The sequence below is a fragment of the Excalfactoria chinensis genome, chromosome 5 (genome assembly GCF_039878825.1).
Source record: "Excalfactoria chinensis isolate bCotChi1 chromosome 5, bCotChi1.hap2, whole genome shotgun sequence".
Taxonomy (NCBI): domain Eukaryota; kingdom Metazoa; phylum Chordata; class Aves; order Galliformes; family Phasianidae; genus Excalfactoria; species Excalfactoria chinensis.
Genome location: NC_092829.1, coordinates 40,273,153 through 40,383,500, shown reverse-complemented (window position 1 = coordinate 40,383,500; position 110,348 = coordinate 40,273,153). Strand labels below are relative to the sequence as shown.

Here is a 110,348-nt window from a genome sequence, read left to right as displayed (position 1 = left end):
TACAACATTTCACCTCCATCATTCCTCACTGCGACAGCAAAAACAACAACAGCATCACACAGAATAAGCAAACAAAACAATAAAGATGAAACACACCTATTCAAACAAACAACCTAACTTTACCAGTGGTTTTTCTGAAGCTGCTTAACTCCCAGGGATAGGGGTCATGAAGTAAATCCATTGCTGCAGTTGCTATCAGTTCTTTGGATGGCAAAAACTGGAACATGGCTATTTTTCTCCTTCAATCTAAAGAAAGTGAATTATTGGAATAGATTAAAACATGACCTCAGTGAAACTAGTTTTGGGTTTCCTATTGAACTCAAAGTGCTGCCTTCATTGTTTAAACATCATTTACCTCTGCTCAGCTTTTCATAAAATTACCACCATCTCCCCATATTAGCTGTGTTTCCCCCATGTACCTTTATTTTTCCACTACAGAAGAGATTTTAAATCACTATATTCTATTAAATCGCTATGATTATTTTTGTGGAAAATAAATAAACGAACAGAAATCAAGCTCAGCCCCATCTATTTAGCAAAGTGCAACACAAGGCCAAGTCACCTGCTGGAGAAGTGACCTCCTACCCCTACTGGGGCAAGGAGATCCAGTTTCATGCCGCAGGATGTGTGAAAGAGCTGATCCTCCCTCCCAGCAAGAGGAGGCTAGCTGGCACTGAGTGCTCTGAGTGCTGCACCGACTGCAGGCATCTCCCCCTTGACTCACACAGAGCTGCAGCCATCACCCAGCCCCACGGGGAGGCAGATCCCCTGTAAGGCTGTGCAGGGTCAAGGGCAGGGCTTGACCTATGAGTAGTGCTGTGCAGGGGCCAGCAATGCCCTGTGTGCCTACCAAGAAGAATAATTTATGGAACATAATTGCAGCTCCCTTTCTCCTCCAATACACTCCCCATGACAGCTCAGAATTCATTCAAGCCTGTAAGTATATTAACCCTCTGTTAATAGAGCTTGCTGCAGCAAATGTTCTCCCCTCCACTGCTCCAGACCAAGGGAGATAATGCTTCTGATAAATAGAAAGAGCTCTACAAATACATTCACCACTACCAAGTTCCTCCACTCACTTTGGGCAGAGCTGCTGGGTGGGCTGCAGCCCCATTCACACCGCGAGGTGAGGAGACATCTCGTTAGGGAGGCCATGATAGCCGTGAACCCGGGTCACTCACAAATCATTTCTCTCCTGCAGTGCTACCAGAGAGCCCTGGCTGTAAGACACTGCCACCCACGAAGCAGCACGGGCATTCATTAGTTCTAACCCATAGCAGGGGAGCACCGATAGCACGGCCTGGCCTTCCACGCTGGGGCCACCAGCTGCTTTCTGTTCTGCACGCTGAGCTGCACCTCCACGCCATTCTGCCCTGCTTGGAGGGGAGGTGCACAGCTCACCACCCTGACAGCCAGCGGCTGCCATGACCTGACCTCCCTTCCTTCTGCTCTGCTCTGCAGGCAGCCCTGTGTAATCCCAAACCAAGTGTGCTGGGGTCCCATCTGCCCAGGCTGGTCGCTCCTGTGTCCGCCAACCAGCAGTACTGCAGCCAAGGTGGGCAGCCACATCCCCCAGGAATGTGTGACAAACACGACCAGATCCCTTCAGAAGCAAACACCTTCCAAAACTCCAACCCAGAGGGTCCACATGGCAACATACACCAGAACTTATTCTTTTCTTTCCAAGGCATCATTGCTGGAGCACAACGGTGAAGAAATATCTATGCTTTGAACTAGTGCTCACAATGTCCCATCTTCTTTAAAGAAGAACAAAATCCACATCATTTTGCAAATGTTTACATAGTAAATAGACACCATTAAAAGCTTCAGGCAAAAAACGGAGGCTTTTTCTGTCCTTAGATCTCTGGATAGTGTGGCTTGATAAGAGGTTTATAACAACAACTTGGAAGCCACAAGTTACCTGATGCTAAGAAAGGAGACCTGGGAGGATCTGAAGCAGCTATAAAGGAGGTACAAATTTTCACTGAGGAAAAAAAGAAAAGGGAATTCCAATAAGAGCTATTGTCAGGCTAGCAAATACTTTATCCAAGTCCTCAAATACAACACAGCCTGATATGCGGTTATGTGTGCATAGACTACCCGTATTCTAGTAACGTGTCTACCAGTGTGCCCCACTGAGCTTTTTGGCAAATGAAGAGCATGCTATTTCTGTGAGTCAAGAAAAGAAAGTACGAAACAGTAAACTGGTTTGACCAGGTCGAATATATTAACATTTAGTTGTGACTTCCATTGGAAGATTAACCTTGACTGAAGAAGAGGGCACAAAGCTCAACACTACCAGCCCTCACACACAAAGCTGAAAAAGGCTTCTCTCTGTAAGAGCTGGAAGATGGTCCTCTGGCACAGAGGCTGAAGTGACATTTCCAATGGAAAGCAACCACCTGAGTTCCGTCAGCACCATGATAGGAGCATGGGTGCACCACTGCCCGACCCAAAAAGCTTCAACTCATCTGAAAAGATGAAAACACCAAAGGCATCGTTTCTCCAGTTTGCCATTCATGTCTGTCAGGAAAGGGTAGAAGGGAAGGAATAGTGCAGGGCACCTCCAGTTATTCCTTTAACTTGTGTGTTATAAAGAATTAGATTTGTTCCTCCACTGATGTTAATCCTTAGGATATTGACTAACATGTATTAATTAAAAATTATGAAAGGATATTAAATATTAGTTAAGTATTAATTTTCTAACAATAAAATCTCTATTATCCTTAATTTAATTTACTCAAAATAATAAAATCCAAAGAGCCTTCTTTTGGCAGTATACCATACTTTGGAATAATTTAATTAATCTGGACTTAGTAAAACCTAGAATCAAAGTACAGCTGTTGAGCCATAATGATTCCTGAATCCCTGGTATCACACTGGAACCTTTTCCTTTCTTGCATTACTGCAAGTTGGTCTGACATTTCAAAGTGTAAACAATAAAACAACCACTGCAGTCAGTACTCATCAAAAGTCTCAGTGCTCTTTAAAATGCTGATGATCAGGACTGGAACACACTGCTCTGCCTGGTCATGCACCTCAGCCCAGTTTGACCCAGTCTTTAGCAAGCACACAGACAGCAACCCCTAGTGCAACATGGAGAGCTGAAGGCTCATTTCGACCCACTGCCTGTGGCCGTTTGTCCCCATATTCAATGCATCCAGTGCCCACCTTTTGCTGCCATTTGCACACGGCTGATGCTGGACTTTAACCCTACCAGCAGCAACCCACACTGGAAACTAAAATCTCCCCTCTGGTGCTGAACACTCCTGTTCCACACTTCAATTCTCTCTGCACAACCCTGCATTACAACAACTGCAGGCAGAAATGTGTTTCCCTTGCAGGGCTTTGAACCAGCCTTCACAGTTTATCTTTACGCTCACTTCTTGCAGCTGTTGGGCAGGCGGCGCGCAGCGGCCGTGGGCACATGCGGGAGCTCGGTGCTGCGGAACCGTTTTGGCATTTCAGCCTTTCTCCACCTAATCCCCTTTGCTGGCCGCGATCCGATGAGTGCCTCACGAAAAAAACAGATGGCAGTAACCGATACAGCCCGTAATTGTGGCCAGTTAATAGCAGAGGATAAGAGTGAGATAAGGACCAAGCCCTGTGGCCAGCTGCTGCTACGTTAACCCTTCACGAGATCACCTCAGTGGGGCTCAGCGACTTGCAAAATCCAAGGATGAATTACAGTTATTTCCACATCCCACCGCACCTCTATTTATTTCCCCCCCCCCATTCATTTTAGGACTTTCACACATACCAGGAAAATAAATTTGAAGCCCAATTCCTCCCTCTCACCTTCCAGTCAAGGATTTTAACAGCCCCTATTGTGATCAAATCTTTTGGGAGTGCAGGTAGCCCTCCCTCCACTTTACATAAGGGAGAGGAACAGTGTCCTCCAGAAGACCGGGATGAGATTTACACTGACATACACCCAGCAGAACTCACTCCAAACAAGGAGTTGCTCTAGGTTTCAATCAGTCATCAAATTCAGCCCGACAGATAATGAAACATTTAAACAAAGCTTCCTTATTCCATGCTATGACAGGCAGGCTGACATCAGCAACAGCAAACAAACAAGGAGAATAAACCTCAGTAATGAGCTAGGACACACAAGGAGCAGCCATTGACTGCAAAAGTAAGCTCTATCCTAAGTCAAAAGATATTGCCCCTTTAGTTTCTGGACAGGCATTCCCACCCAACAAACAGGTACGTATAACTTCAGGAGACACCCATTATGCACTGTTCATGTTGTCACTTCTCACTCCAAAAAGCTACAAACAAAACCCCCACAAATATTACTAAAATTTATTCAAAAAACTTCAGCTTGCCTATCTCCCATTTGAATTCAGCCATTTTGAAGTTGCAATTTGAGGAGAATCTTACCCAAAACAGAGTGAAGGCAAGATGCTGAAACTCCATTCACTTGGAGCATTGGGATTTTTTGGTTTGGTCTGCTAAAACAAAATGGCTTTAGTATAGCATTGAAAATTCTCCTTCACAGAGAGTGTAATTATTTCACTCTAAACAGAGTGATTTTGCCAGCTCTTTAGATCCTATGCAAAAAGCCCCAACCATATGCGCTCTATACAAGATCTCTGACAGTCCAGTCTCGCTTGTGCAAAAGGGCAGCACTGACCACATCCAGCAGAACATTCTTCTACATACAGCTTGTGGTAACTAAACACGGTTTGCGCTTTTGATATTCTAGTTAAGAAAGACATCTCTATTAAAATAAAAAGAAGTGAATATGGAATTGCTTCATCATCTGCTATGTCACTGTTTTTGCCTGTAATTATCAAACTTCTCCACCTCCTCTAGCAAATGAGATTCAAGCATCATTATTTCTCTTGTAGAGTAGTTCCTGAGCACCTACACACTGTACTCCAGCAGTTCTGCTGCACATTTTAATTTGCTTTTATTTGCTCCCAATAACTATTTTTGTCCTATACACAGAACAGACTATCGCTGTGTTTATGAGCTCCTGCTAGAAACATTACTGTTACCAAGCATAACCGTGGTGAAGGACAGGTCTGATGTTATGACCATGTTAGGGAGAGTTCCAGAAAATTTTACCAGTAGTATTGAACACTATTCAGCACTTTTAAATGAGCAGAACTACTGTACCAACCAGTCAACACTGTTTTGGCTGAAAACAGAGTGCCAGCATTCAGGCAGGAAGCAGGCCATAGCTCAATCACAATACAGTTCAAACAAGAAATGGTAACACAGAGAAATATTGCAAAAAAACATTAACTATAATTTTATCCTGAACCTAACCTGAACCTCCCCTGGCACACCTTGAGCCATCACCTTTCATTCTATCACTGTTACCCACAAAAAGATGCCCACCCCCATCTCACTACAACCTCCTTTCAGCTTATTGTAGAGAATGATAATGTGTCTCTGAGCCTCCTCCTCTCCAGACTAAACAATCTCAGCTCTCTCAGCTGCTTGTCACGAGGCTTGGGCTTCACAGCTTCACTGCCCTTCTCTGGACACGCTCCAGGGCCTTGATGCCTTTCTTGTAGTGAGGGGCCCAGAACTGAACACAGCACTTGAGGCACAGCCTCACCAAAGCTGAGTACAGAGACAATCACCTCTTGCTCCTGTTGGCAACACTGCCTCTGATATAAACCAGGATGCTGGTGGCCTTCTTGGCCAATTACTTTTCTTTGCCAATTTACTGTGTTACTTTTATTTATATATTTTTGAGGATAACTGATATCTGTTTCAGCGCAATGAATTTTGCTCTTATTGATTAATCAGATTTTTGTTAACAGTGAGAATTTCTTCCCAGAACATAATTTGTGAACTCGCTGTGTGCACTGTAGTAGCACTCTGCAGCAACACCAAGGGAGGAAGTAAATCCTGGAAATTACAGAGCTCTTTTCTGCAGTGCCACAGAGGTGTTTATCAGCAAGACATGCAGTGAACAGGGCACGAGCCACATGAGCACGTGAAGATTTTGCTCGAGTACAGGCTTGGTGGGATTAGGCCAAGTATAAGCCACACCAGCAACGGCAAAGCAACCATCACTTGAAGCTTTATATTGGGGATTGTAACAATTATACATTTTCTAATCCTGCTTCCTTCTGGTGAAACAATAGATTGCCTATGGCTTTATGGCCACCGTCTGTCAATCAGTCGGGTTTCCATCACCAGCATTCCTCCCTCACCACTGACACGTTGCTTCCACTTGGCCGTAAGCTGTGCACTAAACCCCTTCGTGCCGTGGAGTTGATTCGGGCAGGACGAACAGCCCAGCTCACGTGCCCCTTTTGCAAGTGCAGGAGGCTGAGGCTGAACATCTTGTTTTTTCATTTGCTATAGACATTTGTTCTTGCAGCTGACCATGTGCAGGAGAATTTGCTCATGTTCCAGAAAAGGACAGCTGCACCACAAATTACCTTAAACCTCCTTGCTCCAGGGATTATCTGGGTACAGTGAAGAGTGTGTACTGAAGGGCAGGGGTCTTTTCTTACTATAAACAGAGTTATTAACCTCTTATTTACCAGAAGTGCTTATAAACTGAGTTTTTATATCACTAATCAATTCTGCCTGGTGGTAATTTTTAGGACTGGCCATCAGCCTGTGCTCAAGGGCTGAATTCCTTGTCTGCTTTCTCAGCTTTCTCTTGTAAATGAAGACTTCTGCTAGCACCCTGTATATGGGGGAGACAACATGCACCTCTTTGGTCTGCAGACTTTGGCCCCTCTTTGCCACTTTACGGGAATAGCCACATTACAGCAATCTGCCTGAGCTTTTCCACAACCCTTCCTGAGCAATACATCTATAGCAGTTCTGCCAGTCTCAACTCCCAGCACACCTGATTTTGGCATTTACCGCTGGAACCACACAAGGACCTCAGGAGCAGAAGTAGTGTCATTAAATGATACTATGATTAAATCCAAAGCAATATTTCCAGTTCTAAATACGTATGCATCATTTCGGCAACCCTATAATGATAAACTATATGCAGATAATCTAAATGTACCTAATAGATAATCTTAACGTAAGGCAGCCTGCCCTGTCATCAGCTGGTACTACAGTGTCTCAGGTGAAAAACCAGACAAAGGGCAGTGAAAAAAGAAAGGCATCGATATGAACCCAAAGAGACTGACGACTTCTGACAAATCTGAGTAATAATGAAAATGTAGCTACAAGGACCTCCAAGAAGTAACAACGTCCTGACTACTTAAAATATGTATTTTTTCACCCTTTGCTTCACTTTTCTTATGTTTTCCATTAATATAAAAACATTTTATATAAGGTAACTTTTTTACATTCACTTCACATAAAAATGTTTATCCTCTCAGGCTGGGGTCAGTGTGCTGCCTCTCAACTCCTGCTCTAATACTAATACCTGCACTATGACACTGCAGCAAATTCTCTGGTACTGCAAATAGCCCCAGCGAAGCCCTATCTATTTCCATCAACAGAGGCCTTGGCTCACTCCCCTGCCAATTCAGAGCTCCTCTGCTGGCTATTTAAAGGTTCACAATAGATAAGAGCTTATCATATTCAACACAGAGACATCTGTTTCACAAAATGACAGTTTGCAAGTAATGAAGTTAGAACAAGAATGAAAAATAAATTAGAAATGGAGCTTAATGAGACCCCTTATATAGAGTTCCATTCTGACATCAACAATGCAAACATTTGTGCAACTCAAATGAGTTTGCAATCTAACTTCAAACAGGACCCACCAAATGAAAATTCTGCCCGTTCCCCAGCTCTTCATTTGTAACTTGATGCCAACTATGAGGTTTGTCATGTCAGTCAAAAACCTGAGCTAACAGACATAACGTGAAAATTAAAGCATTTAAAAACAAAACAAAAAAACATAAAAAGCACACTGCAACCTATAAGTGTTTTCTCACAAGCATTTTAAAGAGTCACAACTTTGTAAAGCCCAGCTGCCACCCAGCACAGCACTGGAGGCAGCCTGTTCACATCTCAGTGGCTGGCTCATGTGCAGATAAAACAGTCAGATACAGACTATTCTTCAACCATCAACCACAGGTGGAAATTACAGCAATGGCCTCAACTAACTTAGAAATCAGACTCCACCAGTCTGTAAAATTTAATCATAAGTTCTGTTTGGTTTTTTGTTATTTTTTTTTCATTGAGTTGCTTTAGAATATTTGTTGTGATTCTTTTTTTTTTTAGTGTTCATGTTTCTTGTTTGTTTTATAATGGCACCCAGCTTCTCATCAATGGAATAAGCACTTTAATACCTTTTTCAAATGTACTTTTAATCAAAACCTGCCCTGACAGAACTGCAAGCCTCCACCTTCAATATGATCTGCCAGTATGCTAGCTGTCATATCCAGAGCCAAATGCTTCCAAGATGCTGATAACCATGTATTTTCTCATTGCTGTTTTATGCAACCTTTCCTTTCACAATAGGCAGTAGCAAAAACCTCAAGCTATTAACATATAAATCATATTGTTTCCAGATCTTCTCTAAAAAGCATATAAAGAACATCTCTACGTATTACAAATTGATCAGAGCTTTTCCAAGTACTTCCTGCAGCATCTTTCTAAGAAATATTCCCACCTGTGCCAAAATTTTCACTCCGAATCCAAGTAGCATTATCACCATGAGGCTTTTATCAAGGATGTATATTGTATTACATTTCTAGAAGTCAAGGGTTAGATACTGCTGGGAAAACTATGCAACATGAATTCCTAAAGCGTACTAGCAGCCCACAGCCACACCAAGACCATTCTAAAAATAAGCTAATTTGCTCTGGTCCAGAAAGTAGAGTAGCAACACTGGCTCCTTGAAACCATCTTACTTCCACTCTTAGCAAATAGTGGAATCACAGAATCACTATGGTCAAAGCAACCCTGGAATGAAGCAAGACCCACCTCACAGTGTCTCTGAACTGCACCTAAGACTCAACCTTAGGAGATACACTGTGGCAAGCAAAGAGAAAATAGAGCAGTCCCCCACCCCCACAAAAAAAGACACCAAGACAAGAGTATTTGTACCAAAGTACTCTTCACTAACATGAGTGGGAGAAAAGTCTCCAGTTTTTCTTATCATTCATTTCCACTATGGCACTCAGTGGAGTCCAAGACATCAGTAGCTCTTGGCCTTGCAATTGGTTCTTATTAATAGCTTCCTTTTTACTGAGGAGTTTCTAACACTGGTTCTTCTGGCCTCATGCACACACCCCTACCGCCCCTTGCCAAACCTGACAACTCACTTCTTTCGCTAATAAAGCAGAACACCCCACAAGACAGCAAACTCTATCCTATTTTGATTTTCACTTTTTAAAGCCTTTTTCTCCTCAGTGGAGCTACACTGGTCTCTGGTCTATCGGGAAAGTCACCAGGGGAAAAAAAAAAAAAAAAAAAAAAAAAAGGCAAAAAGTAGAAGAAAACAGTATTGTATTATTATGGATATATTTGAACTAGAATCAAGATGGACTTCCAAAGCAAGTGTACTTTGTAGGTAGCATATAGTTTCAGACTAAGCTTTTATGACTACCATGCTTAGGAGAAGACATGGCTTTACAAGCGCTGGAAATATTCAGTCCACAATTTTCCACAAGCTTGGGGGCTTAAAGCAAATAAAGAAAAGAAACAAAAATCAAAAGCCACCCACTCATCCCTCATCTCAGGAAACAAGAGCATGTAATTCTGCCAGCTGGAACACATGAAAACGTCATTTGTTTTCCCCATCCTTTCTGCACACGAAAGGGTTCCCCCCCATTGCAGACACAGACTTTTCTGTACAGATCTCCATGTCTCCTTCTGGGGCCCTAAAGCCATAGAGAGGGCAGGACTGCCTGAGTGCTCCTGCAGGACAGAAAAAGGCCACATTTCAGCAGCATTTCCTTCACCTGAGCCAGAAAGGGAGGAGAGCTCAGCAGCTGCAGGGAAATCTCTGAGCCCGAATGAGACTGGCAAACCTAGCAGGAAGGCTTTGGTTTCTTTGGAATGACTTGCAGGTCAGGGAGGTAAGAGAAAGAGATGATTTTCCTTCTTTCCTAGAAAACTGTGAGGTAAGAAGAAAACAAGAGGAGTTCAGCTGAGATGCTGAAGAGCCCAAAGTTCACGCTGCAGGTACATTTACCTCGTTAACTGGCTTATGATTTAGGGAACAGAAGCTATAGGATGAGTGTGGGCATTTAACCCCAGGAAGGAGCCACAAAGTACCAGAACGTCAGCATCCAGCACAGAAAGTTCCGTCAGAAAACTGTGCTGGAGATTACAGAAACAAGATGCACAGAGTAGGCTGCGGTTTCCCTGGCACCTCACCATGATCCATGCTGCCCAAGTGACAGTCAGGACCTTTGCATTTGAGGATCCACTACAATGTACTTGAAACCACAAAAGATATTTGTGTCTCAACAACATCTCAGCATAAATATTTCTGCCATCGTTAAGTCTTCAGCAAAAATCCATTTTTGTGTGCTTAGGCCCAGTGAAAAGAGAAAAAGAATAGGGCTGAAAGAGTTAAGGAGTTTATTGTGCATTTACACATTTTTAGGGATCATCTTTCAACAATGGCAGTAAAATCAGCATGTAGTCTTAATTTTCTATGGTTGAACCTTGAACGTGAATCATTATATTACAATGTACTTATTGATTTCAACAGGAAGAAGACTAAGCCCAGAAAATCAGGTTAGGAACCTGAAACTGGGCTGAGGAAAATGGAATTTTTCTGGTACTAAAAATCTCTTATGTTATGTAAAATACATCAGAATTTTAAATACGAGATTTGGCCATTTGGAAAATATTCTTATCATTTTGAAACCCACCAGGGATGGGACAATGTCAGTGAACTGAAAATCTGATTAGTACTTGTGCTTTGAATTCAAAAATAGTATCTTTTCCACATGTCATACAGTAATATCTAGTTTTACCTGCTTGTGTAAACAGGCACGTACATAAAATGAAAGGTGTTTCCATGAACTATCCAATGGGTACAAGGAGAAAATACCTGTGAGTGTTGAAATTCTAGAAAGTTTTTTATTGTCTGTATTGCCACAGCTTTTGGACAGTTCACGAGGAGACTGGCACACTGGGGCACCATGGACACACATATATAAGTAAAAAGAAGAGATCTGCTCTGCCTTCCCTACATTTTTATAGCCTCTGCTGACAGCAGCACTCAAGCCACCTGGGGACCTGACCCACTATTTAAGCAGACCTTAGCACTGGCACTGCCAGCACAATTTCCAAAGTGGTCCCCAGCCAAGATTTTGCTTGAATTCCACATCCTATAAAAACTTCTTAAAGGGTTCTGGATTTTCTTACACAGAACAGTATATGGCAAACATTAACTACTTCAAGCTTCAAATGGCGTGGTAACAGATCCAGTGAGCAACCAGCAAGTCACACTTCTGTGAGTCAGCACTCAACTCACTGAAATTTCCAGCTTATTACAAATGCTTACATCAGAATTAGCTGTGTCAGAGAAGATGGAAATTACTTTATTAAGTGCACACAGGAGATCAAGGATGCTGGTAACATGTGGGTGAAAAACATTCCTGTGGTGCTCTGATTTACATGAAGCAGATTTATTTGGGCAAACAGAAAAGGTTAACAAAAATATGTTTTGCCTGTTCCAGGCAGCTTGAACTAGAACATGCAAGTCATCAACATGAAACTTGACTAGATAGTCAAATGTTCAAGCTTCACAACATGGTATGGCCAAGTTGCACACAAGGCCTCTAAACTCGCCTTTGAACACAACAGCATGCATTATCTGTCACACAGTATGGCTTCCACTTAAGGTAGAAGAAAGCAATAACTTAGTTTGCCACCAATTACTCAGTCATGCATGAAGCAGAGCATCTGAAAAATGCTGCTGTGCTCTGGAAACATACTGCTTTATTTGATATTGCTGTATAAGCATCAAACTATTTTGTTTTAAAAGCCGTGGTAAATTTATGAATGAAACTGTGCAAGAGGGATTTAATAAGAGATCCATAGCAAGTGTTCAGTGGTCTGGACGTTGCCTGCCACCAGGGTAGCATGAAATCATTTGATAATTAGACCATGGCTATGCAGGATTAGCATACCATAAAAATATAGGGCTGCATTATTTATATTTATGTAACAGATGGATCTTTAAAAAGGTTGTGCATTTTTAACGAATGCAACATCATGCCAGTGTTGACAGAAGATTTAGAAGTGCTGCAACACAGCCAAACAAAGCCTAAGAACATTACCTTCCCTCTTTCCCCCTCTTCTCTCACACTGGTCATAGACCAGAGAAACAAATGTGGAACAGTGCTATGAATTTAATTCCAGAGATTACATTAAGTACAGAATTCACAGAGCATTAGGTTTAGGGATGCATTTACATTGTAGGTAATTATAGGACTCCTACTACAAAGCCTACCTGAAGGACACATGCTCCTTATGTAGGACCCCAACACAGGTCTGAGACAGAGTAGAAAGACTACCTACAACTACTTAAAATAGTAATGTTTTAAAACTGTATTTTGAAAGAAAAGCAGCAAAACCAAAACATGTAAAGTCTATGGGTTCAGATGACACTCACAATTAGTGCATGCAGCTAATGGATGGAGTTCCTTAGGGCACCTCTTGAGCAAGAAAGGGTGAGGTAACTGGGATTCTTCAGCCTAGACATGAGAAGGCTCCAGGAAGACCTCACTGTGGCCTTTTTGGATTTGAAGGGATCTTATAAGAAGGAAGGATACCAATTTTTTACATGGTCTTATAGTGATAGGACAAATGAGGAATGGTTTAAAACTAAAGGAGGGTAGAACTAGGTGTGATGTTATATGCAATTCTTTACTAAGAGGGCAGTAACACCATGGCACAGGCTGCCCAGAACAGCTGTGCATACCCAATCCCTGGAGGTGTTCAAAGCCAGGCTGGATGGGGCCCTTGGCAGCCTGAGCTGGTGGGTGACAATTGGGCCCAATGCAAGGGCTCCAGGATTCTAATATTTCAAGACAATGTTTACATTATAAAAGTCTATAAAGCAGAAGTACTTTAAATTTCACTGACCAGATATTTTTTCAGCTAGTAATGGTGATAAATGCATCGCATCTTCCCAAATTCAGCTGGACAGGTAATGAATGCAGCTAGCTGCACCTTCCCTGCTTGAGGATTTGGCAGATGATGGCAACTTTCTTTAGCTCTGGAGATACAGAAACAATTTCAGCACAGTTGTCATAATAAATGAGTTTTCTTTAAGGCACACAGGAAAAACTACAGAAGGCAAATTATACTGGGTTGCTCTGAAACAACCATAGAATGGTTTGGGTTGGAAAGAACTTTTAAGATCATCTAGTTCCAAATCCCTGCTATAAACAGGGACACCTCCCACCACAGCAGGTAGCTCAAAGCCCCATCCAGCCTGGCCTTGAACACCTCCAGGGAGGGTGCATCCACAACCTCACCATCCTTGTAGACATCTGCTCCAACAGAGGTGACCCACTGTCATCACTGCTGAAATGCACCACTGTCGTGGTTCTGTAATTTGGTTGGTGTTGCTATTCCACATCAGAACATCACGTGGGATAATGGCAGTTAAAGAGACAAGTTTTTTTCTTTCTTTTCTTTATCTGCGAACTGCCTTAAATAGGCATGGTGGGTGGGTAGCGGCACCGGAGGGGAGGTCGGAAACGGGATGGGGTTCCCTGCAAGGAGATGCGGTGGTTGGAGCTTCCCACCTGCCACAGCCCGTTGGTGAGATTTGGACTTGTTTTTCTCCTTGTTGAAACTCTCTCGTTGTTGTTTAGCGTCATTGGGTTCATTAAACTGCCGGTCGTTCTCAGATCGTTCTTTTTTTTTTGCTCCCATTCTTTCCCTCCTAGCCCCATTCGCAATCTCCCTCCCCCTCCCCTCTCTCGGAGCGCACGTGGCCGCGCCGCCCCACGCCGTTAGAGAGGGGAGGTATTTTGTTCCTTCTCTCCCTGGGTTTGTTCCCGCTGTCTCTTAGAAATGTTCAGCAAGCACCGATGAATCTCAGCGGGTGCCATTTTTTTTTTTTTTTCCTCAGAGTTAATTGAGAGGTCTGAGTTACCTGATCAAAACCTTGGTCAAAATCTGCCCAGAAAGCAGACCTGAGAGGATGGCAGTCTGTTAGGTATTATTTCCAAAGAGGTTAGTTGTTATCATCACACCAAGAGGGGATTTTTACCCTTTTACCCCCAAAATCACCCTCTGCATAGCAGCTGTTTCCTCATTTTAATTATTCATGTCTAGACTTGTACTGGGAATAAAGAAAGTGGTGTGGGTAGAGGTAAAAAGGAGGATGAAATTTCTTTGAGTGTTATTTGTCTGACTTCATACCATTGTAAGGAGATGCAAGTTAGTTAACGTGTGATTAATAGTTCACTTTAAATTCTAGACTAACAGATGCCAATACTGTCAGTTAATTTACTGGACAGTAGTAGCATTAATTACATACAGCATTACTCAACCGACTGTTAGTCTGAGGCCAAATAACGTACCAACAAGCTAGACAGTATGAGTTTAGATGGAAATATAGCAATATAAATTGTGCTTTTTAAAGGTCTTCCTTAACAGCCAATATTCACTGCAAAGTTCCAGCTACCAAATCATTTCTATTGTCCCACGAATCACAGCTGTGTAAGCTTACTTGAAGCCACATAAGTGAAGCATTTTTTAAAGGAGGTACCAATTAGATATTAGAACCATAACAAAGAACTAACATTTTCATACACAAATCAGTTAATGAATATGTTAATTACAGATGATGTAAAACAGCCTAGCATTAGAAAGATCTAAAGTCCTAATTTTAACATAAGTATTTTCATATCTGCACTAGGAGTGACTTCTGGAGAGAAATCCACACATAGAAAAGTTTGTGAGAAGAATACAACCTTCAGCAGTGGAGTAAAACTCTGAGGCTTGTGAAGAACACATACCGAGCCTTGGTTTCCAGAACACTGAGGTTTGTTCAGACAGAATCTAATTTCACGTTAAACCAAAAGTTGTTGATTGCGATGTCAGAGATCAAGAAAGAAAGAAAAACACTTGTGCAGATTTTTATTCCCTCCCTGGTCTACTTCAAGGGGGCAGAGAAAAAAAAAAAAAAGTTTGTTGCCTAGCTTCTCAAGAGGGAGCTTCAACATTTAGATTTGGTTTTGTTTGTTCAGGAGAAACAACTTCACAGTGCACACTGCCACACCTGCCAGAAGCCAGAGAAGCACTAACAAGCCATTCGTTTATGCAATCTGATTAATCTGACTCCTGAAAGTTCATTTCTGCAGGCTTCCTTAAAGACAACTACAAGAAAACCAGAGGGCATTAGCAGCTAGCAACCTTACCTTCCTACAGCAATTACCATGGGAGCAGATTTACAAAACTCAGGTAAATCTCTCTCCCACCACCAGCAGATTTAACCTGGTGGCTACACCAGCAAGCTACTAAAATTCAGTACAGCTTTGAAAGGAAAGAGTTTGCTCCACCAACAGCACTTGTATCTAATCTCCTGTTGTTTTCACCACTTGAACTCAGCTTTTGTAACAAAAATGGTCACATCTCCAATCCTTGCCCACAGATCCACTGGGGCGAGCCTGAAGAAAGCTCACATTCCCCTCTTGGGTTCTAAAACTCACAAGTTCCACCCCATCCTCACTCCCAAAACAAAGACCAATTTAGGAAAACAAGACTCACCACAACCTCACAGGACACTCTCCATGCTTCTTTTGATTCAGCCTCATGGCACCTACTCCCTTTCTCCAGCCTTTATGTGGGGAAACAAACAGGCTCCAGCTGTGGCTCGTCAGCTTCAGGCCAGGCTCGTCAGCTTCAGGCCAATGCAGGTGAGGAAGCTGCACCTTAACCCCTTCCAGGCTATGGCCACCAGTGCCCACCTTTCCCTCTCAGAAACGTAGTTAGACCATGAGAGCAGCACAAACATATTCTCCTGCTTTATGCTTAGTTAATCTTTCCTTCCTTCCCCGTGGTGGCATGCTCTGCTCTAGCCTTCAGCTCCATTTCTACCCTAGAACAGGTGGTGCCAAAACAACCCAGTATCAGCAGGACTAGCACCCAAGTTCTGCTTTCTTTGTTAATTTCTGAGGCACTGTGCCCATCTCTGGAGAACCACCCAGTACCAATGTATGGTGCTAGTCCCTCTCAGAAGCAAGGCAGCTCAATGGCATGCCTGGCTAGCGTGGAAAGCAGGGCACCATTTGCAGAGAGAGCCCAGGAGACACAGGTGTAGCTCCCTAACTCCCTTCCTGACAGAGCTGTGCAGATTTGCACACAGCTGAGGCAGCACAGTCATCAGGGTGCTGGGGCCCTGCTCCACTCACAGAAAACAGGAGTTAACATTCATTATGTTAGAACAGTAGAGCACAGCTTCAATTCTGCCTACTTTTGCTACTTCATCTACATAACCAAACAAAAGTAAATATGTATTAGCACATGAAAATTAAAGCTGTTTGATTTTGTTGCAGTCCAAGTGCCTTCTTTAAGCAAGGGTCAGATAAACTCCACAGTCAGTTAGGGTCGCCTTTGCTTCTGAAGATACTGAAGTACAAATAAAGCCAAATCTTTTTCCAGCTGAGTTGCTTTGTGCAAACACTGAGTAAGGTAAATACACAAGAAGGGCTTGGATTGCTTTGAACTAACCACAGACAGACAGGCTAAGCATCTGTGAAGGAATTTAACGCTAATCAAGGGGTAAAAGGGGCTTCCTCTGTCATGCCACAAGCAGTATGGATCTTTCCTCCTGTTTCTCTCAGCATAAGCCTAATGTTTACAAAATCAGAAGTAGGGACTTAACACAATGTTTATTATTTCACTCCTAAGTGGAAACAAATCCGAGTGTCCGATTATGGTTTCTGGACACCACATACTACTTCCTACTCTTGCTGACAGAAGCCAGTATTTACTTGCTCTTAAAAGCAGCAGACAAATGTCTGCCTCTCAAACGGCTTTCGAAGTAACTGTCTTGTGCTGCTGGAAGCAATGAGCATTTTACCATTAGCTTGAGCAGCATGAGAAGGGCCCACAGAAGCATGGTGTCTGGGCTAACTCTTGTTTTGTTCGGTCCCTTATTTAGGTAGTTGGCACTTTGCACACCTTACTTGAGAGCAAAAGAAGCAGCTTTCTTTTAGTTCCTACCCTCTAGGATGACATCTGCCAGTTGGTATAAAGAGTGGCTGAAGTTCCTCTTTGCAAGTTTGAATTTTAGGCAACTGAAGACTTGGCTCAGCATCCCGTAAACTGCATTTTCCTTCTCCTCAGTTTGTAGTTTTCTGAAGCACATGCACTGCTGAAAAACAAATCAGTAAACGCTGCATGTTGAATCACATAGCAAGGAGCTTCAACAATGACAGCAAAATTAATTGTAACAAAATAAGACTCCTTGTTGTTTATTAGATATTGTAAGAATAAAATGTACAGTATAAAAATTAATATCAAAACTGTGCACAATTGGTTTTGACAGCACATTTTCTTTTGGATTAACTACACAAGCAGCCTTCTAACAAATTATGCTGAGATCCATTTTTATATTTTCTAATTTTAAGCGTATCACTGCACTATCTACAGTTTGATCTACAAAATTAAAACAACTAAATTTCTGCAGCATCTTGGTGGCATTAGTCAGGAATGAGCAAGTCAGTAACATCAGCTTAGAGGGGATGGTTGTTACAACAAAATGTTAATTGTTCAAATTCATTAACAGAATTGCTTTTGAAATTCCAAGTCTTATAGTGGTCCATTTTCAATATCAAACACTTGACATATATTGATGACAAAGTATTTCTACTTACATTTTTCTCTTAGACAGATCAATAATCCCGTTTTTTAATTCCCTAATGAATTTTCACATCTCTAATATTGGTGTAAAACAGTTTGTTCTGCTAAAGGAATAGTTTAAATGTTTTGTAAGATACCCATTTTCATTTAAAGTATTAGCTATATAAATGAATGTAAAATGGTTTTTATTTGTTCAATCTCTGTATTTTCAGTTTATGTTCTATTGTTTAGAAAAAAGAAAACGTTACTGCTAATGACTAACCTAAAACAGTCTGTGCTATGCATTACATGCCAGCAATACTATTTTTTACTACAATATAAAAAACACTAAAAAAATTGTAATTATTACCAGGGAATAGTATCTACTGTTATTAAAAGCGAGAATTTTCCCCTGATTTAAAAATAATATCTGCATCTTCATTTCCCATTCATACTCTATTTTGCATTAGGAAGATGATTTGAACTGAAAAGGTCTTCTCATATTGTCCAAACATTTTTTCTTAGTAGACACTGAATCTATTTGTACCATTGCAATGCATTTAGAGTAATAGACTGCTGCTAGATACACCCACATATCAACAATTTAAAACAGGAATGGGTGCCTCAGAGCACTCGGTCAGCCTCAGAGAACAAAACAGGTGACATTCTTTCCCTTGAGGTGTTTCAAATATAAATCACCTTTTAAGTTGGCACATATCACAAGAACTCTTAAAATAATGCCTGTGAAGTGAAGATAAATCCCAACACAAATGATGCAAACCCCATTCTTTAGAAATATAGAAAAGTCCAAAAATGTTTTTGTTTAACATTAAACTGGTAATTTTTTTTTTTACAGACAGTCAAATTATCTCATGCTAGCAGCAGCTGGACTGTTTACTTTCCTTGTATTTATTTATTCTTAAGACCACTGGCAAGAACAGTCTGTAGGCTCTTGGATTGAATAGCTGACCCAGGTTGAATTACTAGTGCAATATAATTGCACTGTTCGTCTCTGCAGTCCAAGCTCCCTGCAGCATTTGCAGAATCTTGCATATGTGTTGATGTTGTAGTTATATATACTTGCGGATGGGCACTTTCCATCACATGAAACAATGTTCACCTGGTAAAAAATATAAAGATATCAGCAAATTGAAGCATTTAGGAAATAATGTTAGGAGTTTCTAAAAAAAATTAAAAATAATAATAATAATAATAATAAATTAAAACCAGTCTAAAAAAATTGGCACCCAAAGCCAACTGCAAAGCAATGAAAAAGTAGGGATTTATTTTATCCTCTTATGGAATCACTGCAATTGAGTAATAAATAAACACTAAAGCAAGTTGCCTAAATATGTCTCAAATTTTATCTCATTGAGCTTAATGGTGACTTTCCTGTTGATTTCAGGAACAGCATGGGTTGGCTATTAGTACACAAAGAAACAACTTCAGTTTTGAATTTAAAAGTAATCATAGCAACTGTGGCTTGAACATGGCACTGAATGTTCCCAGCAACTTCTTACAGCATTATTTTCAGCAATATACTCATTTGGTGTTAATGTGCTGGCAACAGTAAGGAGGAACGTAAGGAAAAAGCCAACAATCATTACTATGTTAGAACAGGAAGACACCCTGTGACAGAAACAGACACCAAACTCATAATTTTTTCAAGTTCAGTAATCAGGTTTTGCATTGCTCTTTGATGCATTTCTTAACACTGAGACTAAATTTTCCGGCTGTGCAACAGTTCAGTCTACAAAATGTACTCAGTGTCAGTTTGGGGGTTACAGCTGTTACACTATACTCTTCTATGACAGCTTTTTCAGGTGCTCTTACACATCTCACACAAGACATCTGCACTCTTGTTACTGCTCACATTGCCTTACTGCCCAGCAAGAGGTTGGTGTCTTCCAACCATAAATCATTCAGCAGACATATAGATAGCGCCTCATTCTTCCTATATATATCACAATATGCTCATGCTGCTGTCTAAAACGAACTTCAGGACTCTTTCTTTGTTGGCATTTAAGATGGCATTGAAACACTTTTCCAGGACAGATGGAAAATTAAACACATCTGCAGTAGTTTCAACTGCAGTACATCACTGGCAAGTGTCTGTTACATCAACATTAATTCGCAACTACTAATTGCACTGCAGGGTAAAATGAGAGCTAGGATTTGCACTAAATTAACTTGAGCCTAAAAATGTTCAAAAGTGGGGAAGACATCCTCATTTTTCTTCTTAATTGAGAAGATGATTGCTGATAACTTAAAGAAACACAAACTTCCATAGCTGTGAAACAGAGATTTGAACAGTAGCACCATGAGATTTTTGTTTTCTTTTACCCTCTTATTATTATCATATTAAAAGAAAATTTCATAGTTATTTACTTACGGGTGTGTTACTCCTGCAGTCATTCTTGCGAATGGTCATCCTAACAGTCACCTTTTTACAGAATTTCCCATCTTCCTTACCTGCAAAAATGGGCATTGATTGAAAAAATATGAGCTCCTTAACTCCTTAACATTTCAGAGATAAGAACATTCCTGAATGTTTTATGGTGTCAAGAGGCAATGAATGTACCCAATACATCTCCACAATAGTCCTTGTGACATTAGCTATGCTTTGCATTGAAGTCACTGCTTTTAAAACTTTCTAGTTCACTCCTTAAAATTCATCTCCTTGTGTCTCCAGTATCTTGTATCTCTGAAAGTTTTATTCTTCGCTCAGAAGCCTTTTACAGAGCAAGTCTATGCTGTATTTCACAAAATTTTGTAAAATGATAAATTCCTCCTGTGAGATGGCTTGTGAAAGATGCATAACATTTAACAGAAAATGCATAAATCAAACCTTAAGAGTAATAACCAAATTCCAGCAATATAGATAAGTTTTAAAATGAACACAACGCCGGGATCTGAAAGTAACCAGGGCTCAGCAGAGGGAGCGGGAAGGGAGGAATTCTGTATATGTTTATTAAATAAGAAAAACAAGATAGGAGAATAAATTATATATTTTATTTACATTTGCACTCTTCACATTTTATCTCACAAAATTGTTTACAAAGTATGTGATGAAATAATAAAAAAAAAAGAAATAAATGAATTAAAAGCAGTTAAATTTACTTAAGGAGAGAATTCTGGGCATTTTGAAGAAAAGCAAGAAAAGTTCAGTCTAAAATTGAGTTGTCTGAAATCAGAAAGCGCAGTATTTTCTCAAGATGATCCTCTTCATGTTGAAGAAATCACATCACATCGAAGGTCTGCAAGAAAAACAATTAGTTCATTCCACTATAAATGCTTCCACACTTTAGCAGATTTTACACAGCATGTGCTCACACAACACTTTACTTAGAAAACTACATTTTCTTTCAGCCAAGCAAACCAAAGGTGTTACCTCCAGAAAAGCAAGGGCAATTAAAGACTCGTTGGTTTTACCAGTGTCTAATACTGAAGTGTGACAGAGTTTTATTGCATCTTAATGCCCAACATTCAGTTTCCTGCTCTAATCACTGTCAAATCAGGTTAAACTGCTTCCAAAAGAGAAACATTTTTGTAAATTTGGGGGGTGAAGGGGGCTTCCCCCCTCCACTTTAAAAACAAGAGAAGGACTGAAAGAAAGAACAGCAATGAACTTTCCTGGAAGGAAATTAACATCTACTATCAGAAACAGCTGCTAGTGCTCAACTATTATTGAGTTATAGTTGCTGCTTAGGTTAAAAAAAAAAAAAAAAAAGAAAGAAAAAAAAAAAAAAAGAAATTGAGAAAAGAAGAATAAAATACTTTTGAATATGAAATAACTCACCATTGTTTTATGTTTCTCAGTCTTCTTCATGTACTTTCTTCTCTTACATTACACATGGTGTATAGGATGGGGAATTCAGTGCAGCTGTGGCTATGGCTTCATCTTGGCTACAGCAAAACTGCATCACATTTCACAAAGAAATAAATATATAAAGTATTTCCATGTATGTATGTTAATGTCCAGTGGCTTTTAATGAGCTCTAACTGTGGTATACTTTTCTCTGAAGAGCCTTTCAAAACATGTGAAAATTTTCTTATATGGGTCGTGTTAATGAATTTCTTTTTCATGTTCTTTATGGTCAAAACTCCTTCCTTGTTTTTGAGTTGATTCAACAGCTTTGTCACTTAAAGTGATGTCAACATAAAGGAGTAATACAGACTTCAATGTAGTGTTCCTAGAGTGAGAAGCGTAGTTTAATGAAATATGTGTCACTCAGCAGTGTACAAAATTACAGTCAACATCATTTCTCTTACAGAAACATGAAGAGATGTTTTCACAACACAAATGCCAAGCTAACTGCATTCATACTGTGTTACAACTCTAGAAGTTATCATTCTCTATTAAACATAAATAAAATCTCCAATTTTCACGGAGTAAGCAATTTCCAGTAAACTGTCCTTACTACAGCAGGGAAAGAAATGAGATACTTCTACTAATATGCCACTGTAGGCAAAGCTATTTGAAACAGCATGTGCAAATAAGTTATTTATTAAGCTAACCTTAACAAGCAAAGCCGTTAGTGTCTATGTTCTACAGCACTGCACACAGAACAAAAATAGGGTACCATTTTTCAAACACAATAATTTACACATGCAGCAAAGCTAAAAACTATGCGAGTGCTTACTACCAACAGTATATTGTTGGCTAACAACAATGCACTGCCCATGCAGTGCAAAATGAAAAACAAAACCAAACCACAACGTGAGCCATTCTGAACTGTAAGCAGCTCTACTACACTGCAGCTTTTGGTATAACCGGATAACATAAGGCCTGATGCTCCTATCAGGGAGTACATTGTTGGGAATCAACAATGATGCTGTTTGGGTTGATTCTACTAATTTCAGGAAAATGTACCTTTATTACAGCTAGCATAGGCTGTAGAAGTGACTGGGCTAACAGGGAATGGGAGGAACACTGACACGGAACCTGGTAAGAATATTACACGTTGAACAGCTTATATGTTATAACGGATTCCTTATCAATATGAAACACTTTGAAGCTATTAGATTTCAACATATTTGAGAAAAGAATTTAACATTAAGAGGTCTGTGTGTTACTTGCATTGCATAATGTCAAAACCAGGAACAATTCAAACATAGGATGCTGTATTACAACATGGATCCGTTACTTTTATTTGTTTAACTGGTTCAAGCCCAGATGTCTTCAAAAAAATTTGTTTCTGATCTATGTCAGTAAAACTAAGACTATCTAGTATCCCAGATTTAAGTTGTTCTTTGGGGCTGCAAGAAAGAAATAGTGTATTTTCTTCTCTGAGCCATACTGGTAAAAACTCTTTGAATTTTCATGGAACTCTTCAGGCTTACACAGAGAACTTCATTTCTTAAAATGAAAGCAAATATCGCAACAGTTTCTAATCATAAAGTATTTCAAAAGAAAATGACATGCTGATAACCCTTTTCATAAAATGTCTCACACAGTAACAACTGACTGATAGCTCTCATGCCAGATTTGTTCTGAGTCGGACTTAACTAAATGATTCACTGGCCATGCTATCTATAAACAGCTGTGAAATCAACGACACGGACATACTTTTAAATGCAAATCTCCAAAGTCAATGGCTACTTTTTAAGTGGTTTATTTATTAATTTATTTGTTGTGATGCATGCCCTACATTAAAAAACTTCATTTTGTCTTAAATAATTAAGAGTGTGGTCATGATCCCTCCCTAAATATATAAGTAGTATCTTCTGCTTTGCTGAAAATCAAAACCAGATTAATAGATTTTTAGCTGCCTTAATAACTGTTTTGTTCAGAAACTGGCTTGTATGGTTAGTAAGGCACTGAACAGTAATGTCAGATAATCTCAAAAACTAATCTCAAAGAGCCAATGGAGAGTGAGCTAAAGAGCTAGGAACAAGTGCTTAAAGCACAGGCCCATTACAATGAAAAATCATGAAGATGTAGTACTATTACCTTACTGTGACTGGGAGCAGAAAAAAAGCAGATCAACAGTTTCAAGAAGCTCTTTACCACAGCATGTAATACATAACGAATTAAATGAAAAAGTGTGTCCTGACTCACAAAATGTATCCCATTGCAGTAACTGCACATGATGTCATATCTAGTAGTCATGATCAAGTCCCATCCCAACCAGTAGGAAATACCTGCACATTTCTCCAACTCTCTCCTACAGTTTATATCCTATCCTTAGCTTTTAGGTCACTTTTCTACCTACTTATGCAAGAGAATGTTGTATTTTTAAAAGATAATATGACACTGTCCTGTAAAAGAAAAAAAAAAAAAATCTCCTTTTACATTGCATTTAAGGTTGTCAATGTCAGGTATTACAACTTAAATGCTTCAGGTCAGGTGTTTGGCTCATTGAGTCAGTGATACCAGTATATGAAGAAAGAGAGTACGTAGCTTAAGATCTATAGTTGAGAATTAGCAAATTTAGAACATATTCTGTAGAGAATTTTGTTATTTTTTCCAGAACCCCTTTACAAGCTCTCATAGACACCAAAACAGACCTTGGTTCCAGATAAGAGTGGGTTTTTTTTCTTTGCAGGTTATTTTAAAAATTCATTGCTTGAAACCTCTTTGTAATATGTCTTATTAACAGAATCCAGGACTATATTACAATTAGTTAATTACTTACAGCATTAACTTACAAACAGCATAAATCAATTATTATTATTATTTTTAACCAGGTATGAAGACGTGAGTGTAGCTGAAGCATTTTTTAAGGTGCATTCCAAAATACAGTAGCATTAGATGCAGTAATTATTATTTTTAAGAGTTTTACATGAGAAGAATAAAGTACTCAAGATTGCAAATTAGTGACTTGGCCAGCCACCGTCTGTGTCACTGTAGTAAATCCTTCAGTGCTAGACCCCTTTTTTTCTGGTTTAATTCCACTAGCTTCACTAGTATTCACATAAAAGAGATTGGGAAGAACACATGCATCTTTTGAGATCAGAATCAAGCTTCCATGCAGTAAAGAATCAAACTTCTAAAATAACAACAGATCAGACATACTGGTGAGTCTCAATGAGTGGAAATTTGTGTGTTTCATTAATCACTTACATGTTTTGCAACATCCGTCCAGGAATGGTACGACATAGCCTCCAACCTGGTCAAGAGAGATGGTGGGGAAAAAAAAGTCATTTTTTCAAACGTTTGTTCATATATATCTGCATGCCCTCGCTAATAGGAAAATCTTCTGGATAAAGCTCTAGAAATTCACCATTATATCCTTATAACCTTATATGGGCAAAAGACTCTCTGAAGAACCAAACCATTGTTATCAGTGAGAAAGAGCTATAACCACCTAGTTATTCTGGGACCGCTCCCTGCTTGTGTACCATGTAAACGTAGAATGAGAGTGAAATGGAATTGTTCCCTGCATACATTTACTTAGTCTAAAATAATTTCACAGATTAGAACTTTTGCTTCCCCTGCAGATCTAGTCCAAAAAGCCTTATGTCTCAGTGTTGAAAACTGTAATGATATTTGGACGATCTTTCATTTTCTTCAACGTTCCTTACCACCGTGATGAATCAAATTGCTACACACAAAGTCAATTATAAAAGTTATTCAACCCAGAAAATCATCCAAGTTCAGACAGCTGCATGAAAAACGAGTTTGATATTACAAACCTCCAAGAGAAGGGAAGATATTTTCTGAGAACGTGGCATCTCCAGCTGTGTAACTGGGGAGTCTGATGGCATGCTGTGCATGTATAGTTAAGAGTTTTTCATCTTCAAATATCTGGACAAAACTGCAGGCGCTACAAGAGCTTACATATGTCTCCCTTCTTGAGGTCAGAGAATCCTTTGTCAATGTTAATCTTTACATGCAATCATGAATCATAGGTGGAATGTAAACAATGCATTAAGCACTGACCTTTACACATTCGGTTTCATTAAAGGGTGGGCAGCCAACTGAAGATGCAACTAGAACCGATCCGATTGCTGTATTTATGCATTCATATCTCATGCAGTTTGAAATCCAAGTAGTACCGGGCTGTTAAAAATGGTAAAGCAGAATCTTTACTCAGCAACTCAGCAAAAACAGTACTACAAATACCCATTATACAATGCCACTGAATCCAGCTTTGTCTGAAACAAAAGTAATACAGCAAAATATGATTTACATACACATTAAAGTTCTGTTAAAGTCTATTAAATCACATAGAGAGGTTCTACAATTGTAAAGCTATTTTCTCCAATGTATCAAAATTCCTTAATCCTTGTAGACAGCTATACAATTGACTCTCCAAAAAATAATGTTGGGTAAATGCAAAACTATTTCTATTATTTAGCCAAAAGTATCTCTGTGCAATATACTTGGGAATGCGTGTATAGTATTATCTGATTATTTTTCTTCTTCACTTCTGAACACTTTGAGGGAGTAAGACATTTATAAACCTACCTTAAAATTTGAAACTGTGCCGTTGTTGAAAGTGTGGAGACATGATATGTTCTTACAGCTACCACAGCAAGTTGTTAAATCTTTTGGAGATTGATAGACTTGGTTCTGCCAAAGTAAACAGATTACATTTAAAATTCTTCTAATTATTCTCTTCCCAGTTCTTATTGACCTAATGGCTGCTATGTCTGGCGATTTGTGCCAGCACAACATAGCTAAAGCTAAAGATGCACAGCGGCAGTATGTTATTAGTCCTTTAGTCCACTGCTGCTCTATACAGGACCCCACTGAGTACTGGGTCTCTGCAGTAGCTCGTTCAAATACATCAGATGGTAATAGAATTTGTCACTTTCTGTATTCTCAGAGAGAATAAATCTATCCAAACCCTCAAGACATCTCTCCATCAGGCTAGTGCTCAACTCTCCCTAAATACAATTGCAGTTTTAAGAAAATTAAGATCAAATAAGGTCCACTTGACTTTCTAAAAGGGAGCAATAGTACGGTTATTAATGACTTAATTCTACCCGTTCTGTGCCTCAGCCAGACAAATCCACCTGGTATTGACCCGGGTAATTATAGGCCAGTCAGCCTCACCTCTGTCCCAGGGAAGGTGATGGAACAGCTTGTGCTGGATGCCATCTCCAGACAACTGGGAGAAAAGGAGGTTATCAGGAGTACTCAGCATGGGTTCACCAAGGGGAGGTTGTGCTCGACCAACCTGGTGGCCTTTTATGAAGATGTCACTAGCTGGGTGGACGGGGGGAGAGCGGTAGATGTAGTCTACCTTGATTTCAGTAAGGCTTTTGATACGGTCCCCCATGACATCCTTATAACAAAGCTGAGGAAGTATGGGATAGATGAGTGGACGGTGAAGTGGATCGAGAATTGGCTGACTGGCAGAGTGCAGAGGGTTGTCGTTGGCGGTGCGGTGTCTGGCTGGAGGCCTGTGACTAGTGGTGTCCCCCAGGGGTCTGTGCTGGGTCCAGTCTTGTTCAACATCTTCATCAACGACCTTGATGAGGGGATAGTGGCCACCCTCAGCAAGTTTGCTGATGACACGAAGCTGGGAGGATTGGCTGACACGCCTGAAGGCTGTGCGGCCATTCAGAGAGACCTGGACAGGCTGGAGAGCTGGGCACTAAGAAACCGGATGAGGTTTAACATAAGCAAGTGTAGAGTCTTGCATCTCGGTAGAAATAATTGCATACACCAGTACAGGTTGGGGGAAGACCTGCTGGAAAGGAGCTCTGCTGAGAGGGACCTGGGCGTCCTGGTGGACGACAGGTTGGCCATGAGCCAGCAGTGTGCCCTTGTAGCCAAAAAGGCCAATGGCATTCTGGGGTGCATTAAAAAGAGCGTAGCCAGCAGGTCAAGGGAGGTGATCCTCCCCCTCTTCTCTGCCCTGGTGAGGCCTCATCTGGAATACTGTGTCCAGTTCTGGGCTCCCCAGTACAAAAAAGACAGGGATCTCTTGGAAAGAGTCCAGCGGAGGGCCACAAAGATGGTGAAGGGCCTGGACCATCTCCCCTACGAGGAGAGACTTAGGGAACTGGGTCTGTTTAGCCTTGAGAAAAGAAGGCTGAGAGGGGACTTGATCCAGGTTTATAAATACCTGGGGTGTGGGAGCTATAGTGGTGAGGCTGGTCTCTTTTCAGTAGTGCGTGGGGACAGGACTAGGGGCAACGGGCTGAAACTCCAGCATAGGAAGTTCCGCACGAATGTGCGCAAGAACTTCTTTACGGTGAGGGTGACGGAGCACTGGAACAGGCTGCCCAGGGAGGTGGTGGAGTCTCCTTCTCTGGAGATATTCAAGACACGCCTGGACGCCTACCTGTGCGACGTGGTGTAGGGAGCCTGCTTTGGCAGGGGGGTTGGACTCGATGATCTCTAGAGGTCCCTTCCAACCCCTATAATTCTGTGATTCTGTGATTCTGTGATTTTATACATCTCTGGTATTTACTACCCATCAAAATGGGTAATTTATGGAGAGAGTAAATCACTTCATGAATTTATGACATTCAGCATACAGAAACAAAGACTTTACAGCATAAACAGATCATCTATATTCTGGGGAAAAAGTGAAGGGAGAGAGATTTCAATCAAGTTCTAACCAAGATAAGTAGTAAATCGCTCAAGGAAAGGGGGTCTGATAGTTACTCTTTCCATCTTGTTCACATGACTATAATCTACTCAAAAAAACCAAAGAAAAGTAATTAAGGATACCAGTCACAATATACATGTCTAAAATCCTGAATTTCTTACAGCTTTGCACTTGACAGCACAGGCTACTGAAGAAGTGTTTATTCTGTAATATTTAGTGGAAGGATCGATCACATTTGTACAGTAAGAAATATGGCAAATGCCATCTAGACTGTGTTCCACAATTGTCTGTCCAGGTAGCAGCACGCCTCTCTCATTACTCAGGCAGACTTTGTCTCTCACTACAAGAAAAAAAATAAGGGGAAAAAAAAAAAAAAAGCAAACTCAGGACAATTATCTTGGTATCAAAACATTAATTAAAAATGCTTTAAAGAGTAAAATAGGCATGGAAAAATCCACTCTACCTCTTCAAGAATTATGGGTTAGATTTTCAAATATAAACTGCTAATAATAATAGTCTAATTTTTCACTACGGTTGCCAAATTACTTAAAACATAACTCCTCATGAGCTTAACATCTTATCAGCAGCGCCATAAAAAATAACAGTGCAGACTTCAACTGTTTTAATTCTACTTTGTGGTAAGAAGAATTGTGCCTGAGAAACATCTATTTTTCCCCACTGATTATGGAGTGAGCAGAGCACAATTAGCTCAGAAGTACGTATCCTTGTTGCATAAATCTATGCAAAGACGATCTCAACCATCAGCCAGCTGAGTGCCTCACAGAATTAGTTTTCTCAGGCACTCCTGGGCATGCTCCAAGATGAGTTCTGCATGGCACTGAACGCCATCTCCTTATTCACATAAAACACATAAGTATATCTAACCAGCTCCTGAATAACCTCATAATGGGCTAATGGGGCTCCTCCTAGACATCAAGTATGGATTTTAGTTTCTTGCTGGAGCTCTCCATCCAGCTCATTAATGCAAAGACTGCTCAGTGAACACCACCCAACATTTCCCAAATTCTGTCTACTATTTCTGTGCACAGATTTTACTGCAGGAACTAACAGAATCCAAGGACAGGCTATAATCAACCAAGTATTTAGTGAGTGATCCTATTCTCTTGCCCTTTCCTATGCTATTCGTGAATTATGTCTGTCAATTCTTTCCTCCTATGTACCATGTTCAAAGCTCAAACATCCAGTTTGTAACTACTAACTTTTCTTTACACTTGAAAGGATATTTCTTTCAATTAGATTATTTCTGGACTTACCGCATTTGTATTTAACACAGTTGCATATATTTTCTGAGCTGTTCTGAAACTGTTCATCTATCTGAAGTTTCTGTCCCTATGGATATAAAAGCAGAGAAAAGAGAAGTGAAATGACAGTTTGCTCATCTTCATCTTTTTACTTTAAACTCCTTTCCTCTGGGATTCAAGTAGCAGTATCTCCTGACACCCTATAACTACTTCGGAGTTCACTTTGCTGTTCCACAGTGATATTTGATTTAGTAATAAAAAGCAAATACTATATTTGTTATTATTATCTGAAAAATAGGAGCTTTTTTCTGTTTGTTTGTTTTGTTTTTGTTTGTTTGTTTGAGTACAGGAAATATTTAAGACAAAAAAAAATTAAAAAAAAAAAAAAAGTATTTTGCCTTTATACAGAATTCTCCAAGCAATAGAAGTATATTTTTGCATGGATTAACTTAATGGATGCAAGTAGTATTATGCTTGTACAGCTGTACTTTTTAATAGTTTACATATATGAAAATCAAGACTTTCCTCCCATTTCTAATACACTGTAATATCTTGTGCCTAAGTTTCTTCATCTACAAGATGGAAGTACAACCAGCAACATCATTTGCAAAGCCTTTTGAAGTTTACTGACTAAAAATTGGCAATAAAATCTAAGTACTATATCCACAGAGTTTCCAATTCAATTTTTTATTATTATTATTATTATTATTTTTAAATTATTCCCTTTGCAGCTTTGTTTTCTGGATAAAATATCTGATATTGACTGAGAACCTAACCCAGTAATGCTAACAAACATTTCTGTAGTGCTGAACAAGTCACAGTAGAATACAACTTAAAAAGCACTTGTGAGGCAATGATTTGAGTACATGCTACAGATAAGCATGTACTGACTTGACTATTTGTCACTATGACAAATAGTATTAGCAAAACACTGATGAGCTGTACTGCCAATTAAAGAACAAAACTGTGTCTACAACAGCATGAAAGTAGTTCTATTCCATGAATACTCAGGGTGGCATTTGGCAGTAAAAAATCTGCAGAAATATCAGTGTCATACAGACATTTTATTCTACAGGACATTTAAATGTGACTTCTTAAAAAGTGATCTAGCTTTTACTAAAACAATTTAGATAAAAGAGAATGACACAGCATTCCATATTTAGCTTTTAATAAAATACTGATTTATTCCATGAGAAACTTATATAAGAATTCTGACAGATAAGATAGATTCCATACCAGTTTGCACTGAGGTTTGGGGATCATTTCACATGCACATTCTAAAACAAAACACAATTAGAGAAACAAAGCTTTAAAAATCTATATACCGTTCCTTCAAAACAGAGCATCAGAGAAAACAGAAGTTCCACATTTGAGTCACCACTAAAGAAGCCTTGCAGGTATTTGAAATACATAACTTGGGGAGTCCAGAATTATGTCTGCTTTCTAATCCATCATAAAACCAAATTCCAGTTTCTGTGACCACCTTTACCCATTTAGAACAAATTGCAGTGCTTTATCATCTACAGTCTGTCTGAATATATTGATAAAAATACGACTGTTGTAGCCTTTTGCTCCCTTGCAGTGTTGATAACTCATGTTTATGAACAATACAAAGCAATAGAGAATTGTGTCTAGGGCATAATAAACAGCTGCACTGCCACCTTTGTAAACTGGCAAGTTCCTGACCCATGAACACTTCACCCTTTTTTTCCTTTTAAGCCATGAATAATTTACTAACTGTTAAGAAACTGCCGAGATGAGAAGTTCTACAGTATGCTATCATCCTCATGAAGTAGGAAGAAAACAAAACAGGCGGATTCAAGCTCTTTACCATGAGATGATTTGCAGTCTCATCTGTTCATGAGTAAGTCACCCTTATAGAGCTGGCTTGTATGCACATCACATAATTGTTTGCACATCTACTTAGTAAATTTTTAGACTTGTATTTAAAGTAGCCAAAGCTCGCGTGTTTTTTGTTTAAGGCAACTAAAATGAAGATAAGTCATTTTACCACATGTCCGAAAGGGGCAGCACTTCTCTGGACTCCATACCTCCACCAAAGACATGCCTAGCATGCATCTAAATTCAGGACAACGATGTATTTCACAAACTGAAATTAAAGAAAAGAACATCCAGTAAAAACAAGGTTGTCATATTTTGATGAGTAATAATATGAATCAAGAGATACTAAATGGCATTTTAATGAATACCCTTAAAAAACGCCTTACTGCAACAGACTGATGATTGAAATGCGTTAGCCATCAGGTCATAGCAGTGTAAAGCACGGCTATCCTAAAGGAATATATAAAACAGCCAAAATAAAATATTTCCAGAATTTGGGTTAGGAAGTTTGTCTCCAATGATACAGATGTTCAGATTATACTTCAGACACACAAAGTTTTAAAAGAGATGATAGCTTGCTCATGCGCACAATGAAGCTGTACCTCTAATCCACCTTTTTTCTTGTTTGTTTGTTTGTTTTTGCACTGAACATCCACACTACAACATTTGCCATGTTCTCTATTACCTAAAATAACAAAATCAAGTCAAACTTACTACACTGGTAGGTAGGGCAACATCTTTCTGTAGTGCTGTCATTCACAATAAGAACTTCTCCTTCTTGACATTTGGGTATTTGATCAGAGCAAGCCCCACATGCTAGAAAAAAAACCCACAATTAAATCTAAAACATAGGAAATCCTATCGCTGCCTAGGAAACACACACCCATTAAGTTCATCACAGACACATTAAAAAGAGCAGAGGTACTGTAAAGTTGTGCCTTCTATACAGAAGATGCTAAATTTCAGTGCAGCTTGCCTTATATTTGTCATCTGCTTAAAAAAATTATATATATATAATATATATATAATTATATATATATATATATATAAAAAATGTGAGTCAGATCATAATTAACAGGACTTTCTCTCCATCTCTTTTGTTGTGAAAAGTTTTGCTGGCTTTTCTCTCCAACCAAGCTGAACCATTTCAGGAATGCTTCCTCTGCTAGAAATATAGTATCGTTGATCCTGAATTAAAGGTAATTAAAGGGGATCCCAGCTTTATCCTCCCACTTAAACACACAGCAAAATCACAGTAGATATACTCTGTGGAAATAGCAGTTCAAAGATTCATTATATATTAAAGAGAAAAAAGAAACAGAAGGATGTTGCATGGATAGGCAGAAAAGTCAAAGATAGAAAGCTGCTGTCACATTTTCAAAGTGCTTCCCAAATACTGTAAATGACAGAAGTGAATTTCAAAGGTCTCTTTTAAGGGTCAAACTTTGCACATGGCAATGCTAATCAAGATGAATCAGTCTGTGATTCACAGAAATCTATGTTCAAAAACAGAACCCATTCAAGAAAAACATATGGGATGTATAATTATGATGTTATTATCACAAAGAAAACAACTATTTGATAGCAAATAGAAATGCTAAACTGATATCAAAAGTGCAATTTTATTACTGTATTAAGTTAGCATGTGCCAAATCCCAAGAAAACTGAACAAATCTGCATAATACTTGTATGTAGGATATTTGCCATCAAGTTAAGATAGGCCACATATGATAAAACAACAGGATACAGAGACTCAGAGCATCTATAACTTCAGTCTTTCTTTAGAGGAAATAGTCAAACAGCCATAGTCACATACTGTGCGTGGTCAGTCTCTCAAAGGCTGAGATCAAAGGCAAACCTTTATTATTCATGTAATACACCATCAATCCTCTACTTGACCTAAAAATACTACTCAGCTACACAAAGCCACTCTATGACTCCTGATGGTTGTTGCCATTACCTATCTCCTATAAACTTAATGCCCATTTCCTAAACCGCTTTCAGGCCTTACTATGCTGGGAGAGGTCAAGAAAGTATGAGTAATCTTAATTGCTGAGTTTTAGCAGATGTCACTGAATGTGTGAAAACACTAAGAGATTCAACCAGCCAGGATTCCATACCACATATGTAGGATATGCAGCACGTATTCTCCACCCGAGCAGCAATAAGTGTTTGATCTTCTTGACAGCTTGGCATGTGCTCCATTGGTTCACATTTTGCTGGATCACATTCTGAAACAAGCACAACAGATTTATTTATTTATGTGAAGTACATCATTCCTGTTTTGTAATGCTACATCAGTAAGAAATGAGAGAGAACTGAAATGCTACAGAACTTTCTATGACAAAGTGTTGTACTCATTCTCGCCTGATCCTTGAACTCAGGATTCCATTATGTCTGCACCAATGGAGGCATATTCCAACTATGAGCTTTTAGATGAAAGAAAATTCTGTAAACTGACATTTTCAAAATGGTTTCTATAGTAAGTTCCTTTTTGCTTAAACATTGATCTATTTAGTTTACTGTCTTTTACCCAATGAACTTTTTTACCTTTTCAAAAGAAACCTACCACAAACGTAGTTAGGACAACAGGATTCTTCATTGTAATAAGTAACCAGTTTTTCCAAGCCATTACACTCTGGGATTAGGGGTTCACATAGGCTCTGATTACAAACTATTTCATATAGGGAAAGAGAGAAAAAAGAAAAAAGAAACGTCTAAACTACTTAATGCATTTATAAACGGAGTAGTAACAAGGAGTATTTTCACCCTGATACCACAAATCTCTGAGTAACCACAACAAATTAGCAAAACCCCCTCAGACTATGTTCAGAATTGTCCAGTCTCACTCTCTGTGAGGCAAAATAAAACTACAGCTGAGTTGTCTTGGAAAGTCCACTTATAAACTGCCTTTCCAGTGGAAAATTCACCACAACAATATCAACCCAGATGGCAAAAACAGGAAAACTTCTTGCAACTTGTCCTGAAGACTTTCTAACCTCAATACGAATAAAAGGTTTTATATCCTTTTTTTACTGCTGAATTTGTAAAGCACATACACAATAATCTGATTTTTTTCCCCCTGGTAATTACTTATATCATTGATTTGCATTTGGATGTTAAAAGTGTATCACTAGACGACAGTCTAGATATAGCTGAAATAAATAAATTCGTACCAAATAATCACAGAGCTATTTAATTCCTTTTAACATTTGTCCCCTCCTCCTACCCCCCTGACAAATCTCATCACATTCTGAGCCAAATGTATGAAGTTTCCAGTTTTCTACACAACCTAAGAACTCAGATAATTACCATTCATTTCAAAAATAATCTGAGTAACAGGACAACAAACCACAGGAAAGATTATCTACATATTTCAGCGAGCATTAATCATAACCATTAGAGAATACTTACTACAGATCTTCTGAGGACAGCATGTCTGATCACCAGGAACAAGCAGGACCACTTCTGCAAATCGCTGACAGTCAAAACTGTGGGGATCTGAACAGTTGTACTCCACTGGAATAATAGTCTCAGTGTCAATGCACTTTTCCATGCAGCATCCACTCAAAGATGTTTTCCAGACATCACCTACTGCATGAGGTGCTCCTGAGCTGTCTGTACAAGCTAGATAATGAGAACAGAAAATTGAAGTAATGCCTTTTTATTTCCAACTTTGATCGCCATTTTCATCCACAGCAGGAAAGAGAGCTTTTAAGACATCACTTATTACACTATAGAAAAGTTTGAGAGCAAGTTTGAGTGGGAAAGCAAGGTAATCAATACCCTGCTGAGGATCAGGGCCCACACTCTGCTTTTTGCCTCCCTTGCAAAGCTAGGTACTACAGATTCCAATGCAATCCTTTGCTTTTAAAGCTGTGATCGGAAAATAACTTGCTTTTGTAATTCACACATGATAAAGCTATTGATAATTTACAGTGCTTTATGTAATTTTATTTATAATAAATGGCGCCTTTAAGATTTGCATTAAGTATTAGCCCATGATATGGTGTCTTCAAGCAGAATTGTAATGAGAATAAACATAAACGATGACAAAAAGAACACGGGAAGTAAGTAATTCAAAACATATAGTTAACTGCTGCAAAGCTTTTGATTGCCATTGAATATCAATACTCCCTGGCAAAGGACTAGGTAAAAACATTTCAAATAATGGAGTGCATAAGCAAACACAACCATTCTGAACATCTTACAGCTGAGAGAAGTAAGTAACGTGATATGTCACAAGGACGCTTAATGCTTCCTTGTAGAGCTAATATTTACTGACACCCCTGAATCCTCAACTGAGTAACATGTGCAAAACCTACACAACATCAGGCCAGGTGTGAATTTATTAATTGTGAAGAACCTGACTGCCAGCTCGTAGACAATAAAATCACATCAAAACATACCACATTTTTCTTCAGGAATACAGACAGCAGTGTGGGCTCGGTGAAGGATGGTCCCTCCAGCACAGACACAGCCTTCTGTCAACACCAAGCAGGTGTCTGAGTCCAAAGCAGCAACCTCGTTATTCTGACAACTCTCTGCAACCTCACAGGCAGCTATACATGCCTGATAGGAGAAGTTTTCAGAGCAGGCAAAGGCTAGAAGGGAAAGAAATCACTCATCTGAAGATGCACTCTCATGAGTGTGTGCTACCTAAAGAAAGACACTGTTGTCTCCTTGTCAACTTGTGATGTTTGCCAACTCAGTAGGATCTGCCAACCTAAGGCACTGACACAGACCTTCTACATGAATCCAAACATAAGAACATTTTGCAAGCACCTCTACTTCATTTTTCTTAGACTTTGGTCTGCCTAAATTTGGTAATAGAGAGTTTTTAAACATTCAAAGTGCTTTTCAGTGGATGAATAAAGCAGTGATTGCTAAATGACAAAGCCTAGTCTATTACTAAAAAAGGTAAATGTAAAGTCTAGTGCAGCATTGTTTTATCTGAAATAATAAATAATGAGATGAATTCATTATTATATTAAGCAAATATCCACATAAATTACTCTCATAGATGAGATTTGTTGCTTTAAAGTCAATCAATAGAATTAAATTTAAGATTCATTATAATTTCAATGTAAATTCTTTGGTATCTAGTGGGTACATGTCAGAATAACTTTTTGAGAATTATGATACTTTATTAGTTCAAAATAGTGTTTAAATGCTAGTAGCAGACAAGCTACATAAATATGACAAAAGGAAAATGACTACAAATGCCAACGATATCACTCTATGAACAGCCAATAGGATCTTTATCTCGTATGGATATGTAAGTCACCCAGTAACACAATCTAGAATGAGGGTAAATGAGACAATAGTCTCCTATGTGAACCTTCTAGTAAAGAAGGTTCCAGTTTATGTATTAAAGTGGAGGTCAGTTCTGTTCAGATCCTCCCTACCAGTATTGACCATAATGCCTTACAGGAAATGCTCAGTACAGCCCTGTAATAGAGAAGCTTGGGCTTTTAAAAATCAGTCCACAGCACATCAATACACAGGGATCACAAAATCCAGATGTGACTTCATGGTTCTTCCTTTGTAGGCATGCACCACCAGAGGTCACTGTGGTATAAAAATAAGAGAGCATGCAACCACCTCACAGTGGGTGCAGTACTTAACTGTATATACAGATATATACTGCAAGGATTCGTTTTAAAATGGTGTTTGCTAGTAAAAAAACAAACTGAAGAGGTGAAGAGGTCGGTTTGTTGGTTGTTGGTTTTGTCTTGTTTTAAATCTGATCATTTTTTAGCTTTAGACTCCGTAACTACTGGTTTAACTTACAGCTTATTATGACATGCCCACATGAAGCCTGGATGCAGGTATTCACCTGAAATCACTTTTAACAAGATTACTATGCACAATCAGTTAGTTGGTGATCACAGTTGACCAACAGGTCTTTCAGAGCACTGAAACTGCAGACCTCCCTGGATTATCACTGAATACAGCTTTTCCTAGGGAATCACTGACAACTGTGGATTCCATTTTTCCTTTGGGAAATGGATTCTGAGGGGATCCTCAAGCTCTTTGGGTTTTACTCCCTACTTTCTGGTTAATCATAAAATTTTCTGATTCCTATAATGCTTTCTCCCGTCAAGACTCAGCTTTCTGGAGCAGCATCAAGCAGATTCAAAGTGACAACTTAAAGTACTGATGAAGTTTCTGTGGCTTCCTCCTTTCCACAATCAATTCTCTTTTGTTCTGGCTTCATTAATGAAAAGTGACTAGGAGAAATGAACACTGTATTGCATGGGAGAAAATTCAGTTTCCGCAATTAAATACATTACAAGCCAGAGACAGGCCCATGAGCAAGTCTCTTCAGCTTAACTTTTCCATCTGTGAAATGGATGTAATGAGCGTGATTCCTTCTACGTGCTACTTCAAATTATATGATAAAAGCTGCTGACCTTATAATCTCAATAATGACTTCCAAAGTAGCTGGGAACTCAGGGAGCACAGATATTTTCAATTTACACTAACTCTTATTGCTAGGTGGGTTTGTCTCAGCAAACACTATAGGTACACATACATGCAGAATACTTACGGCAGTAATCGCTGCTCCTCCATTCTATACAGATATTAAATTTGTTGCACATTGCCACGTAGGCAGCTAGTGAGACGCATGGGTTTTGAATGTACTCAGTATCTTGAACCCAGATATCACAAAATATCTCAGGTGGAACCTAAAAAGGAAAAAAATGAAAAACATTTTCATAGAGACCACAGTACGTAACAAAAAAGATTGAACTTTGTTGTTTTTACCTGATATTTTCCAAGTACAGAGTTCTTGGCTGACAGTAAGAAAACAGATCACTAGCCCTTTTTGGTCTACAAAGAGAGTCTACTGGTATTTAAAAGTAAGGCTTCCTAAACATGAGAATTAAAAAAGGGAGACATCCCTATATTCTTCTGTTTCATGTATTATAATTGCCAAAGCAATAGCTTATATTTGATCCAGGTTTATAAATACCTGAGGTGTGGGAGCTATAGTGGCGAGGCTGGTCTCTTTTCAGTAGTGCGTGGGGACAGGACTAGGGGCAATGGGCTGAAACTCCAGCATAGGAAGTTCCGCACGAATGTGCGCAAGAACTTCTTTACAGTGAGGGTGACGGAGCACTGGAACAGGCTGCCCAGGGAGGTGGTGGAGTCTCCTTCTCTGGAGATATTCAAGACTCGCCTGGACGCCTACCTGTGCGACGTGGTGTAGGGAGCCTGCTTTGGCAGGGGGGTTGGACTCGATGATCTCTAGAGGTCCCTTCCAACCCCTATAATTCTGTGATTCTGTGATTCTGTGATTATACAATTTTTCCAACAGAAGACACAATTACTCACTGCACTCTGTTCTTCCTTCCTCTATGCTTTTGTCTGTTTTTGGCCTCCTGTCCATCAAACTCAAATATATACAAATTTATATAAAAGTTAAAATGATAAATGTGCTTGCACGAGCACAAATAAATATCCTGTTTTTACACTTTGTTTTTTGCTTTAAGTTTGCAATAAAGAGTCTGTTCTACCCTCTCATCACTCTGAGCTGGAGCTCCTGCTCTTTACAGCCTTTGAGAATTCAGGCCTTTATGTTACTTAATGTGTTTTGGAATTTGTTAAATTACTGAATGTTTAATTAAGACCTAAATACTAAAATTACTTTATTTTGCTGTACATCCTATTGATCCAAGTAAATTTTCTGGGACTGATTTATAAATTAGATGCTATTGCCAAAACTAATAAAGTCTTATTAGTAATTTTGAAGTTGTCAGCTGCTTACTGCAACTCTCCTATCAAGCTGCTACACTCTTCAATTCTTTTTATCTTGCAACTGTGGATACAGAAAAGTACATTTCTCTTTCCACAGATGTGGTTACATGTAGTTCCACATTAATTAAATTATCAAGTGTACAAAAGTATATCAGAACTGCATCTCTCCCAAAATGTAAGCTACCAAAATAGTTAACATACATAAGGATGACAGCTGCTGAAGGTCTGGTTCAACACCAGTCTTAAGCATTCTGAGCAGTCCATGACTGAACAATTAGTTTCCTGATGCCTGTCTTCTCCAACATACTTTAATGTGTCTGGCACTTGCCAGCTGTCTATAAATGTTGATGGAGCATCGCTTTTGCTTAACACTGTCCTGTTGGGTAGCATCAGGTCATTTTCCAAGCTTCTATCACAAAAACCTATGCATTAACAGAAGAAAAAAGAAGGTTAATGCTGCACAGTTCATGTTTATTCTGAATATGTTTGAACTACCTTATTCAAAAAGTAAATTCCTTTAAGAAACTTATAATCAGTAAGGAACTTCCAAAAATTATATGCTACATGACAGTGTCATAAAACACAACAGATGTGGAAAGTCTGGTAGGATCAAAATACACAAACTGCACACAAATGACACAAAGTGAAAGTGAAGACACATCTGTGAATTGCACATGCATGAAACAAGATCTATCACATGTCAGAGAGGTTCAGAGATTCCACAGTGGCATGCAAACTTCACCACTCAGTTGCATGAGGACAATATATATATATATACATATATATATATATATATATTAAAAAAACAAATAAAAAGATAAAAGAAGGTTACTAAGCACAACCATGTGTAGCAATAAATGAAAAATGTTATCAGAAAAGGCAATTCTCATTAAATACCAATTAAGATTGACAAAAAAGATGCTTATCTGAAATTGTAATTCAAAAATTCAATACCCTCTTCTACTTACACTTCTGGGCACTGTTGTGCTTTCATTTAATGGCATAAGAGCTAAATTAAAAGTGTAACTTTCGTCACGTCCAGTCTAACACATATTAGCATGCAGCAGGAAGAAAGCAATCTTTTCAGTATTTGATTCACACAAGGCAGTATCAGATTTTGTTGTGTTATGTGTTTTTTTTTTTTTTTTTTTAATTAAGGTAGTTGGCAATTTCAAAAGACTCTGGAATGAAGGAAGAATCCTCACACAAAGAGAGTAATTTGGTCAACACAGAACATCCAGGAACTACAACAGTATCTCACAGAAAGTCCTTTGAGAGCCAGTAGTTACACAAAAACAGAATAACAGAACAGTCTCCCATTCTTTCTGCCTCATCCCAATTACTGATATTTTTGTAATGGACTTCTAGAAAGCATTCTTCTGATGTTTGCACAGACTTTCATGGCAACTCTAAGGATATCTGTTCAATAATTATGGGTCTGTTTGAGCATCTGTCATTATCAGCAAGCCACTGACATTCAGGGAGAATAGTAATCATTCTGAGAGTAAAACAGCTTTTGAAGCTGGAAATATTAATCAACCCAGAACTTTTCTGCTTGAATACTCTGAGGTTGTGAGTCTATACAACACAAAGAGAAATTACTTGGCTTAAGGGGACTGCCACCATGTCTGACTTTTTGCACAGTTCTTGTACACTGACAAGATTTAACACAGCAAAACTAAAGTTTCGCATTTGGCTTGTCTGTATCTGATTGCACCTACAACACTGGCACACTTGCACTCTGCTTCACAAGTGTTGCTACAGAGAAATCTGTGATCCCTTGTGACATCCCCCATCTCCCACATCAGCTCTTCGCTAGTTGCCATCTTTGACTGATCCAGCCACTGTAAAATACACTGCTGTCAGAAAAAGACCCTTCCAAAGGATACTTGATGCTACAAAACTGTAATGGTGCCTTCATTTCTATGAGACTGAGATATTGGGATATATGAATACTGCAGCCTAAAGACATTCCAAGAAAGCTCAAATACAAGAAGCAGAATAACATAGCAAGCAGAGGAGCTTCAGATAGATTAATTTACCCTGAAAAGGTGCAGAGCAACAATCTCATTCAAAGCAGGTTCTGCTAAGTCCCAGTGGGCAGCACTGTGCAGACAGATTTATGCAGAGAATCCTAATTAGAGATAGATACTAGAAAAACACAGCATATTCTCCAAAGAAGCCAGAGAGGCGTGATGTCATGTTGTTAATGGGCCCCATATACCAGGAATGTAATGTCTCTAATTCTCCCTATTACAATAATCAAATAGGTAAAGGTAAAAGAGACTCTGAAGAATAGCTTGAATCAGATGTACTGATAAATATTATCTTTACATTCTTGTTTCTGTTTGATCTAATTACACTAACAATTAGCCACATAGAAAATGAGTGATGTTAAAAAAGACCAGAGCAATTACAGATAATAATCCAATTTCAAAATGGCAATAAATTTAAGCTCTCTTCCTTTACAAGAAGCACATTACTGTCTGCAGGACTTGGAACTCACCCAAGCCATCACTGGTATTTGATACTGAGCTACAGGCATTTGCCCTTTCTGAAACTGGCAAGATTTCCACTGTAATTATGAACTCTGTAACCTTGTTTTCCAGCTACAAATTGCAGCAGATAAATTTACAGATTCAGGTGTCACAGTAAAGATTTAGAACAACAGAAAAACATGCTTACAAAAGCTACTGCTCTATCAGACTATTCAAGTTCACGGTTTTTAAAGAGAATAACCACACGAGATGATTCAGCAGACTTGAGAGAATGCAGCATTAGGGTTATTCAACACATTACAATTATAAAAATTCCTCCTAAACTATTTCTTCTAACAGATAAACTAAAATAGCTTATCTCAAGTTAACAGTTCCTGTGAATTCTGACCTTTAGATGCTGAAAATAGCACATATCGCTTCCTATCAGATGGATAGCAAACACTAAATCTGTAAATGACCTTATTTGACATTACAGATTTATGCTTGACTTATTTGGGTTTGGTTACAGCAATCATGCTTGTGATTCAAACAGGCTACAGTTAAAAGCAGAACTGTCATTAAAAAGTGATGACACCAATAGGTATCAAGCTTTATGTCAGCAACTAACAAAATTATGAATCATTTCATTTAATAGTACCTAAAGAATTTGCAGTGACCTACAATACCTCTTCTAAGCAATATTCAGCAAAAGATACAGTTAGGAAAATGTGCCTCCCTAGAAAAGCATCTGAATGTCTTTAATTTTGCAGTTCTCCATACTTACCACATAGTCCCAAAGCTTTTGGTTCTCTGGTCGTATTAAACTCTATAATCATCACACCTGTGCTGTGAAACCACTGAATTTTGATTTTTGTTGGGGTCTCAACTGCATACTTGAAGCCTGAATCCTCTACTTTGTATCCATATTTTCTAACAGTAGGCCAAGCAAATCTTGAATTTACTGTTATCTAAAACACACAGAGAAGATTTTAAATGTCAGTCACCAAAAGCTGCAGAAGAACCATAGCTGGATTTCCAACAGTGTAGGAAACTAACTTATAACTAATTTCAAAAGAAGTCAGGCTCATCTCCACAAAGCTATCAAGACATTAAAGGGACCAGTGGTCATTTTAAATGCCTTGCTTTGTGACTTACCACATTAATGGTCCTTTTATCATAATTTGACTCTGAATTTACAAGCAGTTTGCTAAATTCCTAAGAGCTAACAATGAAATATTTCCTATTATGCCCTACTATGATCTTCAGTACACAGAAGGCAGCTGATGATTACAGAAGTAAGATGCTATCTAATTTGCAGAGGAAAACAAAGACTCAAAATACTCACTTTTCTACTTAAACGGTTGATAATAATTTGGTTTGATACATAGGTTAAATTCAACATTGCCAGGCACAAGGAAGTGGAATTTGAATTGTTCTATGGAGAAAGCAAAAATATATTAACCATAGTTGTAACATATAAAAATGTATTCATTAGCTGTCTAATATTTTTAGGTACTGGGACATTAAGGACTGTTTGCATATATTTTAAAGAGAGGAGAGTTGCTGATGACTGTTCTTTCAAGTAGAGACTATGAAATTAATCTGGATAGCATTCTTGCAAAATATACAAACACGATATTACTGCATTCATGAACTGTGTTGTATCATCCGTTATTTCATTCAGATAAAGAAAAGATACAGGAAAATATCTGTTTGGACACTAAGTGGCTAATAAATATCATCCACTTAATCTCTTACAACATTGTCTATTTTACACGTAAAACAAGGTAATACGGATACACCTCCCACCTTTCAGCTGCTTCCAAAGAAACTATTTCCAACTCTTAAATGCTGAAAAGTGCATGCAAGTACAATTCATAGACATTGCAAAGGAGTGAATAATTTACCGCAATTACATACTAGTTATTTTATTGACATGGATGTGCGTTAGAGGAATATATACGTAACTCATTCCCAAGATACATCTTATTAGCAGTAATCAACATCCTTTGTTAGTTGATAAAAGTTAATTACCATTCTACAGTCAAGGACATGGATGGTTATAGTTTCATCTTGAGTCTGACTAACAACGTACGACGCTTCTTTGAATAAAGCCAAACGATTTCCATCATATGTTACAACACTCAGATCAGAAAAAATTGTGCAACGACCTAAGGAAAAAAAAATACATTTGCTCACTTATTTTAGAGTTTCTGTAAATATAACAGAACGTGAAGATAAAGCAATGAACTATGTAAGACTAACTTCTTTGTTGTACAGTTACAGATATTTAGCATGCTTTTGGATGTATTTTATAGCTATTGCATCCATCTAAATGCATAGTCAAATACTGCATAGTCCAATGGGACAATCCACAGTGCTCTGCTATCTGTTACATTCCTACAATTTTTAGCAGCATAGATTTATCATTTTTACAAACCCTAAACCAGCAAAAACACAGATGACAGCGGCTCATGCCAGATCTTCAGTTTCCCTCCAGTGTCGTTCATAAGGAGGGACATCTTGTTTCAAGTTCTCCTCTTTCCATTTTACTGCTCCGTTTCAGAGACCGGAGTTCATAAATAGAAATTTGCATTGCTTATCTCTGCACAACTGTTTTGCCATTATGGACTAAATTTAATTTTCTTGAAGGTTAGGATTTATCCTGCCTAATTCTGCGTAATTGGTAGGAGTGACTACAGTGCAGCTAGGCTTCTTGAGTCTGTTAATTGTTAACAGTTAACTTCTCACCCTGAGGTAGATAGAAGATATCCCACAAAATCCACTGGCTATATCCACTGGGTCTCATCTGATTAATCAGAAGATGGCTCTAAGACAGATCTAGACAAGTCTGCTAATGTTTCCTGAAGCTAGTTAAGATATTTATTCCACATTAAAGAAGCATTTTTATTTCACTTTACTAGATGCAGAACTAGAATTATAAATTAAATTAGATAACAATCTGTATTTTACAGATCTTTCTTTTCTTCACCATAGGACTGTTAGTTCTTTGCCTTCTTAAACATTCATTAAACTGTTACTCAAATTCACTTCAGAAGAACCATATAATTAAAACTTACATGCACATTCCCACTTTGGGCAGCATTTGTCCCCATTTATTTGAGCAGCGTATCCTAAAACTCCACAGCTAGGTTGAGTTGCATTGTATGGGCAGTTCTGTGACTTGTTTACTTGAATCAGTTGTCCATCCAAGCAAATGTATTTTATGCACTCATTCTCTGTGATTGGCTAAGGCATATTTAAAAGACACGAGTAATATCACAATAATGCATAATATTTGCTCAATAAAGAGGCTTACATTCTTCAGGCACTGAATACTTATAAATCCTCATGACAACAATAGTGGAAGATTTAAGCAAAGAGCATCTTTGAAAATCTGACCCTTCTGAGGACAGTTTAAAATTCTGTCCTGATGTAAAGGGCAGAACATTTTTGTTTGTTTGTTTACTTTTAATTTAAAGAATTTGGGAATAAAATAACATGGATGCGTAGGCAGGAAGGCTACACAACAAATAATACAAAGTACATGAACTACATGAAGCCCTGAATTTTACCAAAACAACTCCAAACATTCTTTAACAGTCATACTCAGAAAACTGAGGTGCAAAACACAGTGAATTAAAACCCTTACCAAAACCATTATGCACAACTGAAGTTATTCAGACTTATAACTGTGAAAATAACAAATAGCCCTACTTAACACAGACATTTAAATCATAAAGATAAAATTATGTCTCACAAATGACAGTTTTATCAGCATGTTAAAGTAACCTGAATTTATTAAAACCAAATGCAATAATGTTATAATGTTACTCACTGTACAGGTTTGGAGAGTTGCTGTCTCTGTAGGCAGCACTGAAGCTGGCTGTGTGACTCCTGGCATGGCTTCAGCTGTTGCCAATCCATCAGCAATTGCTGTAGGCAAACCATAAAGTGGTTTGGAAGATAAAGAGGCAAAGGAGGAAACTGATGGAGCTGTTGTATCATTTGGATGGTCAGATATCATTAACAGTGAACTCTCTGAGGGTGTCTGTACTTCAGATGTTATTCCATGTTTGGAAGTTTGAGTGGCCGATGATGCAGCAGCTATAGAAGAAAAAGGGTTTGTTTCAGAGGATGAATGTATGGTGAATGGTATCAATACACTTACATTAGAAGGAGCTTCAGTTGTGTTTGTGAAATACGGAGAATAAAATCTCTGAGGTATTTCTGAGGTAATGGCAACACCTTGAGCATGGACAGGTTTGATATCCAGCTCTTCTGACTTTTCTGTATCAGGGAACATAAGTTCTTTTGATTTTGAAGTAACAGAAAAATAGGTGGGTTTCACCAAGGTTGTGGTGGATTTTGTTACAATTTCTGTTTTGTCAGATGCTGCTGATGGAGCAGTAATGCTTTGCCCCATACCTCTTACTGCTGAAGATGCTGATGCTGCGTGTGATGAATGGATGGTAGCTGAGAGTACTGTAGTTGCCAGAAAAGTGGCAGCAGTTGAAGGTGTGACTTGCTCTGGCAGCACAGCAGTTTTCTCTGTAGTAGTTTTAACCATTGACACTGATGCTGTTGAAATCACAGGTGTTAAAAAGGCACCTATGGATGGCTCACGTTCCATCGCGATGGGAATTTCTGTTGTTTCAGGTAATAAAACAGAGGAAGTTGTAGTTGTTTCAGGTGACTGGCTTGAAACAAGTGATTCGGTAACTGGGGTCTGCCATGTGGATTTTAGACCAGCACCTGCCTTCTGTGTGGAAACAGAAGGAAAGGCATCTTTTTCAATGGTTGCTGAAGAAGAGGAAACTGCAAATAACTCTGGTGAGGAAGGGAGAATACTGGTTCCAAAAGTAATGCCAGCTGTTTTTCTAGCTGGGACTGTGGACTGCAAAACAGTAGTTCTTGGTATATATGGCTGTGTAACTGAATCAGTTAAAATTAACTCTTTTTCAGTAGGTAAAATAACTTGTGTAGAATCTGGCGAGATAGATAATACATTTGAATGAATACCTTTGGGTAGTGAGGTAGTTAAGGAGGATGAGAAAGTTGACTCTACTGTACCTTTAGTTGTGCTTAACAGAATTTGTGGTTCATCAGTGGGTTTTGTTAGAGCTTCTTCAGGATGGTGGTAAACTGAGATACTGCTTTTGCTCATCAAGGAAGGCTTAGATGTCTGATGAGCAAGTTCCACTGACGTTGTAGGAGAAAGATGTGGTACAGTCACAGCCTTTGAGGTCTGTGCTGGAACTTCATCTCCTGAAGATGGAGTAAAAGGCGTCTGAGCTGTAGCAGTGGTAGGTTTTACCATAACTGTTATACTTTCAACAGTATACTGTGGTGGTGCTGTAGGTACTACTTTAGTTTCTACTACTGGATATTTTGGTGTGGTTGTTACTCTCTGTGTTGTTTGTGTTAAAAAAGGTGAAGAAACTGATTGATCTTCCAGATGCTGAGAGGTAGAGAAAGACTGAGAAGACTTTGTTACTGCAAGTACAGCAGGGGATGTATGCACAGGACTGAGGGCTGTAACTGATGTTTCTTTTCCATATATGGACAGTGAAGGAAGAGAAACATTTATCAAGATTAGAGAGCTTGATGGTGAAGAAGGAAAAACAGATGCCTTTGTAGTGGAGATGCTAATAATTCTTTCTTCTTCTGACTCATCGGGCTGTGTTGGTAGCAATGTGGTTTCAGATGTAAGGAGAATATGTGGAGACCCAGCAAAGGACGTTGTTTGAGCTGATTCTCTTTTTGTAGATATGGAAGGAACCGTAGCAGTTTCTTTTGATGAGATAAAGGTTTTCATTGCAGATGTGGCAAAGCTACCTGAGTACGCTGATGTGCTTTTCTTCACTGTACTTAAAACCAGAGGTGACTTGTAATCAGTAAATGTTTTTCCAGTTGATTTTGCTTCTAATTCAAAAGGTGATGTTAATTTAGAAGTTACCTTAACAAATAAAGGTGGTATTCTGGTACTCTCAGGCAAAACAGGATATTTAGTGTATAATGTAGTCAAGAACTCTGTTGAATTTAGAACCGTGTATGATGGATATGCTGTAGTTGACTCAGTTTCAAATGTTTTTTTTAATTCAGCCGAAGCTGGAGAAGCAGGAGTAGAAACTGAGCCTGAAGGCCTTCCTGCAGAAGGACTGATGGGTTTTCCAACTGTAGAACCAGGATGCAGTGAATATGGAAGGAAATGGGAGCTGGATGTATGCTCCACACGAGATGTTACTTTGGGAGTTTCTTTTTCCTTTGTAAATGGCAACAGAGTCGTTTCTAATGATCTCTCCTGAGTTTGCAGAGCTGTTGTCTTTGGACCTAGAGTTGTAGTGAAAGGTACCCCCACAGTATCTGTCAGATGATGAACCTTTTCAATGGGAGGTTCTGTAATTGCCTCTCCTAATGATACAGGCAGTGCGGATGCTGGTGAAAGTATAGTCTTAGTGCTTTGTTCAGTTGAAACAACTGCTGTTTTTGTCATTTCTGAAGATGCTGGTTTTAGCAAAAATGAAGTAGTGGTCACAGGAGAAAATGATGTTACTGTAACATTAGGTACTGTGGTAGACAACTGGCTTTCTGAAGTTGATGTTAAGTTTGCTGATGATGTGTATGAACGTACAGCCAGAGGTGATAATGTGGAATCCTGGGGCTGATACACAGTAGTTTTTTCTGTTCTTGATTCAAATGAAGACGATGTAAATGTTGTAAGTCCTTCTGGTTTTACTTGTGCTTCCTTTGTGAGAAGTGCCATTGTGGCTATTTCTGATATTTCCATTATTTTAGTTTTGACTGGCATTTCTGTTGTTTTAAATGTAATTGGTGTCCCAGTAAAAACGAAAGTTGGAATTGGTTGACCTTCTAATTCTGAGCTTCCAGACACCACATATGGAGCAGTTACTATCAGAGGTTCTGTAGATCTCAGAAGCTTAGTGGAACCACTACTGGTCATTTGTATTTTTGTGGAGCTTTCTGAAGTGACAGGAGATGGAAACAACAGAGAAACATCAGGAGTAGACAAGCTTACATTAGATTTTGCTGTCTCAGGCATTGTTATAATTCTTCTCTCAACTGATGTCATTTCTCTTGGCTGTGAAGAAACATGTGATGATAAAGTTATGGCTGGAAGTGTTGTATTAGATGCTGTAACTGAAAATTTAGTTTTCTCTGTAGTTGCAGGGAGTTTCAATGCTGAAGCAAGTGTTGTCTTCATGTCCTTTGTTTCAGGCAAGGGAAATGAAGTTACCACTTCACTGATGCCTGCCGAAGTTGTACTAAACGTTAAGTGGGAAACTGCTGGTGTTCGAATGCTGGGGGGCAAAGGTGATGTACCATCTGCAGGTTCAATGCCTGAAATCAGACACAAATAAATGGTAATCTGACATTCATACTAAATTACAGACAAAGCTAGTGAAGCTAGAAAGAGTATATAACAATTCACATAGCTCTGATCTTTTCAACTGCCTTTAAACTTCTAAAATTGGTTGATGCTCAGCTGAATGTGAGCCAGCAGAGTGCCCAGGTGGTGAAGAAGGCCAATGGCATCCTGGCTTGTATCAGAAATAGCATTGCTACCAGGAGAAAGGAAGTAATTGGCCCCTCTGTAAAATATGTTAGATTTGTGAAGACTTAAACTATTTTAATTAAATTGCATGTTAGGTGAAATCTTAAGATTTGCATAACTAAGATCAGAGTTGTACCAATTTAAGCACTCTTAAAGTTTGACTAAAATACCACCTCGCATTAATAAGCTAAATATTATTATACATAATATATACAGTTTTTCAAACATACAGTCTTCAAAATACACGCATCTTTGAGTGACTTCATCCAGCAACATATTGAGAGGACATGCAGGAATGCATCCTTCCACTCTAAAAGAAAACAATATCAATTAGTTGAACCTTCTACCTTCTAGATCAAGTAATTAAATTTTAGGCAAACACTGTTTATTTATACAATCTTTTTTAGCAGACATCCTTGCTCTCATCACCTCAGTGTACTTCTTCAAAATGTCACTTACGTGGAATACATTCTCACAGATCAATACTTCAATATTTAATACTGGAGATGTCTAAAAACTTCACTTTCATGTAGCTGCTACAAGTTTCAGTTCTTTCCTCCTTTACTCAGCTCACAAATTAACACAGTCCTTCTGTACTGACCCTATGTCTGGTTACTCACATGCTTATTATTACACAAATTACATAGTTTTACATTTACAACAACTTACTTTGGTACTGCCTGACAGTTTTTTCCCAGAGGATCCCTGCAGGTTTTGAAACAAGGGCTTGCACAGGCATCATAACGCCATTCACATGCAGAACGTGATAGAAATTTTACATCTGCAAAACAATCAAACTCTGTTAATCTCATTTATTTCTGGAAACAAACACACATCACTAAGAAAGGTAGCTGAAGTTCACTGCAGCTCTAGAACACTCGCTGTTTCTACCAGCATTCTCTACAAACATTAGTATTAGCATTTTTCAGACTGGGAAGGTCTTTTACACACAGTTGACTTTTATGCACAGAGTACTCCGCAGCCTGTTTTGCTCTGAGCAGTTATAAAACACACCACTGAATTTTTCACAGGTATTGTATATTACAATCACCTGAAAATAAAGCCAGGTAAGTCAGAGCTGCCTACTTATGTTTTAAAAAAACTATATCAACAATGAATCTGTATTTTGGGTTATTCAAACAAGATGAAAAACTAAGATAGAGACTCTGAACAATTATTGCCATTACAATCAAAATTAAGAGCACCAGCATCACACCAATACACTTTTTAACACTGTTTATCATAAAAGTGGTTTGCCTGCTGTGTAAAATCAGGTGACGAAAGGCACGTAACCCTGTATGCAACTACATTTTAAAAACCAAAACAAGCAACAAGCCAAATAAAATTGTCTGGTATGAGGCCAATTTAGACTCTTTACCACAATGTCTCTTAACAGTTCATCTTTTCAGAAGCGGTATAAGATCAAATTTCAGACTCAAAATGATTTGAGGTTTGAACTGTTCTCTTGAAATACCTAATCACTGCTACAGCAATCAAAGCAACACAGACATGATCACATACATAGGTCTGAAAAAATGAAAACATTTCTCAAAACAAAATACTTCAAAAAAATCAAACACTATGACAAATGAAAAAAAAAAAACACACAAATACACATGCCCCTCCCCTCCCTCCCCCCCAAAATCACATGCACCTACCCAACTTGTCTTCAGATTATCTATAGCAGGCAGATACAGTTTATTGAAATGCCTCAGGCCCAGATAACTGAAACTCTAAGCGCAAGTTCAGATAGAGGAAGAGTTAAATTTCAAAGTGGAAATAAATGGAAGTAAGGATCAGCTACAGTTCTAATGCTTATTAATTTATTCAGAATGAACATAAAGGAGAAAAACAAACAGAATTAGTTATAGGTTGAATATAAAACCTCAGAGAAACAAATTCTCAGTAATAGTATGGATAGCATACGTGGGTGTATGCACTTGCATGTTCAAATGCATTACCATGTTTTCTTTTTCACTACAACCCCATCCCATCTGTGTGCAGGATGGCTCCCACATCAAGGCTAGATGACAGTCAAGAGGCTCTTCCACGTCTGTGTGGCTTAAGCAATCCATCTGGATTTTGATACCTAAACTACGACAACTGACTTTAGCTCCCTCCTGGAGCAGCCAAAGCAAGGCAGTGACAGTTTCTTTATGTCTACACATAGAGAAGACCACTACAATGATATACAACAGACTAGGAAGACCGATTTTAGACCTACGTGCTTAAATGTCTGTGAAGACTAACTGCATATGAACAACGTTTATGTTAATTTTCAGAAAGAAAATGATTACTACTTACAAAGAATTTCCAATTTTGGTCTTCTTAAGTCTTTTTACTTTTAAGTTTTGTGGATCTTTATTGATGCAAAGAGGCTAGCTCTTTCAGATCTTCCTGAAAACATTCATCCTTCCCTGAAGATCCTAAGAAATTGATTTTTCCTGCAAATTTAGGACAACTGATCTCATGGGTAGCTAGTTCTCTGCCATCATTAACCATCAATATCTTTCTTAGTAAAAATCATTCTCTTAAATCTGAAGCCTAACTCAAACTCAGCCATCTACATCCTTCTTATAGTCAGAGTGTGCATGTTGCCATCTAGTGTTATCCTTTCAACAGTGGCGTTCTATCCAAGGATTTAAACTGTCACAATTTTAAAAAACATGACTTTAATGACAGTAACAAATGCATTTATATAATTACATTCCTATGTAAAAGTAAGTACACTTCACTGAATTAATCTTTGAGTCCTTCCAGTGAAACCAACTTAAATTACATATATATTTAATGGAGGAAGGGAATTATTTCTGCACATTTTGCTGACAGATGTATGGAGCCTTGCATAAAAGCACAGGTTAAAGTGAGAAGGTTTAATAACACATGAAGCGGATGTATAACAAAAAGACAATATAACTAAGATATACGGGAACAGGTGATCATCACCTTAATGTGGACCAGCAATCACAGAAAGTTCTAGTGCAACCTAGGAAATCTCATTCATCAGACTACCAGAAGGTAAGTACACAGACAGACCCGTAACTTCTAACTCATGCCATAAACCTCACCACTAACAGCAAAAAAAAAAAAAAAAAGTTCCGAACAACAAAGGCACAAGCTCTGTAGAGAACATACATAAACCTCATGAAGAATGTCAGATTCTGAGTTTAGAGGTAGAATGATCTTGAATTAACATGTGTCAAATTGACATACTTCTTCCTGTTCTTCACAGGAGCTTAGACTTTTATGAAATAAAAGTTCTCAGCAGAGAAGGACCTGGAGGTCCTGATGGACAAGAAACTTAACATGAGCCAGCAGTGCACTCTTGCAGCTCGGAAGGCAAACTGTATCCTGGGCTCCATCAGGAGAGGGGTGGCCAGCAGGGACAGTGAAGTGATTCTCCCTCTTTACTCTGCTCTTGTGAGGCCCCATCTGGAGTACTGTGTCCAGGTATGGAGCCCTCAGTACAAGAAAGACGTGGAGCTGTTGGAATGAGTCCAGAGGAGAGCAACAAAGATGATCAGCCCTACGAAGACAGGCTGAGGGAGCTGGGCTTGTTCAGCCTGGAGAAAAGAAGGCTGCGGGGTGACCTCATTGCAGCCATTCAGTACCTGAAGGGAACCTATATCCAGGAGGGAAGTAAACTCTTCAAAAGGGCTGATAATAGCAGGACAAGGGGAAATGGATTTAAGTTGAAAGAAGGTAGATTTAGGTTGGATCTTAGGGGGAAGTTCTTTACTAGGAGACTGGTAAGGTCCTGGAACAGGCTGCCCAGGGAGGTTGTGGATGCCCCGTCCTTGGAGGTGTTCAAGGCCAGGTTGGATGGGGCTCTGGGCAACCTGATCTAGTAAATGTGGAAGTTTAGTGGCTCTGCCAGGCAGGGGGGTTGGAACTTCATGATCCTTGAGTCCCTTCCAACCCGGGTCATTCTGTGATTCTGTGAAATGATTGCTGCATTTCCCTCAAATACTCCTGCTGATTAAGTTCATGGAGTTTGCAGGTGCTGTATGACTTGGGAGGGAATAGAGAGAACTTGCACATAATTTGTTGCTCACTAATACCCCTTTCACTAAGGAACTAATAAAATCATGCTTTTCTGCAAATTTTGTCTTGCAGAATACAAGACAGGCAAGAAATGAAATTGGGAACCTCATCATAGAAACTATTTTCAAAGGAGAGCTGTAGATGGACATTTAATTTTCAAGTCTGAAGATTCAAAAGAATTGAAGATGTGTTTGTTTTTCTCTAGTGTATAAATTACATACAAGCCCAGATCACCACAGCAAGATTTGAATATATTCCATGAATTGGTTTGCAGTGTCTCAAAAGTTTTCAGTACATCTCAGTAAATTTATCAAGTATATTGAAACATATGCATTAATATCAACTATGAGAGAATGCCTTTACAGCATAATGCAAATTTCAATTTAATTATTCATCATATTTTAACTTTTCGTTGTTGACAGCATCACTCCTGAAATCCCTAAGCAACTTAAGGACCAAGCTGAGGAACTTCGCTAGTTACCATAAAAATAAAAATATAATTAAAAAGTAGTTTCTGCTTGAAAAGCTTAACCCAAATGGAGATCTGGCAAAAAACAAATGGCAATTTAAACAGGCACAGAACCTTGTTCTGAACTACAATGAAATCAAAACCAAGCCAAGAAAATAGTAAAGTATTTCTAAACCTAGTTAACATAATAGATATTTTTGCCTCTTTTCACTACCTTTGCATATAAATTATGATTTTAATACACATAGGGTATAAGGAAAAATTGCAAAAATATGCTGTAAAGCTATTTAAAGCTCCCTCTCCCTCTCTAAACTGAAGGAAACATGCCTTTCTCTATTGATTTTAGACGTTAACTTTCATGCCAGTCAGACCTAGAGTACTGCTATCCCAATTACAGAAAATACTGTAGCTAAGTAATTGTGATTACTGGTGAAATTTCACCAGTGTAATGGCATGAAAACCTTACTGCTACCCAGGAAGCTAATCAGCCACCTCCAACACATGCTTTCCATTTTTATACTATTTAAATTCCCCCACCAGCAAACAGTAATAGGAGCTTGCTGTACTCTCACAACAAAAAAATGATACCCAGATAACAAGTCAAGGCTCTTAAATCAGGCATATGCTCCTCAAAAGGATTTGTCACATCATTTGGAGATAACCATGTGCATCCCACTGAAGTCTATCAGCATTTATCTTCTATTTGGTGACATAGCAAATCCTGAATAAAATGGTAAAGTGCACCTTACACAGCAATCATTCCACTCAATATGCCCTCGTTTATTTTGTCTACTAGGAGCTAAACATATAAACATGTTATGGTGCTGTAGAAAGCTTTCATATCAATACAAGTACAAACTCTATCAAAGACCATATATTAAAAAATATTTCCCAAATAAAAATTTCCCACCTCCCCTATGAAGACAAGCTGAAGAAGCTGGTATTGTTCAGGCTGGAGAAGAGAAGGCAGCAGGGTGACCTCATTGCAGCCTTCCAGTACTCAAAAGTAGCCTATAAACAGGAGGGCTGTCAACTCTCTGAAAGGGTAGATAATGGCAGGACAACCAAACTCCAAAGGGGAAATGATTTTAAGTTGGAGGAGGGAAGACATACACTGGATATCAAGTGAAGTTCTTTACCAAGAGTGGTGAGGTGCTGGAACAGGCTGCCCAGAAAAGCGTTCAAGGTCAGGTTGGATGGGGCCCTGGGCAGCCAGGTCTAGTATTAGATATGGTGGCTGGCAGTCCTGCATGCAGCAGGAGAACTGGAGCTTGAGGTGCCTTCCAACCAAAGCCATTCTGTGATTCTATGATCTAATAAAGAATATTATTTTTCATAACACCACAGTGTGCTAGTGACATTGAGTTACAACAACTACGGCCACAGTTTTTGTGTGCTTTGACACAACTACTAGATCACAAGTCCATCCTGACATTTTTTATATTGACTCCTACCACAAGGACAACATTTGCCACTATCACAGTTTTGGTATATTTGCAATTTCTGGTATACTCAAACTCCCATTTACTTTAAAAAAAAAAAATAGAGGGAACCTAAAAATTAAACTATAAAGGTTGTATACAGAATAAAAGTTTTTAAAAACATGAGAAAATACTTCAACTTTCATTCTTATCTGACACTTCTTTTTGTTGTTTTTCCTCAGACTTCAAATAATTTGGAAGGAAGAAAACCTGATTCAGAGTTACCTCTATTTATAACAGCAGCAAAACTCTGCTTAGTAACTCAGATTGCCATCCTCAGCTACGAGTTTAGAAACATGAAATCCTATCTAGCCACTTAACACATACAAACTACCAACAAACTCTGCTCATGACTTTCAAGTTTCTGCAATGAGAAATGTAAGGAAATATCACAGAAAAAAAAAAAGGAATTTTGTACCTAGCAAAAACATAATTGAAAGCAAAATATAATTGCTGACCCCTCAAATACTTAAGCTGTAATTTGCTATTATACTGTTAGATTAATATAAATCCTATTAATGTAATTATCTAATATCTTCCTATTTACTCACTCAAAAGCCAGGAGGTCAGATGTTTGTGTTAGTGGTATAAGAAGGAAAAAATGTTATAATTACAGGGAACCTCGGTTCAATTCCAAGAGCTACATAGAAGGTGTGTTAATGGACATAGCTGGAATTTGCAGGTACAACAAGAGTTGCTCAGCATTATCCAGTACCAAGTCCAGCTCATGATTTTTGGTGCTGGAAAAACATTTGAGCTCAAACTGAACTTAAAAGCAATGCATTGTAATTAAAATACAATGGGTTAAAAAAAAAAAAAATCTATTAATGTAAATGTGTAAGACTATGTTGAAGTTAAGCCAGTCAACTACATTATACATAAATCCTGACTTAAGATGGAAGAGGCTCTTGTTAAAAAAAGTATATATTTTCATTTCCAGTTTTGCACAGTGTCTGAATATTTCAGTTAAGATACAAATGCTAAGAAGAACCAAAATGTCCTGTGTCAAGCACAGACACTGATAGATCCCTGTGTGCAGTGTGCATATACACACTTACATCTTGAGATTTTAATTCTTGTTGAAAATTTTCAGAGACAAACCATCATATACACCAACCTAGTAATGCTAACTACGTGCTTTAGAAACTAAGAACTTTGCCACAGAATCATGTGTAAAACAAGTCACATTTTCATAATACTAACCCACATTGATATTAAAATGTAAAGAATGTTATTATCTCTCTATGAATGGTAAAAGTCAACTAGCATGATCATATGATTAAAAAAGGTGAGGAAACTATAGGTATATGCATAAAAAAAACCATCAGTTTCCTACTTCCTCCTGTCTTCCTCTGACTAATGATTTCAAATGTGAATTGACAGCTATTACACGACGTTTCTATCTCTGTTCTTTTGGTAAGACTAAGTGTATTCTTTCAGCTGAATATGTAATAATCCATTGATGGTTAAAAAAAACCAACAACACCCCACACAGAATGAAAATGTGTTTTCTTGTGAAAATAAGTATTTTCTTGTGATACACATACTCTAGATAGTCAAATTCAGTTAACTCAAACTCTCCAATATTTGTGAAAAGAGGAGTGCAAAAAAAAAATCTGATTATAATGAAAACAATTTAAAAACTGAAGTGACTATACCTAGAAAACACTTTCCAGTTTTAGCCCATCCTATCTCAGCCATTTATAGTCATGGTATCTGAATGCGACAATATTTATTGCTATGAAACCGATAAAAGTGACTCGTCAGCTGACTTTCAGTGACCATGTATCTATTGCTGTGATGATCAGGTCATTTAAAATTCTTCCTTTTGAACGTGCGTCACAGAGCATGAAGAAGTCTCATGAGGAACTTTCTGGCCAAGGGGATTTACTGGGCCTATTATTCTGCTCCCGATATTTATCCTCTGATTCCAGAGGAATAGCTGTTCCCGGTTCAAGAGTTTCTGATCTAATATGCAAAGCATTTACAACAGTCAGCAGGAAACCCAATATGCTTTTGCCTGTGCACTCTGGAGCTGGTGTAACTTTTCCATTAACTAAAACAAATGCTGCTGTATTTTTAGACCATGTAATTACCCTACATCAGCAGGCTGGGCCTTGTGAACGTACACTGGAGAAAGACTCAAGCCCTGTGTTTCTCTGCTTATAAAATTCTGAAACCCAAGCCCTCGGATGTGGTGATTAATGAAATGCCTCTTGATCATTTGATCTGATCCCACTTGCTGAGGTGAATTGTTTTAGTTTTCCACTAGCATAGATAGGATTTTTTTGCTATAATGACTGAATGGTAAAGACTTCACACTTGAAAAGATATACCACTCTGTGTTAATGGATGACCACTGAGAATTGGAACATGTTTTAACCTTCTTCATTCCTGTCTCAAAGATAAAAGACTTAAAGGAGATATTTTTGTTACATCCAAAAAAAGTTATTTGCTTTAAATACTGTATGAATGTCCTGGTAACAGGCTCAGCTCTGTAATTCTGCTGTTCAAAAACCGCAACAGCTCTGCAATTACAAGCATTTGTTAAGAGACGACAGGCATTTGGCAATGACAAAATCTGTCATTTTTTCAGAAGTTGGAGTGTGCCAGTCAACAGCTGCATTAGGCTGCCATCATAACGCACCACAAAACAGCGGCAGATTCACAATGCTACCATTAACACTTTAATTCAATGTTTTGATAACAAGAAGCTCCACAAGGCATACAGTTGGCCTCTTCTGTCACAGAAGTCAGTGCTTGTTACAGACTTGCCTGTGCCAAGAGACTCAAACGGATCACTATAAAACACAGCCAGGCAATGGTTCATTTGTTAAAATATTTCACTTTTGTTCTTTGTTTTTAGAGAATGAAGAACTGATTTAAGAAAATCATGTTACCAAGAACACCTTTAAAGTACTTCTGCTATCCCAACAAATTAACTGCCATTACATTTAAAGTTTGCAACATCTTTAACACCATCTTCACTCCAGGACATCATTCTCTAGAGTTTGGGTATGTTTTTATTACTAATCTAAAAATGGCAGTTTGACAAATTATGGACTCCTAAATTTATGGTGTTAGTCACTGGTTCTTATTGGAGCAATTTCTGCATCCAGCTTAGGACAAAGAGTCCTAAGAATGTTGTCTACATTTCTGATCTTAACACTTCAGTAGAGCCTGACTACTGTTATAGGAATGGGAATCTCTCCAGAAGGCAGAAACCAAACAGTCTCACAGCAATCTCCACTGCCTATTCAGGAGCTGTAGCAGTCCAATAAACTCAAGGGAAACAGACAACTAGATCCCGAAGATGAGGCCTCTATTTCCACTGCACTTGAAATGCTAGCAGTTAATATCTGAAAGGGCAGAGCTTTCAAGAGTGGGAACGTTGATAAAGCTAAAGCAACTTTTCAGGGGAAACACAAGATATGAGGAAGGCAATCATCAGGCACTGTCTTTTGTACCAGATGGCATGACCTCTAACAAGGTGGCCACAAAGTCCACAATGAGAACTCAATGCACTGAAAACTCTTTCAGTGACAATCAGAGGGAAAAAAGGAGAAAACATCATGCACAGACCTTGCCTTTTAGACAAGTATTCATTTTTTTTCATTCTCTTTATGAAATCATCCATCTGAATGAATTTTCAGTTCCTTAAGAATTTCCTCACAAACCACAAAGTATATATGGCCCAGAAACTTTGTACTTGTCTATTAATACCCAAAACCATTGGCAAATACAGTGAAATCATGAGGATACTTAATGGCTTGTGACAAGAAAACAATCATATCCTTATTACAAAGCTTAAAGGAGAATTTGAGGAAGAGTTTCACAAACAGATTAAGAACAGCTTCCAATGATGCTTAGGAAAAGTAAGTAATTTCATCACCTCTTAAAATACCAATAGCATTTGGCCTGTATTTCCATAGGGAGCAAGCCGCTCTTAATAAAATATAAACTTAATCACCTACCTACAAGTTTCAGAAGTACTGACAGTCTAAACTCCTCTGAATGATGGTACTTCAAAAGCTCAACTGAAGACATTGAAATGTGGATGAAGTATCCTGGTTTTGCAAATGACTCAAAGGAACTATATCCTGAAAGCCATGTATTCTTGTGGATAACAAACGTTGATTTATTGTGAAACACTTCACTTTTTTCCCATTTAGAAAGAACGAGGGTATTACTGGAGGACAACTGGAGAAAATAATTAGGTCTCTCGGCTGCTTCAAACGAAACCAGGTTGGAATCTGAAAAACACAGAGGACTCATTTACGTGCTTTAATAAACTAAACTCATTCAAATTTAACATCACTGCTATCAGTAGCATGAGCAATGTAAACAGCATTGGCCTTATCAATAAAAATAGTCAGAATCTTGTAAGGAAATATTCTATACATGTATTACAGAATCCTAGACTGATGTTTATTTTTCTAAATTCACTACAAATTACAAGATAATGTTTTTGTAATGTTTGCAGTCAGAAGCGTATAGCTCAAGAGCTCAGCCTTGCATTAAAAATAAGTTCAAAAATGTTATTTTGTATTCAGCTTGCAGCTTTGTGCCTGCAGCTCTAAGCAGACAGCTCTCCAGTGTTAACAGAGAAGTCTGTCTTCTGGCAAACATACCCACACATGATACCTTACCCTTAAAACAGTGCTGTTGATTTCAAACAAGCCCCTGTACGATCAAGTGCAGAGTGGCAGATTTTGAGCCTGTTACAGGCATCTGCTACACACAGAATTACTTCATTCTGCTTTGCTGTTAATTCTGTTCTTCTGCTGAAAGCAGACATTAAACTACTGTAAAATCAACTAACCTGCCAGGCCCAGATAGCATTTCTAGGGGAAAAAATAAATAAATAAGAGGCACAGAAAATAAATGATCTCTATTAAACAGATACTTTATATTCCTGTATAACAATTCTGGAAGAGTTGATTGTTTTCTGAGCATAAAATCTATGACTTATTTGAAAAACAATAAAATGAAATTCCATTCTCCTAATTTGGACTATAAGGCACAAAATCCACTTGTTAAGTTCTATTTTGAGGTAGAGATTTTATATGAGTAGAACACTGGGAATGACCTTCACTTTCCAAACCTACAACAAATACAGAGTAAAAGTATCTCAAAACTATAACTAATAAAAGCAGTCTGGCCCTGGATACTCTATTACATGAACTCCCGTGTCACTTCCACAGACAACAGTTAATCAAATGCTTGCTTTTTCAACTGACCTACATTCATTATTTCTGATTGTACAAAAGACAGCCACACTAGACTGTCCAAATTCCTGATCTGTAGTAAAATTTTATTGAGGCTTGAGCACTCAGGGGGCAGTAAAACTGGGTATGCAGGCTACTATAGCATTTAATCATTGTCACAAAGTGCTGAATATATTCTTGTAGGCCTTTTACACCTGTCTGAAGGTGTGCAAGATTTATTTTGTCTGCTGAATAAACAAGATTCATTCACTGCGAAACCTAATTCAGGACGTGATGTAGACAAATTCATAGCACATACCCTTAGCTTAGGTTATGTGGCCATCTCTGTACACAACAGCAGAAAGTACATGATGGTGATTAATTAAGTGAATTAGGGAGTACTTTTCTTACATCATCCCTCCCAGTTCTGCCAGAGGAAAAGTGGAGGGGGCAACACATATCTGAGGCACTGGCTACAATACTGATTGTGACGTTTGTGGAAGTTGTAGTTAGGGAGGGACTGTTGTTTATCAAATAAAAGTACCTGTTCATAAAACTAAAATCATGCAATTAAAATTAGTCAAATGGAAATTTTAGCAGACATTTTTAGGTGCTGAGTTAGATAAAGAGAAAAGATTTATTTTTATTTTTTTTTAAAAACACAGGTCTATACTTAGATGTAAGGCAAGTATTAAAGGATAGAATATGCTTTGGCTTAAGCCTCCACATACATTACAATCACTTTACCATGTGCTTTGGGTTTATAAAGTCCTGAAGTAAGCATAAAGCTCACTACATGTCCAGGAATAATATCATCTTCTCTCACTGGGAAAACAAAGCCATTCACCAGTTCTGCTGCCATTACAAATTCTCCATTGACGTAGCTGAGAAGTTTGTACGGGCCCTTTCCCAAAGCTGTTGAGAAAAAGAAGTCAGAATCACCTTTCACGTTTGAGCCCTAAAAATTACAATATAGAGAAACTACAGCTGAAGACTCCAGGTGCCATTTGTTAATGACAAACAAAATCACACTCTTTTAGAAAATATTTGCTCTCAGAACTACTTATCTTCAATTCTAGAGAATCGTCATCAGCTTCTCCTTTCCCTTGTTCCTACCCACTTCAGTTTCTAAGTTAGCTGAGAGCTCAGTTATTCACTTCAGAAATAAAGAGTGTTTTTACAGATTATCCTGAGACACAAATTGTTTATTTGTATGTTTCAGCCACTTCTTATTGCTGTTTAAAACCACTTGCGTTGGTGTCTATACCGTGAGGCATTCTACAAGAAACAGCTTGCTGCAATCAAGTTTCAAATGACTCTGTGAACAATATAGATAGAAGCATAGTACTGGAAAGCATGACAGGAAGAAATCAGCATCACTAGAAAAGGAAAGGACAAATTTTACCTGTAAGTAAAAAAGCCAAAATTGTGAAATAATTTGACAAACCTCAAAGAGCTGCACTGCATCAGTTAGTTCAAAATTCACAGTATTTTAAGATGGTTTTTATAAACTCCTGTTAAAAACCATACCTAAGCATTTTATCTCACTGCTGTTTTACCCACAAACCAGCACATGGCAAGCATCCATCTAAGCTAGAACTCTCCCAGAACTTCTCAACTGCTGCTAAGACCACTAAACATCAAAATTAGTTCAAACAGGTTAGAAATAGGAACAGCAGCCTGAAGCTTCCTCTTGTATTCTGGCACTTCCTGGTAGTAAAAGTTACTAAGACTTCAGAAATCCTAAGGAGGCTGCAGATGGTATGAATGCATGGCCCATTAGGACACAAGATTTACCTTCATTACAAGGAGCTGAGAAGCATTTTTTAAATGACTTAAAGCATTATTATTCTGGAAATATTATTGTACAGATAAATTTTAGGTCCCTACCCCATTCAAAACTTGAGAAGCCACAGTAATCAGAATGTCCCCTTACCAAAGTGAAACAGACTGAACTACTTCACTCTGAATTGATGACAAAACTTCTCCCTGATCTAAGACCATTTCTTAACCTTCCTGTTCCCAAAAATAAGCAATTTTTGGCAGTGCTAATGCATTTCAGGTAGAAAATATTTAGCATAGAGATAGCTTTCCCCCATCATTGGTCACTCTGGAAAATCCTATGGTGAGAACTGATGAGCTGGATAAGCAAACAGCAGGAAGAAGTATATGATAACCATGTTTACTGCAAGCTTGTCACATGTACAGCTCTCCAGTATGTCAACAAATTTCCATCAATAAGAACTCAGTAAGAAAACTAATACCACACTTTGAATCTGTTACCATCCAACTTCTTTTCACTACTAGCACACACTACGGCCCCAGATGTTAGAGGCACTGCACTTCCAGTCTGTTATAACTGCAAGATCACTTAGTTTCAGATTGCATTTATGAGACAAAGCAGTACAAAAACTTAGAACTTTAATCATCTCATTGAACTGCACTTTATTTAAGGGCTTAATTAGTGATTTAGCTTAAATCTCACTAAACTATCAATTTTTTATCAATTCAAAAACTTTTCAGCTGTCTGTGCATCAGAAAAGGTCAATTAAAGTCTCCGTTCCTCCCCAAGATCTTTCTCAGGGCAAGTTGTTACAATATGAAGTCTAACAGAAGACCAAAACATCACAGGCCATCTAAATTCACAGCTTATCCTTGTGTATTTGAAGCTTGACAGAAGAAATTATAGAATAAAAAGCAGGAATCCCATTTGCTCTTCACATCAGGTTGGCTTTCAGTGCTTAGATCTTTGCCACATCTAACAATGCAGACATTAACTTTGAAACAGTCTGCATAGAGATCCCAGCACTTACACAGTAGTACAGCACCCATCACAAGTGAGCAACTGATGTTTTTTACTCAAGCACTTTATACCAGATTTGCACCTCTCTCTGAGATAAATTCTAATAAGCAACAGAACTTGTCGCTCAAAAATACAAAGCTAGGTCAGACAACCCTAACCGATAGTTATCCCATACCATAGGAAGTTGAATTACCTACGTAACTAGCTCCCTCTGGAGGCTGCACAGGAGTTGATTGGTTTGACAGAAAGTGGTTATCAATTCTGGACTGCAGTAAGCCTTTAAGCACACTGCCAATAGTACTATTGAATGAAATATTATATAAATTACTGAAAGATTTCATTATTTAATCATTACCATATCAGAAATGCAAAGCAATTGAATTAAACAGACTTTTGGGAAAGACACACAATCAACATCAATACGATCATGAAATTACAAGCTATTAGAAAAAAAGTGAACCTTAAAGCAGAATTTTGGTTATTTAAATAATTTATCATTTGCAACTGGTTTCATCAACAGCATTTTTATACAAAACACAACAAGTAATATTAAGGTATCTTTGGAATAAAGAAGCCAAAGATTATACTGACATTTCATCAGGTCCTTTAGGACTTACCTTTGTTGAAATATTCACAATCATAAGCTGAAAAATAGAAAGAAAGGAAAAAAAATTGTGGGCATTCTGCATATTAAGAACTTGTCCACTACCCTTTACTGGTTAAGGTCAAAGCCAACTGCTTGGTCAAGTCAGATCATGCATAACAATTTCTTCTAACATTTATTGCCAAATTTTTATTTGACTACTTTAATGAATCTCTTGTTTAAATTATACTGATCTAAATATTATTTTCTAGCAAGAAATAGTAAGCTCACTTTCCCATAGTTGTCCTTTTGCGACCTCTAGTGTTTAAGACTAAGCTTTGCTGTCTTTCCATTCTCATTTCTATAAAAATTCATGATTTCTATTAAAAACATTGAGTATACCTCTTGCTCTACAGCACACTTCTTGTGTAACTTCTATCAAACTGCATGCTCTCTTTGAGCTGCTGTGAAATTAGAAAAATGATTGTTTTTTTCCTTTGATTTTTTCCTTTCTTGCCCTTTTCCATTACAATTTACAGGTAGTGACTCTTTTCTGCCAAGCATGTGACTCAGGAGCCATAGAAAAAAGGCCTCAGATGTGTTTTACCTCTCAGCATTGTTGAATGGGGATACTAGCATACTAGCAAAGTCCTGTTTAAAATCCTATTTGTCTTCATTCAGAAAACTCATCTTCCACACATACTCCAGAGGCAGCACTAAGCCACATCAACGTTATCAAGACCTACTTAATAAGTATGGTTATGCTGAAGATAAAAGTTACACAAGCTGTTAACTGCCTAACTTTGGTCTGAGGGATGCCTTGCATACTATTATCCATACACATTGATTTTCCATGACTTATTCTTTCACATTAGGGGGCAAAGAAGAAAAACTAAGTAAGGAATATGAAAAAAGCATGCAATCTAACTAGACAAAAAATGAACACTGAGATCAGTAAGAGGCACTCACTTGTTCTCCTGTGCCCCAAGCAGCTCATTCTCACATGAGTTATGATAGTGTGGCTTAGCAATTCACATCCCCAGGCAACTCAGTATGTTTGATTTCTCGGTTCTAGACCTCATAAATACAACAGCAGTGGCTGTACCAGTTAAGTAAACTTACGACACACTCTAGGAGTCCTCCAATCTACAGAAACTCCATGCTGGCAGCACTGATGGGCATATGCTGATACACTTGTACAGAAACATTCACAGTCTCCTCCTTGGTTACAACCACATGTATCTGCCAAGCAGTTTGAGTAAAACCAAGTGACATCAATCTAGAAATACATAAGAAAATATTCATTTAGACACAGGCAATAATCATCTCAACACAAAGCTGTGATTCCTTCAAGATTTTAACATCACACTTGTAAGCATCAAAGGCTTTAATTGAAATGTTTGCATTAAATACAAGAGAGATTATTAGAACACAAAATTGACACTCAGATGCTTATATGAGATGCTTTTGCATGGTTTTGTACTACTTAATAATAAGATACACTGAATCATATTAAATAAGACTCAACTGACAACAAGAAAATATATCTTAGAAGCATTAACAAAGTTAAATATGCATAAAACATAAGAAATACTAAAGTAGGTGGAAAACTCTTCATGAGTGGTTCATTCTCTTAATATAATTAGAAAACTTCCTGGGACAATTAGTCATTGCTTTCCTCCTCAGATTACTTTGGCATATTGTCTTAAGGGACAAAATTTCAAAGAAAACTGTCAATGTTAATTTGATGATTGAATTGCAATACATTCTACATGGATTTACACCATAATATTTATATGCTTATGATGAATTCAGTTGGTATCTTACACAGCTGACTAATCCAGTGTTACATCAGCACGACTTAAACATCGGCTTCCATTTTTCCTCCAAAATAATATTACGCAGGAAAACTCTGCAAGATTCCTGATAATCTTTCATACAGAATTTCCCTCCTCCTTAGAAATCACTCTTAAGTTTTTAGGGCATGCACTTAAGTCTTGACCTCTGAATATCCTGGAATATGTTATTTTTCACATAACACTTAGCTTTGTAAAATCAGTTCTCATTATTCTTGAACTAAACCCAAACCTGCTGACTATCAGAACAAGTTGCGTGGCTTATTTATTTTCATTACATAGTTGCTTAAGTGAGGAGATGCATGTAATTTCTGGGAATGAGTTTCTCCACATGTGATACTGCCTAGAAGATGCTGAGAATTTATTTAAACCTGCATGTAAGACACGTGTGTTATGTAACACATTTGTAATGACTTGCTTTATATTACTCAATTATTCAAATTATGCTCTGGATGAAAAAATAAGTAACAAATTGCATGTAATTTTTTTTCCATTAATTTTAAAGGGTATAACCACATAGCTGAATGCTAGGTGATGCCAAAGTGGTACTCTGTGGCACTAACAAACACATTTCTGTCTAAGTCAGCTAATTGTAGACAGTTCTTATGATGACATTACCATTTTAGGGTGAAATAGGGATGGCTCAGACTTCCTTTGTGTTCTTTATTGCTGTAGTTAAAAAAAGATTCTGGCATGGGAAATAAGGAGAAGATGTAAAGCAATTGGAGCTGCAAAGCAGTTTCTAAGACAATGACTTTCACATCTTTCTACATGTGACTACAAACTCACCACTGGATGGCAAGCTTCAAACGCTTCACTAAACAGTATTCCACATTCCTTCTTTGCAAATGGCTCTCTCAGTGGATTCAGACTGCATGGATTCTGAATATCAGATCTGTCAACACACTAAACAAGAAAGTAAAATCAAGGGAAGAAACTTGTTTTATTAGTACTTTGTGTTTGAGCTAAAAAATGGGTTTGTTTTGTGGGTGTTTGAAGAGATGTAAAACAAAAAACCCACATCATTAGGGAAAATTAAGAGATCAAGATAAAGAATTAGAAGAGGCTAATATGCTAATGCAAAGAAAATGAAAAATACACATAAGAAAAGGAAAAATACACATTCTGAAGAAATGTTTCATGTATCTGATACATTCACACACACACAGTTCTAAACGGAGCTTCTAGGCAGTCCTAATCTGTTGTCTATACTCACTTGAACTGCCCCGTTCACATAGGGGACAAAGATCACATGGATAACTTGCATTAGAAAGGTTAGAAATCAGGTCTTTTTACCCTAACTACCAGGAAGGAAAATCTCTGTGAATACCACTGGACATATGGAAGAAGTTCAGTATTTAACTTTACAACATAGGAACTGTAAGTTAAATAACAGATATACATAGAATGACTGTGGAACTGTTTATATTGCTGTTCAAAAAGCCTCTTAAAAAAACAGCTGTATATGAAGAATACTACATCACATTCTTCTCTACACTTTGGTATTCTGTAAAAAAAGTGTGATTGCTTAATGGATTATGATATCTTTAAGAACCACAGCCTGTGAATTTTTGCACTACTGCTTCACTGAGATTTCCAGCAACTTCTGATTTCATTCTAGACAAACAGTATGATTCAAATGTCCAAAATCTATAAGCAAATACATTTGTTTTAGTATGTACCTCTACAGCTGTCCAACTGTTTCCGAATTCTTGTGAGTTTGTCAATTCAAAATTATCTGGAGTCCTCAATTCATTTACTGTTTTCAAATCAAAATTTCCACACAACCCAGTCAATTCACCCTGGAAAACAAAAACAAAAGCAATCATTGTCCTACATGATATATAACACTATCAGTCAGAACTGTTTTCAAAACATGCTTTTTATGTTTTTGTCTTCAGTTGCTCCATCGACATTTGTCAGGACTCAACATGTTCTCACCACTTTCCGAGCCTAAGAAGTTGAGCTATTTGTGATAATAAAACTGTGGGAAATATTTTACGTCAGTAACATCAGTATTATTTCTTTTAGACTAAGTGCCACTGAGCCTCTGAGAACAGAGCTGATCTTTTGTTCAGAGAAGTGACCTGTTTGGTAGCAACTTGCAGCAAAATAACATCTGCTCCAGTCACATAGGAAATGAGTACTTAAGAAGAATGTTACCCCCAAGATATTTGTTTCTGTTGTTACTGAAGTTAGACAGTAAGAAGTGAATAAAAGATTGCAAATGAGAATTATTAATATAATTGACAAGGCAGTTGAATATTTTTCTCCTTTACTCTGCTACTGAGTTCCTATAGGATTCATGACATGTTGTCTATTCTACAAACAATTGTAGCATAAATTTAAGACTAACACAAATACCACAAAGAAATGGCATTAAGAGTAGTGACTTTCCCTTACCTGCCACTGATGACCCATCTGTATGTGAACTGTTGTTCTCTGATCCCAAAGAATAGTGATGTGTTCATCAGGAAAATGAACAACAGTGAAAAATCCAGCTTTCCATAACTGTATTTTCTGTAGTTTGTCCATGTAACTAGATGAGCTCTGATCAAAATTAAGAAAAGGCAGCTTAAAATGTAACATCCTCACAAAATATTCGTTTCAGAGTAACTGAAACTTACAATAAGACAAATAACACAGATGATTACAAGTCCCAAAACTGACAGAAGGTCATACAGGAATAAATGCTTAAACTGAAATGCTCTGGATTTTGACTGTAAATAGTGTTGGATTACTTTAAAAGTTCATTTTATATCAAATTCACAGGATGGGTAGTGACAAGTGAAGTTAAGGTGAAAATGTTAATGGGTCATCAGGAAGGTTCAAAATTCAGAGAGTCCCTAGCTATGATTTTAACTTAAATACACAGCATTACATTCATAAGGTCTTAACCACAGAACCACATGCTTCTTTTGAATACAGATAGGAGTAAGTGTGCATGGAACACACTAGAAATAACTGTTTAAGTATCTTCAGAGACATCTTTACACAAAGTTTCTTTAACCTGCATCACTCTGATGCCAAATTATTTGTACCACGGAATAAGATGCCTGGTTTAACTACAGCTTCACACAAAGCTTCATCAAGCTTCATAAAAAAAAAAAAAAAAAAAAAAAAAAATCACTTCTTTGTGTAGTTGGTTTGTAAATTATAAATAGTACTACTTATACTAAAATTACTATAAATACTAAATATTTACAGCAATAAAGTTTGTAGCCAAGATTTTGCTTATGGTTTTCATTCAACAATACTGATGCAATCAGCATTCAATGAAAAGACATTTACATCTAGGCTACTTAAGTGGTACAGCCATTTTCTAGCCAACAAGACAGAAAAAAAATACTTAGAGATGTATACTTGCTACCTTTTTGGCACGTTCAATACTGACACTTACAGGATTCCCAGTTTCATCATCAAATATTAGAGAAGATTTTCCAACGTTAATGAGAATGTCTTTTCTGCAAATGATTCCAGTATTAAAGCAGTTAATATTCTGTATAACTACTGAGAAACTTGCTGAAGAAGTACTCTGCAGAGAAAAAAAATGTGCACTTATAAATATACTTATGTAACTACATATATTGCACAGATATATTAGCAGAAACTTCAGCATGTTGTTGACTCAATAACTAAGACAAAGAAAGCTTAAAAAATATGTTGGATGTGGTATATGGCACTGAAGTAGAAGATCTTATACCAGGTTTTACTGAGACTTCATAAAATGTCTTACCTTAACTAGATAAGCTTTACAGGTTCCAACAAAGTCATACGTAAGTCCATCGAATGTCCTGTAATGCCGATCCCCATAGGCAGTACACATGGATGGGCATGGATGGAAGGTGCATTGAAATGATCCATGCTGGCAAATGCTGAAAAACATATGATCAACAATGGTAATATCAACTGTAACCACAGACAATTGCTGCTATTGAAGCAAAACTACCTAGGATGCATAAGAATGATAACTGAGGATAGAAGCATTTTGAAATTTCATCTTAAAAAAGCTTAAACAAATTGATTTCCAAGAATTCCTGTTTTTTACGGAATTGACTCACACAGCATGTGTTACTTCTTGTTAGAATCTACTGGTTTCAGAATATACAGACACTATAGACAAAGAAAGGGCATTTATTTTGCTGAAGCAAGAAAAATACCACCCAGTGTAATACAGTTTATTCCATACTCACATCAGTGATGCATTTCAAGGATGAAGCTCTCTCTATCAGTACCTTTGTTTACACACTAGCTGTTTCTTAGAATCAAAAGGCAATGAGTCCTGTTACTACAGTCCTTATCCACTTCCTGACTGAAGTTTTGAATAAATTTATATATATATATATATATATATATATACACACACACACACACATACAGAGAGAGAGAGAGAGAGTGTGTCCTATTCCATTGGGCTCCTTTAAAGAACTGTGTTTTGGGCTATTTGTTTTCTTTTTTTCTTATACATCAGTATTATCCCTTAAGTTTAGCCTAAGAGTAGTTCAGGTTCTATCTCCAGATACCTTATGAATCAGCATCTCCCTGTGCATCATCCTTTTAGTATTTGAATATAATTTTTGGAAATAACATAAGCATTTATAAGTAATGGATAAAATCATGACAGGTTTCTATATCCTGATTAAATGAACATTCTGTATATTACAACTACATATGAGCCCGACTTTGGGAAATGTTAGGTAAATAACTAATGTTCCGCATCTCATATGCTAAAGCATGAAATAATATGAAGTTCCACATCATTATAGCAATATGATTAGAAAATGAACAGCTATCAGGTGTTACAGGGTTATGACACTGCTGTTTATAAAAGAACAGTAACTAGAATAAAATGAAGGCAACTTCTAGTACTAAACGCTCCATGTTTTCTTCTGTTCCCTTACAAAGTTACTTGTACCAACCTAGCATAATTTTCCAGATTTTCAAAGGCTCTACTTGAAAACATCAATTACTTGGACCCTACTCGTGTTTTTTATAATGACAAGTGCTTAGTTTATGTATACGTGTAAGTTTGAAGCAATATATGTGAAAGGTTTAGGCTGTAACCCAGCTTCTAATGTCATTCTGAGGCAGTGCCTAAGGCAGGAACCTACCAAAGCTAATGGAGAGAGAAAGGAAAAACGATGAAAGCACACTTGGGCAGAAAAAGCAACTGATGCTTTTAATGTTCTCTCAGAGACATTAGGATTCAGATATACTCTTGTGCAGAAACAATTCTTAACATGCAAAGAATGGGGAGTTCCCTTTCAGGCATCCTAACACAGTCGCAGTCAGAAGGAAGGGCTTTAAAGGTACATTATGTCTTGTATGTCCTATGCTCCACATCTCTTGCATATCAAGTAAATCAACACTTAACAGAGTCCAGAGAGTCCTAGTTGAAAAAGCAGAGCTACAGGCTGCTTTCAGACTGACTAGCTTTCTTTGAAATACGTATTCAAGTATTTGTTTAAGAACACAGAAAGCCCAATTCAGCATCCCCCAGCAGCTAAACAGCATTTTCTCTATAGTCTCAACGTACAACAGCAAACCTGCGCAGTTAACTCCATCATCCATATTACCTTGCACAACACAGCACTGAAATGCTGCTTCAGTAAGTTCAGCTGCTACCATCACCTTTTTTGTTTAATCTAGCCAGCATATTATTCAAGCAGTTGCACTGGAAACAAAACTAATCCATCTCAAAACAAGGGAAATATCAAATAGCAGTTCAGTCAGACACCAGAACTAGATTTGAACATTCCCGGCACTCTAAAAATAGTAATACCAGTAATACCAGTGCACACTATTTCTGTACGCTAAATTACATAGATGTCATTGTCACTACTAAGAGCGTTTAATGGGCTTGTTGAGTATTCTCATTCTCAAAAATGAATCTTTCCCTTGCAGTACAAAACACATCTATGTGTACACACACAGCATTCTCAAAGACTTTCTCCACCTTTTATCAAATTTGTCACTTCTGAGGGAAGCAGAGCTGGCTGCAGATTTCTCATAATTGATCAACTGATTGCCAAAAAGACATAATCATTTTGCAACTCTTTGCTTCCTGGACATGGAAGAATTGAAAAACCATGACAACCTGAAGGAATTAATGGGCCTGGCCTCAGAAAAATTACTAGTCTAAAAATCCAGAGAACTTCCACCTGCATTCCTGCTGCCTTTGTCTGACACAGATTAGGTAAGATATAGTAGTTCTTTCTGACATAAGCAATAGCACACCAGGTCCAACTTGAAGATGGCTTGTGAAATAATGGGGTGAATAACCTGGGTAACTTTACCTGCCTGCCCAGTGGAGATGGCTTCTAAGATGCTTCACCAGTCGACCAAAAGGCTACAAATATCTTCTAGAGCAGATACTGAGAACCTGACGAGAGGCAGAGGTAGGCAGTCAGCACAAGGCTGGAGGGGGCACTGATATCCAAGACAAGGCAATGTCTAGTGCTGACTGGATAAGCCTTCACTGTACAAGGCTATACTGAGCTGCACAGGCCAGAAGTAGTAGTTTACCAGGTGACATCTGTTAAATGCTCCTGGTTAGCATAGAAGAAGGGGACAAAAGGGCAGAATTACTCTGCTGAGAGGCTGGAGGCTACAGCACTACCACAGTATCTTGGTACATGACAGCATAGTTGATTTTTCTGAGGCTCTGATAAGATTCTTTGTGCCAGCTTGCAAAATTCAACAGTAGACAAAGATCAAAACAGACACGTCCATCAGTCAGGTATGTTCTCATATCCTAGCTCTAGTGAAGCTCAATGAAATGGTAGAGTACTGCTTTCCACTGAGGGCACTGAAGGGAGCTCCACAGAGTAACCTAGCTACAGGGCAGGCACCATACACAAGGGCAACACTGGACAGTCAACAACTAGCTTTCTGCAGGTCACCAAGTGATCCTATCGACCATCACCTATTTACACCAATTCCTGTAAAATCCAATTTATTCATCTATTATCTCACCCACAAATAAATAATTTAACTGCAACTATGCTCAGCACAGTACTCTAATCTATCATCATGAAGATGATCAAAGGACTGGAGAACCTCTACAGCAAATAACGGTTGAGGGAGCTGAGCTTGTTCAGCCTGCAGAAGGAGAACGCTCTGTGGAGACCTAATTGTGGCCTTACAATATTTGAAGAGAGCTTGCAAACAGGAAAGAGTCCAGCTTTACACATGGACAGATAGTGATACAAGAAAAAGGAATGGTTTTAAACTAAAAAGAAAGGAGATTTAGATTAGCTATTAGCAGGAAATCCTTTACTCAAGGTCATGAGGCACTGGAACAGGCTGCCAAGAGAAGCAGTGAATGCCCCAATCCTGGAGGCACTGAAGGTCATGTTGAATGGGGCCCTGGCAGGCAACCTGGCCAATGACAGGAGGGTTGGAACTAGATTGTCTTTGAGGTCCCTTTCAACCCAAACCATTCTATGATTCTAAAGTCATAGAAGACTATGGGTTACATTTTAAGCACTCAGTGTCCAAATGCCATCATGAATGTTAAAATAAAGTAGAAAGCTTCAATTTAACAAATGCTATACTGATATATTATTTGAAAGACTTTTTCCCTGTACTCTAGAAATATTTTCCAAGGAGTATTTAGAGAATTTTGATATGCTAATAATAAAGAATGTGACTTTTCTAAATCAAGCTTTTGTCCAAATCCAGTTACTTATATTCCCAAACAATATACTGCTGTTACATTATGTAAAAGTTCCTTGAAACAAGAAACTCTTTTAAAAAAATAAATAAATAATGTAATTCCAAAAGTTCTTCTCATAGAAACACACAAAGTTTTGGGTGGATAGTAAGAATCTAGTGTGAACTTACAAATTAGCAAGGTTCAGGTAAAAAACAGAGGAGCAGTCAAGACATAATTAAAAACTAAAATGAAAAATAACAAACAGATCTGTGCTTACCATGTATGACAGGATGAAATCACTTTGTCACCTGGGAAATACTCCTTTCCTTTCCACAAACATGGACATTCATCCATTTCCAAGCATACATCCCCATGCTTAACAAGACTATTAAAAATAAAAAAAATACACATTCAGTAGAAGTACATCCAAACCGGATACCTATATACAAAAACATTCTCCAAAACTGAAAACCTTTTATGTTATTATTGAAAAACATTTTAAATCTCACATTGAGTAGGTACAGTTTTATTAATATTTGTATACGTGTAATTTGGCCATTTACTTTCAAAGCAGCTATATGTTGTACCTTTAGTAAGTAAATACTAGCTCCACCTCTCCCCAGTTGTGCAGGTGAACTGCTTCCACCAGTGCTGCTCCCAGGGCTGACTGGGTCTTTTCCCCAGATGTCCAACCAGTGGTTCAGGCCGTGATTCAACAGTTACTATACACAGAACCTACTAGTCTAATAACTGATAGAACACCTTTGATGACAAATCAATCAGTCAAATGACATGAGACTTCTGTAAATCTGAACTCTTGATAGGCTACAGCAGTAATTCCAGCTCCTACAGGTCCAGCTGTTCTGTCTGCATACAGGATACCATTTGACACAACATAAAAATCTGAAGTAACATGACACATACCATGCTAGTTACACAGGAAAAAAGATTTCTTAAAGCTCACAAAATCTAAAGCTACCCTTGTTTTTGCACTACAAGCTTCGAAATGTACATGTATTGAAATATTAACAAAATCTTACTACTGGGTTGATAATCTTTTTTTCCAAATGAGTTTGTTTGTTACAGTGCATTTCTGTAACAGTACAAATTTTATACCAGTTTCCTTTTGTTTCTATAGCTTTCTGAAGTTATAGCTTTCTTTCTGTTATTTAGCACTGCAATTTCAGCAAGACACTGCACCAAGGACAACAGATAAGAGGTACGAGACATCTTTACAGAATGATAGGGACATTTTTTTTCCCTTGGTGTCCTGGAGCAAAGATCTAGTCACTGCACTCAGCACAGAACTTCTTTATTTACTCATGTTAATGAATTACTCCTTTGTAAACTGACTGAGATGCTTCTTCCGTGTGGTTATTTCAGATGGGAACTTACAACTCTATAACTCTTAATGGGAATGTGCAGACATCAGCAAAAAAGTTAAATTAAACTGGAAAATTGCTATGTTACCCCAGGGTACGTGACATGTTTGTAATCCATACTTATTACAAGTATTGTGCCACCTGAAGACAATCAGCTAGAAGACTGAAATTCCCACTGGCTTAAAGCTCAGAACTGAAGAGAGCACATTCAGACATGAAGAACATCAGACTGTCAAGGCAATATTAAATGCAGTTCTTTTTCCTCAGAGTGGCTAAAACAGGTGATAACAGCTTTCTCTCTTGTGAAGCCAAACAAGTGGATAGATATCACTATTCACCCCAAGTACATTACAGGCCTTGCACTGTTCCCCTTTGAAGTATCAAACATTTTTCTTGACACCTATACTTTACCGTCCAGCTCACAATGAACTGCAAAGATACAAGGATAGCTATTGTATTTCATTGTGCTTAACCAATATTCAGTTTCATTACTGTTCTATTATTGACTACAGTTTTTCTCATTCATACAAACACATACTTAAATATGGGTGGTAACATTATCATTAGAATAAATGTGTCCTGTGAGCAAATCCATTGCTTTTGCAAAGCCCACAGATCTGAAGCAGAATAATAAAGTCTCCTACAACCTCTACCAGAGCAGTTATTAATTGTTTGTGAATCACCAGCTTTTACCCTTGAGTAGCAGCCTACTGCCAACAGATACATGCAGCCATGGACACTTTTGACCTACCAACAATTCTGCTGTCCAAGATTCCCACAAACCATAGACTCATGGAATCATTAAGGCTAAAAAAGATCTCTAAGATCAAGTCCACCATCAACCCATCACCACCATGCCCACTACACCATGTCCTTAAGTGCCACATCCACATGTTTCTGCACATTTCCTGTAAAGACCTTTAAGAGTATAAAAGAGATAAACGAATAAAATATGCAACACATTTCCAGTACCAGAATGTCACCATTGCACACAACTTACCTAACAAGAAAACAGGTAAACCATTCTATTATTATTGTTTTATATATATATTTTTTAAAGCAAGAGATGATTATAATCTTAGGATAGTTCCTGATGGTTTCATTTTGGTTCACTCACTGTCTGGCTGGGAAGAGTTACTGTAATCCTGCTGAATGTTTTCCTAATTGTTTGGGGAGCTTTTGAAAGCATACCCATTCCTTTCTCTGTCATACTTTATCAATAAATATTACATAACTTTGCCAAGTACCTGGCATTTTAAATAATGCTTGAGTGGTTTTATAGTACCCTTTGTGTACCCCTCTGACTACCAACTCAACAGAGACAGCTGCACTCCTGTTTCATCTTGTAACAGTAGAATCCCTGCACTCACTTTTATCACCAGCATAGTACCAGTGCTAAGCAGCATGGGTCAGAAAAAATAAAACTCATAGGACAGCAGCATCGACTTAAATACAAGAGGTAGGAGAGAGCAAGGAAAATAATGAAGTGGAATGGTTAATGTTCTTCTAGGCTCCCATACTCTGAAACCTCTTTTATAGACTATTCGCTCTTCCTCTGCATTTCCTCCAGCTCTCCCAAGAGTCTTCTGAGTATTTGGCTCACCCAGCTGCCTCTGCCTCCTCCCAAACCCCTGTAAAAGCAAAACCTAATTCCTGTTTTGGAAAGAATGCTGCAACATTGGAGCTGAATAAGAACTTTTTCAGTTTCAAGAAAGCATTCCAAGAACATATTTAAGCTCCTTACATGTTATTTGATGCAGTACATCACCTTAGAAACATAGTCATAAATCAGATATACTTTTTGAGAAAAACTGATTCAATATCTTTCTTCATTACAACTACAGGTTATTTCTGCCTCTCGTTCACTGTATTTTTAAAGCTCCATTTCACAAGAGCAAGCAAAGGAAAAAGGAGCAGACCTAAAAAAAGCTGTTCTAACCTAATGAGAGATCAAGTGTAATACTGCCCAAGTTCATCTAACAGAAGATTATTCTCTGGCATAGTTAACAGATGCATACAGAGGCAGAGAACGTCACAACCAACCTGGGAAGTCTGTGTAATGCTACAACACTCATTCAAGAGAGAAAACGAACACTCTATATCTATATCTTAACAACTATAATACAGTTGCCAGCCCTGAGGTGTACGTAATTTTATAAAGCACATACTCTTGCACCAAAAGAATTAAAACATGAATCAACTTTGCCACTTTTGGGAGTACCAATCACAAACCAAGTCTAGATAAATTCATGATCACAAAGTTGGGGAAAGGAAAACTCATGATTTGTGGGGTTTTCTTTCCTGAAACTACAGAACAAAAAAGTAGTAACAAAGTAACAGAAGTAGTGAATTAATGTTTGCATTTGGGGATAACAAGAACATGCAGCAGGTGAACTTCTAATGGTCAGTTTTTTCTCCTGGTCAGAAAATTAGAAGGAGGTATTTAAGATATCCAACTATCTATTAAGAAATAATATTAGTAACTAAAACTTGCATATGAGGAAGATAGAAAATTTCCTTTAAGTAGTATGCAGAAATATGCAAAGATACTACTGTTTTTAACTCTTTACAGTCCAAATGAAGACTCAGTCTTCAAGTAAGGAGGACAAATCACCTGAATCATAGCAACACAGAAGCAGAAAATGCAATCCAAAGAGTGACCTTGCAGTGTTGCAAGCTGTGTTGTAAACCAGGTATTACTTATTTTTCTGAAATGCAGCAAGGAAGAAGAAAAAGTTACTTACACAGTGATACGAGAAACACTGAGAAACAGACAAAGTGCTTACCTTAAAATCACAGTAGCTTTAAAAGTGTCAGAACTGAGAAATATTACAATGTTATTCTAGGCAATTTAATGGTTGCTTCTTAGCTAGAGGGATACCGTATGATCGTAACTTTTATACTGTACAAACTGTAACTCAGAATGAGAATGATCTCCCATGAAGTATTTAGAGCACAGTTACTTGTGTCTGTAGGCTGAAAACAGAGTCAAGTAACACCTGCAAAGAAAACTGCTACATTTCACTATGATTTACTTACTTTGTATTTAACTGCTATTTCATAGAAGTTGCACTAGAATGCACACTAAGCTTAAGAGAGAGAGAAAGAGAGAGAGAGAAAGACAGAGAGAGAGAGAGAGAGAGAGAGAGAGAGTCTCTCCCTCTTGTAACCATTCAAATACGCTACAAGATCTTTGAGGTCAGCAGTTCTTGACATGGCTTTTTTCTGCTTAAATGCAAGAACTAACTTGCTTCAGGATGCAGTGGGAAAAGTTCATAATCCTAAAGCCAGACATAGCAAAGAAGTACATCATCACAAACTTTCTTCTCTTCCACGTTCTCAGCCACACAGTGCTGCTGAAAGTAGCCACTGGGTTTGGAGGGTATCAGTCAGCTTAAGAACTCAAAGTAATGACACAGTATATCTTCAGTAGTCATAGCTACTCAAGCACTACTAGATTTAGTTAAGCTAGTAAACTATGATTGCGCAGCAAAATACAATACAAAATGCTACTCACCCTGGTGGGCAGACACAACCTGAAACACAAGGAAGGTGTGCTGAGAAAGTGAGGTTTAGCAGTTGATTCTCACAAGTTCTCTCTCTGCTGAGCTCAGCATCAACTTTTGAGTTGCTGCAGTTAATATAAATCTGCCCAAGTGGGCAACTGTGTTCTGGGGGGAAACAAATTGACAAATTAGTTCTTCGCACTTCAAATTTTGTATCCAATAGAGGTCTGCAATACACTGTTTAAATAAAACTACAAAGGTACTGACTCTATAACTTCTGAACAACTTTCTCTCCTGGGCATAGTTAACTTCCCAGTAAAAAGGAAAATACATAAGAGTACTTTAAAGCATTGGGGGAAAAAGTTGCTCAGATTTAAAACATTTTAGACAGTTGTCAGGGATTCTATCTGGCATATCATTCATTTCTACATTTAGCACCATCCTGTAACAAATACAAAATTTCACAGGGATTAGAGAGCACATATTGATTTGACTTTGAGTATATTCTCCCTGTACTGCTTCACTCACCAATTATGTTGTTATCACAACTCATGACTCCACTATTGCAGTGGCTGGAAGAAAAATAAAAGATATAATGAGAACCAGGAAGGTGTCAAATATTACTGTTTTCTGTTCAATAATGAAATGTACAGTACAAATCAATTAAATTACTGCATAAGTATTTGTATTGAAAATTAGAACTATGATAAAAGCATATATTCTCAAAGTGTATTAAACTCCAATCTTTTGCTTCCTATGTAATATGAGATGTAAAATAATCCCTACAAACAACTGCTGAATAGTACAAGTATTATTCTAAGAAGTACCTGGGTTGACACAAAAACATCTCCAGAAGTATACCACTATATTGCTCCTAAAGACAGCAGTGCAGGAATAGCAAACCAAGCACTGTAAATAGGATCATCATCATCTAAGAAAATGCAGTAACAGCAGCAAAATAAAACATGATCTTAAACACATATACAGTTACAGCAAGCTACTCTGATCCGTGTATGCAATCTTACACAAACATTCATATCATTATTTCAAGTGTTCTTTTTTTTTTCTTCACTTAGAGCTTAGAACTGCTGGAAAGCAAGCTATTAGCTTATGTGAAGAGTTTGACAATATGAGCAACCACACATTATCCCGCAGTTGCAGGTAAGCTCCAGGGCTGAATACAGTACAAACATAAGCTATTAAGACTTTTTTGTACTAAACCACAGTGACCTTTCCACGAGCAAAACACATAAGAGTAGACTGATACTTCTTTCACCCATTCCTATCATGAGACATTAACAAAGTATCTGTCTGAAAATCCCAGCCACAATGGTCTAGTGAGCTTGCATAATGTAAGGAAATTTGATAGCCACTGTCAAAAACGTTGCAAGCAAAAATCATAACCAAATGGGAGATGGATTTCTTATTTTGTCTTAAATCCCAGCTGCCAAATTCCAATAAAACTCTACTGAAATCAACAGAAAGATGTTTTTCATGTGCTGTCATCCCTTTAAAAAGAAATCCGTTTTTGGACAACCACACCAACAATGTGACTCAGTCAACTATTTAGCACAGTGCTTGGCACATATAAATCAGAAAAAGACAGGGTTTTCCAGAGCACTGTGTGTTAGTGTGGATCTATCTAATGACAGCAGCTTTTCATTCTAATCTGTACTTCAGCATAAAGAAGTGCAAGCACAGCAACCTGAAAACCTAAGTTCTAAAGAAGCTCCATACAAGTATGCATAGAAACGAATGCAGGATTATCCTGTATGTTCCATATTAACAGCAACAATAAAAACGGGGTAGAACGAATGATTTCCTAGAGTTTCCAAAACAGAGAGAGAGAGCAGATTTTGTCAGATGAAAAAAAAAAAAAAGTTAATTTCTCTTACCATTTGCCCAAAGACGTGATGACGTTGTCTCCAGGTGGATAGTCAATTCCTTGAAAATAACAGGGGCATTCATCTCTAGGGGAGAAGAAAGTAAAAGTGATTGTGGTTACCTCAGAAACTGAAGACGGGAAAAAAATAATTGCATTCTATGTGAAATCAGCAACAAAGCAGAACCTTCATATAGCAATGGAGACCTTTTGTGTTTCTCATATGCCAGAAACAGTGTGTGACAATCATCCTTGTCAGTGTCTGATGAATTTAAGTACTCAAACTATTTTTGATCAACATGCAGGTTCTGTGTACTCCTAAGATCCTGAAATGCATGGTATCTACAGGCTTCATGTTTGTTAATGTTTAAATATATCATGTAAAGGCAGAGGTGTAAGGCAGTGAGTGTAACTATCAGAACTGCAACTTTACCTACCTTTCCACACATCTTTCAGTCTTGGAATTCAAGTATGTTCCAAAGGGACAAGCACAGCCTTCAACACAATCATTGCTGCATGTCTCTGGCACAGACAGTGCTTGGCAGGTTCTGCCACAGGTAGATACACAAGTACTGTACTCCTTTGTATCTTCACATGAAAGAGCTGTCCAAATGAAACAAACCTCTCAAATTACCATGCAAGAAACTCAAGTACCTCCCAACAGTTTTCTGATAAACATCTCCATTCTTTCATTCCCAATTACATTAAATTCCACTAAAATTGCTATCTTGGCACTGTGCTGTATAAACCACACAGATGTAAACCCACAGTAATAACAAATACAATAAAGTCTGTGCAGTTAATCCAGATTTATACTGGGAAAACTGTTCAGATTTTTTCTTTTAACTCCAAAACGTGTGGCTCTTCCATGTGGCCTTTGGAAAACACACAGCATCTTAACAGAAATATTAGAAACTATAAATGGAACACGTGCACTTTGCAGCTCTTGCACAATACCATCTTTTCTTATATATTCCATTAAGTTCTACTTAAAAACAGATTTGAAGTGCTCATTAAATTAGAAAGATTAATATTTTAAACCCTACAGGCATGATTTTTTTACATATGCTCTAGTAAATCTACACTTGCTTTTTTAAAGCAAAAGGATATTAAATATTTTGAAACAGCTTTACTCAGTAACAGCGGGCACCACCATTTGTGCCACAGAGTTTAATCAAGCTGGTTTTTTCCAGGTACATATGCAGATAATCTGGCTTGAGATACTTCAGCAGGATGAACTTTCAGAAATCCTCTTTATTGTGCATTATGACATGGATAACCACATGATATGGTGAGTTACCCAATGTGGAATTTGTGAATGTTCTTTAGATAAGATTTTCAGCCTTGCTTATGGAGCCAAGCCTACTAACACAATATGGGTGTCAATTAAGTGTTGTTTTATGGATCCCTAACTCTAAAACTTTCAAAAATGCATGATGACACCACAAAAAGTTTGTGTAAAATGAAGATTTAAGTAACATTAGCCACTCCTCTACAGGTGAAATAGCACAAATCAGATAACAGAAGTTAGCTTTAGCTATTTCTATGGAATGTATGTTCTTCCATTCATCTTAACTGAAATATCAGCGATATTAATTAACTGTATCTATGCCAGCAGTCATTATGCATGTTTGTACTACTGACAGTAAGAACATAAGCTCTTGGAGATTGTCAGGTAGAGTGGAAGTTGATGACGATCAAAATAAAATTGCTACACATAGTAACAACATTTTTCATCTCTGTCAAGGGCTCGTTTAAAGAACTAGATTAAACTTATGTCTGTGAAGAAAGGAATAAATGTATTTACACAGCCAATGAATAATAGTAACGTAGGTATGATAAGACATTCAAGTCACATTTTTCCTACCAAGAAAAAGATCCTTGTCCTGAGTACTGTGATAGAATGACAATCAGAAAAAAAGCCAAATGAATATCAGTTTTTAAGTGACAGAAGTGGATTAATTCTCAAGTCCTCAAAGAGTAATTATTACAACTAGAAGTTCAAGACAACTCACCACAGTCTGGGACACTTCTTCTGAAATCTATTACTACTCCAAATCTTTTGCAATGATGAGCATAGTGGGCCAGAGCAGAGCAAAAACAATTCTGTCCACATTTGCAAGTGTCTCTTCTGCACTGCTCAAAATAGGGAATGGGACTCAAATAAGGGTAGCATGGAGCAAAAAGGTCTTTCGTAAGGATGCTACAAGCTTCCGCTGCATAAGAGGCTACACAAATAACAGATTAAACACTTTCAGTTGGGGAGTTCAAAAAGAGTTTAAAAAAAAAAAATCTTTGCTATTGATCACAGTTAAATACTATTGTTAAATATGTCTTACTATTTTTCATATCAACACGACTGTACTGAAGGATAGAAAAGTTAGATACTCATCACTTAGAGCTTGCTCTTAAAATCATTTGAAGGTATTTGGAAAAGTACAAAATGCAGACAGTGCCTAGGCAGTCATCCATCTTTGTTCATTGATGTAGGTTAGGTACAAGATACCAAACTCTATCCACTCCTTTTCATACAAACAGAGGAGTATGTATTTCCACAGTTTAAGTCATACTCACAAACTATTTCAGTATTGTAAAGGAAACCTGTTGTCATGCACTGTTTCACACACTAGGTAAGGCTGCAGCCACACTTAGAGCTGGAAGCTTGGAGTGACACTTCCACAGAGGAGATGAGAGCGTTAAAGAACTGTTACATAAACTCCAATACAAATCATGTTATCTTACTTCGGAACATGTTTAATGTTTGCTCATTAGTGGTCAAAAAATAAAAATGTTACTACTAGAAATAGAGTATTCCATGTGCTTATGCACATCCCAAAATATACTTACACAACACTCTATGTGGTTAGTTAGGGGACTGAGCTTAATAAATCTCACTACATTTTGTCAGTGGGGAGGACTGGTTTGTTTCATTTCTCTCATACAATTAGGAAAACAGCACAGATGTAATAAGTAAAAATGTATTTGTCAATAAAAATTGACTGCCCACCTGACTGTAGATGAATATCACACGGATCCACTTGTGAACTATCATGCATAAGAATGCATGCTGATGATGTTTTCCATGCATTTCCAAAGAGCTGTGGAGTGCTTTCAGTTACTCCAACTGGAGATCTTGTACAAAATACAAATCAGTCACAAGAGAGTGAATTTACAGAGTAATCTCAGCTCTACTAAATCCTTCAACAGAGTTAATTCAAGTTCCCCTTCCACTCATCCCCAAAGCACTAAACTATCAGGTAAAGTTTCAGATCTCTCTCTTTCCAGGCAAAGGCCCAGAAAAGAAAAAGATTGTGTGATCCAGGATTATTAGGTATTCTGTATGAAAGGACAGATCAAAACAGACCAAGCTCCATTTTCACAGGAGAGCAAGGCGCATCGCTGTCCAGAAAGTCTGCACTCTCTTATTCATACTTCTGCCTCCCCAGTGATACTTGATCCATTCTGATCTCTCCTCTGCCTATAATTTCACTACTGACCCTGAGTAGCTGACTTTTCTGACTCCCAGTTCTCTGACAGAAGGAGCAGGGAATAGAAATCCAATAGGCCAGAGATATAAGTGCAAAAACAATTGGATATCCAGGAAGCTTCATTAAGAAGAGGTGCAGCAGAAACCAAAAGACAGATTTTGATCAAAGTAACTCTGTACACATCATGCAGGGATAATAATCAAAACTATGCTCTTAAACATTGTGTGTTGTACACTAAGTAAAAGACTGTATAGGCAAACAACTAGTAATACTTCTGGTGGATGCGTTGCAAAAGACAGCAATATCTGTGGAAATTCTACTAACCTTAAAAGAATAAATTCTTTGAAAATCCAGTGCATTTTTTTCCTACTTTTCTACTTCTTTTTTAAAATATGGGAACTGTTAGGCAAGGATTTGCTATTTTTCAATCAATTCTGACTCATATTCCTAACCTGAGGTAGTAATTCTCCTGTTGTTTTGTTGTTTGTTTGTTTTTTTAAATTTTTTTTTATACTTATTTTTCCTTCATTAACCAAGCCTTCTGATGTGTTCTAAAGTCCCATTTCCCTTCCCCTCTTACATGAGGCTACTTCACCACCTGAAGGCCAATTATTTAGCCTAAATAGTCCATTTACTCTGATGCTCAGGCAGCTCTGACCATCTTTCTCTGTAATACCACAGGTGATGTTCAGGCAACAGCCAATTCCTATCACTGACCTGCAGGCACTGAACAAAGAAGGCTTTATTGGCAAAAGCAGATTAGAACCTGAAGCAGAGAAGAAGAGCTGAACAGACAAAGGACTGTGGGGAGGGATAAAGTCCCTTATATAGGCAAGCCCACCTTTTGGACAAATGTTCAGATAAAGTAGCCCTTAGTAATGGTATATATTTCACCGTGTTTGTACATTAAAATTATCTATGCAGAACTCGTTCTGAAATTCTGTAGTTGAAGGACAGTTTCTGTCTGCTAACCAAAACCTACTATCCAGCCCACTAACACTAAATCTTAAAACATACTTATGTATGTTTCTATTTAGCTGAGTACACTTGATTCACCATTCTAATTGTAAATATTCATGTACTCATACAAAAAGTCATCCTCCGTATTTCCATTGAAGGTTCCACAAAGTCCAACAGTATCATCCTTCCACCGTCCATCAGCTTGAAGATAAAGCCTCAGTCCTTCTCTGTCATACAGTATCTGTAATCCAATGCGTGTCTTTACTTGAAGAAATACAGAGGAGGGTTTCCGTATTTCAAATAAATCTAGTGAATAAGAATAGAGCTTGTTGAAGGGCAAAGGAAAACAGCCTATAAGTTGAATTTTGCTTCTTGTCATTTCACTTTTCTTTTTTTTTTTTTTACTGTCTTTTATATAAGTGACTGTTTTCCTACTCCTGCCCTGTTGTCCCCAAACTCTTGATTTATTACATAAGGTTATTTTTTAAAAGAAAAAAAAAAAAAAAAAAAAGGAGAGAGAGAGAGAAATTAATGACAGTTGAACTTAGTAATAACAAATCTAGAGTCCACTACAATATTCATACAGATTAACTAAAAAAGTACATCAATTTAAAGATGTCAACATTGGAGATAGTATTCCTATTCACTTCTTTCAGTGAATCTATTTCTAGTAGTGGTAATGCTCTTCCGGCATTGAAGTCCCTTTTGGGAATTCCCAAACAGCCAAGTTCCCCCAGCCATCAAATGAACTCCTGGCTTGCATATCACCCTCTCACTAAAGCTAACACTGACCCTCACAGAACACAGTCATATATTCATATGTAAAATACACCTGCTAGTATCTTCACAGGGAGACACTTAAAAACTTCATTGAAGCAAAAAGAAAAATTATTCAGTCATTAATTAGACAAAAACATTTTCCCTTAGAAAATAACTAACCAGCCTCATGAATATGAAGGATGGTATTTGTGTTTGTTAAGGACACAACATACTTTATCTTAACATGAGGCACTAGCACAGTACAGCTCCTAACATCAGAGCACAACATACGCTAGCAGCTAAACTGTGAAATATTTAATAAAAAAAGAACAGCACTAATATCAACAATCTATCACTTAGCATTAGTATGTTAACAATACTCATGATATCACAACATACACATACAGCACTAAAGCACTGCTTCAGCACTTGATAAGCATTGTACACTCATTTATTCTTCCTTACCATCTGCATAAGGCAGGTTAATTTTGTACTGGTCGTATATTAAAACATCTCCTGAATGAGTCAGAGTCACTTGCCTCTTGGGGTCCTGCTTAAGAATAATGCTGATTGATTGGATACATGATCCATCCTGGTTCTACAAAAGAGAGCAATTAAAAAATACACTTGTTTTCAAGCAGGATGAATGTTACATAAGACTTCAAGTTAATAGGGAGAAACTGAAAATTATCAGCTTTATGTGGCTTCCTGGCAGACTGCACTTTAAAAATGTACAATATAATTGTTAAAACTAATTTTTTAATGATTTCAAATGTATGTTTAGACACAACTCTACCACATTAAGCTAACAGCTCAAAAGTGGGTTATGAAAAGAGAAATGTAAACAGCTCTTCCAAGGCTTACTACAAAGACATGTGCAATTCATGAGATCCACTGATCCGAAACACACTGTGGCTGAGTTCCTGTACACAAAGAAAGCTGCATTATCCACACAGCAGGACACAAATCTGATACTGAATTCTTTTCATCTTCAAAAAGTATTCTGATATACCCAGGTTCCCTTAAAGCATATTCAAGGTACATCACTTCTTCAAGATATTGAAAGATAAAACCATCTTGCAACTTACTGAAAAAAAAATAAAAAAAATAAAAAATAAACCTCAGTTAATTTCATTATTTTTAAGAAAGGAATTGTGGAATATGTTCATAAGCTTCCTAAATTAAGACTGATTTTAAAAATGCAGCAGCATATTACAGCACCCATCCAGCCTGACTTGCTTATTTTTATTATCGTTGCATTGCTTATCCCTTACCATCATTTCAATTCTCTAATTCAGTCAAAATATCATTTAGGAAAACCATAAATAAACATTGTATTTCACTCAGTAGGAAATATACTGAAAAAAATATTTTGGATTAACTTCATCTGTCATACCAACATCCATTTTACTCATTGGCACTCAACTGTCAACATTACCAAAATCTAATAAACTGAAATCCTAAAAGCAAAGTATCAAGATTTACGTTGCTGAAGTCTCACAACAAAAAGAAAACACATGGCCGACATAAGAAAAATTCACATCAACTTAAAGCTGAGGAGTCTAATACAAGTTAACCGATTCCATCAAAACTGAAATCAACTACAGTGCGAGTTCTATGTGAAACTAGATCAGTTTGTTTGTTTGTTTTTTTCCATTTCTGATTTTGATCCATTATTTTTGTATTTCAAAGGAACTTCTTTAGTGCCTAAGCCAAATTTCAGATAGATGTGTTTACTTTAAAAGAAATGACTGAAGGCTTGAACTTCAAAAAGAGAGCACTTGAACCTAAAAATCAGATCACTGTCAGAGATGGACAATTCCCAGAATCAGACCAAGACATGAAAACCAAATACAGCCAACAATTTATAAACCAGCAGGAAGAAAAATCCAAATAAGCAGATAGAATTGCTTGTGAGATAGTCTAAGAGAAATCCTAAAAGTCCTGAAACTATGATGCCTAAATAAAGTCCCAAGCTACTTATATTCCTGCACAGTTCACATTACATGAGTGATCTTCATCTAGCAGGGTTGCCAGGCTGCCCAGGACCCAATCCAACTTCGTCTTGAATGCCTCCAATGATAGGGCACCTACAGTCTCTCCGGGCAGCCTCTGCCAGTGCCTCACACACTCTGAAGAAAAAGTTAGCTTGATTCTGTGATTCTGAACTTAAATCTCTCCTCTTCTAGTTTAAAGCCATTCCTCTTTGTCCTATTACTACCCATCCATGTAAAAAGTCAGTCTCTCTCTCCTGTTTATAAGCTGCTTTTAAGTAAAACAAGATCTCTCCAGAGCCTTCTTTTCTCCATGATAAACAAGCCCAGCTCCATCAACCCTTGTGTGAGGTTGCTCCAGCCCTATGATCATACATATGACCCTCCTCTGGACCCTCTCCAACAGCTTCAAGTCTTTCCTGTGGTGGGGACATGAGACTTGGATGCAGTACTCCAGATGTGGCTTCACAAGGGCAGAGTAAAGCGGGGACAATCCCCTCTCTTGCATTGCTGACAGCTCCTCTTTAAATGCAGCCCAGGATACAATTGACCTTTTGGAGTTACAAGAGCACCCTAATGGATTTTATCCAGTTTTTTGTCCACCAGGATTCTCATGTCCTTCTCTGTAGGGCTGCTCTCAATGAGTTCTTCTCCTAGTCTGTACATACACCTGAGATTGTTCCAATCCAAGTACAACATCTTGCAGCTGGCCCTGTTGAATCTCATTCAGTTCTTCTAGACCCACTTCTCAAGACTGTCCAGGTCTGTTTGGATAGCATCCTTCTCTTTTGCCCTGTTAGCTGTACCACTCACCTTGGTGTCATCTGCAAAACTATACTCAGTCCCATTGTTTTTGTCATTGACAAAGATGTTGAAAAGCACCAGTTCCAAGACAGAACCCTGGGGGGCAGCACTCATGACTGGCCTCCACCTTGACATTGATCACAACGCTCTAGATGCAACCATCCAACCAATTCTTTATCCATCTAATAATTCAACCTTCAAATCAATATTTCTCCTATTTAGAGATAAGGATGTGGTGCAGGGCCATATCAAAGGCCTTGCACAAGTCCAGGTAGACAACAACTATTGCCCTTCCTTTGTCCACTGATGCTGTCATTCCATTGTAGCAAGCCATCAAATAGGTCAGGAACAATCTGCCCTTGATGAAGCCATGCTGACTGTCTCAAACCATCTCCTTCTCTTCCATGTGCTTTAACAAAGCTTACAGGAGAATGTGCTCCATGATCTTCCCTGTCACACACGGATCTCACCAGCCTGTAGTTCCCCACATCTTCCTTTCTCAAAAACAGCAGGGATTACATTCTCCTTGCTTCAGGAAGGAAATAAATTCCTGCCACTCTTGTTATTCTTTTACCTCTTTGCTCTAGATACCAAGGCATCAGCTTATTTACACTAAGTGTGCTTGGGGTGAATAAATTTCAGTCTGCCTATTTCTACTGAGAAAAGAGGTCAGCACCTAACTGCAGTTTCTTCTGTTCCAGCTCCATCACTGCAAGATCTTGTATCCATTTAAGATATTGAAGCACAAGGCTAGTCACTTCTGGTATACTGTATTAGCTCATTTTACTCTGTTCTTGATTATGTACCTTTTAAGTCTTGTGATAAACATACACAGATGTATCCAAAATCACTCAAGTGGGACCTAGGTCTTCCTGGGGCATATCTTTCCTTGATTGGATTCCAATCCTGAGTTGCTACAATGAAACCTCCAGTAGAGTTGCTGGGGGCTGTGCTACCCAGTCCCACTGCTTGCAGTACAGACGGTTCAACCACATCTCCTAGACTGCTGACAAACAAGGACATCTGAATCGTGAAACAACATTCCTGCCATTTATTTTGTTCTCCAGCTTCTTCACTATGAAATGTGGTTTCTGTACATATCATTCAGCAGTAGCAGCTATAGATTCAGAATTTTGCCTATCTTCTAAGAAGCTGAAAATAAAACATACAAGCTCCTACCCACAGAGCAGAGCCAAGGGAAGAACTCTCCATAATATATACATTGCTACACAATATTGACAAAAGCTTCATTATTCCTTCATACTCAAAACTGAAGAAATGCTGTTTGACAATTATTCCTGTTTCAATTGACTGCTTCTTTCACATGCACTGCCCTTGCCAACTTTCAGCAGGTGTTTTCACAGGAATGGCCATTTCTCTCACTCAACACTCTAAAAAAATCCTATATTCAGACTTCTTTCTCATCATACAGACTACAAAAACTGTGAGATTGTCACCTGAAACCTAGATAATGTTAAGCTGTACTGATCTTGACTGACCCTCATTCCAAAAAGTGCTTAAACAAAATTCCACATCATTTTCAAATCACTTGTTGCCTGATGACTGTTAATATCATCAGCTCTAAAGCATGAGATGACTGAGCTCTTTGTGACTTGGAGAAATCTCCTCAGGTATTTTCTTTCTACACTTTTTAATCTGTTTGAATGCAATGGGACTGATAACTTAAAGAAAGTCAGAATTTTAAAAGCATACAAGCCTCAACTATTGAGAAATTAGGTTCTACATAGCAAACCTTTTAGCTTCCCATTTCAATTCATTCATTTTTATAAATGGAAAGCAATAATCATAGAATCCTTACAGTTAGAAGGGACATCTGAAGGCCATCTAGTCCAACTCCCCTGCAATGAACTGTGACACCACAGCTAGATCAGGTTGCCCAGGGCCATTGTCAGCCTCACTTTGAAAGTCTCCAGGAATGGGGCATCAACCACATCACTGGGCAACCTGTTCCAGTGCCTCATCCTCACTGTATAAGATTTCTTCCTTATATCTAAGCTACATCTACCCTCTTCAAGCTTGAAACCATTTCCCATTGTTCTACCACCACAGACCCTGCCTACAGAACGGTGAAGCAGTTCTTCTGCCAAGTGGTACCCTTTTGGTAGTTAGGCACACAAACAGCTGCACTGAAGCCCCAGACTTCCAAATTACAGTATACACAAACTGTTCTTGCTATCCTCTCATTATTTTCCTACTGATAACCAATTTAGCAGCATTTAACTCTGGAACAGATCACACAAGACTCAGCTCAACCACCCAGCCATTATGTTCAGAATACTCCATTCAAAGCCCTGTAGATGTCTATACTTATTAGGGACTGATCAAACTAAATTTGTTAACTGCAAAGCAAAATAGGAAGCCCACATGAAGTCAGTATCTTTTCCCCACCCCCACCTACAAGTCTCCTGGATGCCTTAAGCACAATTCCTCAGCCAGGGGAAAGAATATAGAAGGCACTTTGCAGTGTCAGGAGTGCTACAGAAAGTTAACTAATTTGTCTGCCAACTTCCTCAATAAAAACAGTACAACTGAACCAAAAAGCAATTTTCTGCCAGTTTTAGTAATGGTGTAGTACAGGACAATTTAAACATACAAGAGGTTTTCACAAGCTTCATGGACTGCAAAAAAATTGAGAATACTGTATTGATAGAAGAGGATTATACCTATGTTTATATTCTGTTTCACAGCTTTTGTATTTCTTCTTGGTCAGGATACTGACTTACTCTTCAGGAAGTCAGGGTTAGTATGGGATGAATCCAGGGTAAAGGAAAAGAACACTGAACTGAAATAATCCACATGTACTTGCAATCTATATGATAGTTTCTACAATTCCCATATCATCATCAAGAGGTCTCCTCCTTTCTACAAACATGAAATACAAGCAGGATCACCATGGTTTTCCAAACCCAAAGATTGCCTTTAAGGACGTTAACATTGTTTTTATATTGTAAAGCCCAGAACTGCACACAGTATTCAAGGTAAAGTAGCATCAACACTAAATATAGCATGTGAATCACCTCTTCTGACTTGATGTCTACACACTGCGTTTTACATGCCCCACATTACAGTCAGTGCTTTTGACTGTGAGATCCCTTTCTGCAAAGTTGTACTCTAGTCACTCATCTCCCATTCTGTATCTGTGTCCAGATTACTATTTAATTCTATTATTACTACCATTTTGTTTTTACTATAATTCTACTTACTCTATTTTATTCTACTGAATACTGTAAAATCTGTATTAGTGAACTTTCAGCAAGAGTTTCATATGACTTCCTTCTACATAAAGGTCTTCTCTGTCACTCAGAAGAAATATCACTAGAACAAATAGATCTTACTGAAACATGAGTCTAGAAAATTTGGCATGACCATTTTTCTTCCCAATGGAATCGCAAGTGTATAAACAGTATAAGTTGCAGAGAAGCTTCACAATTACAACATGACATATAGAAATACATAGAATAAAATACTGTACCTGGTTATACCTCAGAAGAACCACACTGTGTAATTTCAGTGAAAATCTCAGTGTTCTTCACCTCACAAGCACAACAGTATAATATGTGTTTAGAAATCCACACACAGAGCAAGAGATGAGGTCTTCAACACAAAGTAAATGGAACTTATTTTTGACTTCAGTATTTAGTATTAGAACTTCTCTAATGAAGTAACATCCACAGCATAAGCTATACGTACACATGTTTGGCTGTACAGTCAACATACTCTCAACAGTAGACACAGACACATAACTGTACCTAAAGCCAAGAGAGTTGTTCAAATCTACCTAAAATTTCCTATATCGACATAAGCCAAAGTGAATTTCTAGCTGCGAGAACAAAGCCAAAAGAGAAATCTATACTCAAAATGCACAAAACAAACAAACAAAAAAACCCAACATCCTCATTCTTCTTTCTAGTAGTAATAAGCAGTAAGATTGTTTTGTGCTCACTGCAAATCCACAGAGACCCAGAAAGCTGAAGAAAACAAGTCATCATCCAGGATTTGCCACAGAAATCACAAGGTACTATTGAATGACCTCACTGAATACCGGATCAGAACACTGGCATCATCCTTCCTATTAATGCAAGCAAAAGCATTTAACTACTTCACCATTAAGGGCAATTGTTGCTAATAATTTTAATATATTCAATAGCTTTGATATTTTTCCCTCCTTAATACACATTTTTTCCTTCAAGATATAAACATAACGACATAGTTCTAAGCCTTACCTGTCCACAGGGAGTATTCTGCAAGGAAACAGTAAACTCTCCAGATGTACGACTTTTTGCTAGAATATACTGGCAAGTGGCTTGAAAAGTGTATCCACGCCCATCAAATGTCATAAAATGAATGTCTCCTGAAACTGAACATTCAGCTGAGAAATACAACAAATAATGTAATTAAGTATGCAGAAAAGAACTACTATCAGTTATTGCTGATATATGCTATAATTTATAAAACTGTGCTTACATTATAACCATGTTCTAGGAAAATAGTTGGGAACTGAACCCTAGCCTCACTTTTTTTCTTTTTTAAATAAAAAACTGCAATGAGACAATAATGTGTGCTCCTTGCCTTCTGGGTGTGATGTGTGGCTCTAAAAACCCATTTCCAGAAACATCCACTTTCATAACTCTTAGATCAGTGCTTGATACTATTAATAGCTGTATAAACCATGAGGCTATGAGTACCCTCTATCATGCAAAATGCTTTTAACTAATCTCTGTAGCATTGTTGCTTATGAGTGAAGTGAGAATAACACCGCTCATTTGACAGGCAACTTGGGAAAACAATTAACAGACATTTATCTAATTCCTAGCTACAACATTAATGGCCATGAATACCATGAGGAAAAGCAAAACAACCATGAAATAGTCATCTTGCACTTGGAAACTCTTCTATGAAATGTATCTGTAAGTCTGTCAACTGAAGACTGCAGAGGAAACTTTAGATGAATGTCAGGAACAACCAGGTAATGCCATCTATGAGAGACACTATAGCGACCTAGGGGGAGATGCATTACTGAGCTAAGTCAAAAGGTAGTTGTCTGCTATTTAGAGCACTTATTCATTTAATCTGTGTGTAAATATATGTTAACAAACAGATACAAACCAAAAACAAACAAACAAACAACTGTATAGAAAAAACAGTGGGGGAGAAAAGTTTAAACGAGCATCAATATTCTACCTCAAAAATTCAGTTACTGAAAAAAGTTAAGTAACCAAGACTTTGTTTTTTTTAAACATACCGGGACATGTAAGATTGGTACAAATCCATTTTCCTCCAATGCAAGTGCTGAAATAAAAGCAAAAAGTTTCATAACAAGATTTTACTTTGTAAACTACATAGCTATGCTCAGTTGCTTTTCCTGGATTCCAAGGGCAACAAGAGAAGAAAGAAAAGTCAAAGTAATTCTCCTACTATGATTTTTAATTCCAGATTGCTTTTAGACAGAGTTCAAGGGGAAAAAAAAACAACACAACAGTTTACATTTCCTTACTCCCTGAAGTATCCATGACTTGCTCTTGTTCTCCATTAATAAACCTATAGTTTCTTTTCTTAGCAACTAGTTGGCTATGGAATAACAACTTCTGTATGTAGAAACTGTAATGACTTGTCAGCTTTATCCAGTAGGCCTTAAGTGCTGTCTCACTCATAATGATGGAAGGATAAAGCCTACAGTATTAAAAGAAAAACTACTAACCAATTATTACATTCCTCATAAACCACAGAACCTGTTTCAAAAGAACTTCCATGGTAATCACAAGGACAGTCCATAGGTTTGACACACGATTCATTTTCATAAATTAAACCTAGAAGAAACAAACAAGGAAGAAAAATAGAAACATTCTTAAATATCAACAGAGAACTGAAAGCAACAAATGATTCCACTGAGTACAAAGTTGTAGGATATCAAGTTGGAAGTCATTTTATATTCTATTCCTAAATTGCTTGAGATGTATCAGTACTTGTTGTTTTTTCAAGGGGGGAAGGGGCTGTTTTGTTTTTCTATTATTCAGATATTAGAGATCCAGAAACCAAAAGGGAATCCATATAAGATGAAGCATATGACAAAGAAGATCATAATTAAAGCAGAAAACTTTCAAGTTTCTACAGCACATCATTTCTGTAATGATCAGATAGCATTATATACATAAGTCAGTAACAAGATCAATACTAGACAAAAAAAAATATCCTTTAATATTAAGTGCAGAGTTCTGCTATAGGCCAAATTAGCAAATATCTCACTTGCTAGAACCATGCAACAGTAAATATCTCAGAGTAATACTTGTTTCTAGCCACATGAATGATTTTTACTCATGCTCTTATAAACATCTGAAACTGCAGATATCCTTTGTGAGTAAAAAATAAAATAAAACCAAGCAGCGACTGCAAGAATTGGGAGGCTGGCTCCACTTTACATAAACAATCAACAGAACAAAGAACATTTTTAACTCAACTGCAGAACTCTACACCTGGAATTTGGATCTGTGCTGAAACTATTCCTTCTTGCTAGACTGAGGAAAGGCCTCTTGCCACCAAATGATAACAATGCCACTTATCCACAACCTCTTTGCATGGTGTTTATAAAGAATATTTTACAGGCCATGTAAACCTAGGGGAAAGCAATCCAAAAATAGAGTAGCATCAGCTAATACATATCTGAGAAGCAAAACAATTACCATCTGGACAATAGCATCCATCAATGCAGGGAAGCTCACTGTCAATACACTGTGATTGCTGATGACATGAAACAGGGCAACAGCTGATGCACTCATTGTAGGTTAATGGTTCAAGACAGGTAATCACTACAACACAAAAGATAGAGAAACAAGGAGCTCTTGGGCTACTGGCCCACAATGTGAATAGATGCACACATTGATTCCAGGTAATTACTCTTTGGTAAGACAACCAAATATATGCTGTCTGTATCAATGAAACAATGATTTTCTAACATCCAAACAGTATATACATATATCCATAGTCTGTCTATTGCAGGTGCATTAAGCAATAAACCTTAAATTAAATCACAGGACATGTAGGGAAACTATCACAGCAGAGCTGTGAGATCAGCATAGCAAACAGTAGAATATTCATTAACCAACATTTCTGGAAGCACATGGGAAATGTTTCTGTCACAAATGACAAAGCAATGTTGTTCTTGTTTTCCAGACAGATGGACAAATTAGATGACCTCTTTCAAACTTGCATTCTGTGACTTCTAATGTGAAAACTTACTCAAGTGTAATTCAAGTTGATTTTTAACAGTCATGATTTATTTTATGCATCAGAAATCTATGAAGTTTTGGTCAATATTTGAAAGAGTAGCTCCATGAAAAAAAATAAAAATAAAAATTAATCATCTTACTGAAATATCAGGGACTCTTTAAGAAAGACTAAGCTTATAAAAACATGCTTAATACACTCAGTATGGATTACACATATTAAAAATATTCTCAACTCGTACATAGCATTGAAGTCCATAGTTGTGCTTTCACTGATAACTATATTAATTCACAATGGAAGGAAAGAAATTATGAAGAGCAATCAACTACTGTACAGTATTTCCAAGTACTGAGATATCTGCATACCACACGGCTGAAAGTGCCTCCTCCACCCATGAAGAGGTTTTCCTGCTTGGGCACATGCTCTGGCATATTCAGTTAATGCTCGACACCAAGTTGCATTATCAACTGCTGACCTTACAACAAACAAAAATTGACACATTATTTTTCTCCTACCTTCAAACACACACTCAATCTCATGACTATTCCTACACTGCATACACAAGTACAGTCTGAATTTACATTAATACAGCTTTAAACCCTTAACTGGATATATCATTCTACTATGCTTGGAGATGGAAGATCGGTGTATTGGAGACCTGACATTGAATCCATTGATGCCAGTGATACAGCAATAGATACGTGAATAGAAGCCTTGGTTTTTACAAGAGAAACTGTATCCAATAAAACTCTTAGAGGAACACACAAGATTTCCACCAGAGTGTTGCCATGCTCCAGGAAATGGAGATTGTTTCCTGCCCTGCCTATTAAACAGTCAAAGCTGCTTTGAGATGAGATTTTTAAATAACAATGTAGACTCGAATAGTTTGTGAGCATGCAGGTAATCAATTTCAAGTTTTGGTTAAATTAATGTTTACTGCTTATGGATGCCTAATTGATCTGTTCACAATTACCTTTCATTAAGATCCAAAATACTAACAACATCATATATTCAGCATGAAAATAAATGCCATACTGAAGGTAAACTAATACATTACATTTACTATTACTAATAAACTAATAACTGGGCCTATATTTTGTCATCCTTACACCAAACAAACAATTCCAACAGAAACCTGGGTACAAAGAAAGAGTGAGAAAAGCAACACATTCTAACTGCTCAGAAGAATTTCAGATTTCAATTTGTATGCAGAAAAGGAACCACGTTACTTTTGTTACCAGTTAGTTAGAATTCACTCTCACAATAAAGGACAATGTTCTTTGTAATAGCTTTGGAATTTCCCAAAGATTCATTTACTTACATGCAAAGATCACTGGTGCAGCTTGCCATAAAAGGAAGAGGGCTCACATATTCATGACATTGTTCAAACGGAAGATGTAATAGAACATTACACAGAGCATACGCCCCCTGAAATTAAAGAGACTGCTGTTATGAAGGTTTGACAAAGTAAACCAAAGCAGAATAGCATACTAAACAAAAACAGAACAGACAGTTCTCAGACCGACCATTAATCCCTCCCCATTCATCAACTAGAAGCTGTGGCAAGCAACACAGTGCTAGACAGAGTACTCATAACATTGAACCTTTATCCAGTGTATAAGGCAACAGAAATAAGATGTCTCACAACACCATTAGCTTCAAAGAACTTCATTTCAGGGCTATCACTTCAAAATATTACTTACAGAAGATAACTAATTTGATGTGATGAACCAAAAGTGACAGAATTTGGATTTTCTTGTTGGTTTATGCTAGTAATAAAACACGCTCTCACTCTAAATGCTGTTACAGCAGTCTTCTTAATCCACCTCCACAAGGGAGAATTAGGAATATTTAGTCAAATTCTTGTAAGAATCACAGACTATGGTAATAATCCTTTCATGAGGATCCAAACCTGTAAAGATTCATGGCTTTGTGTCAGGCAAGGTGGCTCACTGAGAAAAGTGTTATCCCAGGTGGGTTGTCCCTGTGGAGGATTTTCCTGCCAACTCTCCACAAACTCTGTTATATCATCTGTCAGTTTCCCTAAACAAGACACAGATACAGTCAATAGAGCGATTTGGCAAATCAGCATTTCTATACTACGGAAACATCTGAGCAATCATGTTAAGACAAGACAACCAAATACTACTGTAGCAATTGGACAGATCAATACGATGGGAAGATCAGCACTACAGTAAGGTACCTATAAGGGAATGAAGACTGCTTACCCATACTGGAAGATTCCAGGTTCACAGGGGAAAACTCCACCAGGGAGGGATCTCCAGAAAGAGATCCTTCCCTCACAGCAGTCAGTCCTTAAATGGGGTCTAAGTGAGATGCAGCCAGGCTCCATCCCTTCCAGTCACACAGGTGAACTGCCTTCATCTGTGCTCCCAGGGCTTACCTGCCTGTTTCCCCAGATGCTCAATCAGTAGTTCAGGCCCTGACTCAACAGTTCCCATACAATCACCCACAACAAAATGAATCAGGTCTAAGTCTGAAACATACTGGTCCTTCTAAGACATAGAAAGCCCTTTAAAAGGGAATACAGAGAAAAGGTTTTAGAAGGGCAAAAGAAAGGAAGGACTTTAAGGGAGTAGGACTGTGTCTACCACCATCTTTGAATGAAAGCAGGAAAGAAATCTATAACAATACACATAGTTCTAAAATGCTTTTAAGCAGGTAGCCTAAAACTCAAGAACAATAAGGCACTCCTGGGTCACTGCAAGAGTACAACATAATTATCTACATTATCTATATAAACATCTACAAGTATGGTTTTTTCATGAGTAGATACATCCATGCCTGCTTTTAACTAGCTGAGAATGGTATAATCTGTCAGAGAGATGTGGTGACATTGATTACTACTCAGATTACCCATAAATGCATATCATGTCTTACCTGCCTTATTAATGCTCCTCCAGATATTCAGATAAAAGTAGTATGCAGTGCATCTATTTGTGCTACAATTGCAGCTTTATGCAACTGAGATACCATGAGAAAGTTGAGAGGGTAGGGAAATGTTTGATGGCAATGAGCACAACGAGCTATTGATCTTGGTATTAACTTCAGCATTCTGATTTAGTGAGCTAACTGTTTAATGGACTGATCCTAGAGCAGGGTGATGCTTCGCAAAATTGAGTGTCATGCCTTAGCAACAGAGGAAACCTATTACATATTGTACTTTGAGCTTTGAAATAGTATTCTAAGGAAATATCCTACTTTATAGAAGAGGAGCAAAGAGTTAAACAGCCCAAAGCAACAATTTCCAGAAGTTTTTGTTGCCTGAACTGAGATACCTTTTAAGTAGATCCGCTTTTTCTCCCCAGCCTGGTACTTTTTAGTTTATAGAGGTCTTAGAATTTACTGAAAGCCAAAGACTATTGTTAACTATCTGAAGTTGGTATCCAAGGAACTGGGACTCTGAGAATAACTGGTCACTTCTGAGATCATTAGTACAAATGAAATGCCGTATCAAGTGGGAATTGGCAGGCTTCATTGGTTTACTAATTAAAATTATCTATTCATTTCCAACAGTAATACCTCAGGCTTCCACAGGTTCCAAAGTAAAACTGCTTAAAGGACAGTGAACATTTAAAAGTACAGTTCTATTGTTTAGGTTCCAGGAATCTGAAGTGCAAATACCATTGTAAGTAATGGAGTAACCCAGGTACTAGCTATGCTTTTTAAAAGCTAATAACCCTCCAGGGTCTCATTCATACTGAAATCAGTTCTGTTTGTTAATAGTATCATCAACAAAAAGTGTTTCCATTAAACATTTTTCATTTCAAAAAATTGCACATTTAAATTCAATTAGTGTTTCAATTAAAAGCTAAAGAAATTAACAGTTACCCTGGAAAAAAAAAAAAAATAATAATGTATTACACCACTGAAAGTATTTTAAGTACTCACCATAACTAGTTTCAAGATCATCCTGCAGGACAGCGTTATTGTTCCCACACAATCCATGTGTCTTGCCCAGGTACTCTGGTGCCATTTTGATATACACTGCAGATATACCATCCCAAGCCAGAGTAAAGGCATACTGGTGCCTGACTAGAAAGTATCCAGCTAGTTTCTGGATGTGTAAGTTTCCAATAACAGAAGGCAACTGAAGTCTGTGAAGCAAGACAGGATTGAAAAACAGAAAAAAACATCCAAACACCTCAAATAAGGAATATTGCTGCTAGTTACTTGTTGTAACGACTCTTGACATTATATAGTGCTTATTTAGATAGCTCCTCCCTCAGATACTGCTCTGTAGCCAAGGAGAGCTTGTTACAACTGTGGTATGAATATTTTTTTTCTTTAAGCTACAAGTAAGTATTCTTGTTTATATCTCTGTTATTAAAAGTGAATCATGAAATTACAACTATTGTTACAGCCTCAGAAAGGTGAGTACCATTACCCAAATCCTTTATAGGTGACTTCACTGCTCATTTTTATTTGTTCATCTCCGGAAAAGAATAAACTAACAGACCGTTTGCAAGAGTATGGAGAAGAATGGCATTCAGGATCATTATTCACCTGTCAAACAAAATTACAAGTATCAAAGTTAAGACTATAATCGAATTCCTCACAATCCATATGCTACACAACTAAAACTCACAATCCCACCATCAGCACATGAACAAGGAATTCTGCTCTTCCCAAAACTCTGAGTACAATTAGCAGTCCTTACACAACAGCAGTTGGTTTAGAAAGTACAGACAACAGTTTTCTCACGCATGCTATTTCCAAGATTAGCTGGTAGTATATTCGATTAGAATTACATGTAGTTTACATTCTAGAGCCCCCTGTACTATCATCTCAAGTTATTTTTAATCTCCTAAAATTATTGCATCAGCACGTCCAACAACAGTAAAAGGAAACATAGAAGGGCAGTCCCCTACCTGTATAGAAAAACTCTGCTCATCTAATTCAGTATGTCTCACAAGTGCGTATGTGGATTTCCCAGAAAAATAGTAATAGAGTCCATCGAAAGTTTCAAAATGATATTGACCCCATGTTCTGCATATATGGTCTCTTTCAGCACCTGTGTTATGCACTAACAAAAGGAGAGTCACTTGAGAAGTACTGCTGTTGTTTGGATTTAATCTGTATTGAAACATAAAAATGTGATACAGCACCACAGAAAGGAGAGGGAGGGAAAAATACCAGAAGATGAAGGAACCCTCAGGCAAAAGCAACTTTTGCAGCTGTGGGAACCTGCATTCAATTACAGAAATCCATTCTGTTTCTTCCCAACACACCTGTCTGACATCTTGGTCCAGATGCATTAAATCGACTGCAGTTGCAGAGTTCCCTGTAGACACATTCACCTCCATTAAAACACATAAATGAACCTGAGTTGAAAAACAAGGCACATTAAAAACAAATTACGATCTTCATTCTTAAGACCTTGTTCTGACAGATGATGTCTTAGCATTTAGATTCTGCTTGAGCCCAAGAGAATGCCACAAACAGGAAACATACTGAAAAAAACCTTCATATTAAGAAATACAAACAGATGCTACAAAAATATTATACAATTAGAGGCCAAATCAAAATGGCCACAGGTTCTGACATACATTCTGTCCATTCATTTAGTGAATAAATCAAGTAAACACATTATAAGACAAAACAGCTCAGTGCCTATGTTCTTCTATAAAAGAACATTGCAAATGAAACTGGGTGTATAATCACTACCAACTCTGTCACAGACATACAGATGCTGAGATCCCATCTATAAATCTTCCACCTGTCTGCTCCCCTTCCACGCCATAACTTCTGAGCTCCTTGCTACCAAGTTTAGCCATTGTAGTCAAATGCCTTTTTAACTCTTACGATATAACCACTTATTTTTCTAACATTTGACCTTCTAAAGTTTAAGTCCACTTGGGAAAGGATTTGTCTTTTAATAATTGCTTACTGTGCAAAAATCTAGCAGCTTCTGTTGTTTAGAGAAAAAAATACTTGTTGTGTAAGAATAAATTCACTGATATTTAAAAGACAGAAACTAAACACACAAGTTAAGAAAAAATTATTGCAGGAAGAGAAAGGTGTTTAATCCTCTTTATTTCCTTTGCCTTTAGAAAATATGTTTTTCTTGAAAAATAAAATGTGTATTGTGAAAGTACTGTCCATTCCAAAAAGCAGAATTTACAGAAAAGGACCTTTTTTCCCCACTTTGGTGAAACCCTAACATACGAAATGTGTTAATATCAGTGGTGTACACAGAAGCCCTAAAGCAGCTAGACTGCCCGTAAGCTTTTGAGAAATAGTAATTAAATATGGTTTGAAGCTTTGTCGATGAAGGGAAACTAATGCAAGTTCTACTTCTGAAAAAATCTATACAAGCTCTGCAATTTATTTAAATAGAATTAGTCTTAGGAGGAAAACCCACAACACAGACCACTGCTTTATGATTTCATGGGTCACACCGCCTACAGGTTTTATTCTCAGCACTGATATTCATTAAATATGCATGGAAAATGCAAGTACCAAAAACAAATGCTAAACTCTTTCATAGAATGGTTGGGATGGTTTCCCCATAAACTGTTTAATTCCATAAAGCTAACAAATGCATACAAACAAGTAAAGAGTTGAACACTAACAACCTACTACTATTGAACAGATGCTGAATTCCTCACTCCAGTAAAAGCAATGCAACTTTTCCCTCCAGTTTTAGAATCTCATTTTATTGATGTGCTGTCAATAGTAGTTTCCTATCACCATATTTTAACAGCAAATACTTAGTTTGCTTTGCCTGCATTAAAGAATATTACAGGAACCAGGGAGACATACTTACTAAGAGCTTTAAATGTACTAAATCTGAAAGCAAGATGCATGTAGTTGCATCCTGTGAGAAAACCCAAACTTCTAACAACAATCAGAAATGATATTTTTTGACAGCAACCACCACCCAGTGTTTAAACAAAACATTATAAACTTCAGCTTCATTCTGATCTCCTAAATTACCTTGACCAAATTTGTCAATACAGTGTTGGTGTTTCCTATGGCCATTTTTATTTGCAAAAACTGCTGACCCAGAGTGTGTCCCCTGCCTGGCCAGCATGAGCAAGTTCATGCACTAATGCAAGCACCATGTAGAAAGGTCTCTACTGAGCCACCTCATTTACATACTCACAGTGATCAATCTTGTCACTAATACAAGAACCTAATCCCTCTCGTCAAGAAAGACAGACATAGCCCTCTTTCATCTTGGTAGTTGTGAGACCTGTGTAATCAGAGCTCAGGTCTCTGTTCTTGGCTTCTCTGAGATTATGTCCTCTTGCCTGTCAAGCCACAATAATCTGCAATTAGACTGCAAGTCATGTTCCTCTTTACTGTAGACAAAGTTAGCTCCTTTTTGATGTTTCAGGTTGAACGATTCCCCTTTAAGCATGGCTCAGGTAACTTGCCTGAATCTACATCTATTTCAATTGTGGACACAGTCAGCTGATCTGGAGACATTTGCAGTAGCTGGGAAACAAGTCTCTTGCTTCCTCTTAGAAAGAAAAGCAGCAAATCAAATCCCAGAAGCCAGTTAATTCAGTTTGATGAGTGTTTTCTTCTTTATGAAATCCTCTTTTATTTCCACAAATGTGATTCTAAGAAAATAGGATAAACTGAGCTGTAGTGTCTGCTTGTATCCCTTTTTACATTACTGTAGAGCATCTTTCCACAGCATGGAAAATTTGTGTGCAAAGCCAAAGTAATTTTTCATTGGGTAGCCAAAAGAATATAGAGTTAAATATAGAGTTAATTCCAATTACATTCAATAATCTTACTACAACAGCATAGACTCCTTTAATCGGGAACTCAGACCACCTATTTCTATTCAAGTAACATTGAAAAAATTTCTCAGCTACCAAGAATAAACATCCCATAACAAAGGGTGAACACAGATCTCTGTCATGAAAGGAATATATGCTCCATACCCTTACACTATGCAAGTTACCCTGATAACGTAACCATCCTCATCACAAAGCCAAGTGTCAGAAACTCCTTCATTAAAGGAAGGTAAAGATTTAGAACTATCTTATAAAGAAGGTCTGAGCTTTTCTCTGCTCCTCTTATTCTTTCATTAACTCTAAACATCTCTTAGCTAGTGAACAGATGTTAAATAAGATAATACAGCTCCTCAGACAACATAACCCAGTCTGTTTGCACTTTGTTGCAAATGTTTCCTGAAGATCAGTGGCCAAGACTCAGAGGAGGCTGTTTTTGTAGAGATGCTTGAATAACACCATCCAGACTTGAGAAAAGGAAGTTCTAAAACCCATGCTGACATACAGAGTAATCCCTCCCAACTCTGGCTGGCTTCTCAGGTGTTCTACACCTGGGCTCTGACCATAAATCTTGCTGACTTTGTATGGCAACTGATCAAAAAAATCTTGCATCTTCATCAAAATAAATGTACTTGAGAATATCACAATATTTTGTGTCTCTATAAATATGACACTGTATTCAGTCAGAGAAGCAGTAGGGCAAGAAGGCATAATAAAGTACACTGCATCTATGGTATGAACATATTTTGTTGCCAGCCAAGTGCAAGTTTGGTTTTCCTCACCCAAACCTCATCCTTCAAATTTGCTCACATACTTAACAGAAGGAAAAAGTACAGCTGAAAATAACTTATACAATATAAAGCCCACTAGCAGAAAGTGGGATACAGGCATTAAAGCACTGCAGACCTCGTGCACCACAAATTGCTCAATGCAAAGGAAGCCAGTATCTTCATCCCATACAAAGGTTAAGATGATAAGTCAAGGAGACACTCAGAAGTTGCACAAATGTAAAAGCAAACATTCAAGAACATGTCTGATGCACACATTACCATGTATATCAGAGTGCTTTATTTTTCACCATAATGTCAGTCCAGTGGCTCCAGCAGCTTAACAGTGATACACCACTATCATCGATACAGCATCAATGCTTGAAAGATTTATTTTTTTGGTTCACGCAGACTTTTCATTTAGGTATTTTTCTACCAAGCATTAGAAGGCAGAACTCCAATACTTACAAATGCCTTTTACTGTTATTTCCAAGACACAGCACAAAAATCCTGTTACATGCAAATCACTGAAGACAGGTTTGCTTTCAGGGTGTTCAGGTTAAGATTCACTTGGATAGAGAAGTTAAGCATGGAAGACTTATTTGGAGGACATCTGAAAGCAAATAAGTTTCACCTAAGCTATTTAAAAAGTTTTAAGCAATTATAGACAATTGGCCTGAAAATTATCAAAGCATTAAAAAGCTTCTCTGCTTCAAAAGTAGTGAATTTTAATCTCAGAATGGAAAAGTAATATGAAACAAAACCATGGCATTTTGAAACCAAACTCTGCAAGAAGCATCAACTAGACTACTTTCATTTCATAAGAGTAGGAAGCATGCTTAGAATTAAGCACGTTAAATATTAAGATTCCTGAAAGTTTGCTTTTTTTTGCTTTTTTTTTTTTTTAAGAGCATAATTTCCACTGCATACTATCCTTAGAGTACTTTCAGTTATCACTTGGATTATGGGAGAACTAATGCAACAAATATTATTTGCATAATCCTTTAACCTTCAGGAATAACTGTCTTTCAAAGAATCTGCCAGTAATGACACAAGTCTACTGTAACATATAGGCTTCAGCAGGCTGTAATTCAGCCTTGAAATGAGGACAAAGACCTCATTACTTCAGGATGTAAAACTTCATTATTTTTTTTCCTGAGATGAATGAGATGATGTTACTTTTAACCCTTCACTCACAGCCTTCAAGTTAACCACAGATTTTCTGCTATACACAATCATGACACACATACTGTGAAGGTCTAGTAGAATCTACATAAATGATGACCTTCAGCATTAATGCCTCCTACAGCATTTCAACACAAGAATGTTTGAAGTATTTAACTTGATAGGAATTTTCAGCAATAGTTTGAAAGTTACATCCAGAAATAATCAGTTTTGGTCATCTCAAGTTCTTAACAAGCAGACCAGGTTTTTTTTGTTTGGTTGGTTGGTCATTTTTGTTTGCATGTTTTGAGGTGTGTGCATACATGCCTATGTGTGTTATGTTTGGTTGAGCTTCTTAGTTCATATCAAACATGTTCAGTTTTATCTATGCAGACACTCATAGGAAGCAAAGAAAATACCACTGTAACAATGAATGACTGCGACAGTCAGTGTGGAATACATCTGTGGTAATTAGTTTCGAAAAACAACTCCAACACATTTAGAGAGACAGCACTAAACTAGGAGAAAGAAGTTGATAGCTTCCCTTTCTGGCTTAAAAAGAATAATAAAAAGATTTCGGTATTTTATACATGCCCAGATTGGTGCAAAGTGAAACTTATGGACAGAACAACAGCCACTTGCATCTCCCTCCAGACAGAGAGGGTTGAAATGAAACTTTACTTGAAGCATTTAGAAAATTTCATCTGAACTCTTCCAGAAAACAGAACAGGTTTTCTTCTGCTTTGTTTTTCATTTGTGCCTTTCACAAATGGGCAACAATGGACTCCATTTCCTGCACAGGGGGTTCACTGGGATTTTAGAAAGATACTTCTGAGTCTAGAATTTGAACTTGCTAAAAGGTAGGGGGAAAAAAATTCCACCTTCAAGTACAGATAGCAATCTATTTTTAAAGCATGTCCCCAACAACTTCATATTGCTAAAGCATGGACACTGGAAATAGAAAGCCCTTATGAAATGCATTGTAGAGAAATAAAACAGTCCTTCCAGTACCTGAATGAACCTACAGGAAAGCTGGGGAGGGACTTTTTATAGGGACAGTTAGTGACAGCAAAAGGGGAAATGGCTTTAAAGCAGAAGAGGATAGATTTAGATAAGATATTAGGCAGAAATTTTTTACTGTGAGGATGGTGAGACACTGGAACAGGTTGCCCAGAGATGTTGTGATGGCCACCTCCCTGAAGGCATTCAAGGCCAGGCTGGATGGCCTATGGTAAGGAGCTGGATAGAAGTCCCAGAAGTCCATTTCAACCCAAACCTTTCTATGATTCTAGGAGGTTCATCCTATTCCATCTACTGAGGGCAATGAAACAATCCTTCGTGATAGCTACATCCTCATCTAAAAGCACAGACATGATGAGCTTGAAACACTTTCATTCTTCATCCTAGATTTTTTCCTCTGCTTAAGTACTAGGCCTACTCTGAAATGATTTAAGTCACGAACTTTCTGCAATAGTTCTGCACAAGTAGCACAGTGAATCTTAACCCTTTCTCAAGTTGGTTTCCCTGAAGCAGGACACAAAATTCATTTGTACCATTACAATAAATAAATAAATAAATAAACCACTTGCAAGAAACACAGAACTAAATTCTGCACTACAATTATTGCGGTAATAAATCTCAGTAGAATTTTGCAGCACCAACTTATACCTTATTATTATTAATAAATTTGTATTAGTTATTCTGTTATCTTCATAGTGATAACTAAATCACGCAGAATATAAGGGACAAATGAAGTTATTTCCATTAAAAAAAAAAAAAAAAAAAAAAAAAGAGTTTAACTTACTGGAGGGCCCACATTTCATACTGTGAATTCTTCTGCTTTGAGACAACGATATTGTAGTTGCCGAAGCATTATGAACTCTCACTCCAGACTCCTTTCAGGAGGGAAAAGAAAGCTATTTAAGCAGCTAAAGCCAAGAGCAGCAAAACCTCTTCCCAGTCTCTCCATGAATTTACCATATTTATTAACCTCGCTGCTTCATATCTAACTTAGTAAAAATTTATCCAAAAAACAATATTGCGTGCTAAAATGTATCATCACTCTATGACTCCCGTAAGCAGCTATCAATAGACACAAGACAGGCACTATAGGCATGAATACAGCAAACAGATTTGCAGCCTGTTAACCCAAATATCCCAAAATGACAACTAAATACTTTCTTGCATAGCCTACCTATACTCCTATACCCCCAACTGTTAACTGCCTCTATACTGTAATGTAATTCTCTGAATAACAATTAGCCATAGATTAGAATAATTAGCATACCTGTGTTAAAAACACATTACTTATCTTCACAATAACCTCCTATCTTTGTTCCAGCATAGCCAGCATCTAAGGCAAGCAAAGTGTTTCTCAAATCAATTTGATCATTTCTACCCTCAGAACCTAAAACTTATCATAAGTTTCTGCCTTGCTCTAAATGCATTTACTTCTCTTCACATAGCTTATTTGCTGCAGTGAAACAAACACTACAGCCGTTCCCACTTGAAGTCTCCATCTATTTCACCATGGAATTTTGAAGAGCTGCAGCTGCATCATTACAATGGTTATAGAAGTAACTACCATGCAACTGAAATAAAGTACAGATTTCATCAAAGAAAATGAGCCTCTTTAGCCCCGCTCACCCCATGGTGACGGTCCACCCCAAAAAAAGGCCGGGCACACCAAAGGATGAGCGCAGACCCCCCGCTGCCCACCTGCTCTCCCTACCTGCACTGCCCCGCCGAGCTCGTCTCCTCTCCGAAGTCCCGCGGCGCTGCTTGGGCTGCGGGCAGAACACGACAGAGTTTGGTCGGCTCGGGCAGCCCACCCTGCAGGAACCCCGTTCCACCCCAGCTGCTCTTACCTGAGGAAGGGGTGGTCGCCATCCGCGAGAGGCTGCGCGCTGGCACCTCGCGGAGACCAAGCTGCAAAGCAAAAGCACCGTGTTAGTAGCGGCCGGACTGCCCCGTCGTGTCATTCCTACCTGAGCTGGGTGCTCACCCGTCGGCAGCCTGGCGCACAGCAGCGCCCCGAGGAGCAGCCTGACCTCCATGCGGGCGAGCAGCGGTGATCCCGCAGAGCTACAGCCCCTCGCACCGACCGTTACCTGAATCCACCCCGCCCTCCCGGGCGCAGCGGCCGGGGCGTATATTGCCGCCTCCGCCCCCGTCCCTTCCCCGAGCCCCCACCCCGAACACCGCCCCTCATCGTGCAGCGACGCTCCCTGAGCCGTGCCGGCCCGTCACGTGCGTGCTCCTTATCTTCTGCACGCGGGGGGCACGCGCAGAGCTTCAGCTGCTCGCAGATCCTCAGCAGCGGTGGGGCTGCGCGTTCGGGCTTTGTGCTGTAACGCCCGCCAGGCCGGGCCTTGCTCTACTGCTGCTGGGCACGCACGGGTCCCGGCACTGGCTGCTGGGCATAGGGCGGGCGTACGTCATCAGTGCCTCACAAGCTGAGCATCGCTCTGCTCGCTGAAGCAGCCGACAGAACTCGGTTGACCACAGGAGTCATGCAGGAGCAGCATGCAGCTGACTTGTAGCGATTATTTCTGCAGCTTCTCACAGCTACACACTCAGTCCTGAATTTAGAGCTCTCTATGTTCTTTTCTTTAGCTTTTTTTTTTTTTTTTTTTTCTTTAATTTGCTACTCTTTCTACCTTCCCTGTTCTCTTTTTCTTCCCACTTTCCCTCTTCCTCTCTCTGTTGCCTTTTTTGTTGTTGTTGTTGTTCGTTCTGTGCTTTTCTCTCTCCCATCTGCTGCTGCCTTTCCCCCAGTCATTCTTCAGGTGCGCATATCCTATAACAGCAGCTTTAGAAGCTGCCCACACCGGGTGAGAAACTGCCTCGGATGAAAAGGGGCCTTTTCTGCCTGCTTTGGGAAGTCTGTTAACAGAAAGTCATTAAAAAGGTCTCTTTTCTGCCTTTGTAATTTGTCCCTGAGGATTGTATTTCTTGCTGCAACAAGTGTTTCATTTCTAATGAAATGATGGAAAACTAGCGATGTTTTCACCGAGGATTCTGTTCTCTCCTGTCAAAGTTAAGAGGGATAACGTGTATGAGAGATGAAAGGAGGAGACAGAAAAGATACTTTTTAAAATAACCACAGAGTTTTACAGTTGTTTTCTGCCCACAGCACGGAGCCCCACTCCTCTGAGCACACCACACACTTGGCTTTGGCATGCTTTCTCTGTTCCAGACCATGCTAATGGAAGCAGACAGAGTGCATCAAAAGCAACAGGAGTCAGTTTGCACAACAAGCATTTGAATGCATTTCTTTGCCTCTCAAATGGGTTCACCCGCTTTATTCATTTTTTCTTAAGGACGCGTTTAAAAATAATAACCGGAATGAGCTTGAAGCTGATTTAGGTGTAATTTGATTTCCCAACATGAAGGATTTCATTACCAAAACTAATAAGAAATCAAAATCATACCATCTTTTAATCTGGCCTATTTGAAGTAATGGATTATTCAGAACTGTCTCATAAGTTTTCTGATTATTAAGCTCACTGCTTTGGAGCATGGGACGTGACCAAAATAGTTCCTTCATCAGCTGAAAATTAGGTTTAAAAAGTTGCTTTCTTTCAAATACCCATAATTTTCAGCTGATGAAAGGTCCATTTCTCATAGTGATTGATAGACAACACTGACACGGAGCTCAATGTAAAACTGAAGGAGCGTACAAAGTAAGGAATGTCCTTTAAATTTGTGCATCTCCTTCCTACTGTCTGCAAATACAAAACTTTATGTTACTTATGCAGGGATGAAGTTGTTTCCCAGTGTGTAAAATGCTTGGTTAGAACAGCTTTTCAGCCCCGTGTGGTACTGCAGCTTACCGTAGGCAGCAGACAAGTGATTTGTCCCTTTGTTGTACTACTAAGAGAAGTTTGTTTTCTGAAAGCTGTGTGTTTGTACACAGGTTTGCAGTGCATTCCTCTTTCCTGTTCCTGACACTGAAATGCTCGTATACAGCAAAGCTATCTTCTCAAAGGGGCAGGAGCATTTCCAAGTGAGCTGGTGTCGCTTAGCACTGAAATAACATCAGAGATTTGCTATACGGTTTGTATTTGGTTGCTTGGATTTTTAAATTATTTTTATCAAGTCTTTCTTTGCATTCTGGCAGGTTCCTGTTGTCGATGAAGCTTCCAGTGCTTCTGTAAATAACATTCCCTGTGGAGCTAGGGAGGTAAAACTCATTCTGCTGTGAGGCTCAGGGCCATGGGGAAGCTGTTTCCCTGCACTTCTGCTAGCCTTCATTGTAAAAGACTTTATTATCAGGTACTAGATCAGGTAAAGGAGGAGGAGCAGGAGCCCAGGACAAAATGACCTACAAGAGATTAGTGTGAAAGTTGTTCCCTTTCAGGTGCTTTGTGCTTGAC

The 110,348-nt window shown here is 38.0% G+C and overlaps 1 protein-coding gene across 1 annotated transcript; it reads right to left on the bottom strand.

The window, feature by feature from the left end:
- Positions 1–18,626: 18,626 nt before the first annotated feature.
- On the bottom strand, positions 18,627–108,079 carry OTOG (otogelin). Its single transcript, XM_072337744.1, has 56 exons — positions 107,975–108,079; positions 107,838–107,898; positions 107,702–107,756; positions 106,775–106,865; positions 100,520–100,612; positions 100,160–100,314; positions 99,676–99,794; positions 99,180–99,385; positions 97,180–97,310; positions 96,589–96,695; positions 95,633–95,742; positions 94,724–94,849; positions 93,745–93,853; positions 93,289–93,335; positions 92,270–92,415; positions 85,693–85,825; positions 84,597–84,774; positions 83,028–83,152; positions 82,036–82,248; positions 80,458–80,623; positions 80,034–80,108; positions 78,667–78,710; positions 78,150–78,303; positions 73,528–73,635; positions 69,330–69,468; positions 68,994–69,128; positions 67,997–68,143; positions 67,276–67,395; positions 66,383–66,499; positions 64,860–65,016; positions 63,772–63,798; positions 61,099–61,266; positions 59,119–59,397; positions 49,820–49,931; positions 49,381–49,460; positions 45,413–48,936; positions 44,655–44,823; positions 43,609–43,745; positions 42,920–43,009; positions 42,359–42,542; positions 39,299–39,519; positions 37,887–38,025; positions 35,743–35,937; positions 34,748–34,960; positions 33,903–34,007; positions 33,454–33,564; positions 32,048–32,149; positions 31,503–31,601; positions 30,728–30,768; positions 29,504–29,579; positions 28,391–28,569; positions 26,132–26,236; positions 25,604–25,723; positions 24,785–24,830; positions 20,111–20,190; positions 18,627–18,838 (listed from the first exon to the last, which is right to left on the bottom strand). Exons 1-56 carry the CDS (start codon positions 108,024–108,026, stop codon positions 18,638–18,640), a joined length of 10,422 nt encoding a protein of 3,473 aa, XP_072193845.1. The 5' UTR covers positions 108,027–108,079; the 3' UTR covers positions 18,627–18,637.
- Positions 108,080–110,348: the final 2,269 nt, after the last annotated feature.

Coding starts and splice junctions, on each gene's coding strand:
- OTOG (XM_072337744.1), bottom strand. CDS start 108,026: ATGGAGGTCAGGCTGCTCCTCGGGGCGCTGCTGTGCGCCAGGCTGCCG. Junction 107,899..107,974: donor GTGCGCCAGGCTGCCGACGG/GTGAGCACCCAG, acceptor TTTGCTTTGCAG/CTTGGTCTCCGCGAGGTGCC. Junction 80,624..82,035: donor AAGAAGTGTCCCAGACTGTG/GTGAGTTGTCTT, acceptor TCATTTGGACAG/CTCTTTCATGTGAAGATACA.